This window comes from Mytilus galloprovincialis, chromosome 4 (assembly GCF_965363235.1).
Source record: "Mytilus galloprovincialis chromosome 4, xbMytGall1.hap1.1, whole genome shotgun sequence".
In the NCBI taxonomy this organism is placed as follows: Eukaryota; Metazoa; Mollusca; class Bivalvia; order Mytilida; family Mytilidae; genus Mytilus; species Mytilus galloprovincialis.
The window spans coordinates 40,629,006-40,773,184 of record NC_134841.1 but is presented as its reverse complement, the minus strand read 5'-3'; the positions used below and the strand labels follow the sequence as shown (position 1 = coordinate 40,773,184).

Here is a 144,179-nt window from a genome sequence, read left to right as displayed (position 1 = left end):
TTAAGTGTATTGAATGATTGTAAGGTTAACATGTATTTCTCGTTTGGTTTATCTGACCTTCACAGACCTCATTTTCTTGTATCATGTTAACTTTATGTGATAGTTGTACGGTATGGAGATATAGGAAGATGTGGTATGAGTGCCAATGAGACAGCTCTCCATCAAAATAACAATTCATAAAAGTTAACCATTATAAATCAAGGTATGGCCTTCAACACGGAGCCTTGGCTCAAACCAAGAACGACAAGCTATAAAGTGCCTAAAAAATTACTAGTGTAAAAACATTAAAACGGGAAAACCAACGGTCTAATCTATATATATATATATATATATAAAAAAAACAGAAGCGAGAAACACGTAGAAATTACATAAACAAAAGACAACTACTGCACATCAGATTTAGGACTATAAGCATATTTCCAATATCAATAGTTAGTAAAGAATGCCTTTCAGTGTATGCACTCTTATTTAGATATAATGCATAATATTTACTTTATTGAATTATATAAAGTTATGACCGAAAAAATTAGAAAATATTTGATTTCAGTGTTCCGTTTTTATGCGCCCGTTTACATGACGTATTATGGTATACCGTTGTCCGGTCGGTCTGTCCATCCGTCGTCACAATGTCTGACATTAGCCCACAAACGTTAACTTATTTGAATAAAACTGTGTTGAATTGTTTATATAAATATCTATTTGATGTGAGCTCCTTTTCTGTTTTTTTTTAATTAATTTTAGATTTTACGTTTCCAAGTAATGGTGTTTGATTCATTAAAAAAGTCCCCCCCCCCCCCCCCCCCCCCAATTTTCGGACAATAACTTAGATAAGCTTTTTGCAGTTCTCATGACACTTTGGTGAATTGTTTATATCTTTTGATGTAAGCTCCCTTTCGGTTTACTTGCATTTCTGATATGACTTTAAGAAGTCATTGAAATTATTCTTCAAAAACGTAATGGGCGTATCATGCGCTTAATGCGCAGCTGTTTATTAGTTGATAGATTACATTTCTTTAATGCAGTTGATAGTAAAAGTCTCTGCTTTACGATTTTTTACATCAATAACTGTGTTGAACATTCATTGAATGTTGTGAAACTTAGACAGAACCTTCTTAGTGATCCATATTTCAATAGCATTTGAAGAACATTTTTTGTTCTACTTTTTTTTTTATATTTTACTAATAAATGGACTCAACTTCAAGGAGTGATATTTAAGATAAAGTTTGCATGAAATGCAATCAAAACCCAATTGTCACTAACTTGATAGCTATATTTTACGGGCCTCATCTACCTTTGAGAGCTAAAAAAACAGTTTTTAAGTGAAAAACATGTGCATATCAAACAAGTTATCAATGTTATAGTCATTTATTCACTAAGCTAAGTTATGCCATGTTTTTTTTTTAAATTAATGTGTAAACACTTTTCCTGTGGATTTTGTCCTGCTAGAAAAGTAGAATGAGGTTTTATTGGGTCATTGTATGAATATCAGTATTGGAAGCTATGTTAACCAATAATCAATGTACCGAAGAACTGAACATCGAATGACAACAATTTCTGTTGGATGGTCTAAAAAAAAAAAGTCATAGTAAAATACCTCGGATAAGAAAAAGGAAAATAATAAAAACTGAACTCTGAAGAAAGTCCCTCACAAATTGCATAATCAGATTGAAAATGAAACACATCAAACTGTCACACTCCTGACCATGACACATGAATTTCCCCATGTAGAAAATGGTGGCTTAAATCCTTGTTTTATAACTGACTAAACCTCTCACTTGTATGACAATCGCATAAAATTCCTTTATATTGATAACGATGTGTGAACAATCCAAACAGACATAATAGGAAAAAATGTCAATAATAGGGGTACAGCAGTCAACAATGTGTTATAATCTTAATCACTATAATACAAATATGTCAACAAAGAAACACAAAAAGGAATATAGAAAAAGCACATAAGCAAAATTGAAAAACAATAACACAAAAATACCTTATCACAATAACACAATGACGGAATATATAAGTACAGAGCCACGTGAAATGTATCTTACCAAAAATAGACTTCACAGTAAAAATGATATGCAAAAAGACAATAGATGAGTACTATAACACGTTATTAAGATAATAAACAACGTCAGGACCCAGAATCTAGAAAAGTTTTTAAAAAATACCGTACAGAGGAAAATTCTAAACACAAATGGCAAAATCAGAAGCTCAAACACATAAAACTAGTGGCTAACCAGTGTCATATTCCTGACTTGGTACATGCATTTTCTTATCACAATTAAGAGATTAAATCTGGTTTTTGTCTTGCTTGACGGAGTCAAAAAGAGAGACATAGGTATGCTGTTTCCGGCGTCGGCGGCGACAACAATGTATTAGTTTTTGATTAGGTCTAGTTTATGGTGAATCACTAGTGGTATGTCAAAGATATTTGGTATGCAGTTTTATAAGTATTGGCATATCTCATTACCATGGAGATTATTTGACACCGCCCCCTCATTCATGGTCTATTGACTTGTATATTTTTGCTTAGTTTTAATGTGTTGGTTTGTGATTAGGTCAGTTTATGGGGAACCAATAGTCGTAGGTTAATGATAATTGATATGTAGTTGTATAAGCATTGGCATACCTCAATTCCATAGAGATTATTTGGCCCCACCCCCTCAGTCATGGTCCATTGACTTTGAAACTTTTGCTTAGTTTTCATGTATTAGTTTGTGATTAGGTCAGTTTATGGGGAACCAGTAGTGGTAGGTCAATGATACTTGGTATGCAGTTGTATTAACATTGGCACTTCTCATTACTATGGATTTGTTTTACCCTCCCCTCAGTTATGGTTTATTGACTTTGAAATTTTGCTTAGTTAACATGTATTAGTTTGTGTTTAGGTTTGTTATAAGAAAACTACCTATGATAAGTCAATGATATTTGGTATGCAGTTGTATTTACATTGGCACATCTCATTTCCATGCATGGAGATTGTTCAGCCATATACCTTCAGTCATAGTTCATTGACTTTGAATATTTTCAAAACTTACATGTTAAAGTGTTGCTATTTTTGATTTCAACATTTGCATTATCGAAATAACAAAAAGCGAGACATATCTCTGTGATAACAGTTTATATAGCTTAATAATTCTATTGACAACGATGTGTAAACGATATGTGAACAAAACAAACAGACATAAATAGGTACAAAAGGGATACAGCAGTCAACATTGTGCTATAATATGTAATCACTACAAAGCAAGCAAATCAATTATGTTAACAAAGATACACAAACTGGCATATAGAAAATTCATCGCAGCAAAAACGAGACAAGATTACAAAAATAACCATAGCACAATAACGGGATGTACAAGTACCGAGCCACGTATATGGATATCGCAAAAAAATAGAATAAACACTAAGTTAAATTCTGAAATATTTTTGATAAAATATATAAAACAGAAGATGTAATTCATTTTCTGTATGAAATTTTTGAGGCAGTACTACAGTAACACTTTTCAAACTAAGAAACATAGATTGAGTTTAGAAGGCCTAATCAGATCTAGTGTTTGTCTTGAAGAGATGTCCTATCAAATTTAAATTCAGCCCGTCGTTTTTAGAAATTATTATGATTTTTCGAGCAAGAGACTTGACAATGTTCAGACAAACTTCAGTTCAGATTTAATGATAAAACTAGGAAAGAAGGAGTATTAGGTGAAGTTTTAATACACCATATCGCTAATCCCGGCTGACCCGGCCGCTTGAACTTTTGACGCAAACAACAATTAATTTTCCATTGTGGCGTCAGATATTTTTCTTTATGACGTCCAAATTTTACGGGAACCTGTGTGATATCCAGTAATGGCGGACAAATAGCGATAAGGAGTATTTTGACGAGAGGAAACTATATACATGTATGCTTACATTATTTTTACCAGTAAGTTTTTATCATGACAGCTGTATATAATTTTGAAAAAAAGAGGTTTGTTTCATTCGGGACTCATTCGTGTACCGAATTTTCAATGTCACGTGACTGTTGCTGCTGATCGACTTTTTGCGTGACCTGCTTAGAACCGTATAAACCACTGCCGTCATAATGTTTGAACAGGCGTTTGTTATTGAGGCTCGGGTATCGCTACCGATGGGAATTTTGATTACACGCAGACCAGACTGTAAGAATTGTGCATCTTGGTATAACGTCTTTCACTGACTAGTGATGAATTGCATGTACATTGCTTGTCAGGGGCGTAGCTAGGCCAAAATGATGTGTACGCAATGCCGCGGAAAGAAGTCATACGGCGACAAGCTCTAGAGTAATTGGTGCAAAATCCTGCATTCTCGCGATTTCCTGCGACTGAAAATGACCTCACAGAAATCTTATTTTCATGAGTAACAAGACAACTTTTGAAAATAATTAAATCTGAAAAAAAAAAATGAGAGAAAATAAAAAATTCTAATGTGTAGTGGGTAGAGCTTATTTATATATCAGGTAAAAACTAAATTATATAGTGCTACCACCATATATTTCAATTGCTACATAATCAGTCTCAACCCACTATACATTCACTGAGAAAATCCAAATGTCTAAGCCTTAAAGGATATTTTTTTATATTGAGAAAATACATAAATAAATCGAATTACATTTCTCTGTCTTATTTTATAAGAGCAGTCTTTCTTTTATATAGCTTTTAATTCTCAAAGTTAGTTATGATGATCAATGACCATTGCCTTTCCAGTTATCCAAAACCGTGTCTGTTGAAATTTGTTTTTCGTGATATATGTTCAATAGAACAAGCCAAGCTGAACGAATGGATTTCATTGTATTTCTTTAGTCGTCTCATGGTACTGAAAGAGTGTTCTATCGTTGTCGTCCAGACCGACATACATGCACATTATATGTTAAGTATTTTAAAGATTCCCGGGTATAAATCCTTGTTTATAACATCATAGTTTGGAAACCTTTAACTATACATTTGTAAATAAATCGTGACTTTTGAAAAGCTTCAAAACTAAATCTGAGTTCTTTATATCAACTTCCAAAAACGAGTCTTTTATTTTTACAAAGCAAGGAAAACAAGCACTTTAAATTTTGCACATGGAGAATAAGCACTTTTAATCTCGAGACACGTATAATTAAATGAACGAGGCACCCATCTTGCACGACCGAACATAAAATAAAAAAGTAAAAAACACGTTGATCGTAAAATAAAAAACGGCGAATAGGCTGCAAAATTATTAACAGAACATCACGTTTTATTTCATCAGTCTTTTTGAAATCTTCAGAAAAAATGTCAGGGTAAGGAGGCATAGTAGACGCACTTGTTGTATTCTGAAACCCCGAGGACTCCGCTATTTTAATTGTTTGCATCAGCAGCACAATCACGATGCTGGTCCCGAAAATGTAAAGAGAAAACTAATTTCCGGAACGGAATATAGTTACAACTTGAGTGACTTATAATATTTTTAAAGCACTTTATAATTAATTCTATTAATACAGTTTTATTCTAACTAGATTTACCATATTTTCATTTTTGTCAAATTTTCAATGTGTACGCAACTGCGTTTTTGCGTACGGGTTGCTACGCGCCTGCTTGTATTTCCTATCATAACTTCCCTAATATATGGTTGCTGCTCACAAGGAATATAAGACGTATTTACACTTTGATGCAAATTTGTTCGTCATGACGAAAAATCACACAGGTTCCCGTAAACTTTGACATCATAATTCAAAACATTTGAAGTCACAACTAAAAATTAATTGTTGCTTGACGTCAAAAAGGTTATTCGGAGTAGATCTTATATTATTGGAGGCAAAATACATCTAAATACCAAAAGTGTAAATCAAGAGTTTCAAATGGTAAAATTGAAATCATCCCTTCGTAAATTTTACGGACGACATAGTTGGTTGACTATTACGGAATAACCGTTTCATAGATAATATCAGATATGTTCCTTATGTCGTAACTACAATCCCGATCCCTTTTCACGATTTTGATCTACCTAACTAAGACAATGTACCGGGTTTGTAATAACATGAGCAACACGACGGGTGTCATATATGGAACAGGATCTGATTACCCTTTCGGGGCAACTGAGATCACAACCAGTTTTTTGGTTGGGTTCAATCATGATGCTTTCGTCTCTTTTTCTATGTTGTGTCTCGTGTATTTTTTATTTGTCGGTTTGTCTTTTTCTATTTTAGCCATTGCGTTGTCAGTTTATTTTCGATCTGTGAAAATCCCTCAGGTAATTTGCACCCCTCTTTTAAATAAACGTTCGATTCAATATTAATTTTGTTCAGAAAGGACAAGGTATGATAAGGGCTATTTTTGGCCCCCTCTCCAAATAAGTTTAAATTGATATCAATGATGGTCTTAGTGTAGACACTTGAAAAAAATAATGATTTTATTGTGTTCCGGTGAAAGGAAGGTTGCCTAGCAACGGTTTTTATTAAGAATGAAAATTATCACATATTAATTGCTTTATCAGTAAAAATTTAAATATTTGCACATGATATTGTTTGTCCAAGAAGAACTTGAAGTCACAAATGAAAATACCCTTTGATTTTGTTTATTATATGCCTAAAAACAACCTTGGCAACAGAAATGTTGCCTAGCAACGGTTAAAAAATTGGTTCTTGCCCCTCTTAAGTATGAATTAAGCTGTTGTTTGAAGCTTTTTCTTTCCATTTGGTGTTTCATTCCAATATTTTTTCATATACATCTTTTTTTATTCTTTACAAATTCCGTATTGAGCATAGCAACACAAGTGTTGTTTAGCAACAGCAAAACATGTTTGAATTAAAGCCAACTACAAATCAATAAGTCATTTTATTGAACAAATTAAATTGAACGCAATGCAGATTGTCTGTTTGTGAACATGTTTAGTTAGAAATGAAAACTTAGTTCAATTGTAGGTCACTACACGCTGATCAACAACTAAGTTACATGACAAGTGCATATCAAACATGCAATAATAGGTTCTTTATATTTTTATAAGTATGAGCTTAGTTATTTTTTAAGAATATACTTCCTAATACGGTGTTACACTATAATATTAACATCTAGGTTATCATTATTTTTTGGACGAATCCTATATCGAGTATAGAATCCCACATCTTGCTAAGCAACATCACACATTTTTTTAAATTGTAGACCACTACAAAATCTTTGTTTCAATGTGAAAGTCTTTTCATGAAAACAAGAATATATAGGATTTAATAATTTGAGATGAGTTTGAACAGCTTTTAAAGATACTTAACAGTTAATGGAATGAAAGAGACGTGACTTGTACCACTTACAGACATTGTGTGGAATAAAATGTCTAATCCAGGCAATTACGATTTAATATGATGTAGGGGTTGGAATGTGTCCTCTGCATGGGTACAAAACCTATGGTGAATTAGAAACGACTTATCAAGGCAAAAAAGGGGGTGTATAAATCATTTTTGGAGTTATTAACGAGGCATTAATTGACCTAAGAAATTAAGCCTATTGTGCAGTAAAGAAACTGGCATAGCCTGTAAGAACATATATGGTTTAAGGGTTGGACAATCATTTAACCATGAAAGTTAAAGGTCAATTAATTGGACCATGAGATCAACAGTAAATGTAATAATGATATTAAAATTGAGAATGGAAATGGGGAATGTATCAAAGAAACAACAACCCGACCATAGAAAAAACAACAGCAGAAGGTCACCAACAGGTCTTCAATGTAACGAGAAATTCCCGCACCCGGAGTAGTCCTTCAGCTGGCCCCTAAACAAATATATACTAGTTCAGTGATGATGAACGCCATACCTAATTTCCAAATTGTACACAAGAAACTAAAATTAAAATAATACAAGACTAACAAAGACCAGAGGCTCCTGACTTGGGACAGGCGCGAAAATGCGGCGGGGTTAAACATGTTTATGAGATATCAACCCTCCCCCTATACCTCTAGCCAATGTAGAAAAGTAAACGCATAACAATACGTACATTTAAAATTCAATTCAAGAGAAGTCCGAGTCTGATGTCAGAAGATGTAACCAAAGAAAATAAACAAAATTAGACTGTTATGATATTTGAGTCATGGCTATACACTGTATGCCAAATATCATAAGTCAATGTATAAAACTAAATAAGTGTAGACCGGGACAAGTGTGTATGAGAATAAAATTCCAAAAAAGAAGAATAGTTATGTTTTTGAAGTATACTGATATTTCTATATGAAGATAACTTCAAATGCAAAACGTTCCTAAGCTTGAAAACATGTTTGTTTGAAAATAATCATCTGTAAAGTTAGATGAAAGAGTGCTTGAAATTTCCTGAAGTTTTGTCAATGGGGGGCACATATTCGCCGTTTTTACACATCTATTTAAAACCAAATAAATGCAGCTTTTTATAATATTTATCAAATAAATTTCATTATAGATGAACGGCAGACATTTCAAAGGTGTAAAAAAAACAGAAATTTAGGCCAATCAGTCAAAAAATTACTAAGAAAAAAATCTTTGAAAATCCTGTTTTTCATTCAGGAAATTGACCGAAAATTGTTGTCCGTTTTTCGGTCTTTTGCAGTTAGTGCCGTAATTTTGTTAAAGTTTAAAAAATAATCATATTTGTTATAAAATTATTTATCGGCATATTTTCTTCCATTTCAGCCATCCTTTGAAGTGTTTATACCTCAAAATCATAAAACGGCGAAATTGTGTCCCCGGCGAATATGGGCCTCCCACTCTATGTTGCAAAAGTTATTTCTTTTGGGTGGATGTGTATGTTTAAGCGCGGATTCATATAAGATGGATTCTTACAGTATGCACCCTTTTATTAATTCATTGTACAAGTTAATAAATATAATAAATGAATTAAAACGTCTGATTTCGTGGGTTCTGACACCGGCCTGGTCAAACTTAAGACTTAAAAATTGGTATTTGCTGATTTCCGTTAATCAATTTGCATTAAGGGGTAAGAACAAAAACTAGTTGGATCAGAGTGTCAAGTTAGGGTAATATGTCTTCCAACGGACTGTAACCTTTTAAGGTATAGCACAATAACAATTAATGAAACAAACAACCCATGCAGCAACATGATGTCCAAAAGTTAGCACTTTGTGTAAACATGAATTATTATTGAAATAGTAACTTTTATGAATTAACTGTTAACAAAACTGTATATTGTTTGCAAAAACTACGGATAATATATTCAGGAATAAATAACCTTTATTCACAAAAAAAAAAAAAAATCGGAATTTTGAGCCTTTTTAATATGGTCATTTGACATTTTTTATTCGCCCGTCACTGATGAGTCTTTTGTATGCGAAACACACGTCTTACAAGCAAGATATCTTTAATTATGATGCGTTTTATTCCTTTCATATTCCATACTTATTTTGTTTTCTTTGACGTGTAAATATCTGATTAAAAAATAAAAGAAGCTTTTATTCTTTTGAATATGTTTAAATTCATTATACATGTAGTGCTGCTATTTTAGAAGAAATACGAAGTAGCACGCGTTGTCGTCAAGATAGAACAACGAGAAGGCAGGTGACAATTACAAATAATAAGTCCAATAAATTCAACACCATGACCAAAAAAATATTAACTCAAGATACATAATTTAGATCATAAAAGTGTTGGACACGTGGTGTTGGATAGTTTTGTCTAATCTTGATTATTGTTACACTTACACAATTAACTAATTAAAATTGTCATATGGTGTCTACTTATGTGATATGAATAACAATGTATGTTATTATTCACAGTTCTGTAGTTTATTTTCGCCATCTGTATTTTTATTAAATGATTGTCTAAAATGTTAACTTGGCATGCCATACTTGGTAGAAATGCGGACGTGAAAGAAAGCACTTTTCAACAAAATGTCAACGGAGATTAAAACATTCCAGGGCGACGATTTTGTCAATTATGAAACAAAATACGTATATGCACTTTTTGAGTATGAACCAGTTATTATATTCATTCACAATAACGTTCCCAGTATTTCTCTGAAGTTTATCACAGTTGCGTCTAATTTGGGGCGAGATTTGGGGTCATATTTCGACGGTCTGCTAAAATGTCACTTTAAATTCAAGAATAATGAGTAAAGGAATATCCTGTTTTCCTGTTTCAAATATGTTTATTTTTCTTCCTAAAGAAACTAGCCATTATTATAGCGTAGCAAGAATACATTTCCGTCGTCGGATCTAGTCAATACCGGAAATCATCTCCGGTCCGCAGTTCGGTTAAAAATTTCGATGATTCAATGAAAACAACGACGATTTTTTTGTCACTTTTTTGAATTTTTAACTATGAGCGTACTTACGACCCACTAAAATATTTGAACTGCATCAACATTTATGTTCAAGGAATGCCTGGTATAAATATGTTATTGGGTCGTAGGTACGCTCATAGCTGAAAATGCAGAAAAAGGTTTGGAAACTGCCATTTTTCTGCCCTTTTCCAGAATCTTGAGGTCTTTACAGCAACAGGGCATGAATAATATCAACGGAAGTTGAAAAATCTATTAATGTTATTCATTGTATTTACACACTTTAAAACAAATATTTGTAGTAAAGAATGATACTTTTATTGTAATTTCTCCTTATATCTTTATTTTATTTCAGACAATACCAGTGAAAGGTGTTCCATTGTTAATCCTAGAAGATACATGTAGTCAGGAAATAAGTAAAAGTGAGCAAGCTGATTTGAGTCAAACTTCAGATTCTTCTATTTGTAATTCCATAAAGCTGGAATCCTTGGACGGATTGCTCAGTTATTTAGGTATGAAAATATTTTTTTGGCAATTTGTATTTCAAGTACATTTTTTTGCTTAAAAACATAGAACAATGTTACTCAGAATAGGTTAGTTGATATAAACTGATTCTTATTAAACCCCATGCAACAAAGTTAGTAATTAGTTATTTTAAGGAAATGGTCAGTTGACCCCTGAAGGAGTTATTGCCCTTCAGAATAGAATTCTATGAAATTTAAACACAAGGTTTATGACCACAAAAGGAAGGTTGGGATTGATTTTGGGAGTTGAGGTCCCAACAGTTTAGGAATAAGGGGCCAAAAAGGGGCCCAAATAAGCATATTTCTTGGTTTTCGCACCATAACTTTAGTATAAGTAAAAAGAAATCTATGAAATTTAAACACAAGGTTTATGACCATAAAAGGAAGGTTGGGATTGATTTTGGGAGTTTTGGTCCCAACAGTTTAGAAATAAGGGGCCCAAAGGGTCCAAAATTAAACTTTGTTTGATTTCATCAAAAATTGAATAATTGGGGTTCTTTGATATGCCGAATCTAACTGTGTATGTAGATTCTTAATTTTTGGTCCTGTTTTCAAATTGGTCTACATTAAGGTTCTTAGGGTCCAAAATTAAAGTAAGTTTGATTTTAACAAAAATTGAATCCTTGGGGTTCTTTGATATGCTGAATCTAAACATGTACTTAGATTTTTTATTATAGGCCCAGTTTTTAAGTTGGTCCAAATCAGGGTCCAACATTAAACTAAGTTTGATTTCAACAAAAATTGAATCCTTGGGGTTCTTTGATATGCTGAATCTAAACATGTACTTAGATTTTTTATTATGAGCCCAGTTTTCAAGTTGGTCCAAATCGTGGACCAAAATTAAACTTTGTTTGATATCAACAAAAATTGAATCCTTGGGGTTCTTTGATATGCTGAATCTAAACATGTACTTAGATTTTTTATTATGAGCCCAGTTTTCAAGTTGGTCCAAATCGTGGTCCAAAATTAAACTTTGTTTGATATCAACAAAAATTGAATCCTTTGGGGTTCTTTGATATGCTGAATCTAAACATGTATTTAGATTTTTTATTATAGGCCCAGTTTTCAAGTTGGTCCAAATTGGGGTCCAAAATTAAACTTTGTTTGATTTCAAGAAAAATTGTATATATGGGGTTCTTTGAGATATGCTTAATCTAACCATGTATTTAGATTTTTGATGTTTGGGCCTGGTTATCAAAAATTGGTCCACATTGAGGTCTAAAGGGTCCAAAATTGAACTTTATTTGATTTCATCAAAAATTGATTATTGGGGTTCTTTGATATGCTGAATCTAACCATGTATTTTGATTTTGGATATTGGACCATAACAGGTAATGTCCAATTTAAAGTTTTTAAGTTCAAGTTCTTAGACCACATTCATTATGTGTCAGAAACTTGTGTTGTGTCAACTATTTAATCACAATCTAAATTCAGAGCTGTATCAAGCTTGAATGTTGTGTCCATACTTGCCCCAATGTTCAGGGTTCGAACTCTGCGGTCGTATAAGGCTGCGCCCTGTGGAGCATCTGGTTGTAAATTTTTACAAAATATTTACCTCTGTATCTAAAGGGCCAAGTTCATTACAGATAGAGAAAATTCTAAGTAGAAAGAATGTTTAGTAAAGTAAGATTTACAAACACATCACCATCACCAAAACACAATTTTGTCATGAATCCATCTGTGTCCTTTGTTTAAATTGCACATAGACCAAGGTGAGCGACACAGGCTCTTAAGAGCCTCTAGTTTCTAGGAGTTATGCCCCTTTGAACTTATTTGCCTCAATATACTACTGCAAGTTTTTCATAACTCCTCTAAAACCACACAACAGAATATCATGAAACTCTAGAGAAAAAAAATTGAATCATAATTTCCTGATAATATGCACATCTACATAGTGTGTAACTAAAATACACTTTTAGTTTTAAAGTGTTACAAGAGGCCTCATCAAATTGATTTTTTTCCAATTTAACAAAAATTGTGAGCTTTAATGTGACAGCTTTAATGTTTAAATATTTTTTTTATTTCAGAGAATGGAAATCGAGAAAACTGTACTACATATACTACATGTACTAGGGAAGCAAGAATTACCATTTCAAATGTCCCGAAGACAGCTGCACACAAGATAATTCTCAACAAAAGCAGCAGTGAAGAGCATGTCCTCATACAACATAGTCAATTCTTTGTTAAATGATGTAAAAATGAAAATATCAGAAACAGCAAAAAGATTGTATGCAGATAAGATAATTTCAAATCAGCCTGAAAAGTCTATATCTTTAGAATCAACAAATAATTCATTGGCACTTAATTCATTTGTAATTCAGATAAAATTCTTCAAATGGGATTGGCATCCAAGTCAATAAATCCCGAGTGACATTAAGTCAACAACTAAGGCAATATATTGTACATGACTGAAAAATCTAATATGGAAAGGCGAGTGGTAACAAGGTAGATCCTTAAGTGGCTGCTGATGAGATGAGAAATTCCTCTTTATACAACATGCACAAAAAGAACATTTTGATCAGACCAACAAATTGCTTCATTTTCTCCAGCCTTTGTCAGATAGAGAAAAAGACTTAGTAATTCTGAAAATTATGTAGCAGCAGCAAAAAGAAACAGGAAAAAAATATAAAGTACTTTTGGAATCAAATAACAGTTAAAATGTTTTTAGTTTTAATTCTTTTGTTTAAAGGAGGAGGTGCCCTAACGGCTTTTTTGGCCAATAACAACTAGATATTAGTGTCTTTGTAAATATTGAATGCATTATTTATGAATAAAAAACTTTATTTTGTCTGTGTCACTTTATGTTATTCATCAAAATTACAGTTGGCATTTCTGATCAATTCACCTTTATTGCCATGTCTACAGTCCAGGCATGGGGTAATTGTAATCAGTAATCGTAATCAGCTGTAATCGATTACATTTTGCAGTGTAATCTTATGTAATCAGTAATCATGCCATTTCTGATTACAAGTAATCGTAATGTAATCGATTACATTGCCAAAAACAGGTGTAATCATGATTACTTTTAGATTACTTTAAGATTACATTTATATGATTACTTGCTGATTACAAATTTATATATATATATATGAAAATAGTTTTTGATAGACAAGATGAAAATAAGAAAATGTAAAGCTTGAATGAAAAATCATGAAACTAGTATTCACAATGATGGGACTTGTTTAATGTGATAAATTGTATCATCTACATAACAAATTGTATAACCGAGTGTTTTATTTTGTTAACAGTTTACTAAAGGAAATTGCCTCTCCTATATATTGTTGTGAGATTGAGCTTTAATGAAAGAAGAATATGCCTTGAAGGCATTTTTTTTTCTTGATTGAAAACTTCTGATATTAACTCTAATTTCATAAGTTTACCAAATATTTTAACATAAATAAATTGAAATTCAAATGCAGAAAACATTTAGTTCCAATTTGACCTTGATTGTCGACATAAATATATGAACCCACTTAATTCAAAATGGAAGTTAAAACCAGATTTTATTTATTTATAAATTGAATAAATTTTGGTCTATAAATTAGGATATAATATGTGCATTCTAATTTTTATTTTTTATTAACTTTGAGCCTTACGACTCATCAGTATAAACAAGTACATGTACAGTGTATACATGTGGCATAATATTACAAACAATATGCATAGTTAAGTAAACAATAGGTGACGTCAGAAGTATCATCAATACAAAATATCTTTTATTACAATAAACTTTTTTTTAATTTAAAGAGAAATGTATATACTTTCCTAAGTTACAAAGCTGTTTTGTGTTTTCACCTGACAATAATTCTATCAATTATTAATTAGATCAAGTATTAAAAATTTTCAAACAAATAATGCCAATCAACCACTTATAACTTTATTGATATTGTTATTAAGACAATAAAATTTTAATACCCAAGCTCATCTATTGTTTGTTAAAACACCTGTAAAAACATTAATGGATGTGTCAATTATGTCACAACAGACCATAAAACTATACTTAATTAAGTTTTCCTTATTTGTTCAGGTTTTTTGTTAATTAGGCAGTTGGATATAATTTGTAGAAAAAAACAAAATAATTAATTTTTTTACATAGAGAAAGGACACTTGTCTATAGCTATTTTATGAAGTTACACATGTTACACTGTACTTGTTCATAAATTCTTTTAAATAAGATAAATAAATTAAGGCTTTTAAAAAGATCACCAAAATTAGCTTTTTGTGAGGATAAAAAGTTATAAAAAAGACTTTGATACTGCAATATACAATGTAATCATAAGTAATCTAAAGTAATCATGATAATTTTCAAGAAAAGTAATCTAATGTAATTGATTACTTATGAAATAGGGTGTAATTGTAATGTAATCGATTACATTTTATTAGTAAAGTAATTGTAATTTAATCAATTACATTTTAAAGTAATCGACCCCATGCCTGCTACAGTCTCTGATATTCGTAAGATGACTTTTGTTTATCTCTTAAATCTATTTTGATGAAATGCTCATCAAATCTTTTTTTTTAGTAAGACAAAACGGTTGCTTCAACTTAAATCTGTGAACTAGTGGTCTTCTTTTGCATATCAAGGCTATAGCAAACATCTTGACAACATTGAAACCATTTCTAATGTTTACATGAGATATGTTTTAGCATTTTAAATATTTACATTTCAAAATTATTGCAACAAATAAATAGTGTTGATGTTGATTTGCGTCAAAAAAATGACATGTTAGACTTTATTGCAGATCTCCAGATATAATCCATATGTTTCCATGGTAACCATTTTCATTGCCAGATTTAAGTTGAACTTAAACTTTAGTCTGTATAATGTCATTATAATTCTCAAATTGTTTTAATCTTGGTTTTTTTCTAAATTTGCAGATTTTACAAATTTTTACAATTTTTCGCTAAAAAATTGCAATTTTGAAAGCCCCGTTTCCATAGCAACAGACCTATTATTTGACATTAAGTTGAATTTCTCCTGTAAATAATAAATAAACGGTTATGTAAGATTAAATAAGTTATTAGTTAACTTTTTAATTGCATTTTTTAATGAAAAAACTGATAAAAATTTGAAAATTTAACTTTTTTGTTTCCATGGTTACCGCTCTTGGAAACAAGATCCCCAAGAATTTTATTCCATATATCGAAACTATAATATGTTGCCTCAAAGGAAAGTATAATGCCATATTCCAACTTGGATGCGTAAGTTTGCTACACATCCTCAAAAACTGTCTAAATTGGGTATTTTATATACCTGTTGAAGTCTTCCATGTATCCAAGGATCAAATCAGGGTAACATAAAATATTTTATATTTTTAAATTCAATCATTATATCAATTTGTAATGACATTCATATAAATTATAAGTATTTTTACCAATATATTGCTATTTAAGTGGATATTAATGCCCAAAGTAGACCTATTTCACAGTTGAAAAAGAGCAATTTTGAAGGTAAAATTAGAATATCCTGTTACCATGGCAACCATGGTCCATAGCAACAATATCAATATTTTTTTTTCATTTTTACATAAAAGTGTATTAACTGACAAAGTTTGAAGCTTTTCTGAGACTATGTGTGCCACGACCTATATGTGGCATGGTTGATATTTACAGAGAATCCATGTTAAACTTTAAAAATAATGTATTATATTTAATAGCAAGTCACTTTTATTTTGAACGAAATTAGGGGGCCGTTCTCTGATGCTTATCGTACCTTGTCCTTTACGTCAAGATTACAAGAACTCAACATGTTGCATTCAAAAAAGTATTTAGCTATAGATACCGGGATTTTATCATTTAGTTAAGCGCTTCTATGAACCTTGAGCAGTCCATAAAACCACTGTGGATAAGTTATTTGCTAGTTACGCCACTGACCCAACTAGTTGTGGACAGTTGTCTCATTTGGAAATAATAACACATCTTTTTTTCAAATAGTTCATAGAAAAATGATCTTGTTGAATATAAACAAAGAAAATCATATCAAACATTTTTATTAAGTTGCATCAAGGTTTAACGCCAATCACTGACTACTGACTAATTGCTTGTATTTCCTTGAATGATAGAAGGTCGCTGCTCACAAGGAAGCAACGTATTTACGCTTTTGGTATTTAGCTGTATTTTGCCTCCGAATGACCTTTAATCTACTCCGAATCACTTCTTTGACGTCAAGCAACAATCACTTTTTAATTGTGACGTCAAATGTTTTGAATTATGATGTCAAAGTTAACGGGAATCTGTGTGTTTTTACGTAATGGCGGAAAATTTGCATACAAGTGTAATTACGTCATAGATCATCAGTATTGTGACGTCAGGCAAAATGGAAGGTTGGAAAAAAAAATCGGCTTCACCTCGGTAGTAGTTTTTAGACGAAAAAGTGTCCAGACACAATATAAATCAGGGAAAAAAAGTTACAACAGAAAGGATGATATATTCGCTTATTTCTGGTAGGACATTTATTGCACTCTTAGCTAATTTTCATAGAAAAAAATGAATAGAACATAAATCTCTACATCGTTGAATTTGTATGGACTGCAGTAGGAAACAGAACGTCACAAATTAACTTTTAATTGTTGCGTCGTTAGCAACTATTGTTCTAAAAATGGCGACGTCCATATCTCTTCAAAGTGAACAAACATTAATTGCAAATGAAACTATTGCAAAAGATTATTCATTAAATAAACAAAGATCTCTTAAAAAAAAACTTGATGCAACCCAAAATGGGCATTTTCGATACAATCTAACAGGCGGTGGACTTAGAATATGGTTAAGCGCTAGCTGCTATGAATCATTTAGATGGGCACTAAATACTTTTTATGATAACAAAAGAAAAGAAAATGAAGGAAACATCATATACAAAAAGGTATTTGATAAATCAGAAACTGTCAATGTTGAAGATCAATATAAAATAAAATGTGAAGGATTTGATACACGAGGCCGAAATATAAAACTTAGTTGTTTTTCTATAAATATGTACCATACAACTTCGTCCTTACTGATAAATGGAAAAAAGTTACTTGTGTTCATCAATGATCATCTTCCAGAAGTACTTAACTGTATGAAAAACTATCAAATCAATGGAAAACCAGTTGATCTGAATATGTTTAATAAATGCATTTATGACATGATTTCTGTAAACTTTCCGGAACAGGAAAATCATTCAAATTCAAACAAGACAAATGAAAAATCATGTGAAAACATTGAACATTCGCAAGCTAAATCTATTATGTCTATTACATGTACATCTAATACATGTTCAAACACGGAAAATAAGAATATCAATGAAGAAAATTCTGAGATATCAACCAAAGATAACAGTAACATAAAAAAGAAAGAAGATATAAAAGAAATTCACTCCGATACAGTACGCCAACCATTACAGAATGTTAATGAATTGTTACATGCACGTGAAAATATCACGCAAGATGAAAATTCTGTCAAATCACTTTTACATCAACTATTAGATAAAACCGACAGTTTATTTGAACTCGTTAAATCAATAGACAAACAATGTATAGAAGACAAACAAGATTTCCAAAATAAGATCGATCAAGTCAACGATAGGATTACCGCTTTTTCAAAAAAAATGTGTACTATTGACGAACACCAGACACAACATTTATATGACATTGAAAACAGTGTCAAGTTGGTTAAAGTTGACCAGGACAAAAATTTTAGTCACGTTCATAACAAAATACAAAGCCTCGCCGATAGAGTAAAAGATTTACCAAGCCGTACACAGTACAACGCCAAAAACTTTGAAGTGGAAAAATCAAATGAAAATATAGATTATCGTAGTGTTAACTGCAACACAGCCAGTACATCAAAGACATATATAGATCAATCACATACAACAATAAGAAACTCTCAAATATTTCCAGACGAACGGAAAGAAAAAACATTGATAATAGGAAGTTCCATAATTAAAGGCATCGATGCAAACAAAGTTGGAAAAGATGTTCACATACGAACAAATAGAGGCGCAACAGTACCAACATTAACAGAAAAGATTAAAAAATCTAATATACAACATTACAAAAGTATTATTTTAGTTGTTGGTGGAAATGATGCCTCGTCAAGGATACATCCAGAAGCTTTCAAAGAAAAATATGATGATATGATAAAAACTGTCAAATCGATAAACCCAGGCATAAACATTGCTGTATCTGAGATTTGTCCAAGACGGAATGTTGATACAGAAATTTATAATGCAATATTACACAGGGTTTCTACTGAACATAAGTTAAAAATCATCAAACAAACAGATGCATTTGTCTCCAGAGGCGGCGATCTCGTTTCTTCTTACTACCACCGTGATGGAATACACCTCACTAATCAGGGTACAATTCTTTTACTTAGAAACATAAACAAAGTTGTAAACATTTTCAACCAAACAACTATTTCTCAGTCCAATAATGAAAGTAATGAACAGCATGGTAAAAGACAAACCATTGCAAATACATTCAATGGTATCTGCTTTAATTGTGGCTTTTATGGTCATCATTGTAAAGACTGTCACACACTTTAGGATAAATCTGATGTATTTCAATTTGTAGACAAAGTATCAAATCATAGTAAATCATTACTACTTCATAACAATTTCGATATACTTCTTAATTTATGTCCAAATTGTAATACATCAAAATGTATATGTACTCAAAAATGTATGTCTGTAGCTGAGAATTTTAAAAACCAAAGTTCTACAGAAAATTGTCAAAAATCAGAAAATGGTAAATATGCTAATAGCCTCAGCTCAAAACCTAATTGTAATAGAAACAAACATTATCAAAAAAACTGTCTTAATCTAAAATGTAAAGGTTTTAATGCTGTATGCCTTAATGTTAGACATATTTTATCTAAATTTGACGAGTTAAAAAATATAATTACTATAAATAACAAATATTTAGATTTATTTGGATTAGTTGAAACATTCTTAAAACCTGACATTAACAATGAACAATGTAAAGTGCCGGGATACAAAATTTTCAGAAAAGATCGTCAGTGTAAGGATGGTGGTGGCCTATTGGTTTATGTCAAAGATTCTATTGCAGTTAAAAATCGTTCTGATTTATCCATTAATACATTAGAAACTTTATGGTTAGAGGTAGAATTTCCAAAATCTAAACCTTTCTTCATTTGTACTATTTATAGACCACCAAATTCCCCTCAGTCCTGGATAGATCTTTTTGAGGAAGAATTTAATGCAGCTCTTTCAGAAAACAAAGAGATAATTTTAATGGGGGACTTTAATATTGACTTGATTAAAATTGAGAATAAAAAATGGATCAATTTCATAAACAATTTTAATCTTCAACAACAAATTTGCACTGCAACACGTATTTGTGACAAATCTGAAACTCTAATTGATCATATTTACACTACTAATCCTGAAAATATTGTCCATTGTCATGTACCTTCATATGCTTTAAGTGACCATTATCCTGTATGCTTAAATAGAAAAATCAATATAAAGATAAAAAAAGAAAATCATATCGAAATAAAGTATAGGTGTTTCAAAAAATTTAATGAAGATGCCTTTTGTACAGACTTACATCAAACCCCTTTTCATATTGTTGAAATGGAAGATGATATTGATATTGCTGTCGACAAATGGTATGAACTTTTTAATCAAGTTATAAACAAGCATGCACCAATGAAAATAAAAGAGTAAAAACATTTAAACAAGCCGAATGGTTTAATGAAGAAATTAAAAACTCCATTCAATATAGGAATATGTATCATTCAAAAAAAGATTGGATAAACTTTAAAAAGTGGCGTAATAAAACAACGTCGTTAATATTTAATGCAAAAAAGGAATATTACCAAAACGCCATAACTAGTTCCAAAAATAGTAAAGAACTTTGGAATCATATTAAAGAGTTAAATCCAAAAGAGGATAATATTTTTCCACCTAAAATGCAGTATGAAAATCAAACGGTTTATAACAACCAAAATATTGTAAATACTCTTAATGTTCATTTTTCATCCGTAGCTGAAAAACTTATTGGAAATAATACTTCAGATATGGATTTTTCTATGCTACAAAATTTTACTAGTGAAAAATTAAAGAAAACTGAAAATTTTCATTTAAAACTCATTTCCATTGGAGAGGTGTGTTCTCAACTAAAACATCTTAATATTAATAAATCCGCAGGTTTAGATGGAATAAGTCCCAAATTTTTAAAGCTAAGTGCAGAAATAATATCCCCATCACTAACTTTTTTAATAAACAAAAGTATAACTTCAAATCGTTTTCCGCAAAAATTAAAACTTGCAAGAGTAATTGCTATACATAAAGGAGGACCAAGAGATATTCCCTCAAATTATCGTCCAATTTCTATTTTGAATACCATATCTAAAATTTTCGAAAGACATGTATGTACACAGTTATATGAATTCCTTAACAATAAAAAATTGTTACATATCGCCCAGTCAGGTTTCAGACAAGGTCATTCCTGCCAAACAGCGCTAACTAAACTAATTGACGAATGGTTAAAATATTTAGATAATGGAGAAATAGTTGGTACAGTGTTTTTAGATTTCAGTAAGGCTTTTGACCTTATAAACCATGCCATACTTCTAGAAAAGTTAAAATTTTATCATATCGGAAAACATATGATAGATTGGATAAAATCGTATTTGTCTGACAGACAACAAGAAGTCCAATACGCTAACATTAAATCTGATAAATCGTTTGTAAAGTATGGAGTGCCTCAAGGTTCTATTTTAGGTACGCTGTTATTTTTAATATATATAAATGATTTACCACTTCATGTTAAACAATCCAATATGGATTTATATGCTGATGATTCAACATTGCATTTTCATGATAAAAACATTGAAAAAATAAACAGCATATTGCAAAATGATTTAAATGCTATACAATCTTGGTGTAACAATAACAGTATGAAAATCAATGCACAAAAAACTAAGTGTATGAAATTGGGTTCAAAACAAAAACTTAAACAACTATCAGAATTATGTATTACCGTCAACGAAACATGTATTGAGAATGTCCATTCTTTCAAATTACTTGGAATAGACATTGATGAAAATTTAAGCTGGGAAGATCATGTTGATCGTATATGTAAAATTATCTCATCTAAAGTATCACTTTTATATAAAATTAAAGTATATTTGCCAATACACACAAGGCAACTATTTTATAATGCATATATTCTACCATATATAGACTATTGTAGTTCAGTTTGGGGAAATTTATTACAAAAAGATTCAGATAGAATCATAAAACTTCAAAAAAGAGTAGCAAGAATTATACTGGAATGCGATATTTCTATTCCATCTAATTTCATGTTTTCTTCTTTAAAATGGCTATCTTTTACCAAAAGAATAAAATACCAACAATCAATTCTAATGTATAAAATTGTAAATGGGCTAACACCTGATTACTTAGCAATACTAAATATTGATGATGTGCAACGCCACAACTTACGATCTGTCTCTAATAATGATCTTTTTGTTCCAAGACCAAATACAAATTTTTATAAAAAATCTTTTCATTATTCTGCAACCAAAGTATGGAATAATTTACCACTCGAAATAAAAAAATGTCCTAATGTGGAATTATTCAAGAAACATAGTTATAATCATTTTCTTGAAAATTATATGCAAGTCAACTAATTTGTTTTCCTTTAACAAAACTATATCAAATATTGTCATTTATTACCCTTTGTATATTTCAATGATTGAATTGTGTATATACAAGTAATATATATTGTAAATTAATGTATGAATGTATGAATGTTAACTGTATGCATGTATTTTGTTTGAGGGCCTCAATGAAAATTAGACTATTTCTAATTGAGTTACCCTCTTTAAATAAAGAATTTATTATAGAGTTCCAAGCCTTCCAAATGCTGAAGTTGAAATAATCCCATCGCAAATTACGAAGTACAAAGTTGGTTGCCCGTTACGGAATAACCGTTCTACAGATGATATCGGATATTTTCTGTATGTCGTTACTACAGTCCCGTTCCCGTTTCACAATTGTGATCGACCGGTTTAGACTATTTACCGGGTTTGTAATAACATGAGCAAAACGACGGGTGTCACATGTGGAGCAGGATCTGATTACCCTTCTTGGGCACCTGAGATCACACCCAGTTTTGGTGGGGTTCATGTTGATTAGTCTTTATTTTCTATGTTGTGTCTTCTGTTGTTTTTATTTGTCGGTTTGTCTTTTCTTTTTTACCCATGGCGTTGTCAGTTTATTTTCCATCTGTGAGTTTGGATGTCCCTCTATTAATTTTCGCCCCTAGAACTCAACATGTTGCTCTTCAAAAATAATAATTCAGTTAAAAGGTTTTTATCATTTAGTTTAGCGCTTCTATTAGCCTTTGGCGGTTCATAAAACACCCGTAGATAAGTTATTTGCTAGTTACTCCACTGATCCAACTAGTTGTGGAGAATTGTCTCATTGGCAATCATACCACAGTCTTCTTTTTTTTTTATTATAATTAATAGAAAATGATCTTGTTGAATATAAACAAAGAAAATAATATCATACAGGTTTATTTAGTTGCTACTCATATACAGTAAAAACAGTAGTATACAAAAACTACAAGGGTCTATGTTGTTGTTATAACATATATGTCCTCTATTTTCAATTGCAAATACTAATCTAAAACACACCAATCTTTCAACTAGCACTATTAACCCGGAACCAAAAATATTGCAATTTATGGGTCATTGTCTATTGGCTAGTATATTTGCAACCAATACCAAATAATAAAAATGTAAATTATGACAAGGTGCTTGGTTTTAAGTTACCACTCAAGGAATACAGAAATTATGTTTCTGGCAATTCTATGCTATTAATCTTTTTTTTATATTCTTTTAAGTTATCACTCTGTTATAGTCAAACAGGCATTATATTTGTTCTTTCATTGTTTCTTGCTGAAAATTTAAAGTTAATGGGTTGTTTTATTCGCATCACACTATATATAGTTATCAAAGATACCAGGATTATATATGCTTTCCATTCATATATTTGGTCCTTCCTCTTAGTTTCAGCCATTTTTGTCATTATTTCTTGCTTCAAATAGATTATGAAAATTCCTTATTACATGGCAATTGACATGTACAAAAAGAGATAAATCCTTAAAACACAACTGTTTCTCGTAGGCTAGTCAAACTTTTTTGTATCACACATCTTCTTTTGACAGAATATAATCCGAATAGCATTGCACCTGGTAAATGATTCATGTATTTTATCATAATCATATATTTTTCCTGTTGGCTTAATTCAGTCTGAAATTTGGTGTCTTTGGTTTGGGTGTTTTAGCTGATAAGACAGAAATCGTGTCTTAATTTCTCTTTCAGAGCCGATTTTTATAACTTGCATATCAGTTTGTATTGTCGTATCTTGAAAATCGTTAACGGTACTACCTAAGCCTTAAACAGTTCTAGAATGATGGTCGTAAAGATTTTTAAAAATGTCCACACTCGCATATTTATCATAGACTTCTTTATCCAAAGTAGTATGATGTTGATTGAATTCTGGGAAGCTAAATGATTTTTCTCTTTCTATTTACTTCCCGACTTTCGTATTTTATATTTTTGTGTTAAAGAATTTGTTCATAAATGATTTTACTGACTTTATCACCTGAACCCCTAGGTATAAAACAATCTGTACCCGATGTCTTGTGTAGCCTGGAATATCGATAATTTCTTTCACGGGGCACATTGTTCCAACTTATCATATCCAAAGCTTATTCTGATCCTACGTTTAAAATTTTACAAGAAGCTGATGTCTCACCAGTCGGTCGCGATACTTGTTTGTGCCCTGATTTCAATGACAAGGCTCTGTTTTTTTTTCTCTTCTTGTTCGTCCCTGACTTTATTTATGATTAAAGTCCTTTTTATGTTGTGTGACAACATCTTTAAAAGTTCAGGGATTTGTTGAGTTACAGACCTATTAGTGAAGGATTTGTCTTTCTTGCAGTTTTGCTATCGATCCGGGAACAACGGTCACCGTGGTAGTTTCCGAGGTACCGAGCAGAATTTTATTTTCTTGTTCATAATGCTTTGGGAATGTAAGAGGAGCAGAGTAAGATTCGTCTGCGTATTTCATATTTTTGTTTGGTAACAATGGTGGTAGTTTCAGTTGATTGGAGAATGGTTCATTAATATGTTTTATATTTAATTTGGTAACAGTGGTGGTAGTTTCAGTTGATTGGAGAATGGTTCATTAATATGTTTTATATTTAATTTGGTAACAGTGGTGGTAGTTTCAGTTGATTGGAGAATGGTTCATTAATGGGTGTTGCTAAACGGCGGAAACGGAAACGGAAAGAAACTTTTACCTAGGCGGAATTTAAGTGAGGAAAGAAAGAACTATGAAAATCAACAGATCTTGTCTTGCTGTTAATTTTTTTATATTAAAAGTTGTATTTATTTACCATATATTTCAATATAACAGGCGAACATGCAAGTGAGAAAATTCGTCATTTAAGGTCTATAACTCCTGTAAGAAATCATTTGACTGTTTTTACGTGACTGGACATTAGGTATAGCTGAACATTCTAATACAATTGAGAATGAAAACGGGGAATATGTCAAAGAGGCAACAACCCTACGAAAGTGCAGACAACATCCAAAGGCCATCAATGGGTCTTCAACGCAGTGAAAAAATCCCGCACCCGGAGGTGGTATCAGCTGGCCCCTAAATAAAATTGTGTGCTAGTTCAGTGAAAATGGACGTCACACAGGCGCAAAAATGCGGCGGGGTTAAACATGTTTTGTGAGATCCCAACTCTCCCCCTATACCTCTAGCCAATGTAGAATAAAGAAACACATATGAAGCATACACACAGTAAAACTCATTTTAAAAGAAGTCCGAGTCCGATGTCAGTTTAGACATGTTTTTCACATCAGGTTTCCGTTATTCATAGCGCTTCTTAGTAGACAGAACTTGCATTTTATCCCTGTGTTTTAATTTAAGCCATGTCGGCTAACTTGGCTGACAGGCAGGGTTATCCAACACAGATTTTAAATTAGATACACCAATGGTAATTGTTGCAAAGTTAAACCAAAACTATCAGGCGACTCACTTAAAGACATATGTTCAATAACATTTGGGTCAGAAGAAATAGGCCATAGAATGTAAAAAAAAATAGACCTAAAAATTATTAAATGAATTAGTAACTATCATATTATTATTCATCAACTTTTCAACAATCATCAATACCACCTTGATACCTGATGAATGGACAACAGGAGACATTTGTGCATTTCCGCAAATTAAGTATCTCAAACATGCATTCTCTGCCAGATGCTGCAGCATATATTAATATAGACCAACATAATGTGTAACCGTCTAGATTACTAGTATTATAATATCATAAATGCTTTACGTCTTAGATGCACGATTCTTTTATTAGTTGTTAGTGGCTTTGAAATAGCTGTCAGTTAACTGCTAGTACTCTCAGATCTGTACCTAGTGTCTTTTTGTTATTGGGATGTACAAGTACCCGGTCACGTCCACTTGTATTTGTGTCCATCTGAGGAGTTACGCCTTGTCAACGGATTTTTATAGTAAGTTCGTTCTTATGGTGTAATGTTATACCACTGTCCCAGTTTAGGGGGAGGGTATGGATCCTGCTAACATGTTTAACCCCGCCACATTATGTATGGATGTGCCTTTCACAAGTCAGTTGCCTGTAATTCAGTGGTTGTCGTTTGTTTATGTTACATATTTGTTTTTCGTTCATTTTTTTTGTGTACATAAATAAGGCCGTTAGTTTTCTCGTTTGAATTGTTTTAAATTTTCATTTTGGGTTTTATAGCTGACTATGCAAAATTGAGAGGAATTGAATTTCAGAGGAGACTTAAGCGGCATAATATTTGAAGCAGCGTAGACAATTTGATTTTGAAAACCTTAGGACATGACTACGACTAACTTGGTAAGGACACTGTGCAAATCGTATATATCAAATTGTAGGCTACTAATTGTTCGCCACTTTTTGCACATCAATTCGGAGATATAATGCTTTTCATATGTAAATACCAAACACTTCAGTATTGCAAGGATTTACTATACAAATCCTTGAGTATTGTAAAAGGGTGAGAAAGGCTTAGTATTTTTCTTTATAGAGATTTTGTCAATTTTTTTCATAAAATTAAAGTATATACAAGTTTCTATTCTAGTTCCCTGGTTTCCATATCGGATTTTGTCCATACACCATCGTCCTATTAGGTTTCTTTTACGTTTTCTTTCCATTATTCAAGAAAAGATACAACGAAAATCTGCAATGCAGAACAACACAACAAGTTACACCACAACACTCATCTTGATTCAAGGCAATTAAGAAAGAAAAAAGAAAAAATGATGCAGAGGGTTTCCCCAAAAGTTTATTACTTGACTTCCTATTTATAGAATCGAGGCCAATGTCAATCTTTTTTAGGCCTATATTGATTTTTTTGTGTTGTTGGGTTGCTATCTTATTGACATTGATCAAACTTTTTTTTTTAAAGAAAAGTCGAACAGACTACCCTGAATCGCACGAACGACGTACACATGACTTTAATATCAAATATTTCAATAACATCATCTCCTGGTAATTATTTCAATACTTCATGCTTTAAAATCTTTTATTTTAAATTCATTCCTCTGTTTTTTTCTTGTGAACATGCATGTATAATTCTATATAAGACATGTCTATGTAAATAAAATAACCAAAAATAAAAGATGATAATTCTTTCTGTTTCCGTTTTCCGTTTCCGCCGTTTAGCAACACCCGTTCATTAATATGTTTTATATTTAATTTGGTAACAGTGGTGGAAGTTTCAGTTTAGTGGAGGATTCGTCCATTTTCTTGTAAGCTAACTGTGATAGTACTTTTTTGATTTCTGAGTTTGTTTAAGCAACACGAATGCACGCGTCTCCTTTCTTTTTATATATTTTTTTCGTTTGTTATCCTTGTAAGCTAACTGTGATGGTAGTTTAACGGGAATTTGATTCTTTGATTTCTAAGGTTGCTTCTGGAACATGTTTGTGAGCTCCTCCTCCCTAAAAATATTTTCCTTTCGTTTGCTATCGTCCATCATTTGAATCATCTTCCATTCACTATCAAGTTCTTGATTGACAAAACTAAGTTCTGATTCAGACCTTTTGCATGTACAGCAAGGGTCGACATACTGCCCTGTAAAGCAGTCATACGATTCAATTTTTTTTTTCGTGAATCGGTTCCATCACATTTGCTCTGCCCATTCTTCCCATATAAACATTGGTTTTTCCGATGCTGATCGTATTGGACTCTTTCAGACGTCTTGTGTTTTTGTTAGTGGGTGCATTGGATGAAATAAGAATAAAATTTCTTCATTGGAAATATGGTAATAATTATAAAATTTCTTCATTGGAAATATGGTAATAATTGAGTTTAACATTTAGAATAAATTTTGGATTTTTTTATCGTTTGTTTTTTTCTTCAATTGCGTTAAAAATATTTTCTAGAGCATTCTTAAAATCGAGAAGAAACCTTTTCTGTTTTTTTTTCAAGTAATTAAACCGGTCTGTCATTGAATTTTGCAGACGATTCATGTATTTTTGCAGAAAGTTAGAAATATCTATTCCGATAAAGATAATATGAATAATTTGGATAAATTGGTTTTATGTGTTTCGTGTCCGTCAATTATGCAGTATGCTGCTCCATTTGTTAAAAAGTCATGGTCACTGAGGAGGGTGGACTCAACAACTGCATGATGGATACATATATGTATATACTGTTTTGTTGTTTTATGTATGATGTATTGTAAAATTATTAAATTGATGTATGTATGCCTTCAACCCATATGGGTAAAAATGTGCATTTATTCAATAAACATATATTATATAGGACATCGCACAAGTTCCCGTAAAATGTTGACGTTATAATAGAAGATATCTGACGCCAAAATGGAAAAGTGAGTGTTGAGTGATATCAAAAGGTCAAGCGAAACAAACACAATGATACTTTGTGACGTTATCATATCTCTCTTAGCATGGCACAGCAAGGCAAAATCACAGAATCCAGTGGAAATTTGATGTTTCATATGATCAGGTTCAGAGTAAAAGGGAATATATCATGGCAGAAGTTCACTCAAGTTATAAAACGTGCAAAAGACAAAGATATACAGTTTTTTTTAAATGAATTTTAAATTTCTTCATATGATCGAATTATATGCATAGGTAAGGAGAAACCATATCGATTTTTCTTCTTAATAATAAAAAACATAACTAAATATGCTTTGTTATTATAAAATATATACTTTGTTTTAGAACAAGCCTTTTTTTTTTAAATTCTTGGAAATTGTTCGAAATATCAATAATGGACTTCTGGTAGTATCTATTATACGTGACTCTGTACTTATTTGTTCCGTCATTGTGTTATTGTTCGATGATAATGTTTGTATTCTTGTCTTTCATTTTAACTAATATAAATACACAAATAAGGCCGTTAGTTTTTCTCTTTTGAATTGTTTAACATTGTCATTTCGGGGCCTTTTATAGCTGACTATGCGGTATATGGGCTTTGCTCATCGTTGAAGGCCGTACGGTGGCCTATAGTTGTTAATTTCTGTGTCATGATGGGGTCTTGTGGAGAGGTGTCTCATTGGCAATCATACCACATCCTTTTTTTTTTTTATATTTGTCTATATGCCTTTTTGTGTTTCTTTGATACATGTGACGTGGCTCTGTACTTACACATCCCGTCATTGTTTTATTGTTCTACGATACTTATTGTATTCTTGTCTTTTATTTTTGCCAATGTGCTTTTGTCTACATGCTATTTAGGAGATAACTATATTGTATTTTTTAAGCTCCGATGGCATCAATTGGGGATTTGATGGTCGCAAATTAAGTTTACTTGCGACGCGTTAGCGGAGACAGTAAGCGGGTATTTGCGACCATCAAATCCCCAATTGATGCCGTCCGAGCTTAACATACAATATTGTTATCTCCATGTTAATGAAACCGACAGAAAATAACGTTAAACATTGTATTTGCCGTCTGTGCTTGCGCGTACGTCTCATAGCATCAATTGTCAATAAGTGACGTTATCCAATCAAGATCAATCAAAATGAAAGTTTCAAATGTTGTTGCATTAGAATTTGTGTTTTTTTTGTTACAAATTATGACGTGGCTCTGTACTTATGCATCCGTCATTATGTTGTTGTGCTATCGTAAATTGTGGTATCCTCGTTTTTCATTTTTGCTAATATGCTTAATCTATATGTTTTTTATGCTTCTTTGTTACATATTTGTGTTTCCAGCTGTACTTCTATTTTTGACATTTTTACCTATTATGTCTATTCGTTGTGTTCACACATCGTTGTCAACTTAATGAAATTCGATGAGACTATCATACAAGTGAGAGGTTTAGCTAGCTATAAAACCAGGTTTAATCCACCATTTTTACACATGAATATGCCTTTACCAAGTTAAGAATATGACAGTTGTTCATTTGTAATATGTGTTTGAGCTTTTGATTTTGCTTATGATAAGGGACTTTCCGTCTGGAATTTTTTTCGGAGTTCAGTTTTTTTGTGATTTTAATTTTTACCAAGGAAAAAGTGAGTTCTGCACGCCGTATTGTCATAAAATTATATTTAACGGCTAAATCAAATACCAAAGAAAAATGTTAGAATTTTGTAATCAACAATTATATTTAACGGCTAAATCAAATACCAAAGAAAAATGTTAGAATTTTGTAATCAACAATCATAGATTGATATGTAAACAAATGTCATATGATACCTTTAAGTGAAGACTTTTGTTTGAAAAAGTATCCATAACCACAAACCAAAAGATATTCGCAGTATATATTACGTTGAAAAAAACCGTCACCATGAGTCAGCATATCAATGAACTAGAACAGATGATTAAAACTTTAAATTACGATGAAGTAGTAAGATAAACAAACATTTACTTGATTTTCATGACAAGGAACTTGTGTTCTCTCGATCTGCAGAGGAGATAGATGATATAAAACTTTCTGTGGAGGACATGATTGAGAGAATCATCTCAAAGTTTAGTGATTATGATGATTATGATGATAGTCGAAGAGTGTTTGAGGTTTCACAGAAATACCTTGTTGGTAGTATGGCGGAAGAAACGCGTATAATAGAGCCTAGCGAATTTGACTTTCTTGTTGTATTAAAAAAATTGTCTGTACCAGGTGCTTTGGATATTATTTTTATCGACAATGAAAAAGACTGTAAAAAATACCACATAAGGGGTGACCATGCTTTCAAACATGCCCACCTTCAGGTAAAAGACCCGACTTTGGTGAAAACATTCAACAGGTTCTTTATATCACATGATCGATTTATTTATACAGATTTTCTGAAGTATATTTATAAAGCTGGTTTAGTACAGTCAGCAATTTCAAAGATTGTATGCAAAACTATTGAAAAAAATACTGGAACATTGTCATTTTTTACTGATGAGACAAGACATAATGGGCAGGCTTTAAAATTACTAATGGAATGGACACCCAAAAGTTCACTTACATCACAGAAATTAAGGATTTCCATAGACATAGTGCTAGCTATTCACATTTCTCATCACGTGGATAGAAATTTTTTTCAGTATTTTGACCAGCTTGAAGATGATTATTCCTGTTTTGTTTTGCCGACGACAGTTGGTTACCATGATGATCTATGCTTTAAGTTTGCATTTACTCTAACAGAAGTCAAGCGCATGAAATCCTTATCATTGCACCACAGAAAATGTTATAGACTTATGAAATATATCGTTCTGCGAGATGGGGAAGAAGTCTCGAGAGACTTTACATCATATTTAATCAAAACAGTCTTATTGAGACATTCTTTGAAATGCTTTGAAATGACGAATTTCCTTGTTTGCATTTTAGACATCATTACAAAAATGACAAACATGTGTAGTCACTGTGATTCTGCACACATGGCTGAGAGAATGTTTTTTCTGAAAGACAATTTTGTTACGTATAAGAATTATGGTGAAAAACAGTATAAACACATAGTTGAAAGTCTGACTGTAATGGTTAAGCAACTTTTTTCAAACGCTGGAGTATATTAACAGCCTGATATTTTCTCGACATTGAGACCATTCATTGTGTAGTTTTATGTGCACCATAAACATCGTCAATATGCGTTTCGTAGAATTTCTTTAACATGATACAGAAGAGCATAATCTTAATAATGGAATCAGACATAACTGCTTGTCAGTTTCAACCAGAGGTGATGGAAAGTAGTGTTTTAACATTTTATTTTCCTGAGGTTGTTGTTTGCTGCTGTATATCATATTTGTTTTTCTTCATTATAAAAGAGGGACGAAATATACCAGAGTGACAGACAAACTCATATAAATTGTACAGGCTAATAGTTTTTTGTTTGTTTTACATTTGTCATTTCGTGGCCCTTTATGACTGGCTATGCGATATGATGTTTTGCTCATTGTTGAAGGCTGTACGATGAACTATAGTTGTGTCATTTGAACTCTGTTGGAGTGTTGTCTTATTGGCAATAATGCCACATCTTCTTATTTCTATAACTATAATTAATTATAGTCGTGAACTGTCTTGCTAATCCATCAAAATGAATTAAAACATTGATTTTAACAGTTATTTTCATTTAAACTTTTAAATGATACAAAAGAAGATCTTTCCTCATTTACTGTAATCTGTTATTAATCATAAAACTGGTAACTTGAAAAATAAATTCTTTTCAAGATAACTAGATAATGTAATCAGTAGGTAAACTATATGTATTGTATGTAAAAAAATGTACATGTTTAGTCGGACCGTAACTTGATTTTCACAGAAGAATGTTAAGTTTTAGTGTTTTGGTTGGGGTTTTTTTTACACTGTAAACAATAGGTCTAGAACGTGTGTTGTATGGAATAATTGTAAGCTGTACATGTCTACCATAATTTCATTTCATGATTCATTTGTTATTGATAATTTTCAGTAGTAAGTTCCCTTTCTGCGATACTATGAACATTAGGTCAACTATGTTTGTTGTATGGAAAGATTGCATGGTGTACACGTCTGTCTGATAGTGTTTATCTGACCTTGACCTTGTATTGTTCATAGGTCATAGTTTAGTTTACCTGGTTAATTCTCTTCTCCTATTCCTATAAGCAATTAGGTCAACTGTATTTGATATATTTAATGATTGTAAGCAGTACATGTCTGTAGGATCTGGACATAATTTTCATAGTTCATTTTTGATTACGACGTTTATTTGGATCAGTTCATTATGTCCTGAGAGCAACAGATCAACTGCATTTGGTGCTTGAAATGATTGTACGGTGTACCTTTCTTTCTCTTGACGGGCTTATATTACTTGTATCTATCCCATCGAGCTAGAGATACAGGATACTACAGATACAGTTAAGTCGGACTCATATCTTGACTTAAATTTAGAAATTGACAATGAGGGTCTGTTGAAAACAAAACTTTACGACAAAAGAGATGATTTCAGCTTTCCAATTGTGAACTTTCCATTTTTAAGTAGCAACATTCCAGCAGCACCTGCATACGGGGTATATATCTCCCAATTGATACGATATTTCCGTGCTTGCATTTCCTATCATGATTTTCTTGATAGTGGGTTGCTGTTCACAAGGAAGCTATTAAACCAAGAGTTCGAAATGATGAAGTTGGAATCATCCCTTCGTAAATTTTACGGACGCCAACACGAGTTGGTTGATAGTTATGGAATAACCATTTCACAAAAGATATCGGATATGTTCCTTGCGTCGTAACTACAATCCCCTTCCCTTTGATGAATGTGACCTACCGAATTAGACTATTTACCGGATTTGTTATCACATAAGCATCACGACGGGTGCCACATGTGGAGCAGGATCTGCTTACCGTTCCGGAGCACATGCGATCACCCCTAGTTTTTGGTGGGGTTCGTGTTGTTTATTCTGTAGTTTTCTATGTTGTGTCATGTGTACTATTGTTTGGCTGTTTGTCTTCTTCGTTTTTAGCCATGACGTAGTCAGTTTAATTTTCAATTTATGAGTTTCACTGTCCCTTTTGTATCTTTCGTCCCTCTTTTACATTGATTATCAAAACTAGTACTATTAATTTGATGTGATACTTGTACAAAAACTTAATCTTTAGGACTATATAACTAAAAGAAATTATATGAAATAAAGAAGGCGCTATACTTCAGCGTGTCCACTCTTGTTTTTTTCTTCCAATTAATGTTTTGGGGTTTCTGTACAAATAATTTACCTTGCTATCACTTTTCATTGGTATTACCTATTTTGTATCCGAAGCACCTACTTATCCTTAGAAAACAATTTGATTGAAACTTTCTCATTTTTCAGCACCTCTTATTTTTGTTATCAATATCATTTCCGCGGTTTTCTGAAGTAAATCATATATAGATATAACAAGATGTGGCATAAGTACTTCTCTTCAGCTGAACCTTCCATACCTTGCCTAAACTATAGTATTCCCCTGAGAAAAAACGCACAGAAGCCTTGAAAAGTCAAAATCTCTGAGTGTGATTTTTGAATAATGCTCGTTTACACAAGACTCCTTTGCCAATTCGGATTTTGCGGCTTCATTTGATTTATACCAGAAATAAATCCACAATAAGGCAAATAAGACATCCCCGCCTCCAATCTTGTCCCCTATAACAGTAAGTTGACGATCAAAATCCCAATTAAAACCAGGAGTTTCAAAATGAATTCCCCACGTTTCCATATCTCGGGCAAAAAAACATGGATTCATCAAGTTAAAAAAAATACTTCCCAGATAACTGAGTATATTTCAATGCAATCGCCAAAATGTGTACTAGAGCATTGTATGTCTCCATGAACATGGAACATTAAGGCCGTTTTTAGCTTGTAGGATGATAAACTGATACACTTTCCAGGGTAATTTATTTCCCCAATCACCAACGATTTAAGAACTTTTGTAAGCTTTCTTGTGTTTTTCATCCATGTTTTGCATTGTTTTTAACTCAATAGCAGCAAGTGTTAAAAACCAACATGGTGGGTCTGGGTAATGATCTTTATGACAGGCTTTGGCAATGATTTGGCTTCCAGTTTCTTGGAAATCGCCTTGAAATTGTTTAGGGAACCCAGAATATGACATGACAGTTGTCACGTTTTGGTGTTTAAAAGCTGGCATTAAATCTATTCCAAGTTCTATTGAATCCTTTGGTACGAGACCAGGTGATGTGTCCGAGGGTGATAAGATCCATGAACCGACATACTTTAAAAGTAACTCTTGCTTGTGATGAGGAAAGACTGTTATCTTCCCTTTTCTTGTTTCGATTGAAAATGGTTTCACTTTTAATACGGACAAAAGTTGTTTCCAAAAATCATATACGATCTTCGATTTTTCCCCGATAAATTCCTTGTTAAGTGTTAGATATTTATTATAGATGGTCTTTACATCAGCATCGAAAATTTTGATCTTTTGGAACCACGGTGTACATCCCTTTTGTAATTCTATGGTTTCATTCTTTGACAGATTTTCAAAGATAATCATAAAATCAAACTCATCTGGAGGCCCGACTTTGGTACCTTCATAAAAACTCCCAGATTTAATAATTTCCCCTATTTTAAAAGCAGGATTTGCTCTGCCAACATTGTCTAGAATATCACGTAGGATTTGAAATGTTTTATTTTCTATATCTTTGACCTCCTCGGGTCGAGCTGAAATGTACACTTTTCTTTATAAACCCTCTCCAGGAACTTTTCTCTCATATTAGTTGGCCATTTAATCTGAAAGAATACAAAACATTAATGAGACATGAAAAAATACATTGAATATTTATGTTTAACATTAAAACAATTAAGTATGATCGTCAAAATAAACTGTTCGGAAGTAAAACCCTAGAAGGTAAACTGGGAACCAATTTCAACGATATAAAAATGAGACTAAAACTATGAATAGGTAGAATAATATGTAGTAGATGAACAGGAACAGGAAAATAAGATAGCATTGGTATTCATGCATTTCATTGCCTAATGACTGGTTATAAAAATACTCTCATGAACCTTTATCAAAATTATCTTTGCATCACTGTGATCTTAACAGTACGAATACCTAAAATAATTTCAAGCGTACTTGTTGACACATTAATTTTCTGTTTCTTTTTTTATAAAGTGCAGTGGCTGTATTTGTAGCTGTATTTGTCTTCAAAACACATTTTGGTAAACGGAACCACCTAAAAGCCAATATACAAAGTTTGGATCCAACCAGTATCAATTATCAAGGGATTTTGTAATGTTTTCTGCTGTCAGATTTATCTTCTTTTTTTTTTTTTAATTTTACATACATATTGATTGAATGTCTTTTTGAGATGAGACCAGAAAAGAATTCACCTTTACTACGAATTCATTAGTCTCCATTCAACAACAAAATTAGTTTAACTAAGAAAATAAAACACAATTTAAAGTAACATTTCCAAAGATGTAATAAAGTATTATAAATTCACAAATCCAGTTGTTCTGTGTAGACATGACTTATCATTGATATAGTCTTATTTATAAATCAACTGTCTACCAGACTTTGAAAAGATTGTTTAACCCAAGAAACAGATTACCTTAAGTGATCTCCCTTCTTTTCAACTTGTTCCTCTATTTGTAGATGAACTTGCTACACAGGCCCTCGCCTAAATTTTTGTTTTTATTTTTGGTTGGGTTTGTGTTGTTCTTCGGTTGTTTTAAGTGTTTTGTATTGTTAGTGTTTTCTTGTGTTGTCTGTATTAATGTTACAAGTGATACATGGTATACTGCCATCTTGGATTGTACAATCACAGTAAAAAGTCGGTCTAGTTATTTGCCTAAATCTGCAAATTTTGAGACAGATTTGCAATTTAAAGGTTAGACTGTTTAATGATTTAAAGAAAACTTGGTACTTTTTTGTATAATTAAAAATATTTAAACAAATATCATTTTTTTTTGTTTTTAGAATCTTTTTTTTCAAATGGGCCATTTAAGGGAAGATAACTCTTTTAGTAAAAAATGTATACTGGACTGATAGGGAAATTTTTTCTTTTTACTTTTAGCAAGAAAAGAAGTGCGGTGACACCATTTTTTCTTTCTATTTTCTTAAAATATATTACAAAAACTATCTTTTCACAATTTATTTCAAAATTCTATCTCATAGAATTTTTTTTATGCACACAAATGTGTTTTTCCATGAACAATCTAACCAAATTTAGGCAATTTTCAACGACATATAGCTTGAAAAATAGCACGGTGACCCATACTTTTTATTATATTTTTGAAAAGAGCATAGTAAAATCTTCATTTTGGCCAAGTATAAGAAAATTCTGTCTCAAAAAATATTTACTTATGATCTACCTTAAAGGGGCACTGGCTGTCAAATTCATGTTCACCGATTTGAATCAAATTCTGATATTTAATTCATAACCATGTAAAACATTTATCCAAATTATAAAACGCTCTAAAACGAACAATTGACAGGGCATCGGCTGAATATTATGTTACTTTGTTTCGTGTCTATTTTAGTCTAGATTCAACCTAAGTAACTATCGGGTTGACCTCAATAGACCTCCGAAGGCCATATAAGGGATATTAGCATAAAATGATGAATATAGATAAAAAAGATGATAGCGAAATGTGAGGATTTTTCTAGGTCTGTTTAGTTTCGTATTATAGATTAAAACTATATTTTAATCGTTGTTTATACCTGTATAAGATTGATTTTTGTGGATCGAATCAGTCAGTCAAATTATTTACCTTTGTTTCACTTTTAATGTTGACATTTTTTTGCTTTAGATAACATGTTTTTGCTTTAGATAACATGACACGCACAATTGTGCGTTATTCATCTTTAGCTAAGGAGTGAAACTGAAGTTCATATGAATACGGTTTCAATGAGGTCGAATTATTCACTTACAAAAGTTGATCATCAATTTTTCTTAGCTTATTTTGACAAAATTGAACCATACTTCTGGCTGCTCAAAGCGAATTATTATTTCACTATTTCATTTTCATTAATGATTAGAAAATACCAATAATATTTAAGACTTTTTCATATATCTTGCAGCTAGTGCTCCTTTAAGTGACTCAAGTATTTATACATCCAAAATTTAATATTTATAGTTCCTTGTTATAGTAAATGCTAAAATGGAGGAACAGAAGTTATAAAGTTATATTTTGAATTACGAACGCCATCATGATATGTTTTACTCTTATGAGATATCATTGTCAGAGCTGAACGCAGAAATGTTCTAATGTCGAAGCTCTGTTCAAAACGCTTTTTTTATTTGCTTAGATAAGAACATTGTCCTGAATTTTAATTGTACTTCATGTTCTGAGAAGAGTTATATGACAGAAAAGACCAGTCCTACTCCTTTTGGAGTTTCTAAGATTCCCTCTGGTTTTGTTTGTAATCTGATGATTGATTTGTTGATTATATTTCTCCCCTAATAATATTTAGATATATGCACTGCATTATATTGCAAAATAACGTTATATTAACTAGAGTTCTATAAGGCAGTCTGATGTTTCAGAAACTTGAACCCAAATATATAGGTTTCATACATTTTCGAATAATGAATCGATTGAGTGGGAACACAGTTATATAGAATGACACGTCAAATGAAGATTTCACAGTAAAGAAGTGATAACAAAGTCTACAAGTATTTCGCCAAATATTGTTTATATATATATATGGAAGTTGTTTCACAGAATCCCACTCCACTTATGACAGTGTGCAAACCACACATAATGTGTTTATAGTTCAGTGTTTAAGCGCGGGAAGGCAATACTTGTTTGATTCTCAGTTTTTTTGTCGATGGTATCAAACAATATAGAGTTCATTTGATTACTCAAGCGCAAGGATCGCATTTTTCTCGTTGCTAGTCAAGTAAATTCATTAAAATAGCTTTAATTCCTTACAATGTGACTTTAAATCCATTATAACCTCTCTTAATAATTATTTGCTATGAACTGTCAAGAGCACTGTTCTAGAACAATCGTTATAAAATTTCTCCTGAAAACTTTCACTTGTAAATGAATTCTAAAGTGAAACAGTAATTTTAATATTGTATGTTCAATTCCTTCAGAATTATCCACTACGGCAAATTCAATGCTGCTCAGACAATTCACTTACAGTTCAGTAACTTTGCCAACAACTCAGTATTTTATTGATGTGTACAGGTAATCAACAACTACGGAACAGTCCGAACATAGACGGTTCCATCCATACACATTTTTTTTTAAAGAAAGCAATATATCAATATATCATACATTATTTATGTCCAGAGTCAGAAGCATATGTGTTATGATGGTTGTATGAACAATTCCTTCCATTCTCAATTCAGGCATTTTCAACTTTGTTCTAGTTGATTCCACAATATTTTGCATCATTGCATCGTCATAAAATATAAATGGAAACGCACTTAGTGACTTATGCATCTTTTGCAATGGGATGTCACATGAAATTTTATTGCGTATAAGAAAACAACTATCACCAGATGTTAAGCAGTAAGCGTGTCATCCTTGTCTTCAACTAGGCTAAGCTTCTATATTAACTGTACATACTAGTATTTTCTTTACCCGAAGACATATTATTATTATTCCAAGCTATAGTAACGATGTCATCTCGAGTTTTCAAAATATGTTATAGGAACAGTAAAATAAAAATAGACTGGTGCTTTGAACCACCCAAGATATTTTTGAACGAATTTCAGAGAAAATGTCCTGTCAAATTTAAAGGACTATTTTTTTCTTTCATTTTAAGCATGAATTCGAATATGATGTAGTATGTTTTGGTGGATTACTGTTAAAGTTGATTTACTCCTTAAACAATCCTGCCTTACCATATGAGATAAAACTACTGAAAAAAATAATGATCAATTACTAAGTTTATACGACCAAACCTTCACTACAAATAAAATGTTTCACAATACTTTTTGAATAATATGATGTATTAACATCTTTGTCAATATTTGTTGAAAATCTAGCACAAGAGAATATTTTTTTTTCAAAATTGTGCTGTGGGAATATTTCTTGTATAATTGTTAACCCTGCAAAAAAGTTATAAAGCAGTGTATACAATCTCAACTTATCTTGCAATACATAAGTGCCGAGGAACAGACAGTTGGAAAGCTAGAGAGACATACAGAGTGATTAATATGTGATTTAACAATGTAAGAACCTTATAAACAAAATATAGGTATAGTAAAGTAAAATACCTACCATTCTTGTATGATCAGGAGTAGCTAAAAGATAAAACCAGTCGTTTGATGAATCGACTGTTGAACGTTCAAATATTTATTCAAAGATTATAAGGAAGGCAATGTCAGATCTAAAAAAATAAGAAAATTAGGATAAATACATAAGTTTGGGTGGGTTACTTCAATATGTATGTCATTTTTCTCTATTGCATAATTTTTATCCATTACTCTTTAAATTTTTGAACCTCGTCATTTTCTCTTGTTTATATTTTGGATCTGTTTTTTTCCAAATTCTATTTTTGTTCCATAATTCGGTATTCTTTAAACCCGATGCAGACCCTCCCAAATATGAAACTTTATATTTTAATGTATTATAGTGTAGCATTTAAATCACACACAATGTGTATAATGTCAAGGATTTACAAATGAATACTTCATTTACAAACTTGAACAATTGCAAATGTGCACAATACCATTAAATAGTAACAATAATTGTCAATGAAAATTGAAGCTGATCCCGAAAATAAATTAATCATTAGACCCAATAAATATTGTACAACAATGGACCTTTTAATACTTAAGGCTAATTATAAAATACCAAAAATGAGACACAACAAGGGAACTACCACGTGAAATTATGAAGGAAAAGGATACTGAAATGAATATCCAAGCTTGTAAGAACTGATTATAAACATTATTGCTGCTCAAATGCGGGTAGAAATGAGAAGTAAACGAAATGCAGGAAATCGGTGTGTACAAACTTGAAAATATAGTCCGTTGAAAACAATTAAATATGTACATCAACAAATGAAAATAGATATGCTTCAGTTACAGAAAAACACCTCTTGTACCTCCTTTATACTCCGAATACCAAATAGTTTCCCCTCAGCAAAGTCGATGAAGCGAAAAATAATCTAACACTTAAAAACAAAGCCTTTAACCATAAATGAATTTTATAAATTCTAAAACTTTATCTACATTTAGTTTCAATGTTGGCTTCGGCTCGAATTGTTGTTTCTGGTTTCACGTACGTATTCTGATTTGACAATATAGACACGACACACATAAAACTGTCTATCATCAAAATACAAGATAAAACTAGTTGGGAATATCTATAAAATAGATAAAAACTCACATAAATCAACTTATCCACATACCTTATCTTTCATTAACCACTTCCTGTATTAAGTAATCTTTGTCGGTCTCTGAGAAACTAACTGATAACATAATTCACGGAAATATAGATTGGTTAGGTTGTTCTCGTTACACCTACGAGCAATCTCGCTGCGACTTCAAATCGCATGATCAATTATAAGAATTGGCGATAATTTTAAATTATGAAATACTAATGAAAAGAAAACTCTTCTCCCTTTTTATTTAACTCGACGAAAGAAATATTAAAAATATATCTTTCTACATCAAAGATCGTCATCAAAGAGCAAGACCGATCTCGCATAGCAAGCTACAAAAGAACACAAAATATTGACAAATATAAAACAGTTCAAACTAGAAATAAACGGCTTTATTAAAAGTTCTGTAAAAATCAGTAGCTGTAAACTAGTATTACACTATCGGCCCAAAAACTATTGTTATTCAATACATGTTTTGATGTATGAAGCTTCCTTTTTTACACTAAAAAATGCGTGTTGATTTGAAGTTATGGCTTTTTAGTTGGTTTTTTTCTTTCGGGTGTTTTCTTTACTTCATTACCAGCTATTATAGATAATAATTGTTTTATGCTTTATCAAATTGGATAGATTTCAATTGTTACCAAAAAGGTTACCTGTTTTATGTCATTTTTTTCTAGGTATACATCTTTCAATATTTTATCATAAATAATAACAAGGTATTTAAATACTGTTTATTCACGATCTATTTATTTAAAAAATGTTTTTATTTAAAGTCAGCCATCATTTCGTTTTACTTATTATAGGTGAAATTTCATAATGAAATTTTGTTTAAAACTCATAAGTCAAATAGTGACAACACCATAGCAAAGACACAAAAGACGGCGAGAAGACAAACAAAACAACATCAAACGGACTCTGTGATTTCTGAGTATATAATTATGTCATTTTAGAGGACTGAAAAAAAAAACCGTTAAAATCTCGTCTGGAAACTTATTTTGCACCAAACGCTGGAAAGTTGCAGTCGCATTGCATAATCCGAACGACATTCGAAGATATTCATATTGTCAAAACAGTGCTCTAAAAGCAGCTTTCTCGATATCAACCTCATTCATCGCCAAAACATCGTAACAATTATTTGAATTCATTGTGGAAAACAACATTGCTTTCTCCACTTAAAGCATATTATGATTCAGTAACACGACGTAGTTGATACGCATCTTAGTAGGACTTCGTGTTATCTTTTCTAAAATCCACGCACGTTCAAACATAAAGAAATACTATTTATTCATATTAGGAGTTTCTGTTATTTCTAAAACTCTTAGCCATCTGTTTATGTCTGTTGATGGACGTTTTTTTTTTTATTTCATACTAATTGAAAAACAAGGCTTCACATTGGTCTTATGTGTAATACCATCAAATCAAAGTACGTCACATCCAGTTGCATACGAAAAAGGGTCGAAAAGTTTTTCATTGAATTTGAGCCTTTGTGAAAAATACTACATTTTTTATGTAGTAACAAAATTTTGATTCATAAACATATATCTCAGATGTTTCAATCAAATATTTCGAAAACTAGAGGTTACATGGTTACTAAAAATTGTAAACAGAAAAGAAAGGGGTGTCATTTTGGTTAACTTCAAGTGAGTGTTATCATCATATATGCAATGAAAAAATATGTGGAATTTTGTCTGTAATACTGGACATGATAAAACTTGACTCGTGTAAAGTATTTCTTTCTTTGAAACAAAGATAAATTCTGCACAATATTTCAAAAGTGCCGATTTAACTAAAAATAATAGAAGACAATAGTGGTATTACACCCCTTATTCCTATGAACATTTACTGTACATCTAGATCAAATTTTCTTTTTTAATGTAAATCTAAATTTCTGGGATAATCCAGCCATCCAGTTTACCTTAAAATTCCATCTGTATATAATATTGTGTTTCTGGTAATGAAATAGTGTCATGAAATAGTTATCAAAGGTACCAGTATTATAATTTAGTACGCCAGACGCGCGTTTCGCCTACATAAGACTCATCAGTGACGCTCATATCAAAATAGTTATAAAGCCAAACAATACAAAGTTGAAGAGCATAGAGGATCCAAAATTCCAAAAAGTTGTGCCAAATACGGCTAAGGTAATGTATTCCTGGGACAAGAAAATCCTTAGTTTTGAAGAATATCATTTACATATAATTATTATCTCACTTTTTTCAGTTTTAAAAGATTATTTGTTTATTATGAATTGTAAAAACTTATTTCCCGTACATTTATTTTCTCATATCAAAATTTGTAAATAGTTGTCAAAAACCAGGACTTTATTACTTTATCAAATTATGGGAGACATTTAAATACACTATCAAATGTGTTTTGACATTTGATTATGGACTTTCCAAATAGATTTACCTCTAAGTTCAGTATTTTTGTGATTTTACTTTTTTTTTAGTTCATGTTTAATATAAATTTTATTAGGCACCTTTAAATATTTAAAAGGTATAAGCTTTCAAGTGGCAATTTTCCAATTCTTATTTATATACCCATGACGCCTTTAACTAAACAAATAAAGACAACAATAGTATAATAAGACATAAATCAATTTGAAAACAAAGCCAGGTTACAATCTAAAACTGAGGGAAACACATTAACTATGAGAGAAAAACAATGGAACAACAGAAACACTAAAGTGAACAAAAACAAACACAAACATAGAATATAGAAACGAACTATTTGATAACAACTGTAATATTCCTGACTTGGTTTTTGGATATTTATAAAAATTTTGGATTGAACCTGATTTTATGACTAATCAAACCTTAATTTACTTTAAAATTCGACTATCCCCGTTTCTCATATGGACTTATCATTAGATTTTTTGTCTACTTATTCTGGTTTCCCATCCAAGATATAGTTAAAATTTTATTTGTAATTCTTGACAGATAGCTTTCTGGTACTAAACAAAAAAGGTTGGTAAATAAAGGCATTAGTAGTATAACGCTGTTCGAAAGTCATAAATCAATTGGGACTAAAATATATCTGGGTTACAAACTAGAACCGAGGAAAACACATCAACTGCAATAGGAAAACAACGAAACAACAGAAACACTGAGGTGAACAAAAAAAACAAACGACAAAGAAACACACACACACACACACACACACACACACACACACACACACACATACACACACACACACACACACACACATACACAAACACACACACACAAACGAACTATAAGATAACAACTGCCATTTTCCTGACTTTGTACAGGACATTTTAAGAAAAAAATGGTAGGCTAAACCTTGTGTTGTTGCTAGCCAAACCTCGCACTTTTATGTCAATATTATATATAACACTTAAATGACACCATTACATGACAAGAATATAGTATAAATAAATGCAAGAACATTCAGGAAAGAAAATACACAAATAAACAATACAATAGTACATTTCGACATGCTAAACACAGAATAAAATCGAAAACGTAAAACATCAAGGACAGCACACAAAACAGCACTAGAGAACCACGAACTGGTTCAACGCCATGAAAGTGATGTCACAGGTAAATTTCTAAAAATGTTGATACTGTTCAAGATCAGGATAGTAACTATGTCATTTGATGTATTTATAACAATTACAAGAATATTAATAAAGATTTGTGTTAGTAGTTACATAATTAATTGTATTATCTAGCTATGTCGGTATTTATTCTAAATCAAAGTGTAAAACAAATAGATAGTGTACATATCGTGGCTTCAAATTAAAATCTTAGAAATAAACTGGGTGAATAATTATCTTTACTTTTACATACGAATAGAAAATAACAAAAAAGTTGAATTACAACTACAAACGATAAGACATTTAACAATATCCGATCAGAATTACAAATACAAAAATCATAGAAAAAAATACATGAATGTCGGATAAAAAAAATAAAGGCCTTATAGCAACGCAAATTCACACTCAACAAAAGAGTCATATTCAGGAATAGGTCATGGTCGGTACTTAAAAGATCAGACTACGTTAATGGTAAATCTCGATCTTAGACGTTTTAAAATGTTCTATAGTTAGTTTAGACACAGACACAACGTATACATCAACCCATTTGTGATGGTGTCCATCAAATGTACGGAGTGTAATTTTTAATCTTTCCTCCTCATAACTTTTTTGGAGCAGTTATTTTCAAGTTGACTATTTAATTAGACTACTTGTAAATAACAAGCATTCAATATATGATAAGAAATTGTAAATTAAAGACTTAATGTATTCAATAATCTATTGTAACGAAATCACTGACTTGGTAATTTATCAGCGCGTTCATTTGAATATACAGCATTACTGCAGACATCGGCATACCGAACGAGCTGGAAAATATACACACCAAAAGAGGGACCAATATAAAATCACCAACAAAAATTTAAAAAAAAAATTAGTAAATCAAGAAAAGGACCATTTGTGTTAACTGATAATAGTGTATTAAGGTGGTATGGGGTTTCTAAAACAAAAATGATAGAATTTGTTCATACTTTGCCAACACATAGTACCTATTAATCTATGTTCAAAAATATAATACAAATGATAGGTCACCGCGTATTTTCTCATTCTACAGGACGTGACAAAATGACACATTGTGTATGGATTATACAGGAAAAAACACCATTTTGTGATTAGAAACTAAACAAAATGATAGAATTGTTCAATACATAAGGAAAAGATAGCTTTCATGCAATGCTTTGAGAATATCAAAAGAAAAGATAGGGTCACCGTACGTTTTTTTCGGCAAAAATAAAAAATAGAAAAAAATCATGTAGAATCCTTCAGAAAATGCACTGTTTTAGAGTTACCTCTCCGTAAAATGTCATTTTAAAATCATTTAAAAACAACCAAAAATAATAAACGCTTGTAAAAATATTAATATTTAAAAGATATATTCTTATAAATTGGTTCTTTTAAATGAAAATTCAAATTAAATATCTGCATTCTTGCATCAACTTTTGCTAACTTGATAGAAAATCTGGACCTTAGATTTTCTGTTTTTTACAATCCAAGATGGCGAAAGACACCCATACCACCTTAAGTATAATTATGTTTCTATGATTATATTTTCAAAGTTTGATTTGAATATTTGAAGCAAAAGTATCATCAAGGTGATAACAAGTGCCATTATTTGTTTTTATCTGTATAACATATGGAAGTAGATGAATTTTAACTAAGATATATGCCAACATGAATTGTCATTGATATGGTTATATTTATAAATTTACTGTTTACAAAATTGTGGAATATTTTGAAATACTAAGGCTTTTCTACCTCATGCATAGATTACCTAAGCTGAAATTGGCATAACTTTTAGGAATTTTGGTTCTCAATGCTCTTCAACTTCGTACTTTATTTGGCATTTTTAACTTTTTTGGATTCGAGCGTCACTGATGAGTCTTTTGTAGACGAAACGCGCGTCTGGCGTATATACTAAAGTTAGTCCTGGTATCTATGATGAGTTTATAAACTGTACAAGAACAAGTTTTCAATAAAGGGGGCACAACTGGAGCTTACGACTATTTAGAGGCTTTAAAGATAAAACATCCATTGATCTTGTCAAGGAGAAATTTACAGCTTTAATCATCTCATTACAGTTCTAGTTGACCGGTTTCTAGTTGGCATATCTACATGAAAAAAGTAGACATGTTTGACTAAAGGTCAAATCATATTAGGTCAATATCAAAGGCGCAATATGTGTCAATGCCAGTTTATTTTTAACTAGAAATACTTCACTCTGATCTCGAGGACTGCTATTATTAGGCTACTTGAAAATAACAAGGACTCAATATAATATTAAGCAGTTGTAAAGACTAATTGATACTGCACTGCCCAAATTTGACATGTATTTATAACTAACGAACTTATCAAAAATATTTTAGATCCTTTCTTAATTACTTTGTTTTGTTTGATACTGCTGAATCATTTATGGGTTGATTAAACAAAAGTATCATATATATATATATATATAGCACATTCAACTATATAGTAAAAATACCATGCAAGCTTATAATTTACTACGTCAACGGTTCATTCTGTCTCTATCAACACGTCATTGGCTCTCGATCCACAGCAGTAAGAAGGCAAAATCAAATGGAAAATCAAAATTTGGAATTCATTTAAAATTAAAGAATATAATTATCTCCCTCAGGCAAAGCTCTGTTTGTTTGTCCGGATTTGGCTATTATTTTTGGTTAGTTCAACTCTTCAACGTTTGTATAAGGTTTGGTTTTTCAAATATTTTGTTTTTAAGCATCACTGAAAAGACAGTTGATAAAAATACGTTCTGAAGTACTTACAATTCAAGCATTTAAATACCCGTATTCGATGTCAAAGAAACAAAATTGCTTTCATTAGAAATATTGATGAATATGATATATTGTCAACTATCCTTAATTTGATTTTTTTCCATAGTCTTATTATTTGCGTAGTATACAGTTGTATATTTCGTTGTCTCGAAAAGCTTCTATTTCAACTTTACAAAAAAAGAACACTAATTGCGCCCCTTTAATAGCAGACTTGTTTTTGCACTGTTACGTACCAAAGTTTATAACTAAACTCAGTAAAGACCCGTCGAAATTGCATTTAATTGACAAATTCAACAACACTTATTGTTATCTTGATGATATTTTTTCGTTAAATAATCAAGAATTTTCTTAATATCTGCTGAAATTTACCCCAAGAAACTTACTTTAAATAAATCAAATTTAAACGGTAATAACTGTTCTTTCCTAGATTTAGATATTTCGGTTTTAAACGGGAAACTCCACACTAAAATTTACAACAAAAGGGAGGATTTTTCGTTCCCTATTGTTAATTTTCCTTTTTTAGATGGTGATGTTCCTTTGGCACCATCTTACGGTGTTTATATTTCACAGTTCGTTCGCTATGGTCGTGTCGTTTTTTATCTTAACGAACGTAATCTATGTATTACTGGTAAATTATTAAACCAGGGATATCGTTACCATAAATTACTTAAAACCTTTACTGAATTTTTCCATAGATATAATGATTGTGTTTTGAAGTTTGGATGCAATTGTAGAAAACTTATTTCAAACGAAATAGCACATCCTCATTTTTACGGAAAGGTTGTTAACCGGGCCCGGAAATTTAGAAATGACCCTTGTAAACTTATCGCTCCTTTAAATAAACTTATTCTAAAAGGTTACCAATTCAACAGTGTAGTAAGATCATTGAATATTGTTTTTATTGGTATAAATATTGATTTTGTTACTAGTATGTTATATACATATACACATTCATGGATCTACAATATGACTATGCATGTATCTTGGCATTGCATAAGGTCATGTTTTTCTCTGACTGTTTATGACGTCTTTACACTAAATCAATTTTTTGTTAGTTGTTAGTGGTTTTGAACTAGCTGTCAGCTAACTGCGAGCACTCTCAGATCTGTTCCTAGTGTCTTTTTGTCGTTGGGATGTACAAGTACCCGACCACGTACACTTGTATTTTTGTCCATCTGACGAGTTGAACCTTTTTCAACTGATTTTTATAGTTGGTTCTTATGTTGTACTGGTATACCACTGTCCCAGGTTAGGGGAAGGTTGGGATCCCGCTAACACGTTTCACAGCGCCACATTTTGTATGTACCAAGTTACTAGCCTGTAATTCAGTGGTGGTCTTTTCGTTCATTTTTTTGTACATCAATAAGGCCGTTAGTTTTTTTCTCGTTTGGATTGTTTAACATTGTCATTTCGGGGCCTTTTATAGCTGACTATGCGGTATGGGCTTTGTTCATTGTTGAAGGCCGTACAGTGACCTATAGTTGTTCTGTTTCATATTGTTATCTTGTGGAGAGTTGTCTCTTTTTCAATCATACCACATCTTCTTTTTTTTATAAAAATAATGATATACATTCCCAATCTCTAATGACAAATAATGGTGTATTTGTTTTTCTCTTCGCAGTTTCAATTTGTTTTTCTTGTTAATCTATAAGGCGTCCAAATATATAGAATCATTTTCATAACAGTGAGTGTTAATGTGACCATTTTATGGCGCGCTCAAGTCTCTCATTGATTGAGTCAGATTATCACGTCGTACTGTATTATATACATTTAAACTGTTGGATCACCTAAGGTTCACTATGTCTAAATCAAATAAATCGAAAAACTAATAGAGAAAAAAACCTTTGTGTTTTGTTTAATATTGTATACTATAGCGTTTTTGTTATGTTTCATCTTATGTATCGAAATGTGTATCAAGTGATTATTTAAATCTCGATTGTTTTGGAATGCTTTTGGTAGATTGGTTGAGCATAAAATCATTGCTATCGATAGCCGATGACAAAAAAGTAAAAGGTAAGATAATGCAGACGTATTACCAGATTAAGTATTACGATTGTCCACACTGTTATTGGAATACCTCTAAACTTAGTATCTAATTAGTATATGATTTAGATACAACATGAAGTGTTATAATGACAATCTAATACGTTCATGGTTTCAATAAGTAAGTTTTAAGTGAAACTCATTTTGCGAAGGACAAAAAAAGAATAAAAATCAACACGAGAGAAAGCGTGTGATTGATAAACCATTTTAAGCATTGCAGAGAATACAATTTAATGACAAAAAAACTACACTGGTTTATTTAGCAGAATATATATCAAAGTACTATACCAATAAAACGAAAATACAAAGAAAAAAATTAAAGAAATGGTTTATTACAAAGTGTTTAAAATTTTAATATCACTTAAACAAGAATTCAACCAAAATGGAAGATATAAATGAGATATTAAGGTGAAATTGTTCTTACAAAACTGGTTTGAAGATAAAGTGCCGTCCTGGTTGGATTGTGCTTCCTATGTAAAAACAACCAACAACATATAACATCATAATATGGAAAGCCAATGATCAAACCATTCATTTGATAAATTTCCAAATAGGTTTCCTGTTTTTTGGTAAACAATCAAAAGATGGCAAAAAATGCAATGAAGGCAACAGTAGTATACGCTGTTCTACATATCAGAGTTATTTAAACTAATAAGTAGAAGACACACTGATAAGGCTATGGCAACAATTTGAAAATCGACAGAAAGAAAAACAGAGGTCTACTGATAATTGTGTGACAGTTAAGAAAACTAAAGACTTAGCAACACAAAACCCGGAAGTTAATTAGTATCAAACAGGTCAAACTTATTTTATAATATATTACGGAAACAAACAAATGGTTTGATCAGAGACATGTATACTAAAGAGATGCGCGACTTGTAAATCTCGCTGACTTCACGCGTGTAAACTCGTACCCAGCATCCTCTAATCTTATGATAACGAGATTAGCGGTAGTCTAGACAATCGATAAATAATCACTCGGAACACCCCGTTATTTTTCTTTGTTTTAAGGACCAGGACAAAGACCTTCAGAATTAAAATCTTGTATTGTAAACAAATTCGCAGGTGAATGATAATGACAATATTTACATGTAGCATTAATCGGTCTGTTAATTAGGGGGTCCCATGATCAGGTGTGTATATTGAAAATTATTACCTTTACAGGAAATTACTGTGTAATGTCAAAGATGTCAGCAAGCGAATTTCCCCTTTTAAAATTAACTTTTATCTCAATATTTATATCTATATTAAAATTGATGCTTGGTGGTTGTTGTCTTATTCACGATGTCCAAGACAGATTTTTTATCATGGGACGACGATTTAGATTTAGATATATTGTTAGGGGAATACACAGATACTGACCCAATTGTAGATAGTGACGACGACTTTGTTCTAGAGACAGTTGTGCACCCCCCAAAAAAGGTCAAGGGAATTGACAAGAATTTAAGTGCAGATGGAACTGCTACTGATGGTTACAAATGTCCTGACTGTGACAAGATTCTGAAATCTATCTCTGGGTTCCGTGGACACACTTCAAGACAACATGGAAAACAATTGAAAGGTAATTTAGGCGAAAATGTTTTTTTTTTCTTCATCTTTTTAACAAGGACGCATTTGTTTTAGAAAAAAATTATGCTCCAAAAATGAATTAAAAAATGTTTTTAGTTTTTCAAGAAATATTTATAAATAATGTTAAAGAGAAGGGAAAACAACATTAAAATGTTTTTAAATCTGATAATAGAAATTTATTTGTAAAACACAATTAAAGGAAAACGTAATTATTTATAAATTTATTTATAAAATATGAAACAAGAAAGTTTTTTTTATAAATTCGATCTTTTTAAAAAGAAATAAACCATGTCCCAAGAAATAACTGAAATAAGGTCAAAGTATTATGAAAACATTTAATGAAAATAATTTTTTTTTAAACAAAGGGAAAATATATATAATTATTTGTATTAAAGTACTTACATTTTAAAATATAAAAGAACAAAAATTTAATGTGGCTGTCAATATGTATGTAATATTTGCCACTGGAAATCATCCAAACCAATAAATATAAACCATTTTTTTAACTTTTCAGCAACAGACCACAAGGCTAATAAACCAGACGTACTTGTACATGTACAGGAGAAAGAAAATACACACTCTTCAACTCCCCAGATATCCATAGATGAGATTTTTCCAAATGCATACCTGTCAACATTTAAAGCCCTTGAAGATGACCCTATGATAGCTTTATTTGGATCAACAGATTTTTTGCCCATTCTTCAGGTATCAAAGCATAAGCCAAAAGTTGAGGAATTCTTTTTCATTGCATTCTGTGCCATATTCAAAGACAATGCAAGCATCACCATTGAAGCTGACAGGGAAACCATTTTTTCAAGTTTTCACCGCATACGCTTAAGCGACACTTTACAGACTGGTGGTATCACCCTCTTTCAATCGCTTGGTTTTATGGACTCCTCAGTCATAACAAACTTTGTACAGACATTTCTGCTCGAATTGATGAATCAAGTCCTAAAGGAACATTTATCCAAAAAAATGAAGCAAACACAAGCCTTTGACAACTCTCTTACAGATAATGACCAGAAAATATTGTTTTATATTGCTGGGTTCATCATTCAGGCACTCCATAAGAGATACAATAAACTGAAAGTATCAAGTCTTAAAGAAGAAAAGTTATTGTGTGTTCAAAGTTTGCAAGAATCATCAGATACCAAAACATTTCTAAGTAAATTTAAATCATGGACAGTTAAGAAAGATCGTGGTGGTCTCAAGTTTCCAACTGATAATTTTTATCTTCTGGTCCGTCACATGGAGATTATTGTAAGACAGAGTGTAAATTTGGATAATTTAAGTGCATCTTCTCTCTGTAAAGACTCACTAAAAGAAAAGATTATGGATGCATTCATGGTGAAGCACTATGCCTCTGAGCTTTTTCCAGCCAGTGACAATACTTTGTGTTTAATGGAGGACATTGTAAATGTGTTTTTAACTGTTCGTGGAAATGCAGTGAGTAAACTTCATCGCAGAAAACTTGCTAAAAGCAACAAACAGAATGCCAAAAAGCCTTCCAAGCCTTCAAGTAGTTTACGACAAGTGCTTAAACCTAAAGTTACTAATTAGATAAACTTTTATAGTCATATCAATTGATCAACAATTTAATTTATGTTAAATATTGACAATCATATGTATACTAGCTATAAGTTGTGTAGCAGGAACTATTCTGCGTTTTCAAACAATGTTAAAGTGGTTGGTGATTGAAAAAGTATTGTTTCTCGTCTTATTAAAACATCTCTATGTTTGAAATTTGATCCTAATTGTTTATGCATCGTGGCAAATTTCTTGTGAAAATATGAATAATTCCCAATAAATCAGTATACATGTATGATTACTGTAAATTCAGATAAAAGTGTAGTTCTTTTCTGTCAAGATTATCAGGTTTCATTACACGAAAACTATACTGGAATAATAGCACTAGAATTATTTAAAACAAAAAAACTTGAATACAATGAAAACTGAAATGTCCATGTATATGAAGATGTATGGGGTTCACCAATAAGACAGCAACCAAGCAAATAAAATATACAAACATTAAGATTTATCCATACATATATATGTAGTGTTCAACCATACAGTATGATACCAAAAGGACAATTAAATTCTTAAATTGAAGTTAAAATGTACTATACAAAGCCATGGCCCATTTAGCCCTGAATTAAAGCTTGATACAAGTGTAAGCTTATGCTCTATGTTGAAGGTCGTACTGTTATCCTATAATTGCTAATACATCAACCATATTTTGTCATTAAGAATTTTCTCATCGTCATTCATACCCGTTCTTATGTGTCTTATTTTACAAAAGCACACCAACATGCTTCCCTCATCATGAGCAAAACCTATTCAGTCTGCAGGAAAGTATTTTGCAAAGCTAACAATAGGTAAAACACAAACACAAATGTAAATAAATTGATCAATTTACTTTTTGATAACACTGATAAACATTTATATAAACATACATAGAAAATATATATACATGTATATGAAAATTATACATCATGAACAGCACCATTTAGAAGTGAAATACAACAGAGTTAAATTATCCAAACCTTTTTACATCATTGATGTAACTATAAAAAAAATATCTTCTAACTTCTATTTCTTTCGGAGGATGTTGGGAACAAAATTGCAGGATTGCATTATATAGTAATGGGTTAAATTGAGACATGTGAACCAACACCTTTTAGCAGAATATGTAGGTAGAGTAATCTAAATTAATGTTTAATTCTGACAGTATTGCTCTGATAAGCAGATAATATGTTTAAAAAAATATTATGTACATCATTTGATTATAAATACAATATAGTGAATTATATACATTTGTATACATGTAAAGTATACATATTTTCTTGAGCAAAACACTTATTTAACAAGGTCATCTTCAGTTTTCTCTTCATTACAAAAAATGAATTTTTAGCCACCCCATAAAGACCTGCCTTAAGTTATTGAACAAATTGTTCCAATTTTAAAGATTTTTTCCTGAATTGTATGCTTATCTCATACATGCATTGAACATATGTTGGTGGGCACTAAAAAAAATCTTTCCTACCAGATCTTAACAGCATGTGAAGGCGCGTGCCATCAACCATAATTTTTTTCATTGTGGCATAAAAAAAAAGGGGGGGGGGGGGTGTATTTGGATTTAATATAAGTCCCTCATTCACGTAACAGTATTGAAGGTTGACTGACTATTGGAGTATTACATTGATAAAAAATATTTGTCCAAATTTTAAACAATATTAAAACATATTACACATAATCAATTTTACCAAAAGACAGTTAGAACATAATTGCACGGCGACGTGGCAATTTAGTATTGTCAATAACTCTGTTTATGTTGCCTCTTTGAGTATTTCCACGCTTTGGTGCTAATGCTTGGGCTCCTATTGTTCTTATTTGGGTCATTATATTTCTTACTTCATACACTGTTGGGTTGTTGTTGGCTCCAGTTTTGTGTCGTAAATGTCCAAAGTGTTGCTCCAGAGGGTCCTGATTGAAATTGTGTGTGAGAACAAATGGAGCACCTTCATTCAGGAGAAATTCTGTGCATTCTGTAATGGAGTTCACACTTATTTGCAACCCTTGCAATGTCTGGTAACTTAGCTGCATCCCAGCTTGCTGTGATTTAGTGAAATTACCTTGACGATTTACCACAGAATCTTTCCATGTGCTCAAATAGTTCATGAAATCTGTCTTCAGCCAGTTTACGCGCACATCTTGTAGGTTGCGGTAAGGATCCAGATTTGGGTTCCTTTTATTGCGACTCTCAAATAGACTACGGACGTTCATACAATCAAAAAATTTGTTCATGTTACGGATAAAATTTACTGTCTCTGACACTTGCTCATCATACAGTTCCTCAAGAGCATTTGCAACTGTGTCGCTTAAAATTTGAGCTGCTAAGTTAACCTTCATGTAGCTAAAAGCTGTCATGTCAATATGGCCTCGAGTCAATTTTGGACATGGATTGTACAAATCAAGTTCACAATGTTCCTCGAACAGTCTAACTAAATGTAACCAGGAAATGTCTTTTCCATCTTTCCACAAACGTCTTGTATTTTTGTGAGACTGCGAATTACTGAAGCAATTCCTGGTGGTTTTCAGTAGATGGGGAACATCAGACACAAAGTATAAATTTCTACTGGTATCGTGCGGATTAACAGTGTAGTACACCAGTTCATTATTTAATCTATGCAAGTTAAAAAATCTTCTGTTTGGTGAAGCACCGTCACACGTGAGGAAAAGTACTTTCAACTTAACAAAACTTTCCAATATCTGTACTGCTTTCCATATAATCGGATATAGGAAGTCTGCTGTAATGCTGGTCGTTGCAAAAGCAGCAAAGGGAAACTTAAGAGAAGTTGTCACACCTCTAACCATTAAAACCAACATAAACTTAGCAAGTTTTGATGATGTATTGTTTGTTACCTTTTCAATTTCAAGAATTTGGTTGCCCACAGAATCAAGGTCTACATAGCCAACAAGTTCTCCTGTATTCTTGTCATATACAAGGTCTTCTTTAACTTTTACTTCATCAAACAATAAACCAACATACGACTTCCACTGTTCATCAAACAGTCCAATCTTGGCCGCCTCCTCCTTCAGCATCTTTACAACATCTGTCTGGAAACCAGTAGCACTTTTAATATAATGAGAGTAATCAAATAATGTTCTGGTGCTAGGCAAATTTATAAACCCTGCCTCTCTCACTGCATCATACGCCTTACTAGACTTTTGTCGGATAAAAAGACACCAGCGAATAATCATTGGATGCCATCGCATTCCATTACCAGACCCGTTAAACTTCATCTGTTGCTCCCAGAATAGTCTTTGAAAGGAATTCTCATCCGGATATGCCTTGTATACTTCTTCCTGACAAGTAGCCATCAAATCTTTAACTTCATTGTTTTGAATTTCACCAAGTGTGACACCTTTCTGAAGAATGTCTCTTTCAACTGTTCGTTTCATCTTTGAAATTTCACTGTCTAGTGTCTGAATATGTTTCTTTTGTTGTTGCAGTTTATTGGTTAACATTTCCCTTGACATGTCTTTGTGTTTATAAGTTGAATGCATAAGATCTGTACCTTGCTTTTGTCTGTTTTCTGCCTGTTGGTTGAGACGTTGTTTTCTTAACTTCAAAGACTTCCTATACTGTGAGCATGTCTTACAACGGTTATGTTGCACAAGCAAACAACAAGATGATGATCGTATTGTTGAATGGTATGTGAATGCTCCAATAGATGCACAAAAGTCACCCTCTCTGTATGCAACAATGCCAGGTGAACTTTGATGACTGATACCTGCACCGACTACTGTCACATCTTGAAATTCTTCATCCGGATTTCCTATACAAACATTGTATGTTGAAAGTTTATTCAAAAGCAATACTACAGCTTTAGCAGAGGTGAAACTTGATGGCATTCCTTCCCATATCTCGTGGTCAGCTGACACGGTGATCTGATGTATACTTATATTTACTTTAAAGTTTCTACAAATGTTAATAGCAGATTTAATGATAGTTTTTCCAGAGTTGTTGTAAAATGATAGGATCTGAATATCACTACTTGTAGAGTTCAACATATACGGTGCAGGTAAACTACATCTCAATGCTTCATAAAGTATCTCATATGTACCTGGTGATGTTTCTATTTCACATTGTCCTTGCACTGTTGTCATTTGTAGATGGCAATCACTATGTCTATGCACATCACTTAAAATTATTCCACTTACATTAGAACACATGTCTACCTCATTGCTGCATAATGTCTGACCATTGTTTTCTGTGTCAATAGTGTTCAAAACTTCAGCCATTATCGAATGTTCATAATGTGCACTTGCAGCTGTAGCTTTTTCACCATCTGAATAGTCATCAGATTCAGGGTGGGCACAATAGCTGTGGTCCAAATAAGGGTACTCTGTATCTGAATTAACATTTGATTTATGTCGTTTATCTTTATAGCCTTTCCTTCTCTGGGCGATGGGTCTTTTTTTTGGCATTCTGAAATTATATGAAAAAATTATTAAAGACTTAGTTCACAGACTTCAATCAACATCATCGCATGACATGTTTTTTTCTTCAAATGACCATAACTTGTATATATATCAGATATTCTGTAGATATGATACAATACATGTACATTGAATGTAAAACATTGTCTTATTCAAAATGTTCCAATCCTGGGAAATCCCATTTTGTGAAAGGACATGGTACTATAACAAGCATTCATTACAGCATGGCAAAACATAGTCATACATGTTAACTCTATTATATAACATAAATATCAAATCAGTATCTTTAAGTATGACGAAAAAAGAGTGGAAAACTGATTATTAGAGTGCATTTTCTACTCAACATGCTCAAGGGACCCTAACTCTGGACAAAAACAACAAAGAAAACAAAATTCAAATTTGAACTGTAACTTGTCAGGCTAGAAACTATATACCAAATAACAAATCAATATCTTAAAGCATGAATAAAAAAAGCGTGGAAAACTGACTTGCAAGATGGACAGACAGAGTGCAACCTTAAGTCCCCTTAGAATTGGGCAGTGAGTAACAAAAAAAATGGAAAGAGTGCATGGATAAAATTTGAACAATTCTCTTAGTTTCATGAAAAATCCTAGTCCTCATAATTAGTCCAGGACCAAAGTACATGTCCTTTAAAAAGTTTTTAATTCTTTCCTAAGAAAAACTTTAAGAATCATCAATTCCGTCATGTAAATGCCAAACCCTTATTTCTATGACGGTTCCTAGCATAAGATAGTAATGGCCTGTCAGTTGAGCCTGTTAAGTCACAAACTACATTGTAAAACCTCAGACAGTGGAAGTATAAAAAAACTATTTAAAAAAATTAGAGATTTTTTTTTAAAACTGCTAGAAAGTCAAGCAAATGTATTATAGTTGATGTTATCAGTCAAATTTAAATCTTACTGCAGTAAACATGGTAAGAAGGAAGTAGAGGAATTCCATTCATAATTTTACCTTTACTTGTCCAGGTCATATATATGTAATTGTTTAAAATGGAGTTTTATGGGTTTACTTCAATGTAAAAATTAAATAATGGCCAAAATATTAGAATGTAGGACAGAAAGTCATGGACAAAAAGTCACAATTCAGTTTTTAGATTATTTTTCTTTGAACAAGAAAAAAATAATTTTGAAAAGATAATTTAAGTTTTTTCTTGAACTTAATAATTATGTGTAAGCAACTTTGAAATTAAAATTTATTCAACAAATATCAATAATGATCGAATAATTGTTATGAAAACAAAATGTCAAAGTGGCTTGGTACTTAATTTTAATGGTTTAATGGTGCATGTATGTCTCTGCAATTGCAAAAAGATATTTCCTTCTTCAAACAAGAAAATTTATAATATTTAATATAATGCATAACAATTTGACAAGATATGTTGGGCTACTTTGCACTGTGATAAAAAATTTCAAGTTCTAACACCAGGGATTCACACTACCTTGTTTATGGTGTTAATTATTAAACTAGAAAGACTTCATCAATTTGTTAACAACAGGTGACATTTCTGCATGTCAAAGTGGTTTAATTACATGAGTTAGATAACTTATTAAGAGGAAGGATCATAAAGCTACTGATTACCCAAATGTTTGATCTTTACTTCATGTACCTTACAGGATGTTTACTTATTAATAGGTGTCAAATTATAAACAGTTTTATTACCATAATCAAGATTTTTGAATTACCAGCATTAAGACCCGAATGGAGCTTAACAACAAGAACATTATTAAGAACTGATTAGCATGTGTTTAGTAATTTAATTATCATTGCTTTAATTTTCAAATAAAAGAACATTATGACTCTGATTATGTCAATATTTTAAAATTTAAAACAGTATGTGAAATGTTTTTAAAGTTACATTTGATGTACATGGTGTAATCTTGATCAGACAACAACTAAGAACACAAAAATATTTTTCTTTAAATATGCTTCTTTCAGATGAGCATGTAAAAATGTATGCTTATACTGTGATAAACTCAAAGATTATATACCATGAATAAAAAAGACTGTCAGTCAGCACGGTTAGCCACTAGTTCGATGCCCCAGACTAGTAAAATTTCATTAGGACTAGTAAGTTTTTGCGAAACTTTGTTTGGCCCAATAAGAAAAATGTCAGAGTATTGATCTTCGGACTAGTAGTTGAAAAAGTTTTTGGTGCAGACTGGACTGTTAATAAATATATATCTCACGGCGAGAGCAGTCCTAAGAACTAAGCCTCCAAGAGCAAAGAGATATTAAAACAATTTTTTAAAATATTTTACAGCTTCATATGTGTGGATATAAATCCTCACTCAAAATGTGTGAAGAGCATTTTTTGTTGCTAAATACATGATGGATTTTTACAATTCTCTTTTAGGTCAATATTCACATGTACATTATCATGATTATAACAATCATTTAAGGTCAACTTAATTTTGTTTTAAAAATGTACCTTATGGTTGACAAACAAAATGCAAAAGTTGTTTTTAAATCAGCAATGAGAATGATTAACATGAGTATTAAATTAAAATATGTGAAAATTGATTTTCATTTATAACAATGTCATGAATGTACTACCGCACATACATATATATATATAAAATTACAATGTCATGAATGTACTACCAAACAGACATTATGTATGTATGTGCCTGCCCAAAGTACGGAACCAGTAATTCTGTGATTGTCGTTTGTTGATGGGTTACACATTTTTTTAGGTCATTTTTTAGTACATCAATTAGGCCATTAGTTTTCTTGTTTGAATTGTTTTACATTTGTCATTTTGGGGACCTTCAAGATATAGCTGACTATGTTGTATGGGCTTTTGCCCATTGTTGAAGACCGCTCAGTGACCTATAGTAGTTAATTTCTGTGTCGTTCGGTCTCTTGTGGAGAGTTGTTTCATTGGCACTCCTACCACATCTTCCTCTAGTATAAAAATGTATTTATACATAGAACTGCCAAACTTTCAGAAGAGTAGCAGTTACAAAAAATCTTAATGTTATAAGGTCTATAACAATATAGTCAATCTGATAAAAAGAAAATATCACAGACCTAACTTTGATCACCTGGCAAGCAGTTTTGTATTGAATAAGTTACATTTTAAATCTTCTACATGTGACCTGCTTTAAAAAGTAAGGTATGTGCATTTGTATAAATATAATAAAATGCTCGCTTTTAGTGTCCAGCGTTAAATTCTGCATGCATGCATGTTCAGGACAAAATCAAATTAATAAGATACAATAAACAGGATCTGTAATAGAGCTCAAGAAGGATTGGAAATTTGACAGACAATGTAAATTCATATTATATGAGGGTAAAGATAGAAACGGAATTGCAACACGTGCATGTTTATATTTTCTCTGTAACTTTATATATGATATGCAGTTTTGTGAGAACAGATATCTCTATTTTTCAATACCGATCCTCAAGACATGCAAGACAAAAGTAGTAGTAGTACAATGAACAAATTGAGCCTTGAAACAATAATTTGCAATAAATATATGATTAACCAAATTAAAGTAGACAGAGCTTTTATTTAAAAAAAATAAATAATATTGTTACTAATAAAAGGAGGATTGAAGGGTTTCGACTTATGGAGCTACATCATGTTTAATAACATTTGTCTTAAATGTACATGTACATACTTTAATATATATATCATATGTCTTATTTGCTTTTTAATATTAAAATCCTGAATCAATATGGATCGTTCATGAAAAGATGCTGTTGGGTCTTCGATGCTAGTATTTAAAGTCATGTATGTAATAAAAAGATGTTGTATGTTTGGGAATCAGACAACTCTCAACCAGAGACCAAATGACTTAGCGATTGACAGCAAGTTGCCACATTGCTTTCAACACCGATCAAAACCCATGCTGCTTACCAAGGATGTATATAGAATTTTAGTTACAAACGATATGTCTGCAAGCTTGATAAGACAAAAAATGACCAATCTATAATTAATGCATCATTAAACTTATTTATCTGCAAATCAATTAAAACAAAAATACAAATATGTTATAAAGCATGCATACGAATCTGGGATCTTTAAGCAATAGCAGATGTTGAAAAATAAAGGTGAATAAAAAGGGGGAGGGAGTAAAGAACCATGATTTATATATTTTGAATAGACATATCTGTCTTTGTCACAATGTAAGATATCAAGAATCCTATATAAACAATGTTTTAAGGTGATATTTTATTCATAGGACGACATTGTGCTAAATAGTGACCCCGAGAAGCCATTTTGAAACCATTCAAGTCGTTTTTTTATCAAACGATAATTTTATTCAGGATTATCCCAGTCCAAATATAATAGGAGAAACCGTTTTATAAACCTTATATGTCATTGTTTAAACACGCACAACCTCGAAATATTGCTTAGTTTTATTTATTTTTGTTCCAAAAGTCGGGAGGCTTATCGAGTTCTGAACCTAAAATTTGGGGTTCTTGAATTGGGATATAAATTCGCCTATAATTTGATTAAATATTACTAAAGAAGGCTAAAAATAACAAATAAACTATGCCTCTATATAAATTTAAGTTATTCTTACCTGAATTGTGTTGATATAGGTTGTATTTAATTATAATATGGTTGTTTTCTGTACGTTATAGCTGTTTGTAAATAATCAATATGGCGGATAGTTTGGCGGATTTTCTACTCTCGAGAAATCTCGTGCACACGCGTGAAGTTGACCGCTGGGTAATAGCCGTAACGATAAGTTGCCAATCTCTGTATTTATATGTCTCTGGTTTGATAAACCACTTCAAAAGTATAAGTGCTTACATAATTCGTCCCTAACCAGGAAAATAACCTCCAATTTCGAAAGCAGAACAAATTTGAGCTTTATTGTGTGTTTCAAAACTGGTGTTATATTTTGAAAATTATTTCTTGAATTACTTTAATAAAAAATATGCGCCTTTTCAAATAAAACCACGGTTTCATGGAACATTGAACAATGATTATATTAAACTCCGTATCAGCATTCATCTGTTATTTTTGATAATGAGGTATAATTGATACTCAATTATATAACTTAATAATTAATTTATAAATTCTCTGATCTTACCAACAATTCATTGACGTTCACGTATTACATTTCTTTTTTTGTTTTAAGACAGCAACTTCAGTGCTATATAAGATCTATTTCTTCTTCCTTCTTGGTAACAAAAGAGATCCGCTAGGTTTTCAAAGTAGTGCATGTGCTGGTATGATCCAAATAAATAATCAGTGTTGCTGATGAGATCTTTGTCGAGTTGCACGGAATGCCAGCACGTCTCGTTTACCTTTCTTTGTTGATATTTTAGGATTTTAAGGAAGAATATTAGCTCTTTTCATCAGTTGTGGTTCTTGATATGCAAACGGTTTATCAATAGTAAATGCAAAGGTACTATCAGACAATATACATGCAAGTTTAAATCTTATTTGATGATTTATGAAACATATGAATATCATACTGATGACTCAATCCTATTTACTTTGTTAGTATTCAGCAAGTGAATACAATATACCAATAGGAAGATGTGGTATGATTGCCAATGAGACGACTCTCAACAAGAAACAAAAAAGACACAGAAATAAACAACCATAACATATTTCTTTTAGGACGAACGAAGACTTGGGAGAACACAAATTATCTCTTTTTTTTTCATCTGAGAAACCAGTCTGGGTGTTGCCTACCTGTCCGACGCGATACAGAGTTAAAATAGAATTACTTCCCCTTTTCCAGTTTAAATTCTGATTAAAAATAATAACTTGATGATTGTAATATTAACCAAATCAGGAAATGTGGTTATCGTTACACTTGATCAATTTTGCAAATATTTCGTCACAACTTATAGAATTTTGACACCACTGTCTTTGATGTTAAAAGCATACTTCGATGAACATGTCTTCATAAAATTATAATTTTATACAAACTTACACGGAAAGTAGCTGTTAAAAACCATGTCAATCTTTTTTTATTTTTCTTCAATTCTGCGTTTTAAATACATTTGTATATCGAGTGACGTTTTTAAAAGCGTTTATTATTTTATCTTTATTTTGCCAATTGTTATATTTGTGGTAAAAATAATGACTCCTGACCGTGAAGAAGATCTCCAAATTATTTGTAATTCCTTATTTTAGTTTGGCTAAACAACAAAGAAGGACACTATGTACTATATATAACAGTTTTCAAACTTTAATTAAAATCAGATTATTAAATCAGATATTGTTCAGGAAGCGTCGATATTCAACCGTTTCCAAGCGAATTTGTCCCGATAATCCCGTTCTCACTCCGCTTCTAATCCGATGTGTATCTTTTGCATGGTAAAATTCGACCGAGTTTGTCACGACTGCGTCCCGATTCTACCGAATGTAATCCGACAGAGATCAGACAGTGAACCGACGATGACGGAATTTATCCGTTTGAATCTGTCGACACACTCGGGATGATCAGGTACTGTCGGAACGTAATCCTATCACTGTCCGCTCTATCGCATTGCAAACGGCTTTGTCTGGTCTCAGTCGTATTGTATTCTGTAATTGTCGGAACTTTGATGTGAGTATCAATGACGAATTTCGTATTAATAACGGGACTGTTCCGGAACAGTTTCGGCAAAGACGGTTCGCAATCGACAAGATCTGGATGCAATCTGGGCTCAATCGGCAGAAAAAAAACAACAATGCAAAATCTCTCCAGAGCATTCCCGTTCCACAAGACACCATCCAGAAAACACAGAACATTGTTAGGATTTTGATCCGATACATCAGAATCTGTCACGACATCGTCACGCTTGTAATCCGACTAGACAAAATCGGCTGAGTTTCCCCGAATGTTACGGGACACACCTAACTGTCGGGGTGCTTCGCCGAACTATCTGGACCATTCCCGACCCGAAGGAATCTGTTACGAACTTAAACGACTGCGTTCAGACAATGATAGGACATTCCAGATAACTGAGGATATTACTCCGACTTTTTAATTTTTTCGCTGTCTGTTCTCAAACGGGAGCAATAATCGGCAATGTGCATGTGAACCCCGCATTACCCCGCTTCGATGTTGAGCCGAAGCGGTAATTTTGATATTTCATTTTGCGCAGCAGTTCATCTTGGGGTCCTCTTCGCGGTCCGCGTTTAAAAACTATGTCGGTTTGTTTGAAAACGCATTGGCTATGATTTGGAAACTACTAAGGCTTAAAGTGCTGGATGTAAATTGCAGGATAAAAGCAATATAAATTATGTACATTGTCGGAAGTATGAAATGTATAACTATTTCCTACGAAACAGGCGAGCCTCGCGTTCCGGTCTATTTCTATTAAAAGACTACTAACACAAAGGTTCTGGTTCGATTCTCGTTCGGGATGAAAATTTGAGGAACTCAATTTTCGGCTCTCCCTTGATACTTTTTGCGAGTATGGTCTTGAGGAAACGATGATAGTCCGTCGAAAGGAGACGATAAATGGCTGACCCGTGTTAAGAGAGAGCCATATCTCTTGCACGTTAAAGACGCCCTTGTAGATTTCGAAAAAGAGCAAGGCTAATGCTACTACAAGGCAGCACTCGCACCTGCAAAGTGGGAATTTATTAGTGATTAATATAAGTTGCAAAACTTGTTTCCCAATCCACGATAAATAAATATGTTTAAACTAAAAGCTCGTACAAATAAATCTTATATTTTCCGACAATTTACATTTGTTTTATAGTAATCTCAGATTTAATCTTGTAATATTCTCCTATCATGTGTAATTAGCTATGTCATATTGTTGAAATTCATAATTTTCCACAATATACTCAATGGATCGGTACGAGCCGGCACAAAAATAACTAACATAAAAACTCAGTTAAACTATAATCAGAAAGCACCGAAGTCAGAGTTCTCGCAGTTACTCACATAAGGTGTAATAGTACTGAAAATCACTGAAAGGTAGTCAAAGACAATTAAAACTAATTTTAATCATGTTCCTCTCGATAAAATATCATTTCGTCACATCTAACTGATTTAGCGTAAAACCGTCAAAAAAGTCTGAGAAAAGTTTATCAGAACATATGGAGAATGAAAAATAACATAAATAAATTAAAATAGTGCTTAACCTGGCTTATCTTTTGTCCCCAAAACATTCTTTTTTATAACGAGACGTGTGCAATTTAAAAATATTTTTTTTTTTAGAAAATAATACACAAACAAAAAGAGACCAAATTATATCAAGATAATTTATTTATTTGGTTTATTTTGGTTTTTTTTTTCTATCCTTTTCTCATAGATTTGCCACATCAGATAGGTGTGTGTATGCTTCAATTGATTTAGCACAATAGTACCGCGTTATAAAATATACGCACACTAATTTAAGTTCCTGGTTCCCGTTGAAGAAATATGAAACTAAGACTCCGCCTTTTGTTATTTGATCAATTATAAACATTTAAATACACGTTAAAATCCATTCTATTGTTGAGAGGACATGGGTACAATCACCTGGAGCGGTTATTTAAATACATGTGTGATTCATTATAAAATCGTGACTATATACTAGTACTGTGTACATTTTTACCTGGCGATTTTTATATTAAGGAAACAGCTTGTGCATTGATTATCTGAGGATATGTAAATATAGATCAGCTGAAAACAACAAAAACATGGCGTCTCGATCACGATTAGATCGTAGTGAAGTTAGTTTGTGTGTGAAATATTTTTTATTTTTCTTCAATTTTATTATTTTGGTAAGTAAACAACTTATTTAATCAATAGTCAACATGGGGGGTTATTATTTGGGTCAAATAGATAGGTCAATATAGAAAATCGTGCCTAGCTTTGATCTTGTTTATTCTTGTATAATCATTTGGAAGTGCTCGTGTGTGTGAATAATGATGTTTTACATTGATTATGTGCGTTTTATTGTTTTATTGTTTTTTGTGTATTTTGTGTTTATTTTCTTAGAACTACGAACTATTTGTTTATATATCTTGTTCTGTTCATAATCAAGTATTGATAGATTTATGCAATCCATCACACGTGTATTACATATTTTCATATACATGTAAACATGTATAGATATGAAAAAATACACGTACATTCAGATCGGCTGCTGGGTTGAGTCAGTTCAACTTTAATATGAAGTTTATTTGGGTACACGACCAAAATCCTGAACCGATATACATGATATATATGTATATAATAGACTCGTTTTTCAATCTTGATCTCAATAAAAGTTAATCAAAACACAAGAAAGAAAAAAGTGAGGGGAACGTTCATCTGTGTACAAACTCAAGTTATGTTACTTGATGTCCTTGATATGAAATGTATTAAGATTTTTTTTAACGATCTGCATCATTAGATTTAATTTAAACCATTGCGCATTTTTCTTTTATGTTCAAAAATTGTAATTTGTTTAAAAATATTAATTTGTCAGACATTTAGGAGTTGTTTTCAGTCATATATCATGTATATTATAACTATGTACATAAACAATAATCTTCAAACGTTGATCAACAACTTCAATATAGGAATTCTACATTAAAAGAGAATGACTTCTTAAAAACTTTCTCCAGAAATGACTAAGCAATTTGGATTTCCCAGTATTGCGTTCAGTTTAAAATAAATCTGGAATCAGAATATAAAAATTACATGGCATCACAAAATTAATATGATTATGATAAAGAGAATGACTAATGGACTAATGTCTTTCCAATTTTTTTTTAATGAACGTAATTAACATGCTCAAAAAAATATATATTCTGACAAACGATATATTGAGTAATATAAAAACCAGATAGTATTGACAAATACAGAATTATCATCGTAAATATCTTTATAGATATTTATATAATTACGAAAGATGATTATACACATCATTATTATCGAATTGTCTCCTTATATTTTCTCCGGTAAATTATACCGAAGTGGTTTCTGAAAATCGATTTATACATTGTAAACAGTCACACCCAACCTACGTCCAGGAAGTGCACAATTAGGGTAGGTTTATGTTGATTTGAAGTAAGCAGAAACTGGCTTACTTATATACATAGTAGTGTAGTGAAATGCATATGCATGTATATGTATTATTCTTTTTTAATCCTAAATGCAAAATTACACCTTTTATAAAGGGTCATGCAATACCAAATAAAATATATATACAGAAAAAAACAATTGACTTGATGTGTGAGAATTAAGCTTAATACCTATAATCATAATGAACCTTTCTGATATCGTCAATACTACTACTATGGAAGCATTATATTCATATGACTTGGTCTACAGACTGTTTAAATGAAGACGTTAACATATCAAGCAAGTTTAGGTGTGGGGATACGAATACGTAATACTAATTGATCATGTTGATACAATTTATCAAGATTTTGAAAAGATGACCCCCGCTAACCTAGTCTCTTAGATGATCAAATCAATCTGGGCGTATATTGACGAATTTCAACTGTTAACCTCGACCGCATATTTAAGCTCAACCCATCATTGACTGCGGTGTGCATAGTAACAATCTTTCCAAAACAGACAGTAGATCAACTGACTGTTTTCATGGTTTTTAACAGCTGATACTGGAGATGTTCGATATCTACAGTGAATTACCTTGTAAATTATTAATAACCTTTATAGACTTAGGATATTGATACTTTTCACACATCCCACCCATGCATATATTGTTTCAATATAAATAGTTTTTATTCAAAATACATTAAGTCAGCTTAAGAATGTAGTATTTATATTCATTTTCATTAACAGCAATTAAGAATTAGGTGGATCAAGGATTTGTATTCTCACTATACAAATCCTTTGGCATGTTGGAAATACATATGATCACATATGAATAACTATCTGAAAGGAAATAAGTATTTCTGAACAAATTTGAGTATTTTGATTTTGGATTTCGCCTTCTCTCCCCTCTTCCGTAACATTAACCACGGGTTGCTTCAGTGATGAAAGAATGTTATATGTATGGTTCAAATATTTCCGTCAACATTAGCCAGAGAAAACATGATTTATAATTTAAAATTAATACAGGTCATAAAACGTCTTTTGTATCTCTCTATAAGGAATAGTTATTTGTATGTTTATTTTACCTGGGACTTGTTAAAAAGATGCAGAGATAGTGTTATCAGTGAGAATCTCAAATTTCCTTTTTAGAAAAACTATATGAAGACCTTTATCATGTATTAAGTCGACAAGTAGATTTCACCTTTTCAATATTGAGGACATAAATATTAATAAAAACCCCATGAAATCTTAATAGAAAATAAAAATCAGTTTAAATTGTTTTGATGTTGTCCTTTTCCATAGTGAATCGGTTGATTGACAAATTGGAGATTTTTTTTTAAATCAAGTAAATAGATCATTTGATAAATTTTTCATGAACTATTAAGAGAAATGATGCAGTGAAAAAGGTTACAATTTAAAAGGGATTAATGTTTACACGTCCTTGATTAATATGTTGTCTTTACATTGCATCTCGTTAATATGAAAAACAAAATAATAATAAACTATAAATGGAATCGTAATAAAAAAATATTTTACATTTTAAGATGTAACAAGGGGAAGTATTGTGTCTCTTTCCGTAACAATTTTTTTTTTAACATGTTTCTCTTCAATATTATAAAATACGGAACAGAAAAATAATGAATTCCTTTTGAAATGTAAATAGAAATAAATATGTAAAATGTAAGCATAGAGAATGTTGTTGTTCCTCAGTCCCGTAGTGATTTACAATCACGTGTTAGTTGAATAATGCATTCATCTTAATGATAGAACATGATGTCCACTCATTCATTTTACATAATTTATTAGCTTTTAGAAGCAATCTTTATAAATTAGCTATTTGCTTAACGTTATCCAACACCAAGATATATTCCTTTTTCTTCAAAAACCACATTTCCGTGACTGTCAGATTTAAGAAATGGTATCATTATGATAAGATTTTAAGATAAACCCATTGTTGTGCAGCTGCATATATATAGCAATACTCCTGTCGGTATATAGCTGGGAACAGTATATCTAACAATATATATGCTCCTGCATTTAGTAAGTGGAATAATGTCAGAGATCAGGGATAAGAGACGATATACTGTGGACTGTCTATACCGCTCAAGCGGTCTTGTTTCGGTGAACTCGCTTCATCGTGGATTCCGTCCGTAGTCGGATCTAACATGGCTAAGGTTGCATTAAGGAGAGAGAGAAAGAGCTGTCCGGGACAAGAGACGATATACGGTGGACTATCTTTACCCTATTTAGCAAAACCCTTGATCTACAATACTAATCAGTCCTACAAATTGTCGTTGAATACAATTTCGATGAAATAATGCATTTTTTCATGGTATACACATGTTCATGTATATAACGATTGCAATTGAAGTTGACCGAACAAATTTTTCGATTTCTGTTTTGGCTAAAAGACCTACTTCGTATACTTTCATTAGAACCATGGAAGTAATATTCAATATTACTTCCATGAAGAATATTACTTCCATGTTAGAACGAACTTCTCCAACTTAACTTACATTTTAGATTTTAAGTACTAGTACATCATGTACAAGTTTTGCCGAATGTATAAGTTTATGTTAGAAGCAATAAAAGATAAAATATAATTTTACTTTGATATATTATCTACTATATTTGTATGTTTTTAGATACGAAGAATCACATAGGCTTTAAATTACATAAATGAGGCCGTTAGTTTTCTCGTTTGAATTGTTTTACATTGTCATTTCGGCGCTTTTTATAGCGGACTATGCGGTATGGCCGTACGGTGACTTATTAGTTGTTAATTTCTGTGTCATTTTGGTCTCTTGTGGAGAGTTGTAACATTGGCCATTTTACCAAATCTTCTTTTTTTTATATTTGCTTATTGTGAGGACGTGAGGACCTATTAACATGGTTTAGCATTAACTCTTTTGCCAAAATGGTTCTAGTGTTATTATTTATCGGACTCATATCTGAAACATTAATGAAATAAAGTGTAAACAAACTTTGCCTGTTGCGAAAATATGTTGAACATTTATAACAGTTACTTTTCATTGACATATCTACTTTTTTTTTCAGATATTAAGTTTTACAGCTGTAGGCGTAGGGATATGGATTTTAGTTATTAAAGAGAAAAAAGTGACCAGCTTTTTGGACGTTTTATTAGACTTATCGTTTTGGTTAGTGATATTTGGAGGGATATTTGGTATCATCAGCTTTTTTGGTTGTTTCGGTCCTCTCAGAGAAAATATAACCTTTCTTAAAATTGTAAGTATAATAATCATGATTATGCAATGTTTTATTGTTTTTCTAACGACGTACATTTAGAAATAACACAACAACATTCAATATAACTTGAACTTCTGGCATACATGTAAATCCATCTGTACATCGCATAAAGGTTGAAGGTTGTACAAAAAACCATCACATTAAAAATGAGTTGTGAATAAAGCAAAGCTGATAAAACAAGTACAAAATAGTAAACCTAGATATCACCCGCCCGGCAGTTAAATTAAACCTTGATAACGAGAGATGTCCGTTTATCTGTACATGCTGTATAAAGAACACTCGTGTTTCCGGCCAGAGAAGAGAACGTTGAATACAATGCCTCGTGGAGGAAAAGTGTTGTGTCATTTGCGCTTTAAAGAATCCTTGCAAAAACTCTTTTTCAACAGTTCGTATGTCTCATATTGATTTCATTCCGTTTCCAACAAACTTCTATGTTACCGAAGTGAGACAAAAAATACCAAAGGGATATTCAAACTCATTTGTCAAAACTTGTGACATAGCCATGGCAAAATACGAAAATACAAATAGTACACAAAACATAACAAATCCTGCTTCATAAATGACATATGTCGTGTTACATATATCAGTAAAAAAAACGATGGTAATCCGGAGGTCGCATTGAAAGAAAAGAGAATAGGGTTGTGGTTACGACAATTGGAAAATATACGTCGTCATCTGTGACACAGATATCAAATTACGGGCAACACGCGATGGCGTCCGTGAAGTTTTCGTTTGGAGGATTACATATTTCTCGCCGCTAAGCAGACCAAAATGATTCATAATGGCATTGATCTCGCCAAGAATGTGCTTGTCGCATATGCCACTTCAAGCTATTAACAAACAACAATCCACCAAATCGCCAATCCGAAATATTATAAAAACTGACAGTATTATTGCTTCAATTGTTAACCTCTTTAATCCATTTTTTTCTTGACAACTGTAAACTTTTGTAAATTCTAAATATAACAAACCGAATGAGAATCAGATATATGTCTAAGGCGACGGCAACAAGACGACATGAAGACGATGAAAAGATGAGACTTACATAACTGTCGTGCACAAGACTACGGCAACAAGACGATAACCAGACGAGGTCAAGACGACGAAAAGAAAGCGACAGTTACACTTCCGCAATGTTGTTTTATTTACTATGTTTACGATCCTTCTAATCGAGGTATCTGGAATTAACAAGGAATTATTTGAATCTGGAATAATTTTGAATTCTGGAAAACTGATTAGAAATTTATGATGAAAACTAACCCAACTAAATAGGGTTAGCCATGCGCGCATGGCTAAGGCTAATTTTTCTTCCACTATCATTTCAGTATGAACTAACTAACCCCCCTTACATGGCTAACCCTATTTAGTTGGGTTAGTTTTCATCGTAAATTTCTCATCAATTTTCCAGAATTCAAAATTATGTTGATTTGTACACGAACACCAGATAACCCTGGTTATATCTGACATAATAATGAGATCAATTTCGTGTGTTTTGTGACCTGATTAAATACAGAATACATTTTATGATGCAGTTACACAAGACATTATTAGGTTCATTTGCTAAAGTGAATGATAATTTGTGAGTCATGCTTTTCATTTTAACGCCCATTTAAGGCATTGATATCGAAATATTACAATTAGATTTCGAAAAGTTTTACACATTGGTAGACAAATCAATAGTTCTTTTGTTGAATTAGCAACTATTGGAGCTCGTTCATATCCGCAAGTGATGTTTTCTCATATAAGTTTGGTGCTTCTCAAAATATATTTACGTTATTTTATAAATCTTCATGTTCCAAGCCCGTACTGTTTATTGCCATCATTGAATATCAAACGTGTTACATCTTTAAAACAGTGTTATCATATTACCCCAAACTTTTTTTTAGTGGAATTCCTCAATCGACTTTATCGAGTTTTTTTTTTAATAACCTTACCTTACCTTACCTCTGTATCTTTAACCCTTTTGTAGAGGAACCATACTGTAGTATATAGAACTTGTGATCTTTCCTATATACAGTGATGTCTCCACCAAATATGTATTGCAGTGATCTATTTACAATAGTGAAGTCCTACCCACACACAATTATATTAAAAATCCTTTGTTATATTTACAATGTTTCTGTGCTGATTAAAAGTCGTCACGTACTTTAAAATTCCTCTCTTTCTTTATATATACACTGGGTTCACATGTGTTCCCCTAACCGATAGATGTATTCTTTAAAAGAGTCGTAAAAATATCAACAGCATTATTCCATAATTGCGGTAAAAACGGTAAAAAGATAGAAGAATGAATGCCTCTTCCTCATGAATTAAACGCTGTATTATAAAGTATTATCTTAAAGTTATATTCATTTCTTCTAAAAGGTCCTTTGTGTTCAATAATTCATGTATTGCTTAAGATTCTGTTAGATATATATAATTAAAAATATTTTCACTATAAGATCGCACACTTTAATGAAATGTCACCACTAGCATGACTAGTATGTATATATGCTAAAATAGGTTCATTATTTTCGCTCTGTAAAATTTACCAGTGGATGTATACGAATTTTGTGGCAAATATATAGTTTCTTCTTTTTAATGAGGAAGCGGTTAATCTAGTTAAACTAGTCTTTCCTTTTTTAAAGTCATAATTATTACATTAATCATCCGCATACTATCTTATAGCGGGCTATATGTAACTGATATATCAAGCGTCTAGTTAGGCGTTCTACTTTTGCTACACTGGCTGGAGAGAGTTTCCTTGATGTTGCTACCGGTGTGATGTCCAGAATAATTTGTAACTTTTCAATGTCCATTAGTTCATTAAATTGAATTCCAAGATTGTTTAGTACATCAACTGTTTCTAGAAGTATCTTGTTCCTGATATTTTGGAGTTGTACGCAGTGTAATATGAAATGGGTCACAGTTTCATCATCCTTTGAGCAAAGTAGGCACTTCGGATCGGTTTCATCCTTATAAATATTTATTCGCTTGCTTTGTATGATATATGATCCAGTAAGCAGTTTTAGTTTAACTGGTAGTCTTGCCGTATCTATGGCTGAGTGGCAGTTAGACTGGTTCCCGATCGCAATATTAAGTATGTCACACATATACCAATATAACCGGGAACCAGGATAAGTGGCAGTTAATTCTGAATAGAGGATGCATTTTACCTTTTTCCAGGTTTCCCGTCTAGTTCTTTTTATAGTGGCAGCAGTTGCACTATTGATTTGCTCCAGTAATTATGCACTGTTTTCTTGATGTTTGAGGTTCACAAGGATTTTTTGACAGGGTTGTCCAGGTACCATGTGGCTTCTTGCAGATTGTACTTCCTGAGCATATGTTTTACGGCGACAAAACAACTAGAACTTTGGTTGTTTTTTTTTACGATAAGTTGTCGTCTAGCTAGCGATTTTCCATACTTTCTTCAGGCTGATTACAGATGTTGTTGAAGAGTCCAAGTGCTCGAAACATTAAACTAATAACAGGACAACTTGTGACAGGAATTACCAATAATATTTGGTATCATAACTAATCCCACTAACTACCAACCTGCGACTAAAAAATAAACGTACAAACACAAACGAGTATCTCATGATGCAACAAACAAACATGTTACAAGTACACATAATGCGATGGCTGTACAAACCTCTTACTTTGCCGTATTGACTATATATCGTGAAAACATTATAGCTACCAAAACGGTTGCCATTGTCTTGCTTCGGGAAATTCGCCACGGCAGGAAAGCTTAGTCGATTCTCCAAACCTTTTGATTGAATCTTTCCGTTCAATAAAACAAAAACATCAAAAGCAACGTCTATTACATGCAGCTATCACAAAATCTCACTCATCATATTTTTGTTTTAAATCTGCAATATGATATACGTGTATGTGACAGGTCAGATGTCAGTCAATCGAGAAAAGAACGATTTTAACTAAATGTATACAAATAAATCACGGTTGTCGGCCTTTTTGGTAAAACATGTTCAAAACTATCCCAAAAAAAGTGACAGGAGAAGAGAAATATGGTCACTTAGGTATTCTTCCGACCGACCGTTAATCACTAACTACAGTGGGCGTCCGTTTTTCTGTGTTGGATATACAAGAACGAAGTCACGTCAGATGGAATGGGGACGTTAATTCCGATGTCTCGTATAAAGATATGGTGCCACGCCATCTACACTTTATGAAACCTTGCAGCAACGATCTTAACCTCGGATGCATGGCATCTATAAGAAAACCTACCTATTGCATTTATTGTAAATTTGTTCTCGCATCGAACATGCATGATATATTTGCCACGGGACCTGAAACAACTAACAATCGAACAATCAATACAACATTACAATACTAGTGAGGGCGTTCCTAATCAATTTTTATGAAATGTGTTTCACAAGAAATTATATGTTTCAAGAAAAAAATATGAAAACGACTTGACTAAAACTTTAGAAAGTTATGAAGTGTTTTTTTATTAAGAATTTAGCAACGAGAAAAAAAAACTGGAACAAATAGGTGTGAAATAACTTAAACAATTAAAATAAAATGAACTAAACAGGATACATTATATGTCTCATGATACTGAGATTTTTTTTTATTTACCACATTGTAAAAAAAAAGAAAGTGTGAGAAATAGCGTTTCACGAGAAACAATATTTCTACGTATAAGATGCTGGCATATTCACAAGAGGAGGGGACTAGAACGTAACTCTTTGTTAGCGAAGATGAAATGCTGGCTGGTCACTTTTAAGTGTCAATGTCATGGTTTTATGAAATGAAAATTAAAAAAAAAACATTTGTCGAAGTAGGTAGTGCGCATAAAATTACTGAACAATTTTAATTGAGTGTAATAAACAGGATATAATACTTTTTATGAGGATATATGTTACATGATAAGCATTGTTACAATAAGGAAGGGAAATGTTAAATTATATCGGGACAATTGAATACAAGTTGATTTTGAGTATCGTCATGAAATAATATTTACATATTTTAAAGTTTGGCATCTCATAAAATATATATTGTATATTTACGCGCAACGTGTGTCTGGGGTATATAGATTGAATTATTACTGTTTGCTTATTGTAAAGTCGCGAAAGTAGCGAATATTTGTATAATCAGATTAACAATAAATCAAATATACGTCAGTTCTGAAAGCGGTCGACTTTCATGAAGGTCTGAAATTTCCCCTTGCAACATGCCAACTATTGACAACTTAAAAAGTTGAATCGAGTTTTTTTTTTGGTGTGTAAAGTGCATGCTTCGAATTAAAGGTCCTCATTCTGACCGGACGTGGTAGGGTATTTATACATCCCGAACAGCCACACGGATCGTCTCTTTTGCATGTGCTTTACTGCCAGATTGGAGGAGACCAGGAATTACCATATTTCTATACTCTGGTCAACCTTTGAGGACTAGAGTATAGAAATGTTGTTATAACTATCAAGGATTATCTTGTTTTTTTTTCACAACAGCAAATAACATCACGCAACATGCCGTACTTTTGTCGTTTCTATAACTACTCAGTGTAAAAATAAATCAAATGTCGCCAAAATAGATACAATTTCATGCGTTTAAGCTTATCAAGCTTCGGTTTAAAGCATTCATATAAATTATTGAAAGCTAATGCGGGTAGTTCAAAACGATATGTGTTTTTAATGCATAGAGCCTTGAAATTGTTTCACAAAAATTGTACGACAATCTTCGATTTTACGTCTGTCGTAAGTCAAATCGTGGATATTACATTCTCTACAAGATTGTAAATTCGCTCGAAGTCAGTCAGGTTTAGCATATGCATGATAATGTATTTACATTTTTATGGACTTATTATTAGTTAAGATTTTGTAACACGTTATAAACATGGAAATAAAAAAAAATCATAAACGCCTGAGGAAGATGCAGTCTAAGGTTCTTTGTTCGGGTAACGAATAACATCGAACAACTGAATTTATCTACATAATAAATCACATGTATTTACGAAGTTTATCATGTTTAGTTACATAATAAATCATGTTTCTTTTATAAATTAATCATACGCTATTAAAAGTATTGATTCTTGATGATACCAATGGGAATTGATAATACAAGTAGTGTCATTGACCCCATGCACAGGAGGCTGTCTCTTAAACAAATTACCCTTATACTTCAATTCAACACACAGGCAGTTGTCTCTGATTTTTATTTTTCACGTATATACCTTATATATTTATGTAAAACACAGGCGTCCCTGAAAATGTTTAACTCATAAAAACATATGAATTTTATTTAAAGATGATATATAAATTCGAATTAAAAAAATTACAAAAATGTAACTAATCGTACACATTGCATTATTAAATAAAGGCAACAGTAATATACTAGTACCGTTGTTCAAAAGTCGTAAATCTCGATATATCTGAAACAAATCCGGGTCTCAAACGAAAACTGAGGAACACACATCAACTGTACGAGAGATTAAACGACCATCAGGAAATCTGAACTTCTTCTAAAACAAACGCCAACAAACATAGACACGGACTATTTGATAACAACTGCCTTATTCCTTACTTGGTATAAAACTATAATTAATTAATTAACCATCTTGATTTTTTTCAGTATCATTGGTGTATTACGGGAGGAATTCTAATAGAACTTTTGTTCGTTATATTTGTGTTCCTGTTTTATTTCCAACCGGATGTGCTCAAAGACTTGAAAATTTATCCCGAAAACATGTTTAAAGATGGCATCCAGTTATACCCGGATGCAGACGAAGATGTAAATGACTTTATAGAATTAGTACAGCAAGATTTAGTAAGTATTTTCTGACTAGTTTGATAGTTTTGTTCGTGTAAATATAAGAAATTGTAAAATAGGAGGCGTTTTTAATGATTCAACATTGAGGAACAGAAAATTCTATGTCAGCTATCATTTTCATATTTTCGATTTATCAAAATGGAAACGAATTAATAGAAATGAGAAATTGTGGTATGAGTGCCAATGAGACACCTCTCCATCCAAATAACAATGTGTAAAAAGTTAACAAATTATGGGTCAAAGTACGGCCTCCAACACGGATCCTTGGCTTACATCGAGTAGCAAGCGATAATGGACCCAAAATGACAAGCGTTAAACAATTCAAACATGAAAACAACGGTCTAATCTATATAAAAACGAGAAACACTTATGAACCACACAAACACACGACAACCTATGAACAACAGGCTCCTGACTTAGAACAGGTGCCGACAAATGCAACGGGTTTAAACATTTCAAAAAGCGCGAACCTTCACCCTAACCTGAAACAGTAGTGACTGTGTTAACATTACAACATAGAAGGACACACTATAGAATATCAATTGAAATTGCTTAACTCGATCGAGTTTATAAATGTTTTAGTTTTTTTGTGTTCACGTTTTTGTTTTGAAAACCTTCAGGTAGTAACAATTAACTAACACGTATGCTTACCTTTTTTAGATTGGATGTTGTGGATTTAGCAATGACGATGAAGGATACAAACAGTGGGGACAAAACATGTACTTTAATTGTTCTGTGTCCGATTCTATGAAAGATCTTAATAAACTAGCATGTGCCGTGCCTGAATCATGTTGTAAATACAAGGACGTAAGTGTAGAGCTTAAATATTTTATGTTTTGGAATGTACCCCTCTTTTGTTCTAATTATAAGACTAATTGTAAGTTTTTTTTAAAACAATTAGTCAAATTAGGAATAAAATCCTTTCCTTCCTATGCAAACAAATAATAGATATCCTTTTAAACGGTTTGAATACGAAAGATTTATACATTTTTATTTTTTTTTATAGGGTGAAATTAAGAATTTACTCTGTGGAGCAGGGGTACTTAACAAATCGGTAAGTATTCATTTTCTATTTCCAGTTTCTTGATTTTATTTATTGTTTGCTGATCTAAGATAATTGGCAGGAAATTACTGTATGTGCAAAAGGTGTATGCTCATTCCATGACCGAAAATAAAAGAATCTAAAGAGGAAAACAACTATTGTTAGGTACTCTTATAAAAAAAAGAGGGAACAACATGTTCTCATGTCTGAGAGCTCAGATATCTCGGGGAAAATTAAACATCACTTCTATTTTGTATAGGGACTACTCACAGGAACTTTAACATGTATTGAAAATAACCAATCATATAATTTCATATAGGTGATTAAAACCAATTCATACAATATTTTTTTAGATAGGATAAAATGAAAACAGGTCTGCCAATCAACAAAATAATTCTTACAAACTACGTAAAACTTGGTTTTTACAATTTGAAGATAGTATTTCATAAAAATGTCACAAAAGATAAATCACAGAACTCCACACAACTACCGTATCTTGAGTTATCATCATTTGGGGCCTTCAAAAGCCTTTGTAAAGAACGTCTGAGGGGAAGGTGGAGGGCACTGTCTTCTCGTGATTTATCACCATTAATAGTCTTTAACACAATATACAGAATAGGAAAAAAACCCACATAATTATCCATTATTGTGAAAGTTATAGTTTGTTCTTGGCTCGCTATGAATGCAGATTTGTTACTGGGAGCGAGACAATAAGGGTGTCAGAGGTCGTTAATAAACTCATCATATGCTAGTATACAAGGATTACAATTTTATTCGACAGACGAGCGTTTCGTCCATGACCACAGACACGAGTAGACATGAGCATAAACTGTCTTAATTAATTTTGCCAATTCTTAGTATTTAAAGAAGCTGTCAATGTGTGAACGTTGGAAGGATTTAATTTGTTTGTTTTGAAATGAACAGTACTTGAAACGTTCGTATGCTATCCACTTATCTTTGTTATTTAATGACACAGGAATTGCCACAACTCATTGTGTAGTTGCTACTCAACAGTATAACTACAAGATCGCTATAGGTTACAAAAGAGTTTTCCTTGCTTTTAAATTCATTGCTTCGAGCAAGCTGTAAAAAGGATTAAAGACACATGAACACACACAAGAACAAAATCTAAAATTCATAAGGTCATTGTTGTTAGTCAAAAAAGGTAAACGTCAGAACGATTGTCAAGATTGAATTTTCAGATCCTTTTTGAACAACTGACTTATATTATTCCAGTTTTAATGGCAATTTCAAATAACCCTAGACTAATTTTTATTATTGTCGGATATGAACTCTTTAGATTGTCTAGGTTTTGTATGGCATCTTAAATTTATGATTTTTTTTTATTATTTGAGTCCTTTTGTTCTTTGAATAAACAGAAAATGACAATTATGAGACAAACAAAGCATTATAATTAGTCATATTACCGTAGGATAATCTTCTAATCGATCTCTTTTTGTAGCCATCAGAAGTAAGCAATCAGATATATACAAGAGGATGTTTAAAAGGCATTGGAGATATTATTGCACAGAACTCATTAGTGTTTGGTATAATAATTGCTGTAGTATTAGTTGTACAGGTAAGTTAAGAATTGAAACATATAAAAATAGATGTTCCCCGAACCACATATTCATTGAAAAATCAAGTGCCATATATGGTTTGGTTTTTTATTACAAGGACACAGCATAGTATACTTGGACATATGGCAAAATCAAATGATAAAACACATCAAATGAATGGAAAAAACGATCATATTTCTGACTTGCCAGGTATAGGCATTTTTAAATGTAGAAAATGGTGGATTGAACCTGGTTTTATAGCGCCAAACCTCTCACTTGTATGACAGTAATCTTTAACAATGGAAAGGGTCGTAAAAATACCACTAATATGCTGAAATCGATGTTCTCAAACTGTGGTTCAATTTTAAAACAAACAGATGATTATTAATTTCACTATATCTTAGCCTAAAATATACATACACGAAAATAAATGAAAATAAGACACATTTTTAAACGAGATAATTATTTGTCACAGATTTACCTTGACTCTTATAAGCAAGTGTAACATTAATATTTAAAAAAAATGATTTATTTCACCATATCTTAGCCTGAAATAGACATACACGAAAATAAAAATAAATAAGACACACTTCTAGATTAGATAAGCATTTGTCATAGATTTACCCTCACTCGTTTAAGCAAGTGCAACATTGATATTAAAAAAAATGATTTAAAAATGCATAAATCTTTATTTTTTTGTATTATCAATATGCTTAACGGTTATTAAATGTATAAAATATTTTTCTTTTTTTACAGATGACAACTATCTATTTTGCAAAGAATTTAATATTCCAAATCAAACAACAGATTAGAAAATGGAGATACAACCACAATAGATAGATAACGATAAATTATTTGTTTACATGTGTCCAACGTTCTTTCACAACACTGCATATTTTTTAATCAGCCTAGATTAAAAGTTAACACAATAGCCAAATTGACAGCTAACACCTTTAAGAATAAACTCTTACTTCTAGTATCATTTATAATTTACACATATGACTTTAAATTTATTGAATAATTATTTGTAAAATTGAATATGCTTGTATCTATTTCACAACTTATGAAGTGCCTTTAGTTCTATGAAATGGAGAAAGTTGTATCCAAATAACATGTTGCCATTCATTTGGCATATCATTAGTCATTTATATTCCATCTCCCTTCAATATCATGTGTTTCATTCTTGTAGTTAGCTTCAACGGTTAAAGGGAAGTCTTTTCTAACAATTTTATCTATCATAACAAGATTGGATTTGTTCTTGACAATTGTTTTAAGATTGCGTATGGAATCTATGAAGCATACAAAAAAAACGAACTCAACCAAGTAAACGGTATTGATACATAATTTTCAGGTGGTCATCTGAAATGTTTCATCTAATGATACATTATACAATAACCTTTAATTTAATCAAAGGAATTTTTCTTGTTAAACATACCTCCTTCTTGTAAGAACACGATATCATAAATATGTAAGGAGATTTTGTTTGAATCGATTTAAGACAATTTTCAGTGCATAATTTATGAAACTTTATTGCTTTATATTCTTTAATATGTAATGTGATGCATCCTAGGTAATTGAAACATTTTAATGTATATATTGATTGTGATCATTATGTTATAAATTAGTCCCTGTCCTCCCATTATGAATCATTATGGGTGTTTTCTTGTTCCATCAATATTTAAGAATGCATATAATTTGTTTCAAATGTTGAAAGTTACAATATTTACAGTATTGTTATGGTAATGTGTTTGCAATTATTATACATGTTGCCAAGAATATCATTTGGGGTGCGTTTTGTCATTTAAAGTATTTTGGATAAACCCGCCATAACCGATGTTGTTTTGACCTTCGGTTTGAGTCGTATTACCTAAGTACCATTATAACAATATTGAGAGGGCTATTGCTATCTTAGTTTGGAGTTAGGTTTCTTTTTACATTCAAAATATTAAGATCTAAACATCCTTAGAAGTTAGGAATTTTGAGGTGTCTTCTCCGCTTGAATATTAATTCAAATAGCAAACTACATGTATGTTTTGTAAATAGAAGATGATCTGTAAAGCATGATCCAAATCCATTTTAAATATATGATACACTAGATTATATTTTTTTCATACTTCATACATGCAAACACCTTTTATATACATGTATATATAATGGAATTCACAACTGAGTTGGACAATCACAATGTGTTTTTTTGTCACTAATTGCTATTTACAACAATTCCGATACTATATCAAAACAATTGTATATTTTCGTTAAGATGTATGAAACTAAATGTATATTTACAGCATTGTACAATCACAATGTAATTCATGAAAGAAAAAAATCTGCTTATTTTACTGTAGAGAAGGGGCAGCTATATTGTTTGATGCAAATAAATGTATAACTATTTACTCTTCTTAAGATATAATTACCTGTCTTGTCAAATAAAATATGCTCTTAAAATACATGAAAGCTTATAATACTACATTTTTAGTGAATATTTTTGTAAACACTTTTGAAATTAGAAAAGTTGCTTTGTGTATGATCGAGCTGAATATTTCAAGTCGAAAATATCTCTCGCTTCCGTTCGCAAACACAAAGGCTAGCACAGCATCAACCAAATGTAATGTTAATCATGTTCTATGAATAGTAATTATGTAAAAATGTAATGAGAATAAAGTTACGACATTACCAAGAGAGAACATTTCCGAAAAATTAGATTATATTTATATAATTTTTCGTTAACCCTTTTGTCGAACAGAATATTTCAATGCACTGCAATGAGATAATTGGATTTTCAAATCACCCCTCCCCCAAAAAACCAATACAACATGAAAAGACCAGATATAATTACATTTTAAAGACGATATGATCTTTGTTTATTAAAAAAAAGTTGAGAAAGATTGTGTGTGAAAAAAGAAAATTTTATTAAGTGAAGACAACTATTTTTATATTATATACCACTGAATCATATAACCAATTGAAAGAATATTTTTATATCCTTACAGTTTTTATAAAGATAACTATCCATTCATTTGAAGTGTTTGAACTTTTGATTTTGCTTTTTGATAAGGGACTTTCGGTTTTGAATTTCCTGGGAGTTCAGTATTTTTGTGATTTTAATTTTAACTTTAAAATGAAAACTTGAAGATTGATATTTTTATTTAAGAAGATGTATTGAATACTATAAATTACTAATTGATCATTTAGGGTCACATGTAATAAACCATGTTACTTTATGACTCAAGTTCTCTTATTGGCTAAGGACCCTTAAGGACCCTTAGAATGTTGTCTAGTAAATCATTTTACCCTCAAACCTCGAGCAACATATCAATGGTAAATACTATAATGACTTTTTAACACTTGGTTAACAGCTCAATCCGGTTAAGCAAGATATTGAAAACTTTTTATGGTGTTCGAATGAAAAAGAAACAAAATATAATAAAAACAATATTTACATTGTGGCTGCAAGGTTTTCACCATCAATATATATTTTAAAATTGGCCCCTTGCCAGAGTAAATATACTAAAATTGGGTTAATAGTTTGTATCAAATAGATAACCATACTCTATCTAGCTATGACCAGGTATCAAATAAGGAGTTATCATAAAAGATGCATAGGTTGAACAAATAATACCACATCACTTATTTTTTTTATCCAATGTAAAAGATTACCTTAGAAGTATTTGGCAAAGCCTAACAAAATGTCGGGTTCTCGATGCTCTTCAACTTCGTTATTTATTTAGCATTTTAATTTATTTTATATTCGAGCGTCACTGATGAGTCTTTTGTAGACGAAAAGCGCGACTGGAGTACCAAATATTAAATCTTGTATCTTTGATGAGTTTATTGTATATGTTTTTAGAGTTAGTATTTAACACAGAAAAGAAGCATAATCTGAACGTTAGATATTGTAAGATGAGGTAGATCACATTAGATTCAGATATCTGTAGTGTTAACAGAAATAAATGCATTTTATAGAGATCTGTACCTGCTAGTAAGGTTGTATATTATGACTGTAACTATTTTTATACTTGTATGTGGAACACCTATTGTGCAATGGTATTTTAAACTTGTTACAATCAGATGTTATGTTCTTTCATGATAACATTTGTAACTGTTACTTTTTTGATTTATAATAAAATTATAATTTTATTTAGATTGTTTGAAGTTTTAACGCCACTTTTAAGCACCGAATTTAGGCTATTTCGTGGCGGCCAGTTTTTATTGGTTGAGGAAGCCGGGGTATCTGGAGAAAACCACCAACCTTCGATAGGAAAACTGACAATCCTAGTCAATTAAGATTTGAGTCGAGTGCACCCGCACGAGCGGAGATCGCACTCACAACCACAGTGTTGACTGGCTAGTGATTACAGTAGTTACACCTTAGACCACTCGGCCACCGAGGCCCCATAAAATTATAAGAATTTCTTCTTAGCCTTTTGCATTTCCATATCTCATAAGGTTATACAGGGGTTTTTAAGTCTTAAGTAATGAGTCTATTATTTGTTTTAGTTCATTTATAATTGTCCAGCAGTCATTTGAACTCCCCTGAATGAAAAGAAAAACTCTTAAATGCAGTTGCCTTAATTAGTATATACAAATATATGATTAAGAGGAACTTTCTAGATTCTATATAAAAAAGAAGATGTTGTATGATTACCATTGAGAGAACTCACCACAAGAGACTAAATGACAAAGAAAATAACTGCTTTAGGTTACCATACGGCCTTGAACAATGAGCAAAGTCGCATTAGTCAGCTATAAAAGGCCCCGAAATGACAAATGTAAATAATTCAAACGAGAAAACTAACAGCCTAATTTATTTACAAAAAATGAACGAAACACAAATCTGTAACACATCAAAAAAACGACAACTACTAAACTACAGGCTCCTGACTTGGGACAGACACATACCTAAATCCCAACCCTCCCCTCCCTAACCTAGAACATTGTTGAAACAGTACAACATATTGCCTGTATATATTTAGGTATATGCCAGTTATTTTCTACTCCAGTTTGTTGATAACGTTCGATTTTGTCAGATTTTATGTACTTCCCCTTTCTGAATTTGCCTAAGAGTTCAGTATTTGTGTTATACCCCCCTCGGCAGTTGTATGTGCCAAATGCTACAACAACGTTACAGAACCTGTCAATATGGACCACATTAATTTCTATTACAAACCTAACAAAAAATTATGTGATGTTGGTGAATTTATTCAATTACTTATCATCTTTCGTCGCTACCTAGTCCCCTCCTCTCCACACTTGGCATATTAAGCTATCATTTTTGCGCTATCTACCAATAGATAAAAGTCACACCCATTCGCACAACAGTATTTTAACCAATGACAGCATTTGAACTATCATTAATGAGGATGTTTAAAATTAATGTTTCTAGTGTTTACAAATTTTGTGTATTAGGATTCGAAAATATTCGTTGTTATTCAAACATTTGCACGAGAAATATACTCAGGAACTTTAATTAGTTGATAAAGAACTTTATAATTGTTACTAAATATTGTTCTATGTTTTGGGGTGAAGACCTGTGCACAATTAGCACGTTGCAATTGTTTATTTACATTTTCTACATCTTCACATGTTTATATATAAGTTACGTTTTGATTGGATGCAGCCATTTACTACTGCGACCAATGAAATTAATTTGTTGATCCAAATTCTATCTCAATCTGCTAAGGGCAGAGAAGAGGGGACTGGAACGTAACCCTAGGCTTGTAAAGATGTTGTTTTTCCGACGTAGTCGGTATAGTTTCGGTTTGTGCCCTTTGAACTTAAGGACCTTAACTATGGCAACATAATACGCATGCTCGAAAATCCTTTCTGTGATTGGACAAAATGCTGTCATGGTGGGTGATTTGGTTGTGTTTGAAAAAACGTCTTGTTAATTATATCGTGATGGAAAGCAAGTGAAAAAGATTTATATTTTTATTAAAATAATGGTCTCTCCAATAGCTCTTTGCATCCGTGACAGCTGTTTATTCGGGACAATTGTATAATTTTTAATGTAAACTTTGTTGTACGAACGTACACGACTTTTAGAACGCACCTTCGCATGTGAGATTTCCGCGGGGTTTTGGTGAATGTAAACAGAAATTCCATTGGTCGCAATAAAGATACGAGGACCGAGAATACTGAACACAAACAGAGAAAACGTTATTCAAATGGTATCTTTGTGCCTTTGAAGGTTATCGAAATGATAGTTTTAAACATATACTTAAATTTAAATACGTCGGATATCTTTTTTAAAGATAGTTCTTGTTTAACATTGATTTCAATTGGACTTGCGAGTGCAGAACATCAATACCATGCCATTGTATTGTTTACAGTCGACATGGGCTGCATTTAGTTGGTGCACATAACCCCTTGATACCCAAGTCATATTAGATCTTAAAATACAGAAAATATCAGAAATTGACTGGAATCGTATATTTTCATAAATGGAATATCGCAGAGCTTTATTTGATAATCTCATTTTTTCTAAATCGATTTCCATATTCCAATGATATGTTCAACCTGTCTTAATCAATCTCCTGTCCTCTTTTTCTCGATTGTGACATTACAAATGTCGACAAATCACTGGATAGATGGATGCACAACTAAAGCAGGAACTGGTTACCCATCTGACACATCTCAGTTCACACAAGTTTCGATCAGAATCGTTTTTCTTCATCTTTTAGTGCAATGATTGGTTATTTGTTGTTTGTCTTTTCGTCGTATTAGAGATAAAGATTGCATTCATGCAAACAAAACCCTTATTGGATACACATGCAAATTTCACTAACATCAATTTCACGTGAATTTAAATTCATAAATGATATGAATCTCACGTGAAATTCACGTCAATTTCACCTCAAACGAGCTTATACATGAAACTCACGTGAAATCAGTTTTTGTGAGTTTCATATGAATCCAAAGTGAAACTCATGTGAATTTCACATGAAAATCACGTTAAAAAATTTCATGTGAAATTCACATGGATTTTTAAAATAGAGTATTTCAAATAACATCTTAATTTTCAAATTTAATTAAAATCATGAAAAATATCAATTTTTTTGTTGTAAATTTCACGTCAGATTCATGTGAAACTCTATTCACGTGAAATTCACATGAAAATTTTCACGTGAGTTTCATGTATAAGATCGATTGAGGTGAATCTCACGTGAAATTTTTCATGTGAATTTCATGTGAGATTCATGTGAAATTCATGTGAGCAAATTTTGTCTGTGTAATATATCAGTTTGAGAAGAAAAAAGTGCATTGAACAAAATATTCTAAAAATCCTATCAATGAATATATTAAGAAGTTATCAATGAATATATTAAGAAATTATCAATGAAAATATTAAGAAATTATCAATTAAATATTAACTCATATATTCAATTAAAAAATGATGTTTAAGTGAAAAATCTTCAAGAATAACATAAAAAGTACATGATGCTGTTCTAAAATAACCAACGATGGCATTCTTTGATTTAAAATTGGGGCTATCTTTCTTTACCGATTGTAGTTCAATCTTCCACAGCATATACATAACTAAGGCATGATACATGTAATACGTGCCTATTATATTCCAATTTGAATTTTTACAGAACCTAAATGCCCTTAGCTTCCAGTTCGAGGCATGTAAATGAAATGATACAATGATAAATGTTAATAATAACAATCCAATGTTACCCTGGAACTCTATGGTTTAAAAAGTCAATTGAAATTAGGAATCCATTTGAACAAACCTTATTCTAATGAAAAAAAAAATCTATACATACTTATGCATAAATAATCCTAGCTAAATTCAAATAGAGGTTACACAATGTATTTTATCACGTATCAACTTTGCCTATACATGTATTTACATTTCTTACGAGCAAACATAAAATTAGTTGGCGCCTCCTGTATTTGACGGAACATTCATTGTTGCAGATAATTTGTTCCAATGCATATCTGTTGTATAACCAGTTAGTCTCCATTTTCCACTTATTTTTGGTGTAACTTTGACCGAAGCACTTGTTCCAGGATGTAATGCTATGACGTCATATCCAACATAGAAACTACTGGATTTTGAAAACGCGACACCTGACATATGTATAGATTGGAATCTGAAGCCAATATTGAAGAAATGTATGAATTGTGATTTTCCTACTTCGTAACTGATATCCTGAAGAGCTCCAACGCTCATTCCATTAACGACTGAAATAATAGAGGAAGGCATTATTAGATGTGTATAGTTGTCAAAAGAACAATGATGTGTCCAAAGTACACGGATGCCCCACTCGCACCATCATTTTCCATGTTCAATGGACCGTGAAATTGGGTAAAAAATCTAATTTGGCATTAAAATTACAAAGATCACACCATAGGGAAAATTAGAAAGATCATATCGTAAGAAACATGTATACTAAGTTACAAGTTGATTGGACTTCAGCTTAATCAAAAACTACCTTGACTAAAAACTTTAACCTGAAACTCACACTTTCATTTTTTATGTTCAGTGAACCGTAAAATTGGGGTCAAAAGTCTTATTTACCTTGACCAAAAACTTTAACCTGAAGCGGGACGAACGGACGCACGGAAGAACGAACGGACGCACAGACTAGAAAACATAATGACCCTCTACTATCGTAGGTGGGGCATAAACAGGGGAAATGTATCTCGTTTGATGTCTTTTAAATGTTTAGATAATTACGAATTCTAAAATCAAATTGAAGCTTTTCTGCTTGCATGGTATGAATGTTTGTTTTTGTAGCAGTTCAGTGATTCTTTTGTTCCATTATTTTCGTCTTATTATCGATGCATTTCCTTCGGTTTTGGATTGTGATCCTGATTTGTTTTTGCGTTATGATTTCTGACTTATGAACAAAGGTATTCTGTTGTTGGGTTCAATTAGCCTCTGTCTGGCTAAATGATAGCTCAAAGATATCAGAGTTATATTTTGGTACAACCGACGTCCAATTTGTCCCCTCATCGCTCAAATCGTTGACATTTAGAATGCCAAATGAAAAAAAAAACACAATAAAATTAAAACTGTAAAATATTTTTTAGCTAAAATTGCCCAAATCGAATTGAATAACATCTTTTAAGTTTTTGATTTTAAGAAGGAGTTCAACGAGTCATAAATACATACACAATGTCATTAAAATAAAAAAAAAACCAGGGTAAACGTATTTTGTATAACATACATGCATTCCCCGCCATGCGTAAACACACAAATGTCAAATTCAGGAATAATACACAAGACTTTTAAGTAACGAATAAGACGACTACCTTGGTATCTAAACATCTGAGACTATGCAGATATGTTAACAGTGAGCTAAGTTATATCGTATAGGGCAACAAATTCGTCCTGGTGATCGCAAACATTATGCAGTGTCGATTTTTTCTTTTTTTCATTAAAGCCGTATTATAGGAAGTTTTGTATAAGGGGCTGTGGTTTCTGATCAATATATTCATGGTGTCTTCATGGCTGAGAAAGAAAAAAGTTGGTTAGAAAAAGTAGATTGAATACAAATTATTTATTTTTATACCTTTAATTTTATTATTGTCTATTAGTTCTGTGTCATTTAATTTTGTGTTAGATCCAGGACCATATTTCTTTACATTTTCTTTGAAATACCAACTCATCGCCTCATCCACTTCACCAAAGAAAATGATTGAATGTTTGAAGTCGGTTGCAGCCTTCACTCCTCTATTGCATATGATAATTGGTCCTATCAAACCAGTTGATATGTCTTTTTCAATATCCAGGGTTGAAAAGTAAGTCTGAAAATTTTTATGTAAATAACATCAATTTCTCATATAGTTTTTATATTATATTTTAGTACGCCAGACGCGCGTTTTGTCTACATAAGACTCATCAGTGACGCTCATATCAAATTATGCCAAACAAGTACAAAGTTGAAGAGCATTGAGGATCCAAAATTCCAAAAAGTTGTGCCAAATACGGCAAAGGTTATCAATGCCTGGAATAAGAAAATCCATAGTTTTTCGAAAAATTCAAAGTTTAGTAAACAGGAAATTTATAAAAATGACCACATTATTGATATTCATGTCAATACCGAAGTGTTGACTACTGGGCTGGTGATACCCTCGGGGACAAAACGTCCACCAGCAGTGGCATCTACCCAGTGGTGTAAATAGTTACCAGGATTATAATTTAGTACGCCAGACGCGCGTTTCGTCTACACAAGACTCATCAGTGATGCTCATATCATTATGTCAGTCTATGAATTAATTGTGTAAATTTATTTTGGCAACTTAAGCTGTTTTTATAAACATTTGCACTCGAGAGAATAGGCGCTAAAAAGTGATTTCATATGACTTTCGATCAATAAATAAAAGGTTCAAAAAGGATAAGCTGTAATTAATATATGTATTCTGATATTCAAGAGTACTAACTAGGGTTCTCCGATTGTTAATATATTTCGTGCGTCTTAATCGCTGTTCTTGATAACTTAATCAAGAACGTTCAAACATAAATATTTGATAGCCAGAAATTATTAAATACACTGCAACATTAGCTTTATAACCGAAAAGGACCTAAACAAAAATCAATTTTGCCTCAGGGGAATCTTAGTTTCCTTATAATTTCTTAGTTTCAGAATACTCAATGTTATATAAGTCTGTGTTTAACATTTTTAATTTACCTTTGCCATTTGTATTTTTTCAATACTAGTTTTATAAATCATACAAGAACATATGCAAAATATTAGACAGAAATTGATTGTCGTTCTTCACTTGCCTTTGCAATGCATTCTGCATCCCCAGATCCAGGGCCAGCACTTTGTGGAATATTCCAAGTAATATTTCTAGTATGTCTTGGTGATAAAAAATCGGTATAATCTGCCATTACACCAGGCACATAGATAGAGAAATTTCTGTCAGCAATGTTTTGTATGTCTGAAAAAGAAAGACACAGTATCGGGATTTTTTCTTTACACGAATCCAACTGTTTCGAGATATTGTTTGGTATTTCATATAAATATCCCGAAATATTTGTTCAAACAAAAAATACAATTCAATAAAATTCTAAACACTGGTTCATCTTTTATTTCTATATTTTTGACGTATTATACATTATCTATTGAACAATGTAATTTATTTTGTTATTATGAAATTCAGTTGCAATTTTGAAAACCTTCTTAAGGTCAAGACAAATCACATGAAAGGGTGTGCAACTAGCATATTTTGGCACCCTGTTAAATCCCAAAAGATGCAGCCGAATACTTACAAAAATTGTGATCTCAAAGGATATTTTTATTTTTGAAACACTGAAATATCACATGATGGGTCATTTATCAATTCAATCAAAATTTACATGTTCATTCCGATTCCCATTGTGCAGAGAAGCATTCATATGTAACCTTTATTTTTTTCAAAATGTGATAGAAATTAGGTCAAAATTCTAAGTTTTCAACAAATATAAATTTATTATTGAGTATTTGTTTTTTGCATTGTAAAAAACCCCATCTTACAGCACATTTTGATAGAGTTATTGTCTTATTCACATTCAGTTTTTTTGGCACTTTTGTTTTATTTTCTTCTAATGCGTGGATCATTTTTATATGTTCTTGACAATTGCTATGTGTAAGTTTTTTTTAATGCAAAGTTGTCGTGTTTTCGTGGGAGTATTTGATGGAAAAAATATAAGTATATCCCAGGAATAGATCACCTTAGTCGTATTTGTCACAACTTTTTGGAATTTTGGGTCCTCAATGCTCTTCAACTTTGTACTTGTTTTGCTTTTTAACTTTTTTGTTCTGAGCGTCTCTGATAAGTATTATGTAGACAAATCGCGTGTCTGGCGTAATAAATTAAAATCCTGGTACCTTGGATAACTATATGACATACTTATTTTCAGACTTTCTCCAACACTTGTATAAAACACATGACCTAAATATCCTTGATAGTTAAGTCTTCTTGTAAAGTCCAAGCGATTTGAATTGGGATAAAGATTTCCAAACATTGCTTTCTTGTATTTAGGAGACATCTTCAGGTCTCCAATTTGCAATCTGAAAGATCATAATATTATCAGTAGTTAGCCCAGTAGTCAGTACTTCACTACTGATATGATTTATTCCAAACTTTTATTAAACTCACTGTTAATAAATTGATAATGTGGAACATTTGTGTAGACATGTTGGATCGATACAAACATAAGTTTATCGATCTTGAGTGGATATAGTGGAAACCCTGACAATTTTGGATGTAAGACTTATAAGTAAACCATTTTGGCATTTATTTTTTGCATTTAAAGTTGTTTTTATATATTACTGTGATAGTACTTTAATTCGTGGGTATCAATTTTCGTGGTTTGAGCAATATTTACATGTTCGTGGGTCTTTAAATTCGTGGATTTTGTTTTCAAATTTTTTGTTTAAATGGTAGCCATTAGAAACGAAATATACAAACTTTACTAAAATTGTCCGTTTATAAATTTTGAAATTATTAAGAGACTAAGGTTTCAACTCCCTCAGGCAAAGTTGGCTTTAGATGAATTTGGCTATTTATTTGACATATAGCTCTTCATCAGTTTCGGTACTTATGCATCTTCGGATTTCAAATGTTTGGTTTTGAGCGTTCCTGATGAAGGTAAATCCAGAATAGCGCTTCGGACGCAAAAATTTATTAAACGTGTTGTTTTAAATTTTTAACAAAGTGTCTGGTTTAAAGAAAATTGCAAAGTAAACATGTAAATTATAGGGATCACACTATTTAACCCAAGATAGATTGATCAACATATCAAAGACCATCAAAGGTGTCAATTAGGCCATAAACATGTCACCTATAGAAAACATTTACATAAACAAATGCTATAAACGTCTTGACTTGTAAAATAATTCTTATCAAAGGCAAGTCCAGCATGAAATCAGTATTTCCCATCCGTACGAGAATAATCAGGATATAAAATGAATATTTCATCATAGCATACCAATACCGGAAATCTGACTTCCATCGAACAAAAACAGTTAAGGTTTTTTAAAGATTAAACGGGTATAATCCGACCTGCAGTTGTAGTTCATAGTGCGTTTGCCATGTGACTTCTATTATAGTATTCTAATATTCACTAGATCATACCAGTAGTCAAACTTACATGGGGATCTTTCCATGTCTTGATTTGGACAACGGTTGTTTTATTTCGTTGGACACTTAAAATCGTGGATAACATAAAGTCATCCACGAAAACCACGAAAATGGTTCCCCACGAAAAAAAGTACTCTCACAGTATAGTTTTGATGATATTATCAAAAAAGCAAAATATGGGTAAAAATCGCAATTGAAGGGCACGCACTCAACTAAGGAGTTGTCTGATGATGTTGGTTATGTTGAATTATTTGTCGATCTTGTCTTTAAGATTATTTTTTTTACAGAGGTTTCTCTCGACTTTTCATATTACACCACTGTGTCCATGCCACTGCTGGTGGACGTTTCGTAACCGAGGGTATCACAAGCCCTAAAGAAAGCACTTCGTTGTTGACATAAATATCAATTAAATGGTGATTTTATATATTTACTGTTTGCAAAAGTGTGTTTTATTCGATACATTAATGATTTTCCGGGCTACGATAACCTTAGTCGTATTTGTCACATTTAGGATTTTTGGGTCCTCAATGCTCTTCAACTTTGTACTTGTTTGGCTGTCTAACTATTTTTGTCTGAGCGTCACTGATGATTCGTATGTAGACAAAACGCGCGTCTGGCGAATTAAATTTTTAAGGCCTGGTACCTTGGATAACTGTTTGTTATTTCACAGAATATTCCGTTTTCCTGTAAATAGAGCCATTTATTAGGGCAGTGATTATACAATTTTTTAAAGTTGTCCCATCTGCAACTTGTAAGATCATCATTATCGACTCCTAGGAGTCGATATTAAGAATTGAACGATGGACAGTCAGTGCGTGAATTTTTCTTGCTACCTGATTGGAAGATATTACGAGACGTGAATAATCAAAATTTATTGATTGGTTAGGACAATCCAAACCTAGTAAATGTCCTTCAATCTCGTAGAGTATCGGATTTGTCCTCTCTATTTTAGCAATTATATTTTGCCTGGTCATTAATCATCATATTCATGATATTGATACACAGGTAACTTTTATCTATAAATAGTCGAATCTTCTGGAGTTTCGTAAACAACAACGTTAAACGATATATACTACTTCATAACGTGTGACCTCACGTGTGTGGTAAAATTTGTTGATTGATGCACGTGGCTATTCTAGTAAATGAATGAATCTACAAAGCGAGAGCACTTTCCATTTTCATCAGCTAAGAGTCGACTAGCCCTTTTTGAAAGGCTAATGCTTGTACTGTATGGTAATGAAATATTGAAATATGAAAACTTACTGTTTCCATTTTGTTGCACTTAATTTTCTTCCAGTATAACTCCATCTATCCTTGACGATCCCTAAATATGTCACCTCATCGACTTCCTTGAAATCCTCATTTGTTATACTACGTCCACATTGACTGACATTTATGGAAAATCCAAAAATTTCATCGGGAAAGCTACTTACTTCTTTTAAACCTTGAACGACAAAACATCATTTTCCGTTAATTTGTCCAACACTCATAAAATACAATATATCTAGCATTAACGGAGTAAGTCAAAAGTGTTTATGCACAAAATCAATATAAAATAGATTGCACATCTTCACTATATCAGCCTTTATTACTTATTTCATATTCAACTAATTCAACAATACACAAGGATAGTCACAGATCTGTGCGATAGTGTTGCTTATTACTTGTTTCTTATTTGAATTATTTTGTAAATATATACGTGTATAACAAATGAAATATCATTATGTAATCTATAATACTAAAATTACGAGGTCCAATTTGTCAGCCGTCATCACGTAAAAACGACGAATCAAAGACTTCAACTTTATATATAACTAATATAGTACAAAGGTGTAGATTAAAAATTACACCACTCCAGGCCCTTTTGTTTTCCACGTAATTAGTATTGCCAATAATTAAGAAGTTCCGGGTCGAGTCCGATACCGATACCAATAGTATATTCACCTGTTACCGATTACCTTATCTGTACGTTCCGCATCTGACAGCCGCACCACCAAACGGTGTATTCAAGATTAATATGCTATATAGTATTACACGGGTCATAATCACAGGGTTGACACCACTTAATTGTCAAATTGTTACCTATTGTTGTATTTTAATCAGTTAGACTTTCTAAGATCACAATACGAATACTAAAAATCTGGACTAAAATAAGGCGTATAGGTACAGTTTTCAATTTGTTAGCGGGCATGACGTAAAACAGCGAATCAAAGAATTCAATATTTATAACTAATATAGGACAATGCTGTTGATTAAAAAATACTCCACTCCAGGACCTTTTGTTTTCCAAATAGTTAATATTATCAATAATTGATAAGTTCCAGTTCGACGGGTTCAAAATGAAAGATTTGAAAGCAGAGAAAACTGTGTATCTTATAATCAGCATGACTTTATCAGATGACAATACTAATACTAAAATAAGGCTTGCGCATAGTTATATACTTTAATTCAGTCACGGACCCGCGATATACGGGTGTGTTCTAGTATATATTAAAGATCAGTGGAATCAGTATGTGAAAAACGCATACGTACGCTGAAAGATAAAAGCGTTTCAATTCGTCATAACTTACAAGAACTCTCATTGCTTTTATATTTGAAAACGAAGTGAATTGAGTAAAATGAAATTCGTGAGTGCATGAGTGTGTGCGTATGTGTTGTTTCTTTGGATATATCAATTGAACTATGAATGCTCGTGCATTGATACCGTGGATAATAGAAGTTAAGTTTTGATATAAAAATTATATGTTTAGTAATTTTAAATGTCTGGAAAACATAAAAACTATTTCTAATAAAGATGAAATAACTCTACCCTCTCGAGCTGGTTGAAGTGTAACCGAAGTTGGCAGGTGAGGTATCAGTCCGATAGCTGACATTGAGGAACCGTCCATCAGAAATGGGTCACTTTTACTGAGAAGTGTCACTGGCTGGTTTGTAAATGTTATAAAATGGAATCTGTATGTATCTCCAGTACATAGATGCAGTGGTGGAAAAGACTTTTTGCTCAATCCATTTATGTCTGTATATAGACCAAGTATTGTCAGCAATGAACAACAATAGACAATACAAATGATAAGTTTATAAATTGATGCATGCTTAAAATGATTGATTTTCTACAAAATCAAGCCAAGAACGATATATTTTAAATTTGTGCATATCTAGATAATATATGAATCAATTAAATAACAATATTTAGACAACTTCTAAGCTATCATATTTGAGATCAGAGCTGAAAACTGTACTGTTTACTTTGTAAATGATAAACTAAATATTTAAAACTAGAATGCAAATGAAAGGACAATTCAAACATGTCTAAGAAATTAAACGAAAATATAATAGTTATAAAGACGCTGTATATTATCCAAGGGATTAATAGAGCATACTAACCAGTGGTATTGGCAATACTTGGAAATACGAAAAGAAAGTAATCTTCCCCACCAATTATCTACAAAACAATAAACATAGAATAAACTATAAACTATCCCTTTAATTATTACTACCTACTGTTTTGTTCTTTATTCTTTTTTTATAGATGCTATATAGAAAATTTGGCTGAAGAATATTTTTATACGATTCACATTTCCATATAATTTATATTTCCAAAAAGCATTAGTTTTTTTTTTAATAAATTGATTAACTTTGACTTTTGAACATTTCAGAGACGATGACGTATAAACCTTTAAATTGTACACGTGAGAGCACTTTGGCTGAAATTTTCTTGTCCGTCAAGGTGCTTGTCAAGAAACCTCTAATATTTACCTGGTTATCATTGGCGTCTAAAGAATATTGTTGACAGACCAGTATAGATCCTACCATTGTTGGTTCTCGATCTAGATCTACATAGTAAAAACGTGGGATACACATATCTTCACCCATCACTGGACCAAAGAATTCAGGTACGAACCAATAGTATGTTCTCTTTTCTCCTGGAGCTGTTTTTATCTTACCTTTAGTCATGATTAAATAATGAATAATGAATAAATATGATTAAATCAAAAATAAAACAAAAATACACTTACAAGGGGTTAAATTCACTAAGACATAGGAATGCAAATATAATATTTAAACAATATATTACATGTTTTAATGGTGTGCATATTTTTTTATACAAACGACTAGAGATTGTTTCTATATATATACTTCCTAATCCGTGTATGGTCCAAATTTTAAATTTTCCGTAATCAATGCTCATTTACTGCGTTATATATTCCAATTCGCTCTCAACTTCTATGTATAGAGCGCCAGTGGCAAGTATTAAATATACACTATGCGAGTCTGGCATAAGATTAATTAAGCCTTATATCATTAGTGAGTTTTGAAACCACCGAATCGATGCCACTGCTGAGGGACGAGTCATCGCAAATGGTATCACGTACCCGACCCAGTAGTTTGCACTTGTGTGGTTGAAATGAGATATTCTTGAATGTTTATTTTCTGTAAACTTATTGTTATGAAAGGCTGACATATTCAAAACTGTAAGGTTCTTTAACACTTTGGTGTAGATTTTCGTATACGTGTTTTGCACATCTCTGAAATTGTGGTCATGACTGTTCTTTAACTTCGTGATATTGAATTCAGCTTTGCAGCTGTTTTGATTCGTCGCTAAGCCTGGAATGTTTGAGTTTGTATGAGGGTATTTTACAGTTTTTAAAGATCAGAACACAAACAACAGTTAAAACATCTTGTTTTTCATATTTACCACGCGTTAAAAAAAGTCACTTCATATTATAATCAGTTCTGGTAAAAACATTACAACAACTTTATAAACTTCAATTCTGATTCCAAAACTAAGCACGTCGACTGAAAGTATTGGTAAGATTAGCAGAACTATTTTAGGAACTGCAATGCCAGGACACGTGTAACTTATACAAAGGGGCAAATAAAATCTAGACAATAGTACCAAACTTGAATTAAACTAACCAACATAAAGTCTAAAACAAGACAACACAATTACTTTGAGATGAACTGGGACAAAATTACAAGCAACATTCTTCAAAATACGGACAACATGAACCAAAAACAGCCAATCATTTCATAATAACGACTCATTGCGTCCTTAAACTTTTGAGGAAATTACTTTAATTTACAAATTATAACCCTTATTTCAATATTAACCTTGTTACTAGCACGTTTCTATTAAGGAAATACAAGCCCTGAATACCGTATCGAGTTGGTAATAGTTCGTTTGCAGTCATAGCTGGAATGTTGCTGCATATTATTTGAAAGTTCACAATTAGAAACTCAAATCTTATTTTCAATGTTTAAAGTTTGTTCTCAATAGTTCCTCATATAAATACAATAGATACAAGCGGTTGTCAAGACATGCATAACAATCCCGTCTAAATGGAACAATGAAAGACCGAACAATTTCAAAATAATGCTAAAATTCAATTTGAACAAAATACATACAACCAGGCAATATTGCTATTAATGATTACTACTTATAGTCATAACTATAGCGAAAATTCATTGGGATGGAAAATAGCAAATATGGCAACGTATTATGTCTGTTATGAGCTAAGCTTACCAGATACATTGTCGTTATAGATTAATCCTTCATATTCTTTATTAGTCCTAAGGCCAGCTGGTTTGATTGTAAGAGTCTTGTTTAACTTATTATAAAATACGATTTTTATAACATCTCCAACTTCAGCTTTAATTACTGGACCAAAAACTGTCCCCAAATAGGATTCTTTTTCACTCCTTTGAGCTTCTTTATCAAACTGTCTGTTTGTATAAGCAAACAAACTATTTCTGAAATAAAAACAATAAGCAGTCCGTCATGATAACAAAACTTAGAAATATGACGTCAAATATAAACAGTTTCCATTCTCAATTTTATAAAACATGGTGAAAAAAAGGCTGATTTATCATTGCAACTATAAGGACATTTTTAATCTATTGTATTAAATGTTCTGTTAACAAAAGGTGTGTTAATCTACCATAACTTGATTTTTTTTTATCTCATCTGTCCAATATGTAGATTTTGTTATTTTTTAATCAGTAGTGTCAGTTGTATATTAAGTTTTCTATAATTCGCAATCTCTTCCAGGTTGAACTCAACTTTGCACGAACTGTTATTATGTCACCCGATCGACAATGTCGGGTGACATATTGCTTTTCCTCTGTTTCTTTACTATTATTATTCTTATTCTTCCAATGATTTTGTCCGGCAGTTTTCTTGGAGACAATGGAACCAATCTTAATGATAGTTGACTATAATGAGGAACACAAAATTCCGGGTTGTAGTAGGTCATAAGACCATTAAAAATGGCTGCCGTTACCATGGAAACGGAACAAATGTGAAAATTTCAATTTTTGGGTTTTGGTGAATAATTTGGAGATGCTTAAACTCAGAATCATTATATTTTGATACAATGTAGGTGCCGGCCATATACTGGTTTTGGATGATTTTGGCAATCATTGGAACTACTATGTTGTCATGGAAACTACACCAAAAATTTCCAAAATATCAAAATGTTCCAAATTTTTTGAAACTTTAGCATAACGATGAGCAACTTGGTAGATGTGGATTTTGGCGTTAGAATTACGAAAATGTCTTGTGTTACCATGGAAACAAGGCAAAAATGGTAAAAACGCTTTAAAAACCTTAAAAAGTGGCATTTACTTCCTTAAAATGGTAGGTCAAATCCATTGAAACTCTTATGGTATGTTCCCTCCCATGTACCAATGTGGTATCTGCCATTAGAAATTGGGAATGGTCTGTGTTACCATAGAAACCAGCCAAAATGTCAAAAATTTCAAAAATTTCAAAATGCTCAAAAAGTATTGATACTTAGTATGATTGTTGACTGTCAAGTCTGCATGAGACTTTTGGAGTTGGAATTTCCAAAATGGTCACCGTTGCCATGGAAACTGCAGAAATGTCAAATATTTTCAAAATGTTCCAAACTTAATAAAACTTAATATTATTGTCAACTGGCATGTATAGATGAGACTTTTGACTTTGAAATTTTCAAAATGGCTGCCGTTGCCATGGAAACAGCAGAAATGTGAAATTTTTGACAATGCTCTTATATTACTGAAAATTTACAGAAAGATATATCGCAATTCATAGATCTGCATTCACTGATAAGTTGTTTTGAAATGGCTACCGCTTAGTGACAGTGGGAGGAAGGGTGACATCCGCTATTGCTTGCAATGGCAATTCTAGTTTTAATTGGTTTTTTTTTCAAATTTTTAGATTGGGTTCCAATCAGGTGGAAAACAAGCCGTCATTCGTTTTTAGTACTTATAATATTCTTCTCCCATCTTTAGTGCGAATCCTAAAAACGAGCCTAGAAATATTAACTTTTTACATGTCCTTTTTATTTTGTTCTAATCAAATAAAAGATCAAAAGATATGGAGATAATAATATTCATAGTTATTTTCTTTTTAATCATGTAGGAAGGAAATCACATGTTCCTCTTAAACATAAATTTAACTGAGCGGTACAGTCACTTTACATGACAGTTTACACCGACAAGTGCTGGATTTATTAATAAAGTTAATAGTTTACAATACCTTAATTGTCCATCCCAAGACCTGTTTTCAGCAGAAATATAATATTTTCTTATCTTTGTTGAAGTATCTATTATTGGTCTAGGGTTGTCACACTTTTTGATAGTAACCAGTGCTTGCATTCCACCTATAAACGATAGGAACAGAAAATAGGTACTACCTAAGAAAGTCATAAACATTTGAATTGATTCGTGGATATAGGAATGAAAACCTGTTATTGATAAATAAAGTACAGTTTACATTACATTTATCATTCATCTGTCTTAATGCGATCTGCCCCGTCACCTTCTTGATTGCGATATTCATCCGTATTTTCAATCCAACATCAAACTTGAGTACTATTAATGCTACTGAGCTTGGTGACTGGGTCTGATTGGAGAAGCATCGAAAAAGATGTAGGACATTAACAATACCAGCTTAACTGATATGCCGCAGTTTGCCGCAGTGATATGCCGCAGTTTGATGCAATAATTCGTAGCAATGATGTATTTTTTTAAAGCAAAACTTTCAACTTTTATCATGATGTATGTTTTGCCCCATTTCTCGAGTTTCTCACCTTTTTTGTGATATGCAGATGTTGATGACAATAGCCATATTCCTTCCTCAGATGGAACAACTTCCGCTGTAAGAGAAACACCAGAAAATACTGGAAGCGTATCATATCTGGAAAAAGAGAAGATATTTATTTGAAATATAAGAATTTTCATTTTGTAAAGGGATAACTAGCAAATTACATACCTGATTCTTATAGTGATGTAAGCCTTTTAGCAGGTTTTCATTTTGTACTCTATATTTGAAGGTACTAAATCATTATGGTAGCAAAACTAAAGGAAGTGAATACACAGTTACAATCGTCACGTTCGGGTAAAATGACAGTCGCGTCAAATGGTTATGAGCTTCTTTTTTTTAAATTATTTTTCAGGTTTTTTTCTGACAATTTCAGTTTTTTGTTAGAATTCAAATTCTTTAGCAAGACGTGTAAACCAAGAATCATTTAAAATAACTTTCTTTCGTGAACAGATTTCAGAATACTACCACGCTTTATTGTTAAATGCATAGATAATAGTAAGACATGTGATATTGCATAATAAGATATTTTTCATGTTACCTCTTGTTTCTGAATTTAAAGGACTGTCCATGGAACCTGACAGTGTGGACATCATCAGTTCTACTCAGTGATGCTACATGAAGCCTCGTCTTGGCACCAACACAGAACGTTAAATCAGGTAAGTTTCCATACACAAAACCATTAATGTTGTGAAGCGTGTTCGAATCGTCCTTGGATACATTAGCAAGATGACTCAGGTTTTCGTCAATTTCTCCGAAGTAAAAGAAGGCATCTTCGTCTTTCTTCAAAACTTTGTCTTCTGAGAAAAGAAAGGTGAAGATGGAGAAAAGCAACAACATTGATTTTATTCATATAGTAAATCTATTTTGTATGTGTCTATTTTACAGTGAATTTGTATAATCAGTGATTATGTAGAATCCCTGAAATTTTCAGGGATTATGTAGAATCACTGGCTAGTTTAGGGATTATATATAATCCCTAAAATTTTCAGGGATTATGTATAATCATTATAAAAACCGTTAGAGATTATACAAAATAACTGAAATGAAAAAATACTTCTATTTATAAAGAAAATGAATAAAAGTCAAATCATTTATTCTATAAATCATATTTAAACATCATTATAAACATAAATTGCAAAATGTTAATCCCAATATATCAAAGTGATAACTCCAATTTAATCTTTTTTAAATGTTAGGCACAATATATTAAAATGTTAAACACAATTTATCAAAATAATATGCTTCACATATGTTTTACCACAACATCCACATTTAAAAAAACCTTTTCCTGGACATATCGAATCAGATTTTACAACATGCCTAAGACAAATAAAGTGTTCGGTAAAAACATCTGAAGGTACCCCTCAAAAAAGGAATTAACAACCTCGTGAGCAAGATGTCATGTTTTGTGGCAAGGCGACATCCTTTTTCAGACTTTTTGTGAACAATTGCCATTATTATTTTTTGTGTTTCCCTGTTATGAGAATATTCCACCAAATACCAGCTTCCTCTAAACTTTTGTTCTATTTGTCATTCCTTATCCTGTTTTTCTATACATTCAGATGCATAAGTTCTCTAAGTTTGACTTTCTTGTTCATTTGATAAAAAAAAACACACACCCACACAAAAAAACACACAAAACAGATGTTTCATAATCTTCTTCACATTTGTGTTACATGTACCACAAATAACATGCTCTGTGGATTTGAATAACCATTTGACGCTGGATTTTAATAAACAAACAAAACAAAAACAATAAAGTTGTCGCTATAAAGGGAATGTTGATATTAGTCTTCAGCCTTATCTCGAAACCCTGTGTTGGTAATATCTTTAAGATCATCCTCTGTGTTTAAAAACAAAAATATTTCATCTGGCAAGGAATATGAAAGAAAAAAATGATAATTTGTCTATATTAAATTTTTTTATCAAACAAAGGATACTTAAATTATTGACAATCTCTGAAATCATATTAGGGAATTTGTGAAATAATTATCAAAATGTTCAGTGATTATGTAAAATCACTGGTAATTTTCATGGATTATAGATAATTACTAATGATTTTAGTGATTCTAAATATTCCCTGAAAAATCAGGGTCAATTTGTATCCTTATATTAATGCAGTGTGTCGATTCCAATAACCTCAAAATGAAAAGAGTGACGAAAGATACCAAAGGGACAGTCAAACTCAGAAATCTAAAATAAACTGACAACGCCATGGCTAAAAATGAAAAAGACAAACAGACCATCAATAGTACACATGACACAACATAGAAACTTAAAGAATAAACAACACGAACCCCATCAAAAACTAGGGGTGATCTCATGTGCTCCGGAAAAAAAGAGGCTCTAAAGAGCCTGTGTCGCTCACCTTGGTCTATGTGCATAATAAACCAATGACACCGACGAATTCATGACAAAATTGTGTTTTGATGTTGGTGATGTGTTTGTAGATCTTAATTTATTGAACATCTTGCTGCTAACATTTATCTCTATCTATAATGAAATTGGCCCAGAAGTGGCAGTGGAAAATATTTTGTAAAAATTTACAAAAATTTACAAAATTTATGAAAATTGTTAAAAATTTACTATAATGAACAATAACTCCTTAAGGGGTCAATTGACCACTTTGGTCAAGTTGACTTATTTGTAGCTCTTACTTCGCTGTTCATTATTGCTATTTACAGTTTATCTCTATCTAAAACTAAAGGCTTACCTTGGTCTATGTGCATATTAAACAAAGGACACAGATGGATTCATGACAAAATTGTGTTTTGGTGATGGTGATGTGTTTGTAGATCTTAATTTACTGAACATTCTCGCTTCTTACAATTATCTCATTAGCTCAATTTATAATGAACTTGGCCTATTAGTTACAAAGGAAAATATTTGTTAAAATTTACAAAATTATTAAAAATTGACTATAAAGGGCAATAACTCTTTAAGGGGCCAACTGACCTTTTTGGTCATGTTGTCTTATTTGTGGATTATACTTTGCTGAACATTATTGCTGTTAACAGTTAAAATCTCTATCTATAATAATGAGGCCCCTCATGGGGGGGGGGGGGGGTCCTAGTAATCACATAATCACCATTTTTTTGCCAATATAATCACATAATCATTAAATATTTGCTTATCTTTAGTAATCAAATAATCATAAACTAAAAATACAGTCCTAGGTAATCAAATAATCATGAAATATTTGGCTTAATAATCAAATAATCATTAAAAAAACGGCCAAGTAATCACATAATCAAAAACCCCATGAGGGCCCTCAATAATATTCAAGATAATAACCAAAAACAGCAAAATTTCCTTCAAAATTTCCAATTCAGGGGCAGCAACCCAGCAACCAGTTATCGGATTCATCTGAAAAATTCAAGGCAGATAGATCTTGACTTGCAAAACAATTTAAGCCCATGTCTGAATTGCTCTTAATGCTTTGGTTTCAGATTTAAAAGCCAAAATCTACATTTTACCCCTTTGTTCTATTTTTAGCCATGGTGGCCATCTTGGTTGGTTGGTAGGGTCACCGCACACATTTTTTAAACTAGATACCTCACTGATGAGTAAGGCCAAGTATGGTTAAATTTAGCCTAGTAGTTTCAGAGGAAAAGATTTTTGTAAAAGCTAACGACGGACGACGACGACGGACGACTCCGGGCGCAAAGTGATGAGAAAAGCTCACTTGGCCCTTCGGGCCAGGTGAGCTAAATAAAGAGATTTTTCTTAGAATTGGCAACTGCATTTAGCAAAAAGTATTCTCGAATAGTGGAAATATCAATATGACGACAAACCAACCACACAATGAATCGTCCAAAGACTTCCAGAGGGCAACAAACATCTCCAACAATAAACAGTTGTGTATACAACATGTCATGCTCAAAATCGTCTCAAGTCTTTAACATTGTGTTAAAATAAGTCATCGAAAAAACGCTTTCAAATGCTTAAAAAGTAAAAGTTTAAAAAAAATACCGAACTCCTAGGAAAATCCAAAACGGAAAGTCCGCAATCAAATAGCAAAGTCCATAGCTAAAACACATCAAACGAATGGAGAACAACTGTCATATTCTTGACAAGGTACAGGTATTTTCTTATGTAGAAAATTGGGGATAAAACCTAGTTTTATAGCTAGCTAAACCTTTCATTTGTATGACAGTCGCATAAAAAAATCATTTATTTTGACTTAAATTATTATCATTATTTGTATTTCAAGATAAACACTTACTAGAACATACAAGGATAAAACCAAATAAACCCGTGTTGACATCTTTGGTAAACTCGACATCTGAATGATAGAGATGGGAAATGCATCCTTCTCCGAACTGTGGACCACTTTCTTCTGTGATGTTCCAAGAATATCTGTAACTACTACCCGGTGAAACACCTGTTTGACCATCATATGCACTACCTGTGGTATAAAAACAAAGTTAATACGAATATGAAACAAGTAATCAATGACAATTTGGAAAGATGACTACCAAAACGATCTGGTGCTAGAAGTGAAACTAAAATCGATTGGAACAAAATACTATACAAATCAACATATATGTTATTCTGACTAAATTGATTTTTACTTTGATACAAAATGAAAAATGGAAGAATTAAGTGCTGCACCAATACCCACATCAAAAGTAAACTTCCTGTAAACTTTTAAGTACATGACATTTTGTTAATGTCAACTGAAGGCCGCCACCAGATGCGGGATTTGTTGAAAACCCATTGGTGGCCTTCCGCTGTGTTATGCTATTTGGTCGGGTTGTGTTCTCTTTGACAAATTCCCAATTGAATTTTGTTCTGCTGGCCCCTAAACAAAAAAAACAAAAAGGTTTACTAGTTCAGTGAAAATGGACTCATACTAAACTCCAAAAACATATGAATGAACTAAAATAAAAAATCCTATAAGATCAACTCAGGCTCCCGACTTATGACAGGAGCCAAAAATGCGGTTTTTATTACCTTCATTTGCTTTTGTGTAAGGTACTCCGTGCGGATGTATACTAAGGCTATGTGATGCGGTGTTGTTGAAAATAACTATCAGTTCATCACCAACTTCAACTCTTAGAATTGGTCCAATAAAACCTAAATAATCTGGAGAGTCTCTGGTGGTGTTGAAATATCGATCGGTGTATTCTTTGTATATTATTTTGTTGTAAACGTGTTCTATTTTCTGTTCTTTAATGTCCCTCTCGGTTGGTCTAAAATAAATTAAAAGTTACTTATTTGTCATTCTAAATACAATAACAGATCTTGGAAATATCTATGAAGTAAGCACCAGTCATTCTAAAAATATGGATGTCATTTAACTTGCTTCAATCATTTTAATCCATAACAATGGTTTCAATTCATGCTAAATTAATGGAATTTTCAAAATAAATAAAAAAGGACATGTTAAAAACAAGTTAGCAGAACTGCATTTGATTGGTAAAAACCTTATATTTAACTTAAAACTTATATTAAATGAAATAATTACACTGAATTTGAAAAGCTTCGATTAAGGTATTGCACTTTCAAATTTTACAAAGAGAAACCAAGCTTGAAAGCAGTCGCATAAAAGTTATCAGAAAACAACAGAGAACTTACGATACCAGATTCCGACCACTTGGAGCATAATCCCACAAGATTTCTTCAGCTGCAATATAACGTATTTTCTGTTCGGAATTTACTTCAATGGAATAAAAAGAAAATAATAAAACTGCAATCAAAGCGTGCATTTTGTGTTTTAACTGTATCAATGATTTACATCTTACAGTCTACATGTTATTTCCTGACTGATGTTTTCGATAGTATTTTCACTTAAAAGTCATTTCCGGAAATGCAAACAATGCACTCGATCTACTTACATGTCATCTTCCTTGACGGTAGATATACTTGACAATAAAACAACAAATGGAGAAAAGAAATTATTCTAACACAGAAAAAGTGAACAAAGAAAAATGATGATATGTCTAATTATTGTTCGTGTTAACATAATATAAGAAACCTTAAATTAGAACTCAATTCCAAATGTTTGAAAAAAAAGAATACATGTTTATTCAGCTTCTTATAGCTAAACTAAATACCCCCCCCCCCTTTCACTAAAAAAACACACATCGAAAACGCCGGTTATATGGTAGTCGTAGATGGTGGTGAATGATAATAATAATTAAAAACAAACAAAATAACCCAACAACAATGGACATTTGGAATTTAGAATGACGTTTTTTGAAGTCCCTGTGATAAATAATGTCATGCATATTGAAAACTAGAAAAGTTTAACTTCCTTTATTTAATTGAAGGATGATAAATTTGCACTGCAGCTTGAATATTAGGGCATGAACGGTATAATTAAGTTTGGGGAGAAATGTTACCATGCAAAGTGTCGTCGTCCAACAGGACAAATATTGTTATTATACAAGCCGAAAGCATTCTTCCGAAACGAGGAATCGGATGAAGGTCCCAATTCCGAATCCAACGTGACTGTGAATCTATACATCCTTGTACAGGCCTACTGGCGGGAGTAGACCATGCGTAATTTTTGCTTTAATCTGAGACTACTGTTATAGTAATCTTAGCTTTAACACTCCATTTAATTATCAAATTTGTATTTGATTTCCAAATAAGGGAACCACATATTTGTGCAAATAGATTCCAAAAAGTAAACGATAAGATAAAAAAAATTGGTAAAGTTGTTGTGATTTAAATGTGGACCCAAAAGGAGGGTGTTAATAAAACTAACCACAGGCGACGCATCAAGAAATTATTTGTTCTGAAGATATGGTGGAAATGTTAATATATCGAGTTTATTAAAGACCCTTTAGAGCTTTAAAATCCTCAAAAATTAACTAGTTCTAAAGTTAATAGTTATCTAAAGTTAAGCCACAAAAAAACTTAAAAAAATAAACCTCAAGAGAAAAAGATATGAAACAAACTTGAAAAGATGGCTCTAAAGTAAACAACGCATAAAACTCCATTTAGTATTGCATATCTTGACAACCAACATGTCGTATCACAGCTGGTATACTACTAGTCATAAGAGTACCATTTACAAACAAAAGTCAATGCATCGGCATGATTTAAAATGGCACATTTTTTTTTGTATCTCTGATGAAACATGTGTTGTGGACCATCATTTACCAAGTGTACCTTCCATCAGAAATTAATTCTTTTACATTTGCATATAATGCTATGATTTATTTGTTAGTTCATTTTTTATTTCATATTTAAATTTCTATGTGTTGGAAGTTTGGTTGAAACTTCCTCAGGCAAGTTGAATTAATTTAATACACCAGACACGCGTTTCGTCTACATAAGCCTCATCAGTGAAGCTCACATTAAGACGACTTTCATTGATAACAGTGTTCCAGCTAGGATTTTAAAATAAATAGAGGGGCAGTTTTTTTTTAAAAAAAGGGCACTTTAGCGCGTTCTCACTGAAAACAATCAAATACTTAGTAGGCACTGGCTACGGTTACATGGAAATGTAACAATAATAAAAAAAATATTATTGTTACATTGGAGACTAATTGCCGGAATGCAAAGTTGGGTAAGGAACCGATTAATTACGTATGTAACAATAATTATTGAGGCTACGGTTACATTGTGTTATTGTTTCATGAAAGACAGTAATGCGCGCTAGATTTATTAAACTTAAATCTTCTATAGTGTGTTGTTCAATTCTTTCATATGTTCTAAATAATACTTGTAATAATGATAAATAATAAATATTATTATTTAACAAATTGTGTTTTTATACTTTTGCGTATTAATGGTTTTGATGTTCTTAAAGATACTACTTCAGAGTAGATCTCGAAGTGCCAAAGGCGAAAAATATATATAGTACAATGGTTTGTTGTTGAGAACTTGGGCTGAGAAAAGTGTTCACTTTTAAATATTTAATTGCACACCTACTCTTATTACTGTCATTATACTTTGAACAATTGATGAAGAGATTCCTATTAATAATTTTGTTTTGGGTGAACAATTTAAAACTTGGGATGCGTTTGAAACGAAACTGATACAATATCAAGACACAAATTACATACAGCTATACAAACACAGTACTAAAATATTTGATACATCAAATATAGCAAAGTTTGCTGACTGTGAGCTAAAATACTGAAAATTTCTGTATACATGTATTTATATTGAGAACGTTATTTCGTTTTAAAATCAGATGGAGCTCGCCCAAACCAAAGATTAGTTTTTTTTAACCTATATACGAATATCAATGGGTCGTAATATCCATTCGAGATTTAAATTACATTCGTGTTATAAATTAAAAGTTTAAATTGACACAGACCAAGTGTCAAACGTTGTTTTTTTTTCTTTCTTCCAACGACATGTTTCCTTTTTTGCATTGCTATTTGAATGAATGTAGTATGTCTGCCTCTGTCTGTTCGAACTCTCTTGTCTCGTTTTTGTTGTGAAATTTTGAAATAATTCTTAAAACCTGATGTGTCGGATTTAAACATGCTTCAAAAACCACTTACTGGATATGTAGAAACCGTGTCATTGTAAATACAAAATAAAGAAAGTGTATGTAATAATTGTATGTATTGTATATATAAAATCATGAAATGTCTTCAACTTTTATTATTTACTAGTAGTACATATTTCTAGTCCCATCGTACATTGCTGTTTTTCATGTAACAATAACACAATGTAACCGTAGCCTCAATAATTATTGTTACATTCGTAATTAATCAGGTCCTTACCCAACAATGCATTCCGGCATTTAGTCTCCAATGTAACAATAATATTTTTATTATTGTTACATTTCCATGAGGGTCTTCCATGTAACCGTAGCCAGTGCCTACTTAGTATTACCACATAATATAATGACATATTTAAGCAAGCATGTAGCTGAGTTAAATACTCAGCTATTATATAAAAGTTTTAATCAAATTTCTTCTTAGGTCCTTTTGTCGTTTTTATGCTGAGCCTGCTATAACACATGTGTTTTTTCAACAAATTGTCGACATATCTATGGGAACGAACTGTGCGCCTCTCCTCGCCGACCTCTTCTTATTTTCATATGAATTGGAGTTCCTTCAGACACTTGTCAAAAACAAGAAAATCAAAGAAGCCAGATTATTGAATTTCACTTTCAGATATATTGATGATGTTCTTTCCATAAACAATCCGAACTTTTCTGATTGAATTCCATTATATATCCCCACAACTAGAAATTAAATTAACAACAGACACGTCTTCCTCCGCCTCATTTTTAGACTTACATCTCGAATTTGACATACACAGTCATCCCAGTGCAAGAATCTATGACAAACGAGACGATTTTAATTTTCAAATTATAAATTTTCCCCACCTTAGTACCAATATACCAACTTCACCTGCATATTGGATATATATTTCCCAACTGATTCGATATTCAAGATCTTGCAGCTCCTACTCAGAATTCTTTAAACGTCACCAATGTCTGAGCAAAAAGTTGATGAACCAGGGGTATGTCAAAGAACGTCTCGTCCTTTTTCTAAAAAAGTTCATCGGAAGGTACCAAGACTTTGTTGATAAATATTCCGTATCAACTTCACAAATAATACATGATGATCTTCATGTATAGATTCTGCGTACTGACATTGTTTATCATTCTTTCATTTGTCTTTGTTTTATTACTTTTGCTGTTTGGATTGTTTTCTGTGATATCCATTTGATGTGGCTCGGTACTTATACATCCCCTCAATGTGTTTGTATTATCTTTCATTTTTGCTGGTGTTTTTGTATATGCGGCTTTTTGTGTTTCTTTGGTTCTCATAACGTGGCTCTATACTTTAAAAGATCCCGGCATCATGTTATTATTTTATTAAATGTCTTTATGTTCTATTATAAATTAGAAAATACGTTGTGCGACAAACGACAAAATTATTTTAATCGAGTAATGGTATTAACCATTTTTGATTCTTAGAAATTCTACAGAACTTCTGGACAATTTTAAACCTCGGTCTATTTCTGAAATTAATTCTAACATACTTTTGATTTTTTAACCCTGTATGCTACATTTCCCATGTGAAATTATAAAATTGTGTTGTGTGAACATTGAACGACAAAATTTCTTCCTATGTGACGTATACATTTTCTAACGTCAGACAAGCGAAGCAATGAATGTGTTTTTAATTTGATAGATGCTTGTGTGCTTTTTTATAAATTTTGTTTTAAGATTGTAACACAGTGATGACTGCTGTACCTATATTTTGACTATTTTATTTATTATGTCTGCTTTTTTTCACACATCGTTATAAATATAACGGAATTTAATGAGACTGTTGTAAAAGTGAGAGGTTTAGCGCTATAAAACCAGGTTCAATCCACCATTTTCTACATTTGAAAATGCATGTACCAAGTCAGGAATATGACAGTTGTTGTCCATTCGTTTGATGTGTTTTGTCATTTGATTTTGCCATGTGATTAGGGTCTTTCCGATCGAATTTTTCTCGGAGTTCAGTATTTTTGTGATTTTTTTTTATAGGGTGCAGCACCTTTATGCAATGTTGACCTTTGACGTTTGTGCCATTTTTGTTGAGGCTTTTCGAAGTTGTTTTAACGTCTTACATGTTTGCCTTTAATTTTGAGCGTTTATGGATATTTCAAAAACATGTTGTGCAGTTGGAAATCATAGCACGAGTTTGTGTAGCAATGTTGAAACTTGAGTATAGCATCATGTCATTCGAAAGCTTCTCTAAAGTGGAGTGAAAAGTAAAACAACAAAAATACCGCAAACTTCGAGGAAAATTCTAAACGGAAAGTCCATAAGCAAATGGCCAAATAAAAAAAACAAACCTATCAAACAAATGGATAACAACTGTCATGCTACCACCTATACTATTACTTTGCTTATCCATGGAGCGTTGTCTGTTCAGACTGAGGCTTCTATAACACTGTGTTATAGTAGTCTCAGGTTCAGAACACCAATGAGCCTAGAACATATTTCTAATTTAATCTCGACTGGTCAAACATTAGGCCCACTGCCAGAGAAGGTTTGTATAAGTAACAGTTTATTTAAAACGATGGTACAAGTATAAAACAGGTACCGTTTCAACAAGGATTATCTAGATCTTTGTAGCAGCCATGCTAAGTACATGTATTGGTTCTGTGGTCAAATTTATGTAGCCCTGCGTAGAGGCAACCCAGTTGATCCAAACATGTTCTCCTTTCACTGTTCATAAGATAAGCTCAGTCTTCCATACCACCTGATTGATTGGTGTTTAATGGCACTTTTAGCTTTTTCACAGCAATCAAGTTTTTATTGGTGGTGAAATCTGGGATGCCATAGGAGAGCCACTGACCTTCCGCAGAAAAACTGGCAATCCTTGTCAATTCAGAAATAAGTCAAACACATCTGTCAACTCACAACCCCAGTGTTGCCATGCTAGTGATACACCAGTTAAACTATTTATACCACTATCATGAAACATAGACAACCAACAGATCACATGGGTTTTTTTCACTCTATCTTGTTTTAAAATTTAACAAAGGTTTTGTTGTTAAGTCTTGTCTGTAATCTATGTCTTTTTATATTTGTTTCATCAAATATCTTTTTTGCTAGCTTTTGATTGTGTTAGTTGTTCCTGTATATTTTCTGGATTAATACTGTTTATTCCCCTTTTTAACAAGGATATTCTTTCTATAATTTCATACAGCAACAAAATAATAAAATTCTAAATAAATATATTTTATTTCTAAAACTGACAATTACTAATACCATGCATTTACATGATAAACAGCTTAAATACTAAAATGCATTTTAAAACTGATTCATCTTCATAAGTCCAAATTCTTGCTTAGTCTAATTAATCCATCAGAAAATTAGAACAGTTTACATTGATTCCATTGAACCATAATTATAATTGTAAAGAGTATATTCCAATGCCATGAATGAAAAACATATATATTCAAATATTAGTGGGTGACATCAGGATCACAATCCCACCAATATTACAAATTACTCAAATGAGCAAGAATTGTGTAGCAACTGCATAATCATTTGTATCTATACATATATTTTTAAAAGGAATATGAACCTGATACATAAAATGTAATAAGCATAAAATTACTTACTAGTGTTAAAATATGACAAATTAATTGTTTATATTGAAAGTCTGAATGTTGAATATTTAAATATATTTAATTGACAATATTTTTGTTATAAAATTCAATATCAAATTTATATCAAAGTTACATATTCATTTAAATTTGCGAAACATCATTTAAAAATGTGTTACAACTATAAAATCAATCATAAAAATTGATAAGGACCAATTATTAAAATTTAAAAAATGGTGGGGATCAATCAATAAAAATTTTAAAATTAAAAAATTTAAAATTTAAAATTTAAAATTTTAAATTTTAAATTTTAAAATATAAATTATAAAATGTGTAAATAAACAAAAGAAAATATATGCTAAAAGCCTACGAATATGCCATGATAAACACGATAAAATTGAAAATGGAAATGGGGGAATATGTCAAAGAGATCAAATTTTTCAACAAATTGAATATTGAATGGAAGAACATTGCTGAAATTCCAAACTAAGGTTAATTCTTTCATATACAACACAGTACTCTACTGACCCTTTGAATAAGCTGATCGTCTGCTGCTGACCACACTTAGTATAAGACCATCAATCTGCCACACTCAACTAATTATGATGCAACAACAACTGTAGAAAAGTAAGGCCAAAAATATAATACATGTGTTTCCACAACATGCTGGAAAAAAATGGTCAGTTAGGTAGGTAAGCAATATCATTTTATTTTGCAAACAATATTTAGCTAAGTACTACAAAGGGAATATGTCCGACTTGTTCCAAAATAGCATAAAAAGTGATAGTGTAGGCACTAAAAAATTAGGGCAGGTAAGGTTAGCAGAAACACATGTTTTATTTTTTTTTGACCTTATGCATTTTGATATTCAACAAATTATCATAAATATGTGATTAATTTGAGTAATTCTATGCTGTATTTTATTTTCAGACTTCTGTTTTTAGTGATTATCTTATTTCATTGTCTTTATTGCACAATCTTGGATCTGTACAAACAGTCGTTGACTTGTTAACAATTTCTGTTTTTTGGATGTTGATACTGAAGATTCAAGTTTTCAAAAACTTCTGTTTCACTATTTGCTGGTAAAGTTTTGCCCTGAAAAAAAAATATAATGTTATTACTTCTTTGACTAGATAGTAGTTTATTGAACTACTAGTATACATTTTTTTTAACATTTCAAACAAAGTTAAAAAATTGCTTATTCTATTTATTAAAAATATGTATCTTTGATTTGAACAGTGTTATAATTCTAATTGTCTGCAATCAAATGTTGTCCGTGCATTAACTCATGAACTGTTCTACCAAAGCTTTTAAAATTTTAATATGTTGTTACTGACAACTAAATGAAGGTCAAGTTCAATAATGGCGTTTTTGACTTTTACCATTCAGGAGTTATGGTTCTTGAAAGATTGAAAAATGGACTTTCCAGTCGTGTCCGTGCATTTACGCATGAACTGTTATACCAAAGCTTCCCAAATTTTAATATGTTGTTACTGATGACAAATTGGAGGTCAAGTTCAATAATGACGATTTTGACTTTTACCTTTCAGGAGTAATGGTTCTTGAAAGATTAAAAAATGGAGTTTCCAGTCCTGTCCGTGCATTTACGCATGAACTGTTCTACCAAAGTTTCCAAAATTTTAATATGTTGTTATTGATGACAAAATGGAGGTCAAGTTCAATAATGACGATTTTGACTTTTACCGTTCAGGAGTTATGGTTCTTGAAAGATTGAAAAATGGAGTTTCCAGTCCTGTCCGTGCATTTACGCATGAACTGTTCTACCAAAGTTTCCCAAATTTTAATATGTTGTTACTGATGACAAAATGGAGGTCAAGTTCAATAATGACGATTTTGACGTTTACTGTTCAGGAGTTATGGTTCTTGAAAGATTGAAAAATGGAGTTTCCAGTCGTGTCCGTGCATTTACGCATGAACTGTTCTACGAAAGCTTCCCAAATTTTAATATGTTGTTACTGATGACAAAATGGAGGTCAAGTTCAATAATGACGATTTTGACTTATACCGTTCAGGAGTTATGGTTCTTGAAAGATTGAAATATGGTGTTTCTAGTCGTGTCCGTGCATTTTTTAATGAACCATTCAACCAAAGCTGTTGAAATTTTTATATGTTGTTACTGATGACAAAAAAAGAGGTCAAGTTCAATAATGACGATTTTGACTTTTACTGATCAGGAGTTATGGTTCTTGAAAGATCGTAAAATGGTGTTTCCATTCACATTGTTGCATTTACTCATGAACCATTCAATCTAAGCTTTTCAAATTTTAATATGTTGATACTGATGACAAAATGGAGGTCAAATTTGATATTGACGATTTTCACTTTCACCATTCATCAGTATTGGTTCTTGTGATATTGTGACACAAATAAATATAAATAAATCCGGTTTGCTGTCGTTGTGACAGCCTCTTGTTTTATTATCGTTTTAAAATTAAAATGTAATTGAATGAACAAAGGTGCTACATTTTGTGAACACATGCTCAGTTTATTGTAACAATAAAATTACATCAGGACTTACTGTTGTAAAGTCATAGAATCCATGGCTTGTTAACTTTCTGTTTAACACCTTTTGAGAATACAATCTGAGGTCCCGATTAAACTGTTTGCTGCCTGTCCATCCAACCAAAGCATAATAATATTGACTGTATGGAGACATAATGAAGTCTACACGACGAGCTATCCAGTCTCTTTCACTGGTAGCTATTGTGAAAGGAGAATTATCTCCATTGCACTTTCTTTGCTTTTTTGCTTTAGGTTCATAATCATCTAAACTGTCTATATTTTCTTTTATTTCTGTACATTTTTCTAGTTCATTTGATAAAGGAATTTGAGCATCATCACCAGAGACTGAATCTTTAGGGAGCTTACAAATTCCTAACCATTTTTCAAAATGGTCTAATTGTCCTCTTGCAGTTAATTTAAAATCCTCAGATAAAACTTTTTCATGAAATGAAGATGATTCGTGAGACCCACATAAAACCATGTTTAATTTTTCAAGTCTTGTTAGCAGTTTTGGTAAAAATCCAGTTTCTTCTCCATTTGGATGGGTGAACAAAATATCTATATCATGGCCTTGATGTTTCCCTCTGAAAGAAGATATTTTAAATATATAGTGGACTCATTTATTTTCGTGTGTAACAATTTTCATAGATAGATGAAAACTTGCATCTTGACAGATATTTGATTTGCATACACTCTTATAGAAAATTTGTAAATTTGTTGCACATTGGAATTCTTGATATATATGGTAACTAAAAATCCATGAAAATTTGTATCCAACAATTTTTTATGAATCCACTGTATATTAGTATTATTGGTAAATAATATCATAATGATTATTAATTTCCATCTTTAACTTGTTATTTCATAGAAAAATACCTATCATAACTTTTCATGCATAATTTAATACCTCCACAGCAATATTATATAGTGTACATAGATAAGATTGATTGATTGATTATTTTGTGCTTTAATGCAACTTAGGACAGGGGTGTTGCACGGACAAAGACGAAATTAAATTGTCATTTCACAAACATGAAAAACAGATTCGTGTAGCTCTTAATCAATTCCTGAAAACTTGGTGAATTATGATCTTCCAGCACAAAAACTGATAAAGAAAAAAATGTATAAACGTTGTAGAAAAATAAGTTTCAACACATGTGTCAAAAACGTAATAGACTCGTCCACTGGAGAAAATGAGAATAGTTGGTTAATCTGTTGTCATGCATTCCCGTTTTTTATCCAAATGGACGATATTTTTTTTATTATCTATGAAACAAGAAAATTCCAAATGATTATTTACTAGTCAGTACTTTAACTTGACGTACACCTGTCCATATTTGGACAAGTCTATTTCTATCAGATGATGCATCTTACGGACTGATGACAAATACGAAAACGAACTTATTGTGTAATTGGTTTTAAACACAGGTTTTGTTTCGCAAAATTATTTGCGCAAACGACATTTCAAGATCAGTTATAATTGATTCGTCTATTTTTAGAAACGTAAATTGGAAGTTTTATTTTTTCACTACAGAAAGTGTTATCAATTTTTTTTGTGATAAATGCATTTCATTTCATAAAAATAAGAATATTATGATTATTTTTGACGGATAATGCATTTGTTAGGGTCAGCGGGAATAAAAAAGCATGAACAGTGAATTTTATTTCGGAGTTGTCATAACAAGGTACATGGACAAATATATATGTAATCATTGATTACCATATAACCCAATCCAATTTTTTGGAGAGTGCATAATAATGAGATTAAAATACCGGTACACTTAAAAAAAATAATATTTTCCTAGGATTAATTGTGTGCTTTCAGTTCAAGAAAAACCACAGAATCTAGAAATTTGTGTAGATAACCTTATTTTATATGCATCTTCAACAATGGACACTCTCAAACATTGTAGACTAGAATACAATTCATCACTAAAAATATTTTAATGTTGATCTTGTTTTGCTGATAAATTTTCACAGTTTCTATCTATTTTCTATAGTAAGAGTCATTTTTTTAATCATGTCTGCCATATTGGTTGGCAGGTGGGGACACATTTTTAACTAAATAGTACCCAAACAATGATTGTGGTAAAATTTGATTAAATTTGGCCCAGTTGAATCAGAGAGGCAGATTATTGTAGACAATAACAGACAACCTTGCTGGATGTTGTGTGATGAAAAAGCTCACTTGGCCCTGGGGCCAGGTGAGCTGGCAGCAGTCCTTTTGCGCAAATTACTGTTTTTCATGGGTATCATTTGGGAAAAATTTTGTTTTTCAAATGTATCAATTGTGCCAATATTGGAACTCTTTTTGGCAAATTCACCTGTACATGTACACATATTTACTATAAACATTATTGATTGATATATATTTATTCTAATTTTTTACTTTAAAAGTATTATATGTTCGGAGATATTTCACCATGAAGATGATCATCTGGAGAGAAATTACTTAAGATGCATTAGACAGTCAATGTACAGAGAGAGAATAGAACTTATTGCTTTGCTGAATATTTAATAAAGATTTGCCAAAATAGAAGAAAATAGAAGCTTAAATTTTGCTGATTATGTTTTAGCTCGTAACATATGTTGATGACACAGTGCTGTGCTCCCACCATGTGTATGGGCTTCATTATTGTTAGGAATTATTATGAACTGTTTTATGCATTTCAACCTCCAATGTTTGTGTTTTTGGACAATAAAGTGAAGTTACAAGCTACTATATACATTAAATTGGGCAGTACCCATGCAGCAGCTAAGAAGATATATTTCAGAAAAGGAAACATTTGCCGTTTAACCTGCCGGTTCTAAGTCCAAATAAAGAAGTAGGGAAGTCATTTTACTTCTAATTGGCGCAATCGTATGTTTTATTTGTGCAGACGATACCATGCAATTTTAAAACATGTGGCGCAAACGTAGCATTAGAGAAAAAGGTTGTGGCACAAAAGGACGCATTTTTGGCGCAAACAGATCTCTCCCGGTGAGCTAATAAGTGCAATTTTGACGGAAATATTTTTTTTTATTAAACTTAAAATCTCCAAATTTTTAACCAAACATTTAAAAGTACTTCACAATGCAGAGTAATTTACTACAAAATACCTTCTAAAGCCTCCTGTCAGTTGTACTACTATTCCAGGTAGTATTTTCTCTGCCTCTGTTTGGATAATTTCTGTGAATCGATAGGCTTCATTGGATTTCACTGGGTTCATCAAATCATCATGAAATGCTAGACCTTTCAAAATTATCATTACATTCAATTATTTGCTATCATACTGACATATATAGTGGTAAGAAAACTTTGTTTAAAGCGTCCAAGGGGGATGGGAGATTACACATCTTTGAAAAATTATGATAAAAATTAGACATTATATTAGAAATTTTAATTGACATCAACTTGTGCATATAATAATGAAAGTTTAGCTTCTGACTGAAACCAAAATTCTTGAAGAGATATTTTATCAATAGCAAAGGTATTAGTTTTTTTTTTTAAATTGTTGAACAATTATCAAGTTGAAGTAAACACAAGATAGATACCAGGATTGAAATTTTATATTTATGCCAGACGGGCATTTCGTCTACTAAAGACTCACCAGTGACGCTCGAATCAAAAAGAGCAGCAATGAAACACTGTTATTGTGAGACACTGTTATTGTGATTAAAGGAAATTTACTAGAAATTTTAATGGAGGATCAAGTTGTCTTTTGTAGAAATCCACTGAATATTTCTTTTTTTTAACCACCAAATAATTATTTCTAACTGATATTGGTGTAAAATACTTTATTGGTGATAGTGTGCATTGCCATCTAAGCCCAAAAGATGTCATTCTCCTGTCAAAAGTATTGATTTTTAAAATTAAAAATATTAAAAATAGGTTTTAAAATGGTATTTGCCTTCCTTAATTTTAAGCTAATACACTGATACATGAGGGTTTGGATGGGGTTAAATGATTAAAGAATAATGCCCTTAAAAAATGAAGATTAGAGAAAAAAGGGGTTAATTATTTGAAAACTAGAGAAAAAAGGGTTTACTTTTTTTAAAGATTAGAGAAAAAAGGGGTGAAAATTAAATGTTTACAGAAAAATAGGCCCCCCCATCCAAACCCTCATACATGTACATCAATATAAATTTATTACCAGTTCTTATTGATTTATGTTTTGTTTAAAAATTTAGAATCTAAATGCCTACCCCACTGTACTCTCCAATCTTTGGATATATCCGTACTCTCTTGTGCATCTTTAATGGATGTCCAACCTCTTTCTATCCATTTCTTAGCCGTGGAAGGTCCAACTCCAAAAACACCGGTGAACATCTGTAAATAGATCATTCCTATTATCATTGGTATAGGATATAACAGCAAAACCTTCCACATGTTTACAAATTTTCCACCCGTCATTTTATTAAAATCTTAAGTGTATGGACAATGGCATTTGTCACTTGCATTATTTTCACTTTATTGTTTCATGGTCATTTCTGTTCAGCTTTAAATCAACTTGGCGTCGCTGGAGAGAGAATTGTGACATATTTATCAACTTACTTGGTCTAATGAGAATAAAATATAATCTTGTAAATTAGAGGCCAAAGAGTTAAATTGATCAATACAAATAAGAGCATGAATTTAAACAGCAAAAAAGAGTAGCCAAAACGAAGAGATCAACATTACTCAAAGAAAATATATCAATCTATAAGTGGCTGTGGATATGGAAAGTAAAAAAAAAACAACAACAAAAACAACAACAATGAAACAAAAGGCTTGCATAGTTACTAAATGAAGTCATTTTTTTTTATAAAAATAACATAATTGCTCCAAAAAGACAAAACAAACCTCATTAATGCATTAAACTACAACTTGATCATATACTGAAACAGGACATTTCATAATTCATGCATCTCCATTCAAGTTCTAGTATACTAATGTTTTTACTGTGTTATTTTGTTCAATTTAAATAAGAAAGCTTTTTATATTTTATTCTATATCAAAATGACAATTTATGTGACATTGTTATTCTGATGACATCATCTTGAAATGTATAAGAAATAGGTTCTGTCAATGAGTTCAAGTAACACTCAAGACATTGGACGTCAGACAAGGAAATAATATTTATTGATTAAATCTGACTTAATTTAGTTGTGACTTTGCCAAAAAAATGGTTTATAATTATCATATTTTTGTCATTCTTTGACAGGTCAGGTGTCAAATTTCAATTAAAACTTGTAGTAGCAATTTAAAATGAAAGAACATTTCATTTAATGTCTATTATTTTATTTTACTATTATAGTAATGAATGTTAGTTTTTTTTTAATTTAAAAGAAGATGCCATTTCACAAAGTAATGTGTATGACTAATAGGAGCTGAGGTATAAATGTCAATGAGACAGCAATTAAACAACACAACGAACCAAAACATCTAGTAGATGACAACATACTGTCACCTACAATATTAGTGCCAAAAAGTGAGTCAAGTTGTAAGTCACTGAGGGCTAAAAACTTGTGAACAAATTAAACAGAGATCACCATAAAAAATCTGCCATTATAATTAAATGACATAAATGATAAAAAAAACCATTACTATAAGATATGACATAAAATAACTACTGACAATTGATTCTCACTGGACAGACGGTGGAGTCAGTGCTTGATATGTGAAAAATCTACAGGTTTTTAAAATCCCATAACTCATAAACTGAAAAACAACAAAAAAAATGGCCAAAACGTATAATTTTTCCTACAATCTTAACGTTGTGTTTAAATTTCATGATAAATAGTAAAAGCAAATATGAGTATCCTTACTGAGTGTTGATGATAATGGTAAACCATATTACATTATATTTCATGTCTGTCATGTAAAAACTTTTGAAAACACACGATTTAATTTCTTTTTTTAACAATTTCACTCTTTATTATAGATTTTCATGACTGAACTGAATCTTTTCTTTCCCTCAAAGTACATTGATATCCTGTAATACAGGATATTTTCCACTTAAAAAATTACTAATTATACACATATTTATAATTTTATATGAAAGTACAAAATGTATTGCAATAGGTCTCCATTTTTATCTACATGTCTTGAAGTCTACGTGAACATATGACAAACAGGTAATGATTTTTTTTTCTTTTTTCAATTGTTTATGTAGAAAACTTGTATGCCTCTATACAATAGATGATGGAGAAGTACAGTGCAATCGTAAAACCAATATCTTTCATCATTATATATGCTTTCTGCAATTTTGTAAGATTATTTGTAATTTTTGCTGTCACCGAATATACCAGACCATAGAATTCAACGATTTTTTGAACTATTACTTAGGGTAAGGGTTCAGATCTATAAAGTTAAAGCCATCATGTATTGATTATTTTAACTTAAGAACTTATAAACAGTCCTGTTTCCCTTTCTTTTTTTCTTTTAGGAAATTTAGTGACAATATCGGTTTTTTTAAGGAATATAAATATACTTCATTGCTTGGGAAACATTAATGACAAGCCAGGTCTGCCAAAAGTCTGTTTTTACAGATTTATGACAAAAAAGAGACATATACCAGTAGTTTTTACCATGAATTTAATTGTCAATTTAATACCTCTTTGTGTTTTTTAACTACAAATGAATGCATTTTGAATAATAGCAAATACATATGACCTGTACCGTTAATGTAGTGGACACTAAATGACTCCTACCCCATCTGATTTTGGCTGCTTTCTTTTTTCTGATTTTTACTTCTGAGGACAAATTTAAGGTTGTCATTGTTTCTTAACAAGGCATATATGAAAAAAACATGCTATTTTCTGAAAAAGCTGTCTCTGGTGGTTAATATTTACCATTTGAGGCAAACTTAAGTTGGAAAACTGAAACAAATTGTGACGTAGACAGATGTGTGTACAGACGGACAAGTGTAAATCTTAATGTGTTGACAGGGCCATACAAATTTCAGATTTTTTTAATTTATGAATAGGATTTTTCTAAACAGTGCAAAGATATATAACACAATATTATCATTACAGATAGGCCAAACTAAACACAATGAATGCAGTCATATATACCAAGCTGATACTGATTCTGTTCAGCAGTAATTTTCTATATATCAACAATGCTACAATGTGGAACTATCAATTGAAATTCACCTGTGAAAAGTTCTACAAGAAAGGAGAACTTAAAATCAACTGTTCATATAAAAATCTTTCACATATTCCTGATTTACCATTTGACAATTTTACTATTATAGTAATGAATGTTAGTTTTTTTTTAATTTAAAAGAAGATGCCATTTCACAAAGTAATGTGTATGACTAATAGGAGCTGAGGTATAAATGTCAATGAGACAGCAATTAAACAACACAACGAACCAAAACATCTAGTAGATGACAACATACTGTCACCTACAATATTAGTGCCAAAAAGTGAGTCAAGTTGTAAGTCACTGAGGGCTAAAAACTTGTGAACAAATTAAACAGAGATCACCATAAAAAATCTGCCATTATAATTAAATGACATAAATGATAAAAAAAACCATTACTATAAGATATGACATAAAATAACTACTGACAATTGATTCTCACTGGACAGACGGTGGAGTCAGTGCTTGATATGTGAAAAATCTACAGGTTTTTAAAATCCCATAACTCATAAACTGAAAAACAACAAAAAAAATGGCCAAAACGTATAATTTTTCCTACAATCTTAACGTTGTGTTTAAATTTCATGATAAATAGTAAAAGCAAATATGAGTATCCTTACTGAGTGTTGATGATAATGGTAAACCATATTACATTATATTTCATGTCTGTCATGTAAAAACTTTTGAAAACACACGATTTAATTTCTTTTTTTAACAATTTCACTCTTTATTATAGATTTTCATGACTGAACTGAATCTTTTCTTTCCCTCAAAGTACATTGATATCCTGTAATACAGGATATTTTCCACTTAAAAAATTACTAATTATACACATATTTATAATTTTATATGAAAGTACAAAATGTATTGCAATAGGTCTCCATTTTTATCTACATGTCTTGAAGTCTACGTGAACATATGACAAACAGGTAATGATTTTTTTTTCTTTTTTCAATTGTTTATGTAGAAAACTTGTATGCCTCTATACAATAGATGATGGAGAAGTACAGTGCAATCGTAAAACCAATATCTTTCATCATTATATATGCTTTCTGCAATTTTGTAAGATTATTTGTAATTTTTGCTGTCACCGAATATACCAGACCATAGAATTCAACGATTTTTTGAACTATTACTTAGGGTAAGGGTTCAGATCTATAAAGTTAAAGCCATCATGTATTGATTATTTTAACTTAAGAACTTATAAACAGTCCTGTTTCCCTTTCTTTTTTTCTTTTAGGAAATTTAGTGACAATATCGGTTTTTTTAAGGAATATAAATATACTTCATTGCTTGGGAAACATTAATGACAAGCCAGGTCTGCCAAAAGTCTGTTTTTACAGATTTATGACAAAAAAGAGACATATACCAGTAGTTTTTACCATGAATTTAATTGTCAATTTAATACCTCTTTGTGTTTTTTAACTACAAATGAATGCATTTTGAATAATAGCAAATACATATGACCTGTACCGTTAATGTAGTGGACACTAAATGACTCCTACCCCATCTGATTTTGGCTGCTTTCTTTTTTCTGATTTTTACTTCTGAGGACAAATTTAAGGTTGTCATTGTTTCTTAACAAGGCATATATGAAAAAAACATGCTATTTTCTGAAAAAGCTGTCTCTGGTGGTTAATATTTACCATTTGAGGCAAACTTAAGTTGGAAAACTGAAACAAATTGTGACGTAGACAGATGTGTGTACAGACAGACAAGTGTAAATCTTAATGTGTTGACAGGGCCATACAAATTTCAGATTTTTTTAATTTATGAATAGGATTTTTCTAAACAGTGCAAAGATATATAACACAATATTATCATTACAGATAGGCCAAACTAAACACAATGAATGCAGTCATATATACCAAGCTGATACTGATTCTGTTCAGCAGTAATTTTCTATATATCAACAATGCTACAATGTGGAACTATCAATTGAAATTCACCTGTGAAAAGTTCTACAAGAAAGGAGAACTTAAAATCAACTGTTCATATAAAAATCTTTCACATATTCCTGATTTACCATTTGACAATTTTACTATTATAGTAATGAATGTTAGTTTTTTTTTAATTTAAAAGAAGATGCCATTTCACAAAGTAATGTGTATGACTAATAGGAGCTGAGGTATAAATGTCAATGAGACAGCAATTAAACAACACAACGAACCAAAACATCTAGTAGATGACAACATACTGTCACCTACAATATTAGTGCCAAAAAGTGAGTCAAGTTGTAAGTCACTGAGGGCTAAAAACTTGTGAACAAATTAAACAGAGATCACCATAAAAAATCTGCCATTATAATTAAATGACATAAATGATAAAAAAAACCATTACTATAAGATATGACATAAAATAACTACTGACAATTGATTCTCACTGGACAGACGGTGGAGTCAGTGCTTGATATGTGAAAAATCTACAGGTTTTTAAAATCCCATAACTCATAAACTGAAAAACAACAAAAAAAATGGCCAAAACGTATAATTTTTCCTACAATCTTAACGTTGTGTTTAAATTTCATGATAAATAGTAAAAGCAAATATGAGTATCCTTACTGAGTGTTGATGATAATGGTAAACCATATTACATTATATTTCATGTCTGTCATGTAAAAACTTTTGAAAACACACGATTTAATTTCTTTTTTTAACAATTTCACTCTTTATTATAGATTTTCATGACTGAACTGAATCTTTTCTTTCCCTCAAAGTACATTGATATCCTGTAATACAGGATATTTTCCACTTAAAAAATTACTAATTATACACATATTTATAATTTTATATGAAAGTACAAAATGTATTGCAATAGGTCTCCATTTTTATCTACATGTCTTGAAGTCTACGTGAACATATGACAAACAGGTAATGATTTTTTTTTCTTTTTTCAATTGTTTATGTAGAAAACTTGTATGCCTCTATACAATAGATGATGGAGAAGTACAGTGCAATCGTAAAACCAATATCTTTCATCATTATATATGCTTTCTGCAATTTTGTAAGATTATTTGTAATTTTTGCTGTCACCGAATATACCAGACCATAGAATTCAACGATTTTTTGAACTATTACTTAGGGTAAGGGTTCAGATCTATAAAGTTAAAGCCATCATGTATTGATTATTTTAACTTAAGAACTTATAAACAGTCCTGTTTCCCTTTCTTTTTTTCTTTTAGGAAATTTAGTGACAATATCGGTTTTTTTAAGGAATATAAATATACTTCATTGCTTGGGAAACATTAATGACAAGCCAGGTCTGCCAAAAGTCTGTTTTTACAGATTTATGACAAAAAAGAGACATATACCAGTAGTTTTTACCATGAATTTAATTGTCAATTTAATACCTCTTTGTGTTTTTTAACTACAAATGAATGCATTTTGAATAATAGCAAATACATATGACCTGTACCGTTAATGTAGTGGACACTAAATGACTCCTACCCCATCTGATTTTGGCTGCTTTCTTTTTTCTGATTTTTACTTCTGAGGACAAATTTAAGGTTGTCATTGTTTCTTAACAAGGCATATATGAAAAAAACATGCTATTTTCTGAAAAAGCTGTCTCTGGTGGTTAATATTTACCATTTGAGGCAAACTTAAGTTGGAAAACTGAAACAAATTGTGACGTAGACAGATGTGTGTACAGACGGACAAGTGTAAATCTTAATGTGTTGACAGGGCCATACAAATTTCAGATTTTTTTAATTTATGAATAGGATTTTTCTAAACAGTGCAAAGATATATAACACAATATTATCATTACAGATAGGCCAAACTAAACACAATGAATGCAGTCATATATACCAAGCTGATACTGATTCTGTTCAGCAGTAATTTTCTATATATCAACAATGCTACAATGTGGAACTATCAATTGAAATTCACCTGTGAAAAGTTCTACAAGAAAGGAGAACTTAAAATCAACTGTTCATATAAAAATCTTTCACATATTCCTGATTTACCATTTGACACAGTCTATCTTAATTTACAACACAACCTCATAATCCGAATACCAAACAATACTTTCAAGCACATGACTAATCTAAAGGTACTGGACTTATCATTCAACAGGCTTCAGTCAATGAATGATCAAACATTCAATGGACTTGGAAACCTGATGAAGCTAGATTTGAACAATAACATGATCAGTGGTGGAATGTCAAATAAAGTCTTTGAATCTATGAAACGTCTTACTGATCTGGATCTATCACACAATGGACTGACCAGAATAAATGAGAAAACATTTCTAGGACTTCAAAACCTTCAAAATCTTCGACTGAATGATAATGAACTTCATTATAACATATCTAATATTCCTACAGAAAGTTTCAAACCTTTGGAATCAGTCACATGGCTGTCTATTCAAAACAACAATTTTGCACGGAAAATTTTTCCTAGTTATGGTATAGTTTTTCCAGATAAAACAATTTCTGATTTAGCAATGTTAGAAATTTTAGAACTGGACGTTAATACAGGTTTTGGTTATGATGCAATTCTTGGAAAGGGATTTTCCTACCTTAAACACCTTTATTCACTCAGTGCTTGTAACTGTCAAACATTTATTCTAGAAAGTGACACGTTCAAGTACACACCTAATTTAACGCATGTTTATTTCAACCATTGTTCGCCTAGAGTATACAGAGAAAAACATGAGGAATTTTCAAAATTAATGAAGCTGAAAGTATTACAACTAAATGGATGGCGTTCAAATGATTTGGATGAAAATGAACTGCTTGCTTTAATTTCTGGTTTGTCAAATACAACAATTAGAATACTGAAAATGAATTATCTTTTCATTTCATTTTACTCAGTCCCTCTTTCAAACCTACTGAATAATATAAGTGTTGTATTGAATAAGACACCTATTCAAGAACTGCATTTTACAAATAATTTAAATGTACACTTTAATGAATTGGATATGCCTGTAAAAGTGCCACCAAGCCTTAGAACTCTTAATATAAGTGATAATTCTTTGGAGGCCTTAAAACTTAACATCAAACAAGTCACATCCTTACATTTAGAAGATAACAGACTTGGAAATTATTTGGCAAATAATAGCCTTTGGATACAAAATAGCAAACTGGAATATGTTAATCTGTCAAACAACTCTATTTACAAACTTCACACTACAATCTTCATAGGACAAAAGTACCTGAGAGTAATTGATTTAAGATTTAATTTTCTGAAAGATAGTAACTTTGACATGAGTTCTCTGGTAAATTTAGAGATTTTAAATCTCAAAAACAATAAAATAAAATATTTGAGTGACCAATCAAGAATGGAGCTAGACAAAGTTTTTAAGAACAATGGAAATGCTAAAATTGACCTCAGTAATAACCCCCTTCAATGTAGCTGTTTTACATTGCCTTTTTTGAACTGGATGAGGCTTAGTCAGAAACATTTTATCAATTACACACAGTTCAGATGTACATTTGAAAATGGAAGTTTTTCGAAGCCGAATTCATTTGAAGAAGTATTACTTAACCTACAGAGAGATTGTACAAATCATTTGTATTTGATAATAAGCGTGTCATTTTCTGTTTTGGCTTTTATAGCAGTATTATCAGCAGCAGTTATTTATAGACACAGATGGAAACTGCGTTACTTATTTTACACAGCAAAATTAAAGTATACATCTCACAGGAATATGGAAGAAAATTTGAATGAATATGTTTACGATGCTTTTATATCTTACTCTGAAAATGATTGTAAATTTGTCATAGGAGATTGCATCAAACATCTTGAACGAAATGGAAATATGAAATTATGCATACATCACCGAGATTTCATACCCGGTGAAGAGATAACACAAAATATCATCAGTGCTATTCAAAACAGCCGGAAAACTATATGCATTATCAGCCGATCTTTTCTGGAGTCTTATTACTGTATGTTTGAATTCAACATGGCAAGAATGGAAAGTGTTCATTCAAGGAATGGAAAAAATGTGTTATTTCTAGTATTTTATGAGAAGTTGCTTCCAGAAGAGTTACCCCTTATCTTATATGAATTAATACAGAAACAGTCGTACATTGAATATCCCAACCATGAGCATGGCAATGTCATTTTCTGGGACAAAATTAAAGATGCTATACATGCATAATTAGATCTTTCCACTTTTTTTATATAGAAACTATATATTTTTGGAATCAGAGTGAAATAAGCTATCATTTGAGTCCGGAAGTGTTATTCCTTTAACCGGAAGTAGCACATTATCTCCTTTAGTCACTTTAAAGCAGATCAAAACCATTTATTTAAAGCATCAGTTTGAGAAACTAGCTTCTTTTCAAAATTTCTTTGATGTGGAAACACCTTCAATTGTTCTCTGAACAATTGGTTTTTAATTGTAAAAAATATTTTTTTAAATGAGAAATGAAGACATGTTTGATCTTAACATATTAAACAGACACTTGTCTTTTGTTGAAAACCTGATGGTGACCTCTGAATGTATTTCTAATCTTTATAATTGGGTTACTGTAAGTATTTTGTATACCCTTCTTATCATAAATATACTTTACCATGTAAACATTGATCTTAAGTTCATGAATAAGGAAATATTTAATACATTTACAAATAAGCTTGGTAAAATTGAGGAAAATGAAACTTTTTATTTAAGAGTATTAGAACTTAAAAATTAAGGCTATTGAAAAATAAACTACAGAATGTTTTATATGAGCTGAAAGTTGGTCGGGTTCATGTTGCTTATTCTTTAGTTTTCTATGTTGCGTCATGTGTACTATTGTTTGTCTTTTTCATTTTTAGCCATGGCGTTCAGTTTATTTTTTTATTTATGAGTTTTGCGGTCCCTCTGGTATCTTTCGTCCCTTTTTTATACCAATACACTTACACTTTTGTCTGTCTTTGGATGATTTATAGCTTGTAGTGAGTAAAAGAAGGGCGAAAGATACCAGAGGAAAAGAGCAAAAGATACCAGAGGAAGTAAGGGAGAGTGTTTATTGTTTGATGACCTGTCCATCAGAAGATAAACACTTATGTAAAGGATAAAAAATATAAATCAAGGTCAGTTTGGAATTTTTCTATGGGCAGAAACTTTTTTTTATCTTTCATTGGAAAAACAGTTTTTCTTTCATCAAAAATTATTGGCAAAATTATTTTTTTCATCAAAATTCAGAGAAATCCTACTTCAGTCACCCCTGGTTTTTAGTAGGGCATACCTGTCAACTGACCCGGATTCTCTGGGTGTGACCCGAGATTTTCACAATTCTGAGGGTTCACCCGGATCACCCGCCGGGTCATTGAAATAACACGGAAATTTCGAAAATGACCCGATTTCACCCGTATTTCTTAGCCTTGAGATTGATTTTTGAAATACCGGCAAATTCGTAATTCTTCCATGAACATGCAGTTCATCTAGCTATGTAAACTGTCAAATTAAGTGACCCATTAAGTGCATGGCTTCACTTGACAGCTTTGGTGTCAAACACACTGTTGATTAACACCAATTACTTTAGTTTTTTTAAGTCGTAAATAAATTGCCCTGTTGTTTTACAAAGATATTTCAACTAAGAGTTACTTCCCCTTATTTGTCACCATTTAAAATTATTCCTTATATTTACGTTTTATGGGTGAAAAAGATTAAATCATAATAATATAAAATTCAAATACATATTGAAAAATAACTTTTCATTATTTTTATACCTTTATACAATTTTTAAAAAAAAGTTGAAAATTATTTTTTACATTTATACTTCCTTTAACTGTATTACTATATTTTATCATAGTCTAATTTCCTTCCAATAGAGAGATGAATTTTCATACATGTATTACCTCTACATGGTATGTTTAAAGGCTAGTAGTCTCATTTTAAAATTACAATTGAAAAATAAATTTTAGATGATGACAAAAAGTAAAGGACATAAGACTGTGATACACAAGTTTATAAAAATCTTTAAAAGTGTAATGAAATAATAATAAATAAGGTTTAAAATAACATAACCAAGTGAACATGCATTGATGTTTTGGTATCTTTGATATACATTATAAGAAAATGTACCATAAATACTGAAATTCAGCTCGAAAAAGTTCGTACGCATTATGACCTGAGATTTGATTCTTCAATGCAGGTCATGACCTGCATTTTCATCGTCACAGGTTGACAGGTATGGTAGGGTTCTAGTTATTCATTATTTAGTTATCTATAAAGTGTTTTGTATTTCATAATTTTCTGAAAGATATGGCATTATTGTTTAACTTCTTATAATAATGTTTTCGTTGCCCCACAGTATGCTAAGTATCTTTTCTACATTTTAGCCAAAATCTTTAATTAAACTTAGAGGTATTTTGGTAGGGAAGTGTAATTCAAGAAGAACAAATTGTCTAAAAAAGCCAGCACAATAGGAACTTTGTATGCATAATGGGATATCAGTAAGAATATGTACCTTTAATAATATAAATTTACCTTCATTTTTTCAAACCATTCTTCATTTACTATTCGATTGATCTCATCACAATAACCATCCAGTAATTCCTAGTGAATAAATTCATGATTTCAAAATAAAACCAAATATAAATCATTGAATTCAGCATATATTTGCAATCAAAATCCAATAGGGAGGAGGCAAAGCAGATTAATCTGGCATTTACATTGCAGTAACATAGTCTTTTACATTCAGTCATTAAATGTTACCAATATTAAATAATATCTCGGCAATTACATTTTTAACATTGCTTAATATAGTTTACATCAACTCAGTTCTTTTCAATTTTATCTAGTTTATAATGATTGTCTTTTATGTCAAGAGAAAAATCAATTAAAAAAAACAGTGTTTAAATTGATCCACTTTAGTTTGAATAAAAATTTACAAAAAACAAGAAAATCAATGAGTCATTGACCTTGCACATTTAGAGTTTTCCTTTTACTTGAGCAAATTTTAATGGTCAATGATGGTTTTACTTACCCCAATAACTCTCTTACTATGTGGACCAACATGGTTTATGCCGTTTAGTTGATTAACATTGGTCACAGTAACAGGAAAACTTTTGACCACACAGGAGGCTCTGCGAAAGGCTAGTGCTCTGGAATAATCATGGTTTTCATCCTTCATTTCAGCATATTTTTGAAGAATCTCCAATTGTGTCTGCAATAAAAACAAGGTAAAACATAATTCACCCTCCGCTACGGTGGACAAAGTTTGACATATTAAGTAATGGAAACATATTGTTTAAGGTACAATGTTTTTAATGATTTTAAATATGTGTGTTATCCTTCTGCCAAGATATTACTCCAGATAAAATTCAAATATACCGTCACATTCCATTTGAAAATTTCCTACAAATATATGGCTTGCATGAATTATTTCTTGAATAATAGACTGAAAGTTAATGAAGGAAAGATGAAACATCACCAGGCACTGTTTATTATGTGTATTGGCATATCTACAATATTTTTATGCTTTACATTTTTTCCCCCGCTGATACACATAATTAATATGGCATTTATAACGAAAGCTCTTTTTGGAGCTAATGTGTTTAGAGACCACTAATGTCAGTACACCTTTGCCTACCATGTATATTGCCTATATGAATACATGTACTTCAAAAATAACTTGTTTGAAACAGGTTTAAATCATATGACAATTTAGTTTTCTTACAGCTAGAAAATCGTTTTGATGTTTCAATGGTGTTGATCTCTGACATGCCCACTCAGGAAATCTAGGTTCTGATGCCCCTTCATTTTCTTCTACATGTACCTGCAATTCAGTAAAATCTATTCAATGACTTATGGTTTAAATGAATATCTATATGTTACAAATAATAAATATCTTTAAAATATAACACTTCCTGTTTATCTTTTATTAATAAGTGGTTATAGACTCCTAGCTAGGAACATGCAAACTTTTTTTATCATATCAAATATCCTTGTTGTTCTAGAAGGAATTAAAGTGAAACAGGAGGATTGTTGGTTACTTAGAGTGAAATCACTCAAATCTCTGTGTATCCTGCCACATACTACACTACACACAAAGTGAATCACTTAAAAACCACCTGTTGGCATGTTTTTGATTGAATCACTGTAAATCAAGGGGATAGCTGGTGGTTTGGAGTGATAATTCAATTTATGTCATACATGTATAATATATGAAAAGTACAAAGAGATGTTTTAAAGTGGATTTCCAACTATCACCAACATTTATTATAAAAATGTATAAAATATAATAGTGTAAGTACAGATATGTAGTTCAGACTCGGACTTCTCTTGACCTGAATTTTAATGTGCGTATTGTTATGCGTTTACTTTTCTACATTGGCTAGAGGTATAGGGGGAGGGTTGAGATCTCATAAACATGTTTAACCCCGCCGCATTTTTGCGCCTGTCCCAAGTCAGGAGCCTCTTGCCTTTGTTAGTCTTGTATTATTTTAATTTTAGTTTCTTGTGTACAATTTGGAAATTAGTATGGCGTTCATTATCACTGAACTAGTATATATTTGTTTAGGGGCTAGCTGAAGGACGACTCCGGGTGCAGGAATTTCTCGCTACATTGAAGACCTGTTCGTGACCTTCTGCTGTTGTTTTTTTCTATGGTCGGGTTGTTGTCTCTTTGGCACATTCCCCATTTCCATTCTCAATTTTACTTTGCACTAACACTAAGTTTTTGTGGCTTAAATTGATTACCCATAATTATATTCTTAGTTGTTTTTCAATGCTTCCATTAGATAAGTTTTTTTGACTACAGCTATCCATGAGAGTCTTGCACAGTCTCCAATTTCTGTTTCATCAGATGTGAAGATTGTTTTTAAAACCTTTATGGCAAGATAGGGGGAAACAAATAAGACTGTTAATGTGAACAGCATGAAGTAATTAAATTTTCACAACATCAGACAAGTCATTAATTTTTTTTGTGACTTTGGTGAGTTCAAAATAACACAAATTTGGTAGACAATTACGAAATTATTTATCCACTGGACAATTTGCTTAAAAGTACCTATAAGTAGATTTAATTTACAGTATACATAAAAGACCTGTATTAAATTCATATCATTACTGAACATGATAAAAGTACATACTTCTTCTTGTGTATTTCTTAAAAGACGATGATGGTCCTGAATTTCAACTGGTTTTCTAGCCTTTATAGATTGTGTAAACCAAGAAATCTTCAAAAATTCCGGTGATTCTTCATTGTTTTCCTCTGCAGTGTTTAAACCAATGTGCCTCACTGCTTGTTCTTGTGTCTCAAATTCTGTTACTATATGTGTTACTTCAGGGCTGAAATTAATATAAATATTACATGATTGATTGATTGTTGTTTGCTTAATGTTCAGTGGTAAATATTTCAGGCATGTTCAGGACGATAAAGAAAGTCCATTCTATTGTCACACATACATGTATAGCCATAATAGAAGTATTAGTTATGATAAACTCTTTTAACAGAAAAACTGAGTTCACGACCGAGTGGCACTGCCAAACAAATCTCCATGAAAATGAAAAGTGCCAATAAAAAATTTGAAATTGCTTAATACAACTAAATAAATTGAAATTTAAGTGATTCCCCAAAAACTGGCCTATTCCCCCCCCTCCAAAAAAAAATGCTGATACAGTTGCCACCAGTAACTTGAACATGTACAGCATACCCAAGTCTCACACCAGTATTTGTTTAAGGCGAGACAAATATATAAATGACAGGTAGTTTGTGACAGATTATCATTATCAAGGCTGTATACATCCATGCTCTGCTAGAGGAACATGATAATGAATGTTTGAGATGGAATTAATTTGATTTTGTAGAGAATGGTGACTGATGGGACATTTCTTCTTTATCAATGAGTTGTTTAGGCATGACACTATTGACTAAAAACATTCAATTGATAGCTGTATTGACTTAAAATATACTTTGTGACTATTTTCTGACTCATTTTGATTTTATATATTTAGGTGGTTTTTTTTGTCACGGGTCTGTTGTAACATTCTTATTTATGCATTGTCAATGATTGATTAATTATAAGATATGGTGGCATTATATAACTTATGTGCAATCTCCATGTTAGTTATCATTAGTGATGATAATCATGGCAATTGAGCCCCAAAAAATGTTGTGAAAATGATATTAATAATAGGTTTTGTTTTTTTAGGGATACAGACCTGCCAACTATCCCGATTTTGGCGGTATCATCCTGATTTTCATGCCTTAACCCGAATCCCGATATCAGGATCGTAAAACAAGTCAAAAACCTGATTTTCAAAAAATATTCCCCGAAAAAAATATTGGTTATCGAGTTTGAAGTTTTTTTTATCAATTTCCATAAATCTATAATTTTACCTGGAGACATATTTATGACAAGTTTTTGACCCTACCCTAATCAACGATCACAACAGGTGTCATTATTTTTTGTTTCAAGTAATCCATCCCCTTATCTGATGGGTCATAAAAATCTTGTAATTAATTTGTAAACAGAATCGGTCTGTCAGCATTTTATCATCATGTGATCATAAATTTGCAACGCTTACCGTAGTTTCAAGACAAAATCGTAATTAATTGAAATACGAAAATTGTGATGACCTCATTAGAAAGCAGCATTTATTTTTAAATCCGACATGTTTCTGTCCAGTTCTGATTTTAACATCGATGCCATTTTGTATTAACTTCTACTGTGAATAAGCCTCAGCCAGTAAGAGCAACTCTGAACATAAACGATAACTCAAATTTTATCCATTTTCTCTGTAGATTAATACTGAACGACTAAATCAAAATGTTGATTTATCCTTCTAACTTTAGGACATTTAGGTTGAGGTTTTTTGGGTCATGGTGCAAAGATAAGAAGGTCTTTGGAGGGAAGAAAATGGGGTCTTTACTTTGTCTCTTTATACTGGTAGACTTACTCAAAATCTTTCTTCATCCTTTTAACTTTAGGACATTTAGGGGGAAGTCTTTTGAGTCATGGTGCTAACTTGAAGATTAGAAGGTCTTTGGATTGGGGAAAGGGGGAGGGTCTTAATTTGAATCCATTATTTTTAATGCCATTTTTCTCTAAATTAAGCTATTTGGACAATTAATAAGTACAAGAATCATGCAAATAAAAGAAATCAAGGCTTATTAGCTCATCTTCAGTAAACCAAAAGAAAAATGAAGAGATATGAGCTATTTCAAAGAGATATGAGACTATTTCAAGAGTAAAAAATAGTGTACACAGAAACGCCACAAAAAATGTAATTCTCAAAATCTGGTTGCACACTCCCATGCATGGAGATTTTCAAAAGTTGGCAGGTCTGGGTAAATGGATGAAAAATTTACATTTGTCTGAACGGACATAAAACATTCTTGCTATAATTGTTCTAACGCACAAAAATGTCTGACAGAAGGCTTTTAGATTATGTATTCATATTGACCCACAGTCATTTGCATCGTTCAGCTTCCATTATGCATTGTGCCTTATTGAAGTTATTCTTTCCTTGTTGCATGGTCACATGACAATCTTTCAAAGTGAAAGGTAAAATGCCGTAATTGATTGGTCATTGTGAAACTGTCAAAATATGAGAAAATAAATGGTGGCAGGTAGATGAAACTTACATAAATGAAGAGATAAATGAAAAATGAACAAATTGATATATATGGATCTAATGATGTCAGTCGATCAGCTCCAGAAGCAACAAACAGCAAATTTATTTTGGACAGGCAAATATACACATTTTAAATAAGGGATGAGCTCTGACGTCCCATGACGCCAGCTTGTCTGGCAAATTAGCTGTTGGACAATGATGTAGTGGATAAAGTAAAATTTGCTGGTCTAGATTTTACATTGTTATGTTTTAAAATTCACAAACAGGTTTATAGCAAATGATATAAGTATAGAGAGAATGGCCTCTAATTTCAGGTCACATCAAATTTTACCATTTTTAATAATGGCCTCTGACCAGTAAATGTTACTGTGGCCTGTCATGACAGATGAGGTCAACAATTTAGATACATGTTATGTATATTATTTCATAAATGAAGGTGTTTCTTTCCAACAATGTGGTGACAGTTTGTTTGGACCGATTAGTTAGGTTGAGTTTTAAGTGCTTTGGTAATTTGGTAGTCCAAATAATTATGACGTCTTGAAAGGCTATTATATTTTTTTTTTGACGCCGAAGTAAGGCGTCAAAGAAAAAAATTATAATAGCCTTTCAAGACGTCATAATTATTTGGACTAGTAATTTGGTTGCTCCTTCTGAAACAATATTGATCTGTTCATTTATTTTAGATATTGTGATTATTTTATTTTTGTGTGATAACTTTTGGTCAATAATTATGTCACAATAAAAATCTATAGTGTTGTCAACAGTTGTTCACCTGAAGTCGTCAACTATGGTAAATTTTCTACATTTTGCAGCTTTTTTCATGTCATCATATCGTTTCTTTTGAATTTTATGTGGCATTAAATATAAAACTACTTGGTCATCCATTCTCCAATGCAAAACAAATCAATTCGGAACTCTTCTGTCGTTTTCATATGTAAAGTGATGATTTCTAAAACATAAAAACAGTTTGCATTTATGTGTTAATAAAAAAATCGCGTAAAAAATTTAAATCTTTCAACATTAAAAATGTTCTCAAACGAAAATGATAAAGAGAAGATGATGAATCTGCACTATCTAAGCACATTCATTTCCGAGGACAATATTGATGAACACTCTCTTCCACATGATTGGCGGGAAATTTTAAGTAAAAAACGCGGGAACAATTGCAACCTGCAGTGATGTCAGTAGAGAAAGTCTTGAAACAGATATTCACATTTGTTACAACTTTAAACAAAGCACATTCTGATCAAGTCAAGAAATGGGATGCAAAAAGTTTACAGAATGCATTTAATTGGGCTAGATATGCTGAAGAAGTTCATTTGAAGTTAAAAGACAGATCATTTGTTGAGGACTTGGATAAGCAGATTAAAGTCATGACAGTACATCTATCACCAGCATCATGTTGTCAAATGAGTTTTGATGAACTTGGAAAAGCATCGCAGATAATGTTTTTGACTCTTATGCAGAATCCATTCTTTCCAGAGAGCCTATTAGAGAATCTCTTTTTATCATATAATAGGAAGTTGGACAGTTTCAGTTTTAAAATTGATGCTGAATGTTCCATTTTATCATCAAACTTGACCACTTTGACAATTGGACAGGATATGATGAAGTCCAGTACTATTGGTAATGAACCTGACGAGCAGAATGATCTGCATAATGTGAACTCTCAAGCAAAATTGTTATTGGATGGATTGTCAAGCATAGTGCCAAGAATTGACGAGACCAAAGCAGATTCATATGTTAAAATATTACTTCAAAGAATGACTGAATTAAAAAATGGAATATCTGTAATAGTTTCGATGTATTTGCAATCGGGTCTAACTGAAGATGATGTTAGCCAAATGATATGCACTTTTATAATTCAGTATTTGCAACATAATACAAATATCTCATTTGAAAATGTTCCTGTCGATTTGCTAGTGCAGACATCTTCTCTTGACTTTAGATTTTTAGATATTTTCATAAATTGGCTTATTCATATGGCACAAAACTTTTCAGTGAATTATCCTGAAGGGGAGATGTATGAATGGAAATGTAACATCGCTGAACCTTCCATGGACTTTGGAACCATTTGTTATTATTTCAGTCAATTAAGCAAAGCAAATAAAGATATCAAGAAGAAACTACACAGAAAACTCAACGAATATAGTATGGAATCCTTTGCAAATATTTTTAGAGATATTTTAAAGCATTTGCAGTAGCTATACATTATATGTATATCACATTTGTACATATGATTTTTGTCAGAATCATGCATTTGCTTGTTTCAGAACAATAACCATCAATCTGTTGAATATTGAATTTACTTATTAACCAAGCTTAAGTTAGTTACATGTATTACAGTCTATTAATAACAATGAATAACCGTTCTAAATAATAATAAATAGTAATAAATTCTGATTCATTAGAGATACTACATTATAAATTTTAAAATAAATATCAAAATGATACAAATTACAGGTGTATTATTTTGGCCAGATGACAAGTGATTCATATTCTTAGTTACCAGCGCTAGCCTCTTCTATCAAATGTCATGAATGTTCAGAGTACATAAAATATTAACAGTATTGAGAAATTCAGAGGATCTGCCCTATCATATGTTGTGTGATTCAATCATGAATGCACATTGTTATAATAAAAAAATCTGATCATTGGATGCTTAGGTGGCCATCTTGAATTTCCAGTGAGTTAAGATTTTTTGCTCAACTTTTACTGTTATATGTACATGTGTTGATCAACATTGAAATCCCTGTTCCCTTGCTTTTTTTTTTAGTGTGCATAGTAATCTTGTGTAATGAATTGATATATATCCTCTTTTTTTCATAATTGCACTCCTACATGTACATGCAGTTGACTGAAAATTGAAGATGTAGATATGATACATGTACCAGAAACCTTAACACTGTCCATCTATCCAAGATATAGAGGTTTTGAATTTTATATAAGTGAAGGAACATACATGTAAGCAGTAGAAAAAAGTGCAAGATATGCAGTGATATGTGTTGTTGCTTTTGAGATGTAATCAATTGAATAAATGGCAGAAATGATTTAATCTCTAGAATATCAATACATCTATTATTATTAACATATATGCCAGATTTTTTCTTTCAAAAACTAAGAATTAATTCATTACAAGGATATTTTAAAATTTAAAAAAAATAGCAATTTAAACTGTGTGTACACACTGAAATGTGTTAGCCTGCTTTACTGACCATTGATTTTATTTTGTTAGTAAGTCATGTAAGTAAAAGATATACTTTATTTTTTAGTCCTCAATATATTAAAAGCTTTACCACAAGTATTGCATAAACTAACATGATTAAAATAAATAGTTGACACAGCATAGGTTTCTGACACAGAATGAATGTGGTCTAATGAACTTAAAAGGTTTTTTTTGCCTTTGAGCAATTCACTATGCTGTTGAATATTAATCCTCTCAAAAAAATGTTTGAAGAAATTTTCTTTTTATTTATGAAATCTGAAATGAGAAAAATTTAAACCCCCCCCCCTTTTTTCACATCCTTGTTTCCCTTTTTCCAAAACTGATATCAATTCAAATTTCTAATGGAGTTTGCAACAATAACTACTCTTTTAAATACATCATAAAATATTAAAATGTAAAATAAAGTGCTTGTTATCACTGAATGGTAAAGATTGGTTGGTAGTAAAAGTGAATATACATTGTTTATTGTATAAAACAATAAAAAAAACTTCATCAGCAACATTTTATATTGGCAAATTTCCAATGAAGTTATTTACATAAAGTTATTGGCAAATAAAAATAGAAAATGACATCATAGTCATGTCTGGCAAATGTCCAACATACATTATCTAAAAACATTTTAGATAAGATAAGGAAAAAAAGCTTCATCAGCAACATTTTATATTGGCAAATTTCCAGTGAAGTTATTTACATAAAGTTATTGGCAAATAAAAATAGAAAATGACATCATCAGTCAGGGGACTTACTGAAATTAAAGTGATTTTTAAATCACTTATTTGAGTAGCAAATTCGAGGTTTTGTCACAAATTGGGATTTTGTATTTTTTTCAAAATTTTAAACACATAGGTTTAAATCATATTTTTTAATTAGTAAAATTAAAAAATATGAACTTTTTGCTTCTTTAAAGTAGCAAGGTTTATGCCTTTGATACTATCATTTGGCTGAAAATTCTATTTCAGTTGAAAAAATGCTATAATAATGGCTTTACATAATGAACTGATACTTTCTTCAAAGATTTTTCTCAGCAGTGGGAGTATTTTTTCTGTAAAGTTCAAGGTTTCATCTTTCAGATTATGTAATAAAATTCTACTGTTCGCGATAAAAATTTCACTGTTCGGGGGTGTTGAAATTAGTGGGGGTTATTAAAAGAATGATACTTAAAGAAGTGATTTTTGGGAAGGAAATTGAGGTCTGATACTTAAACAAGTGATCTTAATGTCATTATCCTAGATTCAGTACAAGGTCGTCACCTGAAATGACCTGGTCATCCTAGACAACACAGATGTTGTTTCTGATAAGTTTATAAACATAATTAGTCCCTGGATCATTAGTATTCTATATTTAAAGCTACAATAAAATTAAATCACTTCTTCTAGTGATTAATTTGTACTACTTAATTAGGTGATTATTAAAGAAAGATAACTCTAACTTCCAACCTTTATGGAAATAACGTTACTTGAATCAGTGATTTAGAAAATCACTTGTTTAAGTAAGTCCCCTGACTGATCATAGTCATGTCTGGCAAATTTCCAACATATATTATCAACTACTATTCTATACAAAGAAAGATAACTCCAATTGAAAATTAATTGCTATTGCACAATATTGTGCAATTAGATATTTCTTGCTATTGTGCAATACTGTGCAATTGAAAATTTCTTGCTATTGCACAATACTTGATATGGAATCCTGATTTGGACCAACTTGAAAACTGGGCCCATAATCAAAAATCAAAGTACATATTTAAATAAAGCATATCAAATCAGCCCAAGAATTTAATTTTTGTTAAAATCAAACTTAGTTTAATTTTGGACCCTTTGGACCTTAATGTAGACCAATTTGAAAACTGGACCAAAAATTAAGAATCTACGTACACAGTTAGATTTGGCATATCAAAGAACCCATTTATTCAATTTTTGATGAAATCAAACAAAGTTTAATTTTGGACCCCCATTTGGACCAACTTGAAAACTAGGCCAATAATTAAAAATCTAAGTACATTTTTAAATTCAGCATATCAAAGAACCCCAAGGATTCAATTTTTGTTAAAATCAAACTAAGTTTAATTTTGGACCCTTTGGACCTTAATGTAGACCAATTTGAAAACGGGACCAAAAATTAAGAATCTACATACATATTTAGATTCGGCATATCAAAGACCCCAATTATTCAATTTTTGATGAAATCACACAAAGTTCAATTTTGGACCCTTTGGGCCCCTTATTCCTAAACTGTTAGGACCAAAACTCCCAAAATCAAACCCAACCTTCCTTTTATGGTCATAAACCTTGTGTTTAAATTTCATAGATTTCTATTTACTTATACTAAAGTTATGGTGCAAAAACCAAAAATAATGCTTATTTGGGCCCCTTTTTGGCCCCTAATTCATAAACTGTTGTGACCTCAACTCCAAAAATCAATCCAAACCTTCCTTTTGTGGTCATAAACCTTGTGTTAAAATTTCATTGATTTTTATTTACTTAAAGTTATTGTGCCAAAAACCAAGAATAATGCTTATTTGGGCCCTTTTTTGGCCCTTAATTCCTAAACTGTTGGAACCAAAACTCCCAAAATCAATCCCAACCTTCCTTTTGTGGTCATTAACCTTGTGTCAAAATTTCATAGATTTCTATTCACTTAAACTAAAGTTATAGTGCGAAAACCAAGAAAATGCTTATTTGGGCCCTTTTTGGCCCCTAATTCCTAAAATGTTAGGACCAAAACTCCCAAAATCAATCCCAACCTTCCTTTTGTGGTCATAAACCTTGTGTTAAAATTTCATTGATTTCTATTCACTTTTACTAAAGTTGGAGTGCGAAAACTAAAAGTATGCGGACGACGACGCCAACGTGATAGCAATATACGACCAAAAAATTAAAATTTTTGCGGTCGTATAAAAATGAGATCATGGTCAGACGAACCAAACCGGAAATACATGTAAATGTACACCAAGTAAAGTTGACCTATTGTTTATAATTTCTCAGAAACACTTCACCAGGAAAACTTAACATTGACAAAAAAGCAATGAACTATAACAATGAGGTCATAGTCAAATCAGCCATGCCAGACAGACATGTATAGCTTACAAGCAATCTGCATTCAATACAGTTAACTATTGCTTATAGTTTAAGAACAACAGACCTAAACATAACACTTAACACTCAGCAATAAACCATGAAAATGTTGTCAAGGTCAAATAAAATCTGTCCGACTGACATGTACATTTTTTGTACATTGTAAAACATTTTCATAAATCAAATAAAGTTGACCTATATATTGCATTTAGCATTAAAAAAGAAAATGCAAAAACTTAACTTTAATCACTGAACCATAAGAACGAGGTCAAGGTCAGATGACACCTGCCAGTTGGACATGTACACAGTACAATAATTCCAAACACCATATATAGAAGACCTATAGCTATTGCTTACAAGAGTGCACACGCTGAAATGTCTCGCCTTCTATACTAATCATTGATATTATGTTGATAGTCCGAAGTATAAAGCTTAGTTTTATTACAACTGTCTCATAAACTTAACATTAACCAAGATAACTAAACAAAGACCAATGAACCTTGAAAATGAGGTCAAGGTCAGATGAACTATGCCAGGCAGAGATGTACAGCTAACAATGCTTCTATACAACATATATAGTTGACCCATTACTTATAGTTTAAGAAAAATAGACCAAAACACAAAAACTTAACACTGTGCAATTAACCGTGAAAATGAGGTCACCGTCAAATAAAACCTGCACGACTGACATAAAGATCATTTAATATTTCCATACACCAAATATAGTTGACCTATGGCATACAGTGTTAGATAAAAAGACCAAAACTCAAAAACTTAACTAAATTACTTTGACCACTGAACCATGAAAATGAGGTCACGGTCACATGACATCTGCCCGCTAGACATGTTCACCTTACCATCATTCCATACAACAAATATAGTAGACCTATTGCATATAGTATGAGAAAAACAGACCAAAACACAAAAATTTAACTATAACCACTGAACCATGAAAATGAGGTCGAGGTCAGATGACACCTGCCAGTTGGACATGTACACCTTACAGTCCTTCCATACACCGAATATACTAGCCCTATTGCTTATAGTATCTGAGATATGGACTTGACCACCAAAACTTAACCTTGATCACTGATCCATGAAATGAGGTCGAGGTCAAGTGAAAACTGTCTGACAGTCATGAGGACCTTGCAAGGTACGCACATACCAAATATAGTTATCCTATTACTTATAATAAGAGAGAATTCAACATTACAAAAAATTTGAACTTTTTTTTCAAGTGGTCACTGAACCATGAAAATGAGGTCAAGGACATTGGACATGTGACTGACGGAAACTTCGTAACATGAAGCATCTATATACAAAGTATGAAGCATCCAGGTCTTCCATCTTCTGAAATATAAAGCTTTTAAGAAGTGAGCTAACACCGCCGTCGTAGCCGCCGGATCACTATCCCTATGTCGAGCTTTCTGCAACAAAAGTTGCAGGTTCGACAATAAAAGTATATGAGATATGGACTAGACCATTAGAACCTAACTTGATCACTGATCCATGAAATTAGGTCGAAGTCAGATGACTGACAGGCACAAGGACCTTGCAAGGTAGGTACATTCTTAATATTGTTATCCTAAGGCCTATTACTCATAATAGAGGGACCTAATGGGGTATTTTTGTTCTTTGTGATCGGCGCATTTTTGTTATTGTGATCCGTTTTTCTACAGATTTTTTTTTTAAAATTTTTTGTGATCCGTGATCATCATGGAAATTTATTTTCTGTGAATCTGGATCGACATAAAAATCTACTCGTGAATCGTGATGAGACCCCCCATCAGGCCCCTCATAATAAGAGAGAAATTAACTTTTCTTCACACAAGTAGTTGTTGAACCCTGAATATGAGGTGAAGGACAATGGACATGTGACCGACACAAACTTTATAACATAGGACAT

The 144,179-nt window shown here is 31.7% G+C and overlaps 6 protein-coding genes and 2 long non-coding RNA genes across 8 annotated transcripts; 4 read left to right on the top strand and 4 right to left on the bottom strand.

Moving 5' to 3' along the window:
* Positions 1–10,599: 10,599 nt before the first annotated feature.
* Positions 10,600–13,557, top strand: LOC143072153 (uncharacterized). Its single transcript, XR_012977058.1, has 2 exons — positions 10,600–10,753; positions 12,793–13,557. It is a non-coding gene; the product is annotated as an uncharacterized LOC143072153 (long non-coding RNA).
* A 21,211-nt stretch (positions 13,558–34,768) lies between these two features.
* On the bottom strand, positions 34,769–40,441 carry LOC143070597 (uncharacterized). The gene is made up of 2 exons (XR_012976590.1): positions 39,948–40,441; positions 34,769–35,495 (listed from the first exon to the last, which is right to left on the bottom strand). It is a non-coding gene; the product is annotated as an uncharacterized LOC143070597 (long non-coding RNA).
* Positions 40,442–54,145: 13,704 nt separating this feature from the next.
* On the bottom strand, positions 54,146–56,996 carry LOC143070596 (uncharacterized). The gene has a single exon (XM_076244835.1). It carries the CDS (start codon positions 56,818–56,820, stop codon positions 54,289–54,291), a length of 2,532 nt encoding a protein of 843 aa, XP_076100950.1. The 5' UTR covers positions 56,821–56,996; the 3' UTR covers positions 54,146–54,288.
* Positions 56,997–65,442: 8,446 nt separating this feature from the next.
* Positions 65,443–80,654, top strand: LOC143072151 (tetraspanin-33-like). Its single transcript, XM_076246968.1, has 7 exons — positions 65,443–65,716; positions 70,041–70,229; positions 76,824–77,018; positions 77,682–77,828; positions 78,028–78,075; positions 79,526–79,642; positions 80,379–80,654. The coding sequence occupies exons 1-7, from the start codon at positions 65,633–65,635 to the stop codon at positions 80,460–80,462; spliced, it is 864 nt and encodes a 287-aa protein (XP_076103083.1). The 5' UTR covers positions 65,443–65,632; the 3' UTR covers positions 80,463–80,654.
* A 6,275-nt stretch (positions 80,655–86,929) lies between these two features.
* LOC143072150 (hephaestin-like) lies at positions 86,930–106,566 on the bottom strand. The gene is made up of 15 exons (XM_076246967.1): positions 106,369–106,566; positions 105,745–105,983; positions 105,014–105,196; positions 101,327–101,585; positions 100,775–100,881; positions 100,222–100,345; positions 98,224–98,450; positions 96,456–96,643; positions 96,084–96,141; positions 95,509–95,715; positions 93,963–94,143; positions 91,467–91,627; positions 90,358–90,515; positions 89,144–89,378; positions 86,930–87,809 (listed from the first exon to the last, which is right to left on the bottom strand). Exons 1-15 carry the CDS (start codon positions 106,497–106,499, stop codon positions 87,499–87,501), a joined length of 2,769 nt encoding a protein of 922 aa, XP_076103082.1. The 5' UTR covers positions 106,500–106,566; the 3' UTR covers positions 86,930–87,498.
* A 5,871-nt stretch (positions 106,567–112,437) lies between these two features.
* On the bottom strand, positions 112,438–136,941 carry LOC143072148 (DNA-directed DNA/RNA polymerase mu-like). Its single transcript, XM_076246965.1, has 9 exons — positions 136,746–136,941; positions 133,486–133,684; positions 132,072–132,170; positions 131,379–131,558; positions 130,880–130,948; positions 119,533–119,656; positions 118,447–118,579; positions 115,364–115,931; positions 112,438–113,919 (listed from the first exon to the last, which is right to left on the bottom strand). The coding sequence occupies exons 1-9, from the start codon at positions 136,856–136,858 to the stop codon at positions 113,833–113,835; spliced, it is 1,572 nt and encodes a 523-aa protein (XP_076103080.1). The 5' UTR covers positions 136,859–136,941; the 3' UTR covers positions 112,438–113,832.
* Positions 125,248–132,180, top strand: LOC143072147 (toll-like receptor 4). Its single transcript, XM_076246963.1, has 2 exons — positions 125,248–125,325; positions 126,226–132,180. The coding sequence occupies exon 2, from the start codon at positions 126,245–126,247 to the stop codon at positions 128,561–128,563; it is 2,319 nt and encodes a 772-aa protein (XP_076103078.1). The 5' UTR covers positions 125,248–125,325; positions 126,226–126,244; the 3' UTR covers positions 128,564–132,180.
* A 92-nt stretch (positions 136,942–137,033) lies between the features above and the next one.
* Positions 137,034–138,301, top strand: LOC143072149 (uncharacterized). Its single transcript, XM_076246966.1, has one exon. It carries the CDS (start codon positions 137,152–137,154, stop codon positions 138,175–138,177), a length of 1,026 nt encoding a protein of 341 aa, XP_076103081.1. The 5' UTR covers positions 137,034–137,151; the 3' UTR covers positions 138,178–138,301.
* The last annotated feature ends 5,878 nt before the right edge of the window (positions 138,302–144,179 follow it).

Excerpts from the sequence above, each read along its gene's own strand:
- LOC143070596 (XM_076244835.1), bottom strand. The coding sequence starts at position 56,820 with ATGGCTGAAGTTTTGAACACTATTGACACAGAAAACAATGGTCAGACA.
- LOC143072151 (XM_076246968.1), top strand. The coding sequence starts at position 65,633 with ATGGCGTCTCGATCACGATTAGATCGTAGTGAAGTTAGTTTGTGTGTG. Across the intron at positions 77,829-78,027 it reads CATGTTGTAAATACAAGGAC|GGTGAAATTAAGAATTTACT; the intron begins GTAAGTGTAGAG and ends TTTTTTTTATAG. Across the intron at positions 79,643-80,378 it reads CTGTAGTATTAGTTGTACAG|ATGACAACTATCTATTTTGC; the intron begins GTAAGTTAAGAA and ends CTTTTTTTACAG.
- LOC143072150 (XM_076246967.1), bottom strand. The coding sequence starts at position 106,499 with ATGCACGCTTTGATTGCAGTTTTATTATTTTCTTTTTATTCCATTGAA. Across the intron at positions 101,586-105,013 it reads TTTTATCCTTGTATGTTCTA|AAGACAAAGTTTTGAAGAAA; the intron begins GTAAGTGTTTAT and ends TTCTTTTCTCAG. Across the intron at positions 94,144-95,508 it reads ACTTCAACCAGCTCGAGAGG|GTTTAAAAGAAGTAAGTAGC; the intron begins GTAGAGTTATTT and ends TTGTCGTTCAAG.
- LOC143072147 (XM_076246963.1), top strand. The coding sequence starts at position 126,245 with ATGAATGCAGTCATATATACCAAGCTGATACTGATTCTGTTCAGCAGT.
- LOC143072148 (XM_076246965.1), bottom strand. The coding sequence starts at position 136,858 with ATGGATGACCAAGTAGTTTTATATTTAATGCCACATAAAATTCAAAAG. Across the intron at positions 130,949-131,378 it reads ATAGTAAGAGAGTTATTGGG|GAATTACTGGATGGTTATTG; the intron begins GTAAGTAAAACC and ends TTTATTCACTAG. Across the intron at positions 118,580-119,532 it reads AGATTGGAGAGTACAGTGGG|GTCTAGCATTTCATGATGAT; the intron begins GTAGGCATTTAG and ends TAATTTTGAAAG.
- LOC143072149 (XM_076246966.1), top strand. The coding sequence starts at position 137,152 with ATGTCAGTAGAGAAAGTCTTGAAACAGATATTCACATTTGTTACAACT.